Raw genomic sequence first — 144,179 nt, 5'->3', positions numbered from 1 at the left:
CTTTCTTTCCTTTTTGGGTTTCGCCTTTCTTTTCAGCACTTCTCTTTTTCTTTAGCTTAGCTCCAAATCTGAAAGCAAACAAAAGTACCAAAACGCGTAAAAAAGAATAAATAAAATAAAACCTAAAAACAAATCTTTAAACAAATCCGCGTCGGCGGCGCCAAATGATAATATTTTCAATTAAGTTATAGTAAGATGATTCTTTCACTCAGATTTGTTGAGAATTTGTTTTAAGAATTAATAAAGAAAATAAGGAAAAATATATATACAAAATTTGTCACAGGATGAAGAGAGACCGGGACTCGGGATTTCACTACTTTTCATATTGTTGTGGTTCAGTCATTACTTCTAGACAATATAGCTCAAACAAAAGAAGTAGTGACTCTAGTTATTTGCCAAAAATAGATTTCGTAAAATATTATTTGTAAGTTAAAAGCATGACGCATCAAAAGTATTTAGAACTAAGCATGCGGCATCTAACAAAATAACAAGTAATTAATAGAAATCATAAAGCAATTAAATCTATGCAAAAAGTCAATAAAAGAATTAATTCATTTACCACAATCATGAAAAGTTGCTTCCTCCGTTGTCCCGGTGGTGGGGTTTAGCTTCTCATGGTGAAAATACACTCAAAGGAATTTTTTATTGCTCAAAAAGGTGCTACAAGGATGAAAAGGGAGGAACAAAAATTAAAATCGGGTTTGTAACAATTATATTTGTTACAAACCAGAAAGACCCACAGTATGTGTCACTGATACTGTTGCTCTAAGACTGCTGTCGCTGTGTAGCAATAACTGTAACAAAATAAGACTGCTGCCGCTGTGTCGCAAAATTTGTAGCAAAATAAGACCGCTCAGTGTGGGTCTTATGTTCTTCGTGTTCTTGGTGCAGCAACAGCAATGGAGGTTTTTGAAACTCTGATTTTTCGTCTCTGTTGTGTTCTCTTTCTCCCCCCAACTCTCCATACCCCTTCTATGATAACTAAGACCCTTTTTATACACCTACAGCACAAGAAATCTCATCCATAACTCGAGATAATCCTCTCTTTACTCGGGTGATAAAAAATATTTTCGGGAAGATTTTCTTCCCTGTTTTATGATTTTCACGCGTTCTCAGCTGTGTTTCTTTCCTTTTATACCTTCTTCACGCTCCAGAATATTGATTAAGTCTTCCAATCACGAGCAGTACACGTTTAAACTCGTGTAAGTTTGTGTTTATCCTCCAACTCACTGTATGGATTAAACCAAGTTATCCAGCCAAATTTGATCAAAACAAATACCCATACCAGCTTTTCTATGACATATCACATCTACCCATGAAGTTTCAGCGATCGAATCGCACAAAAACTCCTCCAAAATCCGATCGAAAAATCTGCATGTGAAAAGAAATATTTTCCCGCCAAAATATTTTTTTTGAATTTGTGAAGAAGGTCATCCCTTATCCAGTTGTCTCCCCTTATTCGTTGCTGGAGTCCGAATAACACATGTCCTTTGGGGTGCCTTAAGTAATTTTTCTGGGGTGTTTCCAACATTTTTTCTAGGTTCCTCCGGCGCATTTCTGGGGTGTTTTTAGTCACTATCCAGGGGGTGTAAAACACCACTTTTCGAGCCAATTTCGCCGCAAGAGCTTATTTTTCCAAAAACATCTACAAAAACATAAAATAACACAATAAGTATTTAATCGAGTATAACAATACAGAACATTGAGAACAAAATAGACACATAAATGCGTCTATCAACCTGTCGCGCCCTCAAAGGAGGTCTCTATACTAAGTCGTCTTCCCAACAACGCAAACTTCCCAAAACGCGCCAACATGCCGCACGCGCATGCCAGACGTGCATGCCCGACACGCATGCCCGACGCGCATGCTACACGCGCAAGCCAGGCACGCACGCCAGACGCGCCACTTCCAATTAAAGATAGCCATGATCGACGACTACCTTTCCTCCTGAGATGCAATCTCAGCCATCCAAGTTCGCCACCAAACTAATATGGCTTGTGGCAACTTTTGAGCAAGCATGACGCCAAACCCTAAACTAGCACGTCGCTATTCTACGTCTACTGGCATGCCACCATGCCACAACTACTAGCACGTCGCTATGCCACGGCTACTGGCACGCCACCATGCCACAGCTACTACCACGTCGCTATGCCACGGCTACTGGCACGCCACCATGCCACAGCTACTACCACGTCGCTATGCCACGACTACTGGCATGCCACCATGCCATAACTATTAGCACTTCTCTATGCCACGGCTACTGGCATGCCACCATGCCACAGCTACTAGCACGTCGCTATGCCACGGCTATTGGCATGCTACCATGCCACAACTACTAGCACATCGCTATGCCATGGCCACTGGCATGCCACCATGCCACACATAGAAACCTGCTACACGTTTTCCACGAAAACACTCGAGACATCGAAACATGTCACAAACTGGGGGATACTCATCAGGGTATTGGTCTGGCGGTTTACAGCGTGCGGCGTGCAATGCGCCCGTTACAAGAAAGTGTCAGGAAGTAGGGCAATTAGTGGTGGTAAAAGTAACGGTGTAACCAATTCATTTCCTTCATCATGGAAGCATAATGACTGACGGTTACACGAATTCACTTCCCTCATCATGGAAGCATAACGCCTCACGGTTACACATTACTCTTTTCTTCCACCACTCAAACGTTTCCACTTCCTACGAGACCAGGGTACGCTTCGTTACGACTTGTATAAATTACTCTCACCTATTTCCACCAAACAACAAGTTTCGGTCAGGAGAACAATACCACATGAAGAAATCACCTGGTAGCTTTCCATTCAGCTCACCAGTTCAATTTTCTGATACAAGTCACCAAAAACGCCCACACTTCCAGAATCAACTATTCTGGTCTCAACACTTTCTTCGCTTCCCTCCCTAAGACCAACCCTTCTCCTTCACTTTGTGACCGAAGCAAGCCTGGAACGGCCATTTCTTGGTTTAGGCCAGGATTGTACAGATTGATCTCTCGAATCAAAAGTACTCCCGTGCAGTACATTGTTTTGGGTTTAGATTCATTTCTCACCCACACACCCGAAATTACTGAAATCAGCAGAAACGGTTTTCACCTACAAACAATTGACGACCACAGTGGGAGATTAATCTCTCAGTTGCAATATCACTTTTCAATTCCCAATTTCATTTTTCAACCCCGATCTCAAGATGGTAGATTTCAGGTCCGGATCAGAAACAAACCCTGAGAACACTGGCGCTGAAATTTTCTCGGTGTTAACGTTCCTTCCAGTGGTGTTAATACGCCACCTGTCAACATCAAAAACATGGATAATGTTCCTTCAGGCGTTACGCCTTCGATTACCACCAGATCCAGAGCCTCTGCCGTGGAAAATATTCATTCTGGTGTTACACCCCCACTCGCCAGAGCCAGAGCGCTGCCGCCACTCCCAATGTTTCATCAAGTATGACACCTCCAACCGTCACAAGAGCCGCAGCTACTCCACCGTCAGGGCGAGAAACTGGAGGATCCAGAGGAAGCCGATCATATATATTACTATTGTTGATTTGATGGAAAGGCAGGAGGTTCTCGCCAGAGCCCAAACGGACATGGCCTCAACTCAGAAGGAGGTACTTGTTTTTCTCAAGACACTAACAGAACGGCTACCACAAGAATCACGCCAGCCAGAGCCAATGAGGAATACATCCAATACCCCTGGCGCCAACGCTTCAACAACGCACACTTTTGTAGACGAAGAGACTCGCCCAGGAACTTCAGCAGAAAGAAATTAACCATCCAATTTTGTCACGCGAGAAGATTTGGAACGACTTCTCCGAAACCGAGACAAAAGCGACTCCATGGACATGCATCAGCATCAACCCCCGCATCCTCTTGAAGTACAAAGAAATTCCTCTTCCAAGGGGGTACTCTTCCCCTCAATTCTCTATGTACGACGGCACCGGAAATGCGCGTGAACATGTCTCTCGATTCTTGGAGTCCCTGGGGGAGCACGAATATAATCACATTCTCCGTTTGAGGGAATTTTCGAAATCACTTACTGGAAGAGCCTACACATGGTACAACATTATTACGCCAGGCAACATCTCCAACTGGTCTGACATGGTTGCAGCTTTCTACAAGAAATACTTCTTTGTGTCTGAGCAAATTACCTAGGAAGGATGTTTTAACGAAACAACGAACATCTGAATGATTTTGTCAAAAGATTCAGAATTCAAGCACTGGATTGTCATGACCCAAACGTGACCAAACAACAATTGGTGGATTCCTGCATCAATGGAATGATTCCCATCTACCGCGCCTTAATAGAGAATCTGCGATTCCAGACATTCTCTGAACTTCATGAAGCAGTGAAACGGTCGGCCACAACAGCCCCAGCGTTGTTGGAAAGAACCAGGCCAACCAGAAGCGAGGACACACGCGAAACTCGAGGAAATAGACGTCTCATCAACAAGCAATACAACACTAGTCCTTCCTATGTAAGCGTGGTATACAAAGGAGGAAAAAGGAGGGCTCCAACAGCAGAACAACCATCCAAGCGCGCAGCGCCAGCACGACAGGCAGCTCCCCCACGGAAGACCACCACTAAAGCTCCCATGCGACATCAAGAATCTGGAGAAAATGTCTTGGATTTCCCGTTCCCAATCGAGGAAGTGATTGAACTCTTGGAAGCGTGGATCCAAGAGGACGCCATCAGGATACGTCCTACCAGGAGCCCACCAACCGAAGCGGAAATGGCGAACCCCAAGTATTGCCGCTACCACAGATTTGTCCACCACCCGAAAAGTTACTGCAATAAGCTAAAGCATATCTTCAAAGAAAAGATATAAGCAGGGGAGCTTCGACTCGACAATGAAAGAGTTCACAGAGATCCACTTCCAGTCAGGAGTTGCATGGTCTCTGGGGACTCTGTACACGAAACTGTGCAATCCATGATGCAGCGTGTGTGAGAAATTATCTACCTCTCCAAGGCACAACGTCAAGATATATTCACAGCCCTTAATCATGTTGTATCGGGCAAGCGACTTTTTCCTACTGAAGAAACCACACCCGAACCCAAACTCTCCCGGGAAGCGGTGATGGAAGAACAACTGGGGACTGCTGACCATGGTTTACCTGAGGGACGCCGAGCTCGAAAACACATTAATCGACGCGACTTCTGAATTCAACATTGTTACCATCAAAACTCTGAGAGCTGGGGGAGTTTCGAAGCAGGAGGCTACCCGTTCCCCAACCGTAGTCAAAAACTTAGAAGGAGAGGCGATGGACACATATGGCTACATCAACCTCGAAATCAAGGTGGGAGACACCCTAACACATAGAAAATTCCACATTGTCAAAGAACTCTCGAATTATGACATGATTCTAGGGCGCACATGGGTACATGGAAACAAAGCAAAGCTAAGAGCATCCCCTCTGTCGATGTCAATACCCGAAAGAATTTCCAACAAGCCGTCCAACTTTGAAGATTACATGTTTCCGTATCAACAACTTACCGACGTAACTCAGTTTCCTGGAGAAAGCCCGTCGACATTTGTCCGCAGATTCCGAGCACAAGTAAGCCTGGTTAAACAACCCTTTCTACACCCAGTCATCTCACCTCTCGGCCAGTCACGGGGACTCGGTCCGATTATCAACCCGGGCGTCATTAGGAGATGTGAATGGGACGTTGGGCCTTTCAAATGCTTTGTCAAAAACTTGGAAGCCGTCGCAGCCAAAGATGACGAACTCAAAAATCAAGTGGTGGAGCAACGCCTAAACCCGTTTCAAATTGGAGATGTGAGTCAAGATGACCTCGTTTCAAGTTGGAGATATAACAGTGAAGATAGCCGCTCGACCCGGTCCACCTAAAGAAGACGAGCCATATCTGGTAGCAGATGTTATCTTGGGTGGTTACTGCAAATTCATCAATACCGACAAGTTGGGAGGTGTGACAATTCACTCGCGATGGCTCAAACCCTTCAATACCTAAAACGATGTACTACCTTCACCTCCAGCGTTATCTCTTAAGCATTTTTCCCTTTTCATGCAGTGTTTGTAGCTTCTCTAAAATGGTTGCACCACTTGCATTCATAAGTAGAGTTTTCAATTTCAGTTAAAAGAACATCTTTCCTTAAAAATTTTCCCAAACCATTTTAAAGAAAAAATACCGAGTAAACCCAAACTCTCACAGAGTCGTTACCCGGCGATTGAAAACCAGAGAAACCAAACCACCACAAAAAATATCTACTCAGAAATACTAACGAAAGGAATATGCAAGGAAGATGATCATCAGGCGGCAGAACAGATTTCTTCTTCAAAAAATATCCGGCTTCAAATCTCACCTAACGCTCCTCTGGTTTTCGGGATGTGTGACAACGAAGCAGGTCGGTCGAACCTTTAACCATTGTTGTTATTTCCCCTGCTTCGAATTACTATGGGTGATGTCGGCGTCCGGAGGCATTAACGGCGCAGCAGGCCGACTGATACCCTTGGCAAATTTCATCTACACTATTTGTGTACGACGTCTATCCATCTACTGGATGACTAGGAGGGGCGAGAAACTTATTTTTGCATAAAGGGTCTTTGGGTCTTTTCAATATAAAGGTTTTATTAATTCATTCAGATATGTGAAACCATAAATCCGAATAACGGAATGTTACTTGGCGAAGCCCTAACTCCGCCATGAAAAAAAGAAAGTGAAAGTAAACTTTTGGAATGTCAAAAGAAGCTACACGCAGGAAAAAAATAACAAAAGTGGAAAAAAATTGGTCGTTAATGGCGAACGCCTGGATCAATAGCGCCTTCATCAGATATTTTTCAAGCATCTTCCCCAGAACCCTCTCTGGAAGCAAACGTTCCATCCGGACGCCTCAGCAGCAGCAACTCCGGCCTTCCATCCAGAGGCCGCCTCAACAGAAACGACCGCAACATCCCATCCAGAGGCCGCCTTAGCAGCAGCTTCCACATCCTGTCTGACGTTTATTTCAACAAAAATCCCAGCGTATGTTTCCGTGGCTACTCCAATAGCTCCAACATATGTTGCCTCCGTCTCCTCGTTTGCCTCAACGGTCGCCTCAACTACCCTGACAACAGTTTCGGCGTCCACCCCAGAAGTTGCTTCAGTTTCGTAAACCGTGTCAACATCTTCCTCATGATATTTTCCAGCAGCTCCTTGAGGATGTCCCGGTTCGTTCACATCAAGGTCAAGGATTACAATACCATCGTGTACAGGGTAATTAAACTGACTCTTACCTAAAAGTTCTGTGGACTCCGCCCTCCGCCGTTTCAACCGAGAGGCCAATCGTTCAGCCCTAGCACTAGTTTGTAGAGAAGCTTCATTACTCTGAGATCTCCCGACACGCTGGGATGCATCACATTGTGTCCAATTTTCCTCTATATCCACTGAAGCCATGAGAGTCTGAACACACATTCGCAGAAGAAGACAAAATGAGAAAAGAAACACAAGATAGTATATGTGAAGAGGATGGACTTTACGATGGTCTATATGAACGGAGGGTTCGAGATCACCTCTTATATTCAGCGATTGATGAAGCCTGAGAAGGAAAACCCTTTTACCAGCCGTGAGTTAAGGATTTGAATGCGTGATACCAGCTGGATTAGATATTTTCTTATACGGGATAATTAGGGTTTGGCATCCAAGTCAGCAGCCGTCCCTACTGTTCTACGACTTAGACCGCGCCATCCTCCCATCCCAAGTGTGCATCCCTAACCAGCGCAATCATCTCTGCGGCCAAGCCAAACGGCTCCGCGTCCAAGTCGCGCCCAAGCTAAGCCAAACGGCTCCACGCCCAAGCCAATCCAAACGGCTCCGCTTCCAAGCCGCGCCCAAGCCAAGCCAATGGCTCCGCGCCAAGTAATCACCGCGTCCAAGCCGCGCCCAACCTTCCGCTCCCAAGGCAAGCCGATGGATCCATGCTCAAGCCCTCCGCGCCAAGTCTTCTCCGCGTCCAAGCCAAGCCAGCAGCTCCTCGGCCATTCCGCGTCCAAGCCAAGCTAACACTACGCCAACGCTCCACGGCCATTACAAGATAATCGCGCCATCTTCCATGCCAATCTAGCCGCGCCATCCGCTACTTCGGCTAGCCGCCCGTCCGCTACTTCAAGCTAGCAGGGCCATCCTGTTAGAGCATAGATCGGTCGACCTCGCATGCGTTGCTATCTCAAGAATGTTTGTCAATGTTAGTGATCAAAACTATGAGTCTTCATTTCTAGTTTACATAGATAAGTCTCGTACTAGGATAGAAAAGTTTAGTTGAGATCAAGGACTTCATTACGATTCATCATAGAACGACGAAGATCTACTCAAGGAACCGTGGAACTTCATCAACAAAAAGGTATGTGGAGACTTGAACTTATCTATCACTAAAAAGTCTATCTCTTCTATCTCCTACTTCTTATGAGACAAAAGGCGTATGCTATATAGACTGGATCATACACATTTGATATTTCGAGCCAAGTATATCTCGCCTATCTATATCTCGAAATCATGTGTTGGTAAAGCGTTTCGCTTTGATCGGGTTTATCTTCACCTAATGACGAAAGTCATATTTTTTCAATCACTTTAAAAATCGCTTTGACGAGAAATAGTATAACAACTATATAACGTCCTCTAAGAATGTTTCAATGGTTGGAATGAGAGTTTAGGTCAATATAACCAATGATGGATATAAGCATTGTGTGGTAACACATATGTGCATAAGTCTTATTCCTTAATCCGAAGTTTGCGAACTTTATTGATTGAGAGAAACCGGAGGAATTGGCTTTACCAAGTCCGCGAACTCAGTTTGCGAACTTAGTCCGTGAACCTAGTCCGCGAACTGGCGGAAGTCTCATTGCCGAGATTTTCTGCTGAGTTTGGAAAACTCTGCCGGTTTCCTTAAGTCGGCGAACTTGCTTGCGTACTTGAGTGGGTTATGATCTAAAGATGTGATCTGAACATGAAACTTAAATTACTAAGGAATGCAGTATGCAAACCGTGCCTATAAAGTTCATGAGCCGATTCAAATCGAATCGAATCATCTTTGTTTCAATTGTGTCTTGTGTAGTTATATAAGATCTCATAGCAATTGAACAACTCTCTAACTAGTTCATTTGAGTCAATTGAACTAGTTATGGTGAAAAAGAACAAGGTTAATATAAAAAAATCTCATATGGTTAACCTTTTGGGTTACTATGTTGAACCAACATACATGAACACGTTTGGGCACGGTTTTCATAAACCCAGTAAACATATAACTCCAGTCTGTGTGACAAGATAAGTTTTCGATCTAACGGTTGAGAAATATTAGCTTGAATCTAAATTAGGTTTTCATCTAACGGTGAATATTAATTGCTTTGTAACTAAGGAAAAACCATGATTTGAAGACTATATATAGGAGACATCTAGCATTGGGCAAAACTAATCCCCACACGTCTGTGTAATACTAGTACGCTCGCTAGAGTCGATTCTCCTCTAACCTTTGGTTTTCTTCTCTAAAACCAGGTTAACGACTTAAAGACTTCATTGGGATTGTGAAGCCAGACCGATACTACTTTTATCGTAGTTGTGTAATCTGATCTTGCATCTTCTATAGTACGAATACAATCTATTGATTGGCTTGAGATCGTGAGAGTTCTCCGATAGGCAAGATAAAGAAGTCACAAACATCTTCATCTCACTGTTTGTGATTCCTCGACATCCTCTTGTGTAGTCAAGAAAGATTGTTGAGAGGTGATTGATTAATCTAGGCTGTTCTTCGGGAATATAAGACCGGATTATCAATTGGTTCTTGTTCACCTTGATTTCATATCTTAAGACGGAACAAAAACCTAGGGTTTTTCCGTGGGAGACAGATTTATCCTTTGATAGACTTTTCTATGTGAAACAGATTTGTTTATTATCAAGTATGCAATTTTGGGTTGCAGCAACTCTTGGTTGTGGGTGAGATCAGCTAAGGGAATCAAGTGCGCAGTATCCTGCTGGAATCAGAGGCGTAGGAGTACAACTGTACCTTGGATCGGTGGGAGACTGATTGGGGTTCAACTAGTCCAGTCTGAAGTTAGCTTGGAGTAGGCTAGTGTCTGTAGTGGCTTAATACAGTGTGTATTTAATCTGGACTAGGTCCCGGGGTCTTTCTGCATTTGCGGTTTCCTCGTTAACAAAATTTCTGGTGTCTGTGTTATTTCATTTTCCGCATTATATTGTTTATCTTTATAATTGAAATAATACAGGTTGTGCGTTAAAGTTTAATCGATTAGAGATCTGACCTTGTGGTTGTTGATTTCATTGATTAACACTTGGACATTGGTCTTTGGTACCGTCCAAGTTATTCCTTGTATTTGATAAAGACTCGCTATTGTTTTAGCTTGAGTAAAAATCAAATCAAGAGAGAGATATTAACTCCTTGAGATACTATTATCTAGATTGAGTCTGACTGTCTAGTTGATTCTCTAGCAAAGTATTTCGGAGTTAGTCCATACAGATTGCTAAGCGAAATATTGGGTGATGTTGTTAGACCCCCGCCTTTTCACATCTGCAGCCCAAATCAACTCCAACCGTATCCTATCTGATGCCCTAGCCAGCAGCGCCACGATTCATTCCTTAACCAGTAGTCAAAGATGTCGCACTGGTGCCAACGACCCGTGGCCAAGATGAATCTATGCAAAATCCTCCAGCACAAAGATCACAGATTTCTCATGCCTTCTACTAAAGGTTAGTTGAATTTCCTTGGCGATCTCTTCACGTCTTACTCTCTCGATTTTATACTTGTTTGTCACTATCTCATGCTTACCCCACAACAATGCCACTGTTACGTGCTAAGCAGGGGACTTAATGTTGATGGTGGTTTTTAGCTTAGGGTTAAAATCATAAAACCTTGCATCTGATGTGATGTCACTCTGCAAGGAAGCGGTGCTGCAAGTACTAACCTCTCCACCGATATATTTATTGAGCCGCTCAATATACTTTTATCCATAACACTCTGTAAATTTCGGCACCTCGCCAATACAAGACCCACTGAGTACTTTCCTGTGCTATGTTCCCCAGCAGAACCCTTAAATCGGTATGGCATGACGGATTTATGTTCACTCGCAGCGGAGTAGCATGAACCTCCAAATACCAAAGTTAAGGCCATCGCACAAAATGCTCAGACGGAAAGCACACTGCATTTTGTAGATAAGGATTTTTTTGTGGCAGCATATAAAATCCAGCCAATTATTGTGTTAACTCACAAAGAACTCATAAACCCGACTAATTTGCAAAATTAGGGTTTCGCGCCCCACGCAGTATACTAGACCCCGTTGGTCTAAACTATGCTTATCCAAACTAGGCAACCAAATCCGCCACAACGCACTAAAAGTGTGGCCGCGCCCTAGCATGCCGACCCTCTTTCCATCGACCAATCAGGTCGCTTTAAACTCTCCACACGCACTAGAAGAGTGGCCGCGCCCTAGCTTGCCGACCCCCTACTTTCATTGACCAATTAGGTTGCTCCAAACCTGCCGCAGCCTCAAAAGAGGTCGCCATACTAAGTCGTCTTCCCAAAAGCGCCAACTTCCCAAAACGCGCCAACATGCCGCACGTGCATGCGGCACATGCCAGACGCGCATGTTGCACGCGCATGCCACACACGCATGCCAAATGCGCATGTTGCACATGCACACCAGACGTGCATGCCAAACGCGCCACTGTCAATTAAAGATAACCATGATCGAGGGCTACCTTTCCTCCTGAGATGCAATCTCAGCCATCCAAGTTCGCCACCAAACTAATATGGCTTGTGGCAACTTTTGAGCGACCATGACGCCAAACCCTAAACTAGCACGTCGATATGCCACGGCTACTGGCATGCCACCATGCCACAGCTACTTGCATGTCGATATGCCACGGCTACTGGCATGCCACAAATACTAGCACGCCGCTATCCCACGTCTACTGGCACGCCACCATGCCACAACTACTAGCACGTCTCTATGCCACGGCTACTGGCATGCCACCATGCCACAACTACTAGCACGTCGCTATGCCACGTCCACTGGCATGCCACCATGCCACACATAGCAACATGCTACACGTTTTCCACGAAAACACTCGAGACATCGAAATATGTCACAAACTGGGGGATACTCATCAGGGTATTGGTCTGGCGGTTTACAGCGTGCGGCGTGCAATGCGCCCGTTACAAGAAAGTGTCAGGAAGTAGGGCAATTAGTGGTGGTAAAAGTAACGGTGTAACCAATTCATTTCCTTCATCATGGAAGCATAATGACTGACGGTTACACGAATTCACTTCCCTCATCATGGAAGCATAACGCCTCACGGTTACACATTACTCTTTTCTTCCACCACTCAAACGTTTCCACTTCCTACGAGACCAGGGTACGCTTTGTTACGACTTGTATAAGTTACTCTCACCTATTTCCACCAAACAACAAGTTTCGGTCAGGAGAACAATACCACATCCAGAAATCACCTGGTAGCTTTCCATTCAGCTCACCAGTTCAATTTTCTGATACAAGTCACCAAAAACGCCCACACTTCCAGAATCAACTATTCTGGTCTCAACACTTTCTTCGCTTCCCTCCCTAAGACCAACCCTTCTCCTTCATTTTGTGACCGAAGCAAGCCTGGAACGGCCATTTCTTGGTTTAGGCCAGGATTGTACAGATTGATCTCTCGAATCAAAAGTACTCCCGTGCAGTACATTGTTTTGGGTTTAGATTCGTTTCTCACCCACACACCCAAAATTACTGAAATCAGCATAAACGGTTTACCCACAAACACTTTGGTAGAACTTTTGTACATTCTCTCAATCTAAGAAATTCTTCTCTTCTGATCAAGAGGAATCTATCAGCCACATCCTACTGTCTTGTAGCTACACTCAAAAGATTTGGAGTTATTTCTTCGATGCCATTGAGCAAGTCTTCTCACCTCCAACTTTTGTACTCTCTCTTATATCATCTTGGAAAGTAGATTGGAAAGTAAATCAATTGTCTGGTGCTGTAAAAAATCTATGGAATCGTATTTATGATGGTGTTATGTGGACGGTCTGGCTCGAGAGGAACGAAAGAGTTTTTAATAAAATAAAAAAGCCTCCGGAAGTGATTTTTCGTAGGCCAAAACTCTAAGTTTTTTCTCTAATATCATCCTAGATGATATTATTGTAAAGTAGAAATCGATTTTTTCGATCCAGTTTCGGGCGTTTTAGTTTGATTTGTTTAGCTTATTCCTTCTGGGCTCTACACTTTCTTGTAGAGTATTCCTTCTTGATTAATATTATCTTTATATCTTTGCCGATCAAAAAAAAAAAACAAAAACCTTTGGAACATGCAATAAGGTGTCGGTTATCAATGTGATACATCCTTGTTGATAAGGACTTGTTTAGGGGTGTACCAATTGGTGTGAACTGGTGGGCCCGGGAAAGCGTATAAAATTGAAGCGAAATGGAAACGGGCCTACAGTAATACCGCAAGTGCACGGTCGTCGGTTGTAGCTCGTGCAAGTACGGGTCGATCCACAGAGACTGGGGGTGTTTGGAGTTTCTAGCTATTTGGGCTCTAAATTGCTATTGGGCTTCTAATTGTGCTTTGGGCTTAGTGGGTTTTTGTAACAATGAAATGGTTTTGGGCTCAGTGGGCTTTTGGATTGACTGTGAACTTATGGGCTTTTGGTCTTTTGATGTGAACTGGGCTTGGTAACAGTGAACTGGGCCTTAGGCCTTAACCTGAACTGTGGCTGGGCCTTTAGATTAGATAGGCTTCTGAGCTATGAACTAGGATTTAGGCCTTAACCTGGACTTTGAACCTGGGCTTTTATTAAGTCCACAGTGGGCTTTTGTAATGAATCTGGGCTTCAGCAGTAGCAGGAGCAGTGCACAGCAGCAGCAGAAGCAGTGCACAGCAGCAGATGCTCAGCTGGGAAAGGGAGAGCAGCAGCAGTGCAAAGGGCAAGTGCACAGCAGCAACAACAGCAAGTAGTAGCAGCAGCAGTGCAAAGGGCAAGTGCTCAGCAGGGAAAGGGAGAGCAGCAGCAGTGCAAAGGGAAAGTGCACAGCAGCAGCATCAGCAACATCAAGTAGTAGCAGCAGCAGTGCAAAGGGCAAGTGCACAGCAGCAACAAGAACAGGAGAAACAAAAGAGAAGAAAGAGCAAATAGTGGCAGTGAAACTGTGATATTTACAAAGCAATGAAGATGGTAGTGAAATAATGAGACAATGGAAATGAAGCAAAGAGAAAGACCAAGGCAGTGAAGTAAATGTGACAGAACAATGAAACTACAAGCAGAGAACAATGGAACCAAGGCCTAAGCCAAGGGCAGGGGTGAGTTTGCAGCTGTGGCTAAGCTAAGGCTTAGAATCCACCTTGTGTCCTAGCTAAACAATGCAAAAACTTAAGCATCCAACTAGAATGGGAAGAAAATCAGCTTGCTCACTGATTTGCCCCCACAGGCATATCAGAGCACCAACTACTTCCCATTACTCAAGCAAAACAGGCCTTCCTAGCAATTCATCATTCATTAGTGCACTAAGGTTTCATCTGAGCCTCAGCTAGTGAGACTTAGCTCATGACTAACATGCTAACACTAACATACATCATACAAGATAATTGAAACATGAATTCAAAAATTTAACATAAACAGAACATGAACAGAAATTGAAGAACCCTAAATAATAAATTGAAAATTAAAACTAAAATTAACCAGTGATTAACCCAAATTTGGGGGTATCTCGGCTAACCAAGAACACCCTTTAACATCCTACATCACTTCCCTATTATAGCTTACAACAAAATACCTAATTTCACCAAAACCCTAAATTTGCAAACCCTAACTTTTGGGGGAAATCAAATTCGACATACCCATGTGTAAATTGGCTTCGACCCATGCTTCTTGATGTCCCTCTGATGCTCTTCTTGCTCCAATTGATGTACTGCAACCCTAGCTCGAGTTGTTTCATCAACTCCACACCTAGGTCAGAGAGATGTGGGTTTGAAAAAGCAACTAGGCTAGAGGGTTGGAGAAAGTGATGTTGTCGGGTGGTTGTGGTGGTGGTGTGGTTCGAGAAGAAGGTGTAGCTGGTGGACATGGAAGAGAGGCAGGAGCAGAGCTCGAATGCAACTGTCGGGGGAAGAAGAGAGTTTTTGGGGAAAAAGGATTTGGGGAAGAAGAACTTGTTTGGGTGAAGTCGATGGTTTTGGATGCTAGGGTGTGAAGCGGGGATAGCGCGGTTTGATGATCTGCGACAAGGAGCGATGGATGGGAAGATGGTAGGTGGATCCAACGGCGATACGGAGGTAAGCGTGGAGCGACCGTCGGATGAAGGGATGTAGCAAAACGGACGACCCAAGATGGAGATGGGCGTTGCGATGTAAAGCGGGGGCTTCGGAGTTTGATGTGCGATGATGGAGCGACCGTAGGATGCTGAAATGCTTCGATCTGACGGCTGAAATCCGAGACGGGCTTGGATAGTGGAAATGTGTTTGAGTAAGGGTTTTGGGCCTTGGGTATGCCAAGCCCATATCTTCTTTAAGGACAATTCTTCTTCTTCAAGCCCACTTCTAGCCTTTTGGTCTTGTGCACAACATTCTTCGCGGCTTCCTTGTGTAATTCCTCCCGGCTTTTTACTTTTCTGCTCTTTTCCGCTCTGCTATTCATCCAAACTTTATTTATTACCTAAAAATGCAAAATTAAGTAAGAAAAATATTTATTCTTGAAAACAATGAAAATACAGAATATGGGATAAAATGTAGAATTACTGCACAAAAGATGAGTTAAATGCCAACAAAAAGGGATAAATATATACAATATTTGGCACTCATCATGAACCAATTGGTGGACCTGCTTCTTCACCACATAATTGGGAAGAGATTTTAACTTGCTAATGAGATCCTAATATGTTAATCCTAGAGTGGAGAGTTAGCTTTTTCCTTGTTGATAGTCTAATTGAACAACGAGGACTCGACTTCAACAGTAATCTATTTGAACAACATTATATATATTTATTGGATAATAACATAATCTTTAAAAATACCACTATTAACCTGGACAAGGTTATTATGGATACTAGAAGGCGGATCAATACTTTTATTGCTCCTCCTTCTTTGAATACTTTGAGTAGAGTGAATACTACAACTCCACTGCAGGATGTTGACTTTGTTATTTTTGTTGATGGTTCTTATAAAGATCTTAATATGGGTATTGGAATTGTTCTTTGTGATAATGCAGGAAGAGTAATTCAGTCAAGAGCAGATTTTGGACTGATTACAGGTGTTGTAGGTGCTGAGGCAGCAGTCCTAATTTTGGCTATCTCTTGGGCAGAAGAGATGAATCTGTCTAAAGTTTTGTTTGTCAGCGACTGCCTTCAATTAGTGGATTTCGTCAAAGAAGGCAAGGGTGAAGTGGACTGGCGTTGTAGTGATCTTTTAGAAGAATGTTGGATTTCCCTCTCAAATCGTTTTACTTTTAATGTTGTGCATATTAAGAGACTCAAAAATAAGGTAGCAAACCGGCATGCACGTCGGGCTAGAAAGTTTCATTTGAAAACTTTATAGGTTTCTTTTCCTCCCTTTTTGAACTCTTTGTTGAGGAAAGAACCTTTAACTGATGTTTGTAATTTTCTTCTTAGTTAATGTTATGGTGTGTTTCTCACCAAAAAAAAAAAAATAATAATCTGGCATTTTTCTAGCACCAACTACCTTCACAATATGGAGACAGGGCTCCACATGCAGCTTTGGCTTTATGACCATGATCTTTCCAGCATCTCTCTTGGCAATCCTCTGCCATTATGCAGGGTGCACGCCATTTTTCGTGGCATTTGCGCCCTTCAACTTGGTTCATCGCTCCGCCAACTGCGTTATGTTAAAAAGAAATTAAGAAACAAATAATAACATTTGCGGAATTGAGCCTCCACTGAACAGATAATAATGTTCTTGGAACTATTAATTGCCAAAAAAAAAAGCACGGTGAATACCTATACCTGAACAGAAAACCAAAAAAACTAAAAAAAATAAGGGAGACGAGAGTGTTCATTTTAGCATCCATCTATTACATCCAAAAGAAAACTCCGCCTTGTGTTTTGGTAGTTCTTGTCCTTGATATTTATACATAAACGTAAGGAATTACCATAATTATAGACATTTAAGACAAGATCACGAAAAGAATCTCATGTACCTTATTTAAAAAACAAATTACTCCCTCTAGTCTTAAAATATAGGCAGGTTTCATTATTTGAGTATGTCAAAAAAATAGGTTTGTTTGCATATCTGGAAAATCAAATGTTCTGATTTTACTACTATATCTATAGAGGGACCACTTTTCTCTCTCCTTCTTCTCTCCTAATATAAAAATGGGACCGCTTCTCTCTTTTCTTTCTCTAATAACAAATGAATGGGGACCAAAGGATAATTCAGAAAAACATATAAAAAATCTATTTTTTAGAAACCGAAGGAGTAACATTTTTACACAGGCATACTCCTATTTAAGACAGAATCATTAAAGATTCAACAATTCTATATACACAGCAGCATGTTCCAGAAACTTGTATACTCCACTGACGTGACGGCAAGGTGTTAGTTAGTTAGAGAATACGAGTTTAACTTGTGTCATTTTCTGAGAAATCTCTTATCGATTTTTGACCGTCGGTATGTGGCAGCTTGCATTTCCTTTGCCTAACCCCAAATATGAAAAAACATCCGAACATCGTAAACTTAGAAATTTTAAAAACTAAAGTTTGGTCTTAGACATAAGCATATAAACTACAAATTCAACGTACAAACGACCAGACTTTGAATTTAATCAAACCGCACAAACAATGGACCCCATTTATGGTACCCCGATTACTTCTTTCGTGGCATGAGCTACATTCCAAATTGTACAAGTAAAACTAGGTGCCGTCTCATCGTATCTATGATCTGGTGCGCAGGTGCAATAAAATCTCGACCTTTTCTCGCTCACCCAAAAAAAAAAAAGAAAAGTTGTTTGTTTTTCCAGAGTTTAGATATATGAGCCCAGCCAAATATCACAAAATTAAAAAAATAAACACTATGACTTTTAATTTGGAGTTTTGTTAATAGGAGGGAAAAAATGGACTCGAGAAGGGAAACAATTCGGTCAAATTCTTACCAAGCTAAGGTCAAAGTCAAAATATGTAAAAACAAAATTATATTCTCTAAATACCAATCCTATCCTAAGCATACTCACTCGAATCACTTCCGGTAAGGTTAGACGAGGGTTACCAAACTCTCTTCAGATCCTTACTTTGGTTTTTGTTAAGTTAATCACACTGGTATGACCTTTCGGCTACCCATAACAAAAGACTACGGTGTTCTTGATTGACAGTCATTGAGTGATCATTAAACTTTAATTACTGTTGTCTTTAATTTTAATCTAGGCGTGTTATATGTCTACACGTGTAGGGCTATTATAGTTCAGGCTTTAGCCATTAGGGTTTTATTTCCGTATTTAAGACAAGTTGTACTGAGTTTTTGGGCTATTGAATGAAATAGAAAATCGAGGTCGCGCTCGTTGAGTGTAGAAGTGACTTTGCTATCTGTGTTCTTCTTGTTAGCATGTGTATTCATCAATGTCTTTGTCAAGATCAAGCACGTTCTTGACAATTGGTATCACCCAGTATATTCTTCATCATCCTTACAATGACTGGAGGTCCTACAATCAAAGATGTTGACCACACAACAAAAGAGTTATCCTCTATGATAAAACAGTTAACAAATCTGCAGATTAAAGAGAGTACAATCCGTGCTGAAGCAGAAAAAAAGCATCATGAATCCATGACCACGCTTATTGCTCTGGCACAAGAATCTAAAGCTCAGGTCAACACACTTATAGCTCACCTTATCAAATCTAATCTTGTTCAACCTGTTACACCTCAATCTGGTGAATCTTCTATCAACCCCACCTATCTTTGAATCCGGTAATCAAGATTTCACCAACAAAACCCCAAAAATCGATTTCACTAAGTTTCATGGTGATAATCCTCGCAGCTGGATCCGTAAGTGTGAACGTTTTTTCCATTTGAAGGGTGTGCAGCAACATCATAAAACTGAAATAACTTCTATTCATCTTGAAGGTAAAGTTGAATCTTGGTTTCAAGATTTTCAAACTGGTAAGCAAACTATCTATTGGTTTGATTTTTCTACTATTATTTGTGAACGATTTGAGGATTTTGCCAATGAGAACTTTGTGGGCTGTTTTAATAAACTTTCTCAAAGTAACTCCGTTGAAGAGTATTTTGAAAATTTTGAACCATTAAAAGCTCTTATGCTTCAGAACAACCCAACTTTTAATGAAGATTATTTTGTTATGAGCTTTCTAAGCTGCTTCAAAGAGGTGATTAAACATCCAGTATAAATGCACAAACCACTCTTTCTCAGGATTTCTATCTAGCACGCTTACAGGAGAGTGCTTTAGCAATTCAAAACCGACAACAACCAAAACCTCCAGCTTATAAACCACCCACCACTACCACTTATTTCAAAAAAAAATTCACCCACCCCACAGAAAACAAATACAGTTTCCCTCCTACCACCAACAAATAAATTTCCTCATTCTCCTTCTACACCCACCACTAACACAGCTAAATCCTTGTATGTTACACCACATATTCTTCGTTTATCTAGAGAACAGCAGGATAAGAGAAGAGCTCAGGGTCTCTGCTATAATTGTGATGACACTTATGTACCTGGTCATAGATGCAAGCGACAATAATTGTTCATGGTCATCACTGAAGAAGTTGAGGACTCTCCACAACAAGTAACAACTCAATACAATACTGATTACTTGCTTGAATCATACATGGAGATATCACTTCTGCTCTTATAGGAACAATGAGTGTTGGTACCATACGCATCCCAGGATTTATAAAGAAGCATGCTGTCACTATTTTGGTGGATACTGGAATCACACACAGCTTCATTGACTCAGCACTTGTGAGCCAATTAGCTTGTGAAGTCCAACCTATAGCTCACACGCTTGTGACAGTACGTACCCAATGGTGCCAAAACTACTAGCACTGGAGTCTGCCTTAACTTGCAGTGGAAAATACAAGGTAATGATTTTGTTGGTGACTTAAGACTACTTCCCCTAGGAGGACGTGATATAGTCTTAGGTGCAGATCGGCTCATCACTTTGGGTGATATAACATTTAATCTAGCCAAACTATCCATTTCATTTCTCCATCATGTCCAGATGATCACACTTCAAGGGGCTACATCAAAACCATCACTCATGATGATGAGTGGACTTGCTACGAGAAAGTTTCTCTAGAAAACACACATGTTCTAGTTGGCCAATTCTTTCACATCTCTTCTACACCCATGCAATTTTCAATATCCACTGAAATACAACATCTTCTTGAATATTTCAAAGATGTTTTCTCTGAACCAACAAATCTTCCACCACAAAGAAGTTTGGATCATAAAATTCAGCTTAAGCCCAATGCTCAACCAGTCTCCTTGAGGCCATACAAATTCCCTTATATTCATAAATCAGTGGTGGAATCATTAGTGAAAGAAATGCTCCGGGATGACATCATTCAAGAAATCCAAAGTCCCTTTGCTTCTCTTATACGTCTTGTCAAGAAGAAAGATAATACTTGGAGGTTCTGTGTGGACTACAGAAAACTCAATGACATTACTATCAAAGATAAGTTTCCTATTCTAATCATTGATGAGTTATTAGATGAATTACATGAAGTCATCATTTTTACTAAGCTAGATTTTAGGTCTAGTTACTATCAAATTAGAGTGCATATTCCTGACATTCATAAAACTGTATTTAGAACACATCATGGTCATTTTGAGTTTAAAGTCATGCCTTTTGGTTTAACTAATGCACCAGCCGCCTTTCCAGCATTAATGAATCCTGTTTTTGGTCCTTATCTCAGGAAATTTGTTCTTTTTTTTTTTTTGATGACATCTTAAACTATAGTGCTAATCTTAAGGACCATATTCAACACCTATCCATAGTTTTTGCACTCTGAAGAAAACACAAACTTTTTGCTAAATTTTCCAAATGCACTTTTGCTCAGCCATCATTGAGTACTTGGTCACATAATTACAACACAAGGGGTAGCAGCTGACCCTCAAAAAATTCAATGCATGCAGGAATGGCCAGTCCTACCAATCTGAAGCAGCTGAGGGGGTTTTTGGGCCTCAGTGGTTATTATAGGAAATTTGTGAAAGGCTATGGAACAATATGCAAGCCTCTCACTTACTTGTTAAAAAAGAATGTATTTCATTGGTTTCCCTTAGCACTTCAAGCTTTTAATACTCTCAAAGATACTATGTGCACTACTCCTATCTTGGAATTACCTGATTTCTCTAAACCATTTGTGGTGGAGTCTGATGCTTTTACGCATGGTGTTGGAGCTGTTCTAATGCAAGAAGGGAGGGCCATAACATTTTTTAGCAAGCCTCTTGGACCCCAAGAATTTGGGACTATCTACATATGAAAAAGAGTTGTGGTCATGGCAGTAACAAGATGGACACAATATCTCTTAGGTCATCATTTCTTCATCAACACTGATCAGCAAAGCATAAAGTACTTCATGGATCATAAAATCACCATTATTTTCCAGCAAAAATGGTTGATGGATTTATTAGGTTTTGACTACAGTAACTTAAGAAGGAAACTATTGGAATATGTTCATTCTTCTATAGTAGGTGGTCACTCAGGAGTGCAAGGCAGTTACCAGAGAGCTAAAAGCTACTTCTACTAGAAAGGATTAAAGAAGGATATTACTCTTTTTTCCAGCCATTGTGACACTTTCCAAAGAAATAAAGTAGATCATGCTCACCCAGCTGGCCTTCTCCAACCATTGTCCATTCCATCTCAAGACTGGAAACACATCTCTATGGATTTTATAGAGGGTTTACCTAGATCAAACAAGAAAGATGTGATCATGGTCATAGTTGATAGACTTACTAAATATGCCCATTTTATTGCTTTGACTCAACTCTACACTGCTCTCAATGTGGCTCAGGAATTCCTACACAATATTTTCAAGTTGCATGGCTTACCAGCTTCAATTGTCCCAGATAGGGACAAGGTCTTCACCAGTACCTTCTGGAAGGATCTTTTCAGATCATTGGATACCAGATTACACATGAGTACCTCCTACCATCCACAGACAGATGGCCGAACAGAAAGAGTCAATGCTTGTATCGAAGAGTACTTAAGATGCATCATTGGGCACAAACTAAATAATTGGAGCAGATGGTTATCTTTGGCTGAATGGTGGTATAATACCAACTACTACTCCAGCTTAAAAATGATCCATTTAAAACTGCATTATATGGGTATGTTTCACCCCACATAGCTTTACCTATAGAAGTAAAAACTTCAGTGGCTATGGTTGAAGACTATCTGAAACAAAGAAATGCTATGATCAGCATTCTCAAAGAATCTCTCACTAAGTCACATGAGAGGATGAAGGTTTTTGCTGATAAAAAGAGGACAGATAGATCCTTTACAGTTGGTGATCAAGTATTTCCTAAGATACAACCCTACAAGCAATCTTCATTGGCACTCAGTGCTCGATACTATGGCCCTTGTCAAGTTCTCCAAAGAATTGGCTAAGTGGCTTATAAATTGGACCTTCCGGCGGAGTCACGCATCCACCCTGTCTTCCACGTGTCCCAATTAAAAACAAGATCGTAGCTACTACAACCACCACGCCAACACTACCTTTAACAAATGAGGAAGGTGAGGTTGTGTTAATGCCTGTTGTTTCCTTAGCTTGTTGTCAGAATTTTCGTCACGGCCAGCCAGTCCCTCAAGTGTTAATTCAGTGGTCTCATACAACCCCAGCTGATGCAATTTGGGAAGACACAACGAACGTTGAGGCACACTTTCCTAAGTTCAATCTTTGAGGAGAAAGATTGTCTGAAGAGGAGGGTATTGTTATGACCTTCCGGCTGCCCATAACAAAAGATTGCAGTGCTCTTGATTGACAATCATTGAGTGACAGTTAAACTTTAATTACTGTTGTCTTTAATTTTAACCTAGGCGTATTAGATATCTACACGTGTAGGGCCATTATAGTTCTGACTTTAGCCATTATGTTTTATTTCCGTATTTAAGACAAGATGTACTGAGTTTTGGGGATATTGAATGAAACAGAAAATCGAGGTTGCGCTCGTTGGGTGTAGAAGTGACTTTGCTATATGTTCTTCCTATTAGCCTATGTATTCATCAGTGTCTTTTCAAGATCTAGCACGTTCTTGACACACACCGTAAGTAGGATCATATAGAATTGAACCATTCTAATTGATGTCCAATGCTATGGTGATACATATATTTCTACCTTTTTTCAGAGGCAATTTGAGACTTGAGAAATCACGGAAGAAAGATCATCATCCCTAGTCACTGATCGTCCAAGTAACACATGAGTACAGAACTTAATAACTGATATAGAAACTAATTGTGGACATATAAAAATTCTCAAGAGACGTTGATTTCGTGACTTGTCTAGTGGTTTTTTTCCCTTACAAGACTACAACAGGAGAAAGAACATGGCCATCTTGCGGTTTTGGGTTTTGAAATTATGTTTGACCACGAACTTAAAGTCGTTTGCGGCTTGGAAAAAGGTTTTACGTCAAGGATGGGGAAGAAGATTATTTACGGAAAAACCTAATTTCAAAGGATATGTTAGACATTTTAAGCGGATTTTTAAAATTCAATCCTTCCTCAATAATTTGGGATCCCTCCTCTTAATCTTTACCTCCTAAAATCCATTCATTCCCTCATATTAACAAGACTTTTAACTTGGGGTGAATTAATCAGGTCCAAACAGACAAGAAGTAATTTCTTTGATTTACATAGTCTGCTTTTTCCTTTTTTTGAAAAAGTTGTTGTCTTCGCCATTTTCTTCCTTGTGCGAGTGTTTGCTCCATTTGGTATATAAGTAATTAAATTTCAACAACTTCTCATTGAATTTGCGACTTCTTTTCCATCAAATTTCCTTATATTCCTCACACAGAGTATATAATAAGCGCTTACAACACTCTGAATTTCAATACCATTAATTACCGTGATATTAACCACACTTCCCTCCTGGGACAAACATAACCAATGCCCTATATAATATTGGACACAAACATGAACAATACCATTCCTCCACCACAAGCATGCTCAATGACGTTCCTGCAAATGCGAACATCACTAATGCCCCTCGGAAGCCAACTACTTTGGGACGAAATCAACCCTATGGTCACAACCAAAGGTTCTCTTCAAGTGTGTATTTATGATCGTTATTTACAAGATGAAAAGGGATAACATGCAGATATATATAGGTGAACAACCAATTTGCCTTTTTTTCTTCTATATCATGTAGTAAAAAGGTATCGACATTTATAATTCATGTGTCCTATGTGGAGATGGTATTGAAACACATGAACACATATTTTGGCATTGTAAAATAGCTCATACGGTCTAGTCTCCAGGGATTCCTACGAGCTTGTGGTCTTGGGTAGTACCAATGAGTTTAATGTAGAACTGATAGGAAAAAAGCAATACGGAGATTGTAGGTGATACGAAGAGACGAAAGAGTTACGAATAAGATGAAATCAAAAGATTAAGAATAAGAGAATTGAAAGAGTTAATAAAGATAATAATCTTGATTGATAATAATAAGATTGTATTTCTCTAAACAAGAAGGCTTAGCCTTTATATAGGTTCTACAAGAACCGACTAAAAGAAAGAAAGGGAAATTCTAAGTAAACTAGGAAAGTAAAGGACTTGCAAGGCAAGTAAACTAAGTAAAGTTGACGTAGTCGTTATAGGGAGCAACTTGGTAAAGTTGATGCCATTATTATGGGAGCAACTAGACAAAGTTGATACCGTCTTGAAATATTGGATGTCCTACATCAGTCCTCCCTTCTTGAACGAAACTCGTCCTCGAGTTAGCTAATAAAAAGAACTTCATTCTCTCCAAATATTGATCTAGGCCTCGAGTTGTCATCACAAAATATGAGTTATTTTTCTCCATGGAAGTTGTAGATTCCACGTTTAACGATTTACCACGATCAAACACAAAATTCATAACTTTAGAGATCATAAACCAAAACATCCAAAAAATGTGTCTCAAAGCATGATAAAAGTTGTGTTTAAATTTCCCACGGTCAAAGACAAAAATCAGGTTACCAGTGATGATAATGTAGACCATGCAAACAGCGACTACCGCGAGTGAAGTAAGTATATCTTTCAACCAACCAAGTTTTCTAACTTCGACATAACATCTAGCATCGATTGTGATATCTAGAAATGTCGCAGCAGTAAACGACGAAAAGAATGTGGTAATAGTGTAAACCACGTCCGTAGTGACTACTAACTTCCTTTCTTCTCTTTCCATTTGGTTGACCCAAAACATTTCTTTGTCTAAAAGACTATCCAGCTTATCATCAGTTTGTGTTGATTTGCCACGATCAAAAATCATAGTATGAACTTCCAGTAGTACTGTATAACCATGGTTTACTTGTGCAAATCCACTTGTAAAGTATCCACCAAAAAGAATTTTTGAATCTAACTCGTCAAAGCAATTGTTCCAAACTGACCTTAATGCATACATCATCATGTTTGCAATGACATCTTGTTTAATAAAAACTCATGCATCCAATATAGTTTACTTCTGCGTCCTTTGTTCCAAGAAATTTATATACTTGTCCATCATAAGAAAGGCCATTAAAGTAAGATACTCCATCAAACGGTACCGATCAGTTTTTCCAAACTCAGTAATATTACTAGGGAAACATGAAATATGCAATCCAAATTCTCTTCCGGACACCTCTTGTTCGTTCTGCAAATGTTGCTCGGCATAAACATATATAAATTCCAACTTATGCTTGTTGTAATACTGCACATTTAGAGCCTCTTTAGGAAATTTCTGCTGGAGAATACAGTTAGGAAAATTCATGTTACCGTCATTTATAGTATCACCAATTCCAGGTGGTGTATCTTCGTTGCTGTGAAAAAGTCCCAGAATGCTCCAAAACTCTTGGTACCATGAATATCCAAATAAAGTAACGGTGATGAGTGTCATGCTTGTAGTGTCTTTTATATGTCCATTCGCAATGAAAATTGAAACCATTGCAACAAGCGTAAGTGCTCCAGTAACTGCCCCACGAATATTTGCAGCTTTCCATCTTGGCACTTCAAATGCAAAGACTACATTGTCTCGGTAGCCAGAAGACGGACCCATATATCTTATTCTACCACCAACTGCGACCAACTTCTCTTGAATTGTGATCTTCTATAGTACGCCAGGCAACAAGAGAGAATCAATCATAACCAACCTAGCACTAAAATGTTTAGTCGGTGTTGTCTTTAAGGTCTTTTGATATATAACCGAACCTGGAGGATCGCAATATGCTCTTACAGCAGTTTCTCCATATAACATCACACTTTCTGTAACAGTTATCCGAATTCCACCAATTTGAATATCAAAGGTAACAATTCTATGTCCCATGCACTGAAACTCTTTAATTAAAGAATTTGTTTTAACATGAAGCACATCCATATGATCATCTTCATGTCCCGGATGTAGAAAATTATTGTTCCCCATCCACAGCGCATCATTCTGGTTTTCCACACAGGGCCAACTCAGGTTATCTTGAACTATAGTGGCTGCTGGTTTGTCAACAGTAATCATCACAACATCATAGCCACGTATAGAAGTAATCCAATGCGTGCATATGTGATTAACTTCTAAATCTTCTACCAACGATACTCTTTCGGCTTTTGAAAATATACGGCTGCGAATTCTTCCCGGCATGGTTCTTAGTAGTTATATCTTCTTGAAATTGACATACAAACTCATCGGTAGAAATAAAAAACAATGGTTTATAATTCATTGTACTGGCCCGATATACCACGAAAAGAGTCTCAGGATTAAACTCAACAAATTGAAACTTGTTAGGATTTACATAAGACACCGTACGTGCTTTCTCATGAATAAGAACTTGATTATTTTCAACCCTAGATAAAACAGGTATATCAACATCAGAAGCTATTAAACAAAGATCCGAAGACTTACCATTAAGTTCAGACAAATCATGTGATGCATCAAGGACCAAGCTGACTTGATTTTCTTCCTTATGAGCATGATCTACTTCGTCTGTTTGAGAAATAGTTTTTATCTCTTCCTCACCAATTGATGTCAGAGTTGAAGACGAATCCTCTTGGTCTTCTTCGCTATTTTCAGAAGTAACTTCTATAACAACTAGAACAAACGGAACTTCATGGACCAGATTTTCTTCTTCTGTAGGAACAACATTCTTTTCTTTACCAACAGATGTAGTCGAAACATCTCCAACACCCACAAATGATAATGAAACCTCTTGAGTGGAATACGAAACTTGTTTATCATTAAATTCATCTTTCTCAACATTCATCTCCTTTATGTTAATTGAGGTAGCCGAAACAACTACGGGATCATTAGAAGACGATGAATTCTTTTGTACTTCTTTACCTGAAAGTTTGGAAAACGTAAGTGGACAATCACGTTTAGTTCATCCAAAGCAATCTTAAGCTTTTCACATTTAGCTTCAGCAATCCTAAACTTTTCACGTTTGTTACGTTCAGCTTCAGCAAACAGAAATTCTTCAAGACTCTTCAAAACTTGTTGTTTTTCTTCCATGGCAAGACGAAGTTCTTTTTTTCTTATGCCATCTGTGTAGTACAGAACATCCCTATAACGAATCTCCGAATACTCCTTGGCATAGTCTCCCAGACTAATTATTAATTCTGATTGAAGCTGCAGACGATCGTCCATAGTTATTTTCTTCATGATCAAAAACGTAGAAGAACAAGAAAATAGGGTTTTTTTATATATAAGGAAGGTTTTGAATTTGCGGAAGCGGTTTAAGGATCTGTTTCTAGATAAGAATCTAAAAACTTTGTATCTGATACCAACTAATGTAGAATTGATAGGAAGAAAGCAAAACGGAGATTGCAGGTGATACGAAGAGACGAAAGAGATACGAATAAGATGAAATCAAAATATTAAGAATAAGAGAATTGAAAGAGTTGATAAAGATAATAATCTTGATTGATAATAATAATAAGATTGTATTTCTCTAAACAAGAAGGCTTAGCCTTTATATAGATTCTACAAGAACCGACTAAAAGAAAGAAAAGGAAATTCTAAATAAACTAGGAAAGTAAAGGACTTGCAAGGCAAGTAAACTAAGTAAAGTTGATGTAGTCGTTATGGGAGCAACTTGGTAAAGTTGATGTTGTTGTTATGGGAGCAACTGGACAAAGTTGATACCGTCTTGAAACATTGGATGTCCTACATAAGAATTTGAGAATGCTTGCTCACAGATGGCACCACACAAACTTCTCTAAGTCAGGAAACTATATTTGTAGTCTCATTCCTGCAGCAGTTCTGCATACACTTTGGAATGAAAGAGACAGCCGGATCTTTGCGCAGAATTATTAGATCAAAACTGACTTAGATCTTTGCAACGATGTGAAATGTTTAGTCATAGCTTGGGCTAATGAAGCTAGCAGAAGAGTGCACTTGAACTTTGCAAGTTCAGTGCTCAATAACTGGGAAGCTATTATTCAGTAATTTGTGTAATTTCTTCTTCTTTGTTTCTCTACCTTCGGTAGAACTTTTGTATATTGATCAATTTTTTTTTGCCTTTTTTTTGTGCATATATTTTGGATTACAGTACAGTGATAAAGTTTTTGGCTCATTAATGAATTTGGGACCATATTAATGTTAACTTTCAATATTCTGTCGAAAAAAATGTTAAATTTAAACTTCAGTGTTTTTTCCTAGTTTTTCCAAGTTCGGCCACTGATGCAAATAGCCCTTTCAAAATCCCTACAAGAAATGTTTTCAGAACCGGACCGGACCGGCCGGTTGAACCGGTGACCCAGTAAGAAAAAAGGTCTGAGTCAACACTGATCCATAAACATGCCTAAAAAACCAGTGATCAGGGTGAACCGGGAGGTTCAACCAGTAAACCATCTGACCCAGCTGGATTTTTAGCCGGTTCACCCGGTTGACTTTCCATAAATAAAAAGGAGAAAAAAAATCAAGACAGAAGAAAGAAAATCTTTTCTCACTGTATATAAATCAAATTCTACACGATTGATTTGTTATGATGTCTTTTTTTTTTCATATTTGATAGTAATCCTTTAATCGGATTCAATTATGCATCAGATCTACTTCTACTCAAGCACCAGATCTATTCATGCATCAATATGGGAATCAGAAAAAATTCTTTTCCTAATAGATGATAAAACAATGAAGCTCATCCTTTGCATACATGGACAGAGTTGAAGAAAAAAAAAAAAAAGAAGGTGGTCGGTTTCTTTGTTCACCTTTGCTGGTAGTTGGTACGTTTGATAGAGAGAAGAGGGGAGATAGGGGAGAGAGTCGATAAAAGAGATAAGAAGAGATAGTGAATGTGAAATAAGATTAATATTTATTTAAGGATCTTTACATTTTTTAAAATTAACTATCCACCCCTCTGTTTTGCAAAATGTAACGGATTTCTCCTTATCAAAGGTTAAGTATCAATATTAACGATTTCTAATTAGTGTTATTTCAGGATTAGGACGGATAATATGTTTGACCCAGTGACCTCTGGTTGAACCACTGGTTAACCCATTTGACCTTGACCCAATAATTTTATTGGGTTGATGTCTGGTCTGGGTTTCAAAACATTGCCACCAAGTGATCTCAAAAGACCGGGCTAACCGCAAGATCTATAGGCTTTCTCGTTTACCAAATGGATCGAGATCCGAGAGTAATTCCACTTGCTATAAAGAATCTTACATCTCCTGACTAAACCTTTCATTAATTAGACATCCATTTGGTGGTAGTCAGAAGGAATCTCCGTAGATTAGAATTAGATAGAGACACCATTAATGCTAGATATTTGACACTGTGGGGCCCACATTATACTCCTGCCTCAGCACCACCACCTGCTTTCATTCCTCAAATCCAGACTCACATTCCCCATCAGGATTTGATGCTTTTACTGCCCAATTGCAGAATCAATCCCACACACAGTTCATGTCAAACAGAGATCATACGGCCAGGATTAAACTACTGTATTATAATCATCAAAATGTCAAACCCCTGTGATTGAAAAACCACGTGTCCTACTGTCAGAAACGGAACAGCTAAACAACTGTGCTGACCAAAACAGCAAATTCTACAAATCAAAAAGAAGAAAAAAGAAACAAAAAAGAAATGAAGAGAATTCATGTCACTCCTGACTCAGAAATGGGAAGCGGGAGGAAGAAGAAGAAAAAAGGTGGGCCCCACATGGGTGTCCTATGTGGGACCCACACACTCAAAGGGCAGTAAGCAACTAGCAAAGAAAGACAAAGTCTGATGAAGATTTGAGGAGTGAGTTCTTATGGGCAGGGGCAGTGGGTGTGTTTTCCTCAGTGAGTGACTGTGTCTCTCTCTGTTTTCTCTATTCAAAAGGCACCAGATATAACAACCCATAGACTCACAAGTAGAAGAGTGAGACTCAAACTTCACAGGAAGAAGAAAGGGTCGCTCTTGATTCTTCTCTAATGGATTATTCACTTCCTTCCATTGAAATGGATGATGAGTTTGAAAAGCTTGTTCTTAGAATGAACCCTCCAAGGTTCTTCTTTCTTGTCCACTCTTTTCTGTTACTTGTTTTTGTGAATTCTTGTTTGGTTTTGGGTTTTCTTTGATAATTCTTTCTGGGTTTTTGAAAATGAATTGTGGGTTGTGTTCTGAATTCCTGGAATTTTTGTTGATTTTGGTGTTTGTTTTTTCTTGACAGGGTTACAATTGATAATACTTCAAGTAGGAAAGCTACTTTGATTAAGGTTTGTTAATTATGGAGAGAATTTATTGTTATCTACTGATTATTAAACTTATGGGTTTTTGAAGTAAAATTGAATGAATTGAGTGAAAATTGTGTAGGTGGATAGTGCTAATAAGTATGGAAGTTTATTAGAAGTGGTTCAAGTTTTGACTGATTTGAACCTTACTATCAGTAGAGCTTACATTTCTTCTGATGGTGAATGGTTCATGGATGGTAATTTACTTTCTAATCTCATCACTAATCTCTTAATTTCTTCATAATTTTCCTAATTTTTATCTTTTGGTTTCTAGTTTTTCATGTAATAGACCAACATGGCAATAAACTAGCCGACGGCGAAGTCATCGATCGTATTCAAAAGGTATATCTCCTGAACCACTCTCCAGTTTCATTTGGTCACAGAATTCTATAGATAGATTGGTGAATCTGGACTATAATTCTGGTAAATCATGTCTATTCAATATTGGATATTCTGGATTCTGGAATATGTATTGATTATGTTTTGTTTGGTTAATTGTGTCTGTTAAAGGCTGTTTCAGTTGCTAATAAATTTGACAAACTTGATGATGGCAGTCATTGGGACCACGAGCATGCAGTCTACGCTCCCTGCGAAGATCTGTAGGTGTCCAAGCTCAAGCTGCTGCTAAGCATACAACAATTGAATTAACCGGAAGAGACCGACCAGGGTTGCTTTCAGAGGTCTTTGCTGTTCTATCAGACCTTAAATGCAATGTGGTAGGTGCCGAAGTTTGGACCCACAATTCAAGAATGGCATCGGTTGTCTATATCACAGATGTCGAGAATGGTTTGCCAATTGATGATCCTAACCGGTTAAGTAAAATCAAGCAACTCCTCCGTTATGTTGTCAAAGGAGGTGTCGATAAACGGGGTGCAAACACAATGGTTACTGTCGGCGCGACTCATACAGAAAGGAGGCTTCATCAAATGATGTATGCCGACCGTGATTACGCCAAGGACGATATTGATGGTGGACCTATGACAGATCATAGAAAACCGTCTGTTACTGTTGAGAATTGTGCAGATAAGGGGTATACAGTTGTAAACTTAAGGTGCCAGGATAGACCAAAATTACTCTTTGATACTGTTTGCACATTAACTGATATGCAGTACGTCGTTTTCCATGCAACTGTCATTGTTGAAGGACCAGAAGCTTATCAGGTTTGCTTTTAATCCCATGTTGCTAAATTTGGATAACGTGTTGATATTCGATTAGGAATAAAATCACCAGCTTGAATATTAGCTTGCAAATGGGTCAGGATGTCACTTGTCTTTATATGCTTCTAGAGCAAGAGGAAATTCCTACCATTTGTGATGAAATTCCCTGAATTGGACTTGTGTGTAGAATCAAAACTAACTATTTACTGTTATTCAATTTTATTAAACAGGAATTTTATATCCGACATTTAGATGGGTGTCCTATTAGTTCCGAAGCAGAAAGAGAAAGAGTAGTTCATTGCATTGAGGCTGCTGTCCGGAGGCGAAGTTCAGAGGTATATTCTCATGATAAAAACTGTATTTTGTACCCACTTACTGTTTTCCATCGCAATCTAATGGAAGCTAATATGTTGACTTTTCATGAATGATGGTGCAGGGAATAAGACTCGAATTATGTAGTGATGACAAAGTTGGACTGCTATCTAACGTTACCCGCATATTTAGAGAAAACGGGCTCTCAGTGACTCAAGCTGAAGTAGCTACCAGGGGTGCTCAAGCAGTGAATGTGTTCTATGTGACAGATACATCAGGGAGTCAAGTTAAGAGTGAAACGATAGCGGCAGTGAGGGGCGAAATTGGGGAGACAGTACTACATGTGAAAGAAGATATCTACTCGAAATCTCCCCCACAAGATGAAGGTGGGAAGATATCTCTTGGTACGCTTTTTCGAACTAGATCCGAGAAATTCCTCTACAGCTTAGGTTTGATAAGATCATACTCCTAAGAGAAGAATCAGTACGAGAACAAGTCTAAGCGCAACAGCATTGTGAATTCAAGTGTGTCTGTTAATGTTTAAAGTAGGTTCCTTTTAGGCATATAATAGCTTGGTTTGAACACTAAATCCGATTCAACCTCTTGTTGATCTGTTTTTTAGGGCTAGGAAGGGGCTTGATTACTGTGGTTTATAATCTTGTAAACTCTACTTGTAAAAACACATTTCTTTGCTGCCTCTCTCTGATTTTCTGTAAATAATAACTATGCTGGTGACCTGTGTTTAAGATGCACAGAAATGGTCTTGGTCAAATTTGTGTGGTGGGTGTGGTGTCTACTTTGGCTAGTTGGCCGAAGGTTCGAGTCTTCGCCTCTCCTGCAGGTGTCATTGTAGTACCATGGTAAAGTCACTGGTTGATGATACCAGTGACCTGAGTTCAAAACTCGCCATAACCAAATTCTTTTAAGGCTGCCTCTGATTGATACATGGCACCTGAATAGAGAAATTCTATTAACTTTTGATTAAATGGAATCATGTCCTAATCAACAAAATTAACCTTTCTGCTCAAACTGTTTTAACAGTCAATGTCATAATCAAATCTGAGCTTTTTAAAACAATCAAAAATATGGTCCTCACAAGAAGAATCTGGCTAATCATTGTTGGTAATGGGTAATGAGTATGTGTAAACCAAAATTAAGGTTGAATATTCTGATGGCTCCACTCATTTCATTGATGCAAAAAATAAAAGTGTCTAGTTGACAAGTTGCTGTGTCATTTCAGAGTCATACAGCACTTTCCAGTGTTTATAAAGAAGAAAGGCATCCAATACTCCTAATCTTGTTGTGGTCCACATTCCACAGCACTCATGAACCCTAAAAGATAACACTATCAAAGAAACCAAATCACCCAAAGACTTTCAAATAAATGGCCAACTTGTCACGAGAATCGCAATTGCAATATCCCTATCAAAATGCAGAATGAGATAATATTCCAGCAAAAGAAAAGTAGTTACAAGAGTTTATGGTGTCTGTAGTAATGCATGCTCTCGTGAGCTTGACAAGATGGCGCAAAGACGAAGAGTCAGCCGAAGTAACCACTTAAAAATAGTAACGTAGTATTTGTCAGAGTCTGTCACAAGCTCACACAGCTCATATCTAATCGCATTGTCCCCAGAAACAAATAACAAGAGTACATGAGACTGAGTGGTGTTAGTAAATAGTTGATGATGATTTGAGGTTTACCAAATTATTACCACATTTGAAAGTTATAACTCGAAACCCTTGACTACTTCTGACATGAAAAAAAAAAAAAAAAACAGTACAATACCAGTAGTACCATGTCTCCTCGAAAAGTCTAAACATGTATATGCACAATCACAGAAAAGCACTAGAACAAATAGTGATGTGATAATCGATTAGAATGGAAGTAAAATTACACCTTTCTGACTTACGCAGTTTATCCCAATCTATCTACTCGTAAGGAATGAATTCACATCAACTAAAACATACATCAAACTACATTGTTAGCGAATGACCTTACAGAGGAACGATCTCTCCATCTTGGGATGCCTGCGCGGAAAACCCCTTGAAGAACATCGACCCAGTCCGTAATGATAGACTCTTTCTGTTCTTGAATGTAGGCATATTCCTTTTCCATTATTAGCTCCAAGTCTTCCAAATGCTTCACCTTTAAACTTGTCTTGCGCAACTATTAACACAAACAAAGTAAAAGCAAGTTAGTTTTTACTGAGTAGTCCCTTTGTTTGGTCACTCGTTCGTTCAAGGGGTAGAGACTTCAACTCCTGACCATAGGGTGATATCTTTGGATTATGAATCCACAAGAAAGAACCAAAAGAAGAAAATGACCTGTGTCTCAATAATCGTTGCAACTAATTGTTCAATTTCTCTGTCCTCCTGATCTGCCAACCTCTTAGAATGAGCAGCAGCTGTTCCAAGAGCAGTAGCCATTGCAGCTCTAATTCGCAGTTTTATAGGCACATGATCTGACGTGGCTTCCTGAGTTTCTGCAAGAACAGATTATAAGATGGCAAAGATCAGTTCAGGGACACCAAATTGGCGAGGAGTAGCCACAAGTATAGACAGGTGATGATATGAGAACAGAGAGACTATAGGAAGCCCAAGAATGCAGGCATATGCAAAATTAGATGAAGCACTAAAGGGGCAGGGGAAAACTCAGAGATAGAGCTGCCAACATTACAGTTCAGTGGTAAGAAAGGTTATTACCTAATTCACTGGGTTTTTCTCCTGTCTTCATATCTTCAACAATGGGTACCCTGAAATAGTGAAGTATCAATATCAGAATGCCAACATGTAAAACAATAAAGATTTTCAACTATGAGAACATTATGACAATAAAACTAACCCTTCTCCCGTCTTCAAATCTTCAACCATGGGTACCCTGAAACAGTGCAGTATCAATATCAGAATGCCAACATGCAAAACAATAAAGATTTTTAACTATGAGAACATTATGACGATAAAACTAACCCTTCTCCTGTCTTCAAATCTTCAACCATGGGTACCCTGAAACAGTGCAGTATCAATATCAGAATGCCAACATGCAAAACAATAAAGATTTTCAACTATGAGAACATCGTGATGATAAAACTAACCCTTCTCCTGTCTTTAAATCTTCAACCATGGGTACCCTGAAATAGTGCAGTATCAATATCAGAATGCCAACATGCAAAACAATAAAGATTTTCAACTATGAGAACATCATGATGATAAAACTAACCCTTCTCCTGTCTTCAAATCTTCAACAATGGATGCCCTGAAATAGCGCAGTATCAATATCAGAATGCCAACATGCAAAACAATAAAGATTTTCAACTATGAGAACATCATGATGATAAAACTAACCCTTCTCCTGTCTTCAAATCTTCAACAACGGGTGCCCTGAAACAGTGCAGTATCAGTATCAGAATGCCAACATGCAAAACAATAAAGATTTTCAACTGTCAGAACATCATGTTGATAAAACTAACCCTTCATCTTCATGTCTCAAGATAGGATACAAAGTATCAGCTTCGGCTTGACCCTCAAACATCACCCTTGCATATGGGTTTTCGTCGCATATCGCTGCAATAGCAGCCTCCGCTGCTGCCGCTCCAATACGAGTGCCCATTCCTGTGGATAACTTAGCAATCTAATGAAGAGAAGACACTGTTAATATTTAGTGTCCAGTTTCTGCCCAATCAGTGAAGGGGGGAAAGAAAAGAGCAATAGTTTATACTATTTACAAAGACTCGTCCACATAAAAATAATATCAAGAGTGACAGCATATTTTTACCTGTTTCATCAATGAACTGCCAGAATCTGCAAATGGAGCAATACATCTTCGCTTAGAAGGAGGTTCTTCAATCTCAACCTCAGCAGTCTGCACAGTCTCTTTTGTAGGTTCTTGATAGTGATTCTCTTTCTCTATAGTTTCTTTTGCAATCTCTTGAAGCCCAACTGAAGAAGGTTCATGCGATTTAACATTGTTTGCGTCAGTGGTGTTCTTTTCATCACCCTTTCCATTGGTCATACCCAACACGAGTTCACCAAAAGGCAGTTCTATTATCCTAGAGATACACTCAAGCTTATTCTTTGTTTGAACATCTTGTGCAACCAGATCCCAGTCATCTCCATGTTTCATAACAGATTCCAGCAGAAGAAGAGTCTCTGCTTCAGTCCATGCATCAGTTCCACTATTATTCACACTTTCTTTGCTATCATGAAAGTTGAAGTCCTCAACTGGCTTGCTTTCACAATAAACTTTGAAGCATTTTACACAGAGTACCTGCCCCTTTTGCTGAAAAGAACAAATATAAACTGTCAGGAATAACAGGTTGAGATAGTTCTTTTCTTCATGCCAATGTTATTTAATCTGGAGGTTTCTAGTCATTGATCTAAGTTAAGGACTCGATCAATCTGAGATTGCTATACTATTAAGTTTATTATAGAATATATGACTGCAAAACTTACACATTGGTCACCACAAATAACTTAGACAACATTTGCTATATAATGAACCCCAAAAGGAATTACAGAAAGGAAAAGAAGCGAAAATTCTAAGAAGGATAAGCTTCGTAATTACCCGCAGGTTTTATGAACTGCAAATTAGTTCCTCAAATATCCATAATAAAAGTTTCAATGAGAAAAACATTCCTGCCAATTGTTTTGTAGCATCTGACTACTGGCATGAAGTATATAATGTTACCAAGTCCTATAAACTATGTCGAATTCCATTTTCCATCAATAGACCTATTCAACTTCTTGTCAATTATCGTAGTAACACACGTGACAACATGATCAACGTACTCTCGAGTCGGTGTGTAACAACAATTTGATAAACTAAAGTGTCAAGGCAAAGACAAACTAAAATAAGGTTTTACAAAATATTGAACCCCAAATGCAAATACAAAAGTGAAAGAAGTAAGAACTCTCAGTAGGATCGGCTTCTTGATTACTAGCCAGTTTTTGCAGCTTTAGCACCTCGTTTAACTACTTCAATGTTAATTTAAAGTTCTTATAAATACCTACAACAAAGGTCTCGATAAAGTGATATATTCTTGCCATTACATTAACTTATCCTGGAGCTAACAAGCTTTACAAACTATGTCAATTTCGATTTTTGATCAATAAACTAATTAGACTTGTTGTTTGCTTTGTAGTGAGACACATGGTAGCCTAATCAATGTTTTTCGTGTCAATACTAACAGCTCATTCCATAACATAATGTAACAGTTTAGCACCACATTTAACTACTTCAAAGTTTATTTAATGTTCTTAAATACCTAAAATAAATGTCGATGTACTCCTGCCTTTGCATTAACCTGTCCTAGTGTTAACTGTTAACAAGCTTTACAAACTATGTCAATTCCAACTTTTAATGAATAAACTTATTAGACTTGTAGTTTACTATCGTAGTGACACACATGGTATAGCATAATCAGTGTATTTCCTGTCGATACTAACAGATCATTCCATAACTTACTGAAAAGGGAAGTAAAACAAACACCACATACCTTGTCAGAGACATAGTATCCTGAACCACAATCTTCGCCACAAGTCCCACAAACAACTTCTTTCCGCTCCAAATCACCAAACACATCATTATAAGAAGCTAAAGGAGGTACCGTAAACCCGTTTTCTCCCCCTTTCTCAACATCTTCATTCAAAGTCTTCGGCAACGCAACCGCCTTGACAGACCCTGGCTCCGCAACTACACGAACCCCATTGGGGGCTCCTTCTTCAAATTTAACCTTGATTTTTTCATCAACCCCATCCTTGACTATGGCCAAAGTGTTCTGACCACCATCAGGTGAAGATGAAGTAATAACACTAAAATTAATCAAACCCCATTTCTCCAAAAACAAAAAAACTTTATGTAACAAACTAACATCACCAATTAACGATTTCCTAATCTCTGTAAACGTAAGTCTTCTCGAGGGGTCTTCTCTGTATTTATTAATAATGAAATCTCTATAATCTTTATAGACCTTTGGGGTTCTCGAAATTGATGTCCCATTGAAGAATTCTTTGAGAAATGTTGTCTCAATTTCATGAATCTCATCCCATGAAAACCAACCTGAAAGAAAAAAGAGGGCAGACAAAAAAATTAGGTAGTTTTATGAAAGTTAGGGTTTTTATCAGAAAAAACGAGAAATTTGACGAAATTAGGGTTTTGTAAAGTTAGGGGTTCTGACTACTTACTCGAGTAAATGGGAATGGAGTAAAGCTCTTGCTGTTCTGGCTCGTTGGCGGGAAGAGGTTTCGAATTTTCTTCATCGTTGTTAATCTCCATCTGGTTTTTTGGGGAGGGATTTCTAAAGAGAGAAACGGTGTGGGGTGTCCGTATTTTGTTAAGCTGAGGGTTAAAATATTGTGACTTTGTTGACTAGGCGTCACGGCCAACCAACATACGGTACTTGCTGGCCGAGTAGCTCACGCAGGGGTACTTTGGCAACCGTGCTCGGGACCAAGCTACACACTTTAGCCAAGCACTATGGTGGTGGGCATCCTTCTGTCACATGTCCATTTAATCGCCTAAAATATTCATCGGACATGCCCGGCAATGATTGTGGTTCAGTGAATCAACTTCACCCACAATCACTCAGCCTTGCATACTCGCATCAAAGTATGCATCTGCCTTCACTCTAAAAGTTTTGCACAACGGAAGTCTTTTCTTCTTTCTCTCTAACTCTTCATGCCCCCATAAGCATAAGAGGTTTTGCCATGCATCAAACCAATTATCACACAAATCAGCAACACAATGAACACAAAGAGTACTGCAACAGACCCATTTTATTGCACTAAAGGAAGATTATAAAACTCGTCCATCACATGGACCAAAACATGTCATTCACCCTCTTGGTGAATGCCTAACTCTCTCTACAAAATCAGTGGTTCTTCTCCAATTGAACAACACCAACATTATTGATTCCTAAGCTATTTATACATGCTAGGATCAGGCCAAAACTCTGTGCAACCGCTTGCACATACATGGAACAACCATGTGTCCCATAAGTGGTTTCCGTAACCGCCAACTTTAACCGCCACCTTTTGTGTTGTCACGCCAACTGGTGCCACACCTGTTCTTGGTGGTTATGAACACTTACAAATGGTTATAAAGTCCTTTTATAACTGTTCTCCCTTGTCTCACACATTTGGCATGCTTGTAAAGCCAATAACCAACTCCTAACCGTCACTTGAGCTACATTGCACCACTGTTCTGCTTTACTGAATTCTGCCTCGCTCTAAAGCTCAGTCATCTTGGCCCTGCATTCTTATCACTCTAAGCTAATGCATGGACAATCCTTGTGCTTCAATCATCGAGGCCAACTCTTTAAGCTCATTCTGGTTGCTCATGCGCCAGATGCTTCACTTAGCCAATTTGCTTGACAATAGTAATGTCACTCTTGCGTTACTAGCTTGTTTGCATTGTTCAAGCTTTGGCCAGCCTTGAACTAATTCCATATACCAACTCTTGGTCTATTCTTCACTCTTGCATCATCCTTGATTTTGGTCCAACTCAATTCCACGGATGTGCATCAATGCCAACATCGCATGTTGCACTTATCAACTTTGGTCATGTCTTGCCAATCCCTCAATGAAGCCTCATTGTGTCGGCCAATAAGCTTCATTACTTAGACAAATGTCTTTACAGTGTAGCGCCACCTTTGCGCTTAACTGGCCCTGCGGGATTATGCCATTCTTATCACTTGACAGTCTATATAGTGTTGCGCCATTCTGGCTGCACACTGACTTGGCATGTAACTCTGTCACGCGCAATCATTATGTCACTTGCCTGACCTGTAACACCTTCCCTATCATGGTGCTGGGCATCCCTTCCCTATCCCTCGTATATAGGGAAGGGATATGGGTTACAAGGCAGCCTCATTATGGTGCGCTTTTATCCCTTCCCTATATGACACGGAAATTCAGTTTTCGTGTAAATAGTGCCAAACGAAAACTCAGTTTCTGTTTTTTTTTCCATTTTTTTTTTTGTTGGAATATATATTTTTAAGTAAAGAAAGATAATTTTGAGTAAAAAAATGAGATGTAATAGGTAAAAATTAGATATAATGGGTAAAAAATAGTGGAAAAGGAAAGTTTTAGGGTAAAACTAAAAAAACAAAAACGAATACTTAGTTTCCGTGTAAAATGTCATGGATACTGAGTATTCGTTTCAACTAAAAAACGGAAACTAAGTATCCGTAAAGCAAGATTTTACACAGGAACTGAGTTTTCGTGTCATTTCCCTTTCCTACTACCTGGATCGGATGTGATCCACTTTGAGTAGCAGAGAAGGGATACCCCTACACAAGTAGGGATATGAGAGACCATAGTAATTGGCAAATCATAGTTTTCCCTACATATGAGGGAGAGGTAAGGGAAAAGGGACACCATAGTGCTTGGCCTTAGTGGATTAATAATGTGTGCCCATCCCATTCAGTCTAGGATCCACTATTGAATAGTTGTAAGCAATACGATGCTTCTGATGTAAATATCGATGTATTAGGCATGGCACTACGGACCAAAAGGCCGATCTGTATTTGATGGCACAAGTGTATTTGTAGAACATGGTTGTTCAGGTAGAATCAACCATTTTTGAAAAGGATTCACCATTATTAAATCTAAGATTTATATATTGTTCGCTTAGAGGTCTGGGTTTGGTATTGTACCTTTTGGTCCATTTTTAGAATTGAATGACAACGCCTGCTGCAAAGAAAAACTCGTTAGATGGGTTTAATACTATAACCTTCACTTTCCTGTAAAGAATAATCAGAATATTTCTCACTTACTAGTTCAGTGGGAGCACCTCGTTTCTCAAGATTCTACATGGGAGGACAAGGATTTCATGGCAAGTTAATTTCCAAAGTTGATCCTTGAGGACAAGGTTTTAGAGGGGTAGTAGGTATTGTCAGGACCCTAGTCGTAGTACTTGAGTTAAGTGAGTGAATTGTAAGGGAAAACCCTATTATTATGGGCACCCGGTAGTTAATATTAATATCTGTAGGATTAGCCATTGCTAATCATTTTGTTAGTTGCGCGTGTATCATACGAACTAATCTTTCGAGTTAGCTTATATTCTATTTATGTTGAGAGTTTGTACACATAAATTACTAATTTAAATGTATTTTATCTTCTTATTCTTCTTCCTGTCTCAAACCCTAAACCAAGAATTTTTCATGTGTTGTTTGCAAGGTATATCCTTACATATTACCAGATAATTGATTCCAAGACAAGTCTAAAATGGTGACCTTCTCCAAGTTACTAACCTTGGAATATAAAGTTCCATTTAAGAGACTCCAAGATAAGTTCAGGGAAGTTGATAGTGAAGAAAGACCAAATAGTTGATATGGTATAGTACCAATAAGTCGATTTTGTGAAAGGTCAAGGTTTAGGAATTATATGCAGTTTTTAACTCAACGGAATGTGACCTTGTAATCTATTATCTATAAAATGGATTTGCTTTAAGAGAGTGTTATTACAAATGTTTGATGGAATTGTTCCAGAGAGTTCATTACTCGACATCGATATGACTATTAGATTTGGAAGCTTTCCTAGAGAAACATGTATGATCCCAGTTAGCAGGTTATTCTCCAGGGAGAATCCATTTAGGATGATAAGATTTTCTAATGTAAAATGATATGGAGATGAAGGAAGTACATAGACCGCAAATATGATAAGATAAACGAGTTGCGAAGAAGCGAACTGAGATGTGAACAGAAAGTTATATAATAAGAATAATAGTGTTATGTCTTTTAATTTTTCAAAGTAATGTAATTTGCTAAAAAAAACTCTGCATGTATATATAGGTTTACGATAACTGATTAAGAATTTTACTAAGAATAAAAAAAATACCCAAACTAATGATAGAACTAGAAAAAGAATAACGTAAAAAAAGGAAACAAAGAAAGAAAGGGCAGCTTCTGTTAGAGCACTGCTCGGTCGAACTCGCAAACATTGCTATCTCAAGCTTGTTTGTCAAGTTTAGTTGTCAAAATTATAAGTATTGATTTCTAGTCTACTAATAGCTATGTCTCGGATTAGGATAAAATGTGTAGCAGTTGAGATTTAGACTTCACGGCGGCGTTCATCGATTGAAGACGAAGAACTACTAAGGGGAGCTTGTGGAACTTCATCAACAAAAGGTATCTGGAGACTTGAACTCATCTATTACTCAGAAGCATATTTCTATCATATCTTCTATTGAGAAAAAAGTCGTATAGCTATATGGACTTTACATTATACGCATTTGATATTTCGAGATGAGTTTTAACTCGCTTATATCTTTCTCGAAATATGTGTTGGTAAGCTTTCGATTTAACCAATTTCATCTTTTATTCTTGACGAAAGTCAAAAGATGATATGTGAAAATCGTCTGGTAGCATCTTATATGATTTGTGTGAGACAGTCATTTGATGTAGACTCGGAAAGTTTCGTATTGATCATTGGATCACTTGAAAATTGATTTGAAGCTAATAGTTTGTGTGAGACATCTATTCTCGTCTTCCAAGAATATTTCAATGATTGAAATGGTAGTTTAGTACAATTAACCATTGATTGGATATAGCACAGTACTTGTATGCTAACTGTTGCAAGTGTATTCCAAGTCCGGGAAATTAGTATGCATACCCGTAATATGCGTAATGATTCAACAGTTGAAGTCCGGGAACTATAGTATGCATACCCTTATGCGTAGTAATTTCAACTGAGTTCAGTCATGAACGACAGTATGCGTACCCGTTTGTATATTGTCGAACAAGACCAATCCCGCGAACTATGTATGTGTACCCGTTTGCATACTTGAGTGGGTTAAGTTCTAAAATCAGTTAAGTATGTTTACATATTCATGAACAAATATAATTATATAATAAGGAATGCAATCTTTGAAAACCGTGGCTATAATGTTCATGAATTGATTCGAGTGAATCAACACTGATTTTGCTTCAATTGTGCCTTGTATACTTTTATGAGAATATAAACAATTGGACAACTCTATAACTAGTTTCGTTTGAGTCATTTGAACTAGTTGTGATTAAGATGAACAAGGTTGATATGAAAGTGCCCATATGGCTAACTTCGGTTAACTATTGTTGAGCTAACTAAGTGTACACGTTTAGGTACGGTTACCTATATCTAAATGACGGTACATTTCATTTGTGTGTAACAAGCTAAGACAATCTAACGGTTGAAAGATATTAGCTTGAATCTAATCAGGTTTTTATCTAACTATGAATATTGAATGCTTTGTTACCAAGGAAACATTGATTGCAAACCTTGATTTGAAGATTATATAAGGCAGAACTTTAGCAACTGGGAAACCTAATCCACACACCTCCTGTGTGGTACTAGTTGAGACTAGAGTCGATTCTCTTTTAACCTAGGTTATTTTTCCTAAAACCATTATAGGTTAACGACTTAAAAACTTCATTTGGATTGTGAAGCCAGACCCAACTATTTTCTCTGTAGTTGTGTGTTCATGTCTTACTTTGTTTTATCGTATTGAGTACTATCTTCTCTAATATTTGCTCGAGATTTAATCTCTGATAGGTAAGATAAAAAAGTAATCATAAAGCTCTTCGTCTCATTCTTTAAGATTCCAAAATATCTTGTTCCGCTACCATATGGTTAAGATTATTGTGAGGTAATTGATATTACTAAGTTGTTCTTAGGGAATATAAGTCTGGTGTATCAATTGGTTCTTGTTCACTTTGATTTACCAAAGACGGAACAAAAACTCGTAGGTATTTCTGTGGGATATATATTTATCTATTCAATAGACTTTTTTGTATGAGACAGGTTTGTTTATCAAGTCTTCGACTTTGGGTCGTATCAACTCTTAGTTGTGGGTGAGATCATCTAAGGGAATCAAGTGCATAGAGTCCTGCTGGGATTCAGAGACGTGAGGAACACGATTGTACCTTTATCAGTGTGAGATTGGTTAGGGCTCAACTACATTCTAGTCCGAAAATAACTTGTAGTAGGCTAGAGTCTGTAGAGGCTTAATACAGTGTGGTGTTCAAATCTGGACTAAGTCCCGGGTTTTTTCTGCCTTTGTGGTTTCCTCATTAACAAAATTTCTGGTGTTTGTGTTATTTCTTTTCCGCATTATATTTTTTATATAATTGAAATATCACAGGTTATGCGTAGTTCAATCAATTAGATAATCCAACCTTTGGTTGTTGGTATAAATTGATTGAGACTTGAATGTTGGACTTTGGCACCGTTCAAGTTGTTTCTTATAATAATCAGGCTCGCGGATTTCTATCCGTTTGATTTACTGATTACATTGAGAAACAGAGATATAACTCTTGGATATATTTTCCTTGATTGAGTCTGACTGTCTAGTTGATTCTCTTGGAATTATATTAGAGTTGGTCCATATAGATTGCCTAAACGAAATATTGGGTGTGGTTGTTATACCTCCGTTTTTTCAATTGGTATCAGAGCAGGCAAACACGTTTAAGACCTCATAAGTCTGTGTCTGTAGCAATCTGATTTCTGTGGATAGATTGTCTCATTCTTACGCACATAAAAAATGTCTTCCAAATTTTTTGATTACGCCGAATGTCTTGGGCTTACCTCAAAGGATAACTCCTTAGTTTATTTTTTTTGAATCCCGTGGTAGAAAATTTTTTCTATCAGATTCTGATAACAATCGCCCTGATGAGACAATTGACACTATGTCAGAAGCTGAAATGGAACTCACCAGAACATTAAAAAAATATGCTGAGATTATAGATTTTTAAGATTCTAAAATAAAGTCTCTTGAAGAAAAACATGCTCAGCTCATTGATGAACTCGAGAAGTCTCTTGGTCAAGAACGTGAACTCTATAATATTGTTGAGTCTTTCTCTAACAATATCGAAAACCTTGTTCAAGAAACTACCCTACAAAGTGAAAAAATTAGTGTTTTTGAAGATATTATTAAAGAAGACTCAATTAGAGAAAAATGTTTGACCGAGACTCATTCATCAGATCTGAACAACATTCGTGATGAAAAAGAGAAACTGGTTGAATCTCTTATCCTAGCCCAGGAAAAGTGCAATTCGTTGAAAAAGGAAAACTTTGTCTTAATGAGCAAATCTTCTTCTATGCCTTTCTATAATTCTCACAATGGATTATAGTACATGGAGAAAATTACTCCAAAGGAAGCATCTGCTAAGAAATGTTTACATAACTTGCAGTCTTCCAATAGGGCTATGAGTTTAGAACAGGTTCCTTCCGATGTCTCTCTTCCACGAACCTGTTCTTTCTGCGTGAAAATAGACCATTATGATTTAAATTGTTTTGCTAGAAAGAAACAGATTTATGATTTTCAAATTCTACTTCTTTTTGTTGTTGACAGGGTGAACTGATTGACGGCATCTACAATGGATTTCATTCCTGTAAAAAACCATAATTCTTGAGCACAAGGTTTCCAAAGTCACTCTTATAGAAATCTCTACAAGAATTGTGTCCCTCTTAATGGTGCTAATTCTTGCGCTACAAATGTACACATTCCCAGTGTTAATGAGAATAAGTCTGGTAGACCTAAGTCTAGGAAATGAATTTCTCTAAATCCTGACCCTCTGGAACCAATCTCTAGAGGTCCTAGATTTTGTCCTCAGAAAAATTCTTCTGATGGATACTCAAAAAGGTTCATGACTTATTCCTCTGGGATAAGAAATAACCGAAGGAAGGTAAGGAATACTAGTCTCAAATATTAAGATGGTATTTACAACTCATATCTCAATATTCATGGTGGGATTACATCTCATTTAGCTACCTCACTCAAGGTAATTTCATCCTTGTATCTAACTTGAGAGTTGCAAGGATGTCAATTGCGAGATGCTCAAGTCTAATGTAGGTTACCATATGTCTTGTGTTTGAATTAGATGTTTTCTCCTTTTGTGAATGTTGATTCATATCTTGACTCCTAGTAACTAGTGTATCTTTTTTCATATACTCTGATTAAATTTTTTAATTATTTAGCTATGAAGGTAAAACATATCTGAAAAAAAAGAGTATTTCCTTATTCTTAGATCTTTTCTGATCCATTAATATTGATTAAATTTCCTTATTCTGATTAAATTTACAACTCATCTCTCAATATTCATGGTGGGATTATATCTCACTTAGCTACCTCGCTCGAGGTAATTTCATCCTTGTATCTAACTTGAGAGTTGCAAGGATGAGAATTGCGAGATGCTCAAGACTAATGTAAGTTACCATATGTCTTGTGTTTGATTTAGTTGTTTTCTCCTTTTGTAAATGTTGATTCATATCTTAACTCCTAGTAACTAGTGTATCTTTTTTCATATGCTATGATTAAATTTTTTAATTATTGAGCTATGTAGGTAAAAAATATCTGAAAACAAAGAGTATTTCCTTATTCTTGGATATTTTCTGATCCATTAATCCTTCATAACAGGTCCACGAACGTCCTTGTCTTTATTGCGAGCTATAGGGTTTCCATAACAAGGATGTCCTTCTCTTATTCGTATATATATATATATATATATATATATATATATATATATATATATTATATTTTTTTCCTTCCCTATAATTTTTTTTTTTGGAAAACTCCTCAAGACCTCAAGAAGTGGTGAATCTTGGGATGGAAGAAGACACTAATGGATGCGATTCAGTTCAAGAACTTGTCTTGAAAAAGATGATTGCAAGGAAAGAGTACAACTCCTGGATTGGTGAATCTTTCAAGGATTTAATTCTTTATCAAAATGACTCCAAAGTCGAATTTGAAACTCTTCAACTACAAATAAATCAGCTCATTGATGGTCATACCAAAATCCTTGAAAATCAAAAGATCTTGATTCGGAATCAGAAGAAACTTATCGTGCATTGCGTCAAAGCTAGGAAGCTTTCCCGCATTGCTGATCGAAAGTTAACGTTCTAACCCATGAACATGGAGTCTCTACGGTCAAAAGAATTAAGGATATCAGTGATACCTTTTATGGTGGAGCTTTCCAAAGTATTAATCTTTATTGGTTTTATATATTGCAAATAATGTTACGGGATATGTGTGTTTACGACCGTGAAATATGATTGTCCCATATATGTCAAAAGTTAAGTCTATTATATCATTATGCGAATATTGATGGAAAATAGAATGAACTTTTGATGTCAAAGATTAAGTCTATGGTATCATTATGAAAATATTGATGAAAAATAAAATGAATCTTTGAATATTCCGCAGTATTGATCTTTCCCTGATCCACTTTTATGTGAAAGTACTGTACGGCTCCATAAGTTTTTTTATGTTGAGCATTTCCGATTAAATTAATCATTGAGATTCCTTTGTGGTTAATTTAATTGAGTTTTCTGGATACAAATTCATGTTTCATGTGATTTGTTAATTGAAAAAACGGGGGTCTAACAACCACACCCAAAATTTCGTTTAAGAAATCTGTATGGACTAACTCTAATATATTCCTAAGAGAATAAACTAGACAGACAGACTCAATGAAGGAAAATACATCCAAGAGGTATATCTCAATTTCTCAAATCAATCTACAAAGACCAATGTTCCTTGTAGAGAAATAACTTGAACGGTACCAAAGACCAATGTTCAAATGTCAATCAATTTATATCAACAACCAAAGGTTGGATTATCTAATTGATTGAACTACGCACAACCTATGATATTTCAATAATGCAGAAAAGAAATAACACAGACACCAGAAATTTTGTTCACGAGAAAACCGCAAATGCAGAAAAACCCCGGGACCTAGTCCAGATTTGAACATTATATTAAGCCGCTACATACTCTAGCCTACTACAAGTTAACTTCGGACTGTAATGTAGTTAAGCCCTAACCAATCTCACACTGATTAAGGTACAGTCGCGTTCCTTACGTCTCTGAATCCCAGCAGGACTCTACGCACTTGATTCTCTTAGCTTATCTCACCCACAACTAAGACTTGTTACGACCCAAAGTCGAATACTTGATAAAAAAAATTGTCTCACACGAAAAAGTCTATTGAATAGATAAATCTATCTCCCACATAAATACCTACGAGTTTTTATTCCGTCTTTTGATAAATCAAGGTCAACAGGAATGGACTAATAATCTGGTCTTATATTCCCGAAGAGCGGCCTAGAAATATTAGTCACCTCACAATAACCCAACTGATTAACAGGAAAAGTTATTGCGGAATCACAAAAGTCTGAGATGAAGAACTGTTGATTACTTTTTATCTTACCTATCGGAGATAAATCTCGAGTAAATCTTAGAGAAGATAAAACTTAATACGATAGAACAAGTAAGATCAGAATACGCAACTACAAAGAAAATAGTTGGATCTGGCTTCACGAATCCCAAATGAAGTCTTCAAGTCGTTAACCTATAATGGTTTTGGAAAAACCTAGGTTAAAGGAGAATCGTCTCTAGTTTGCAGCTAGGACACAGGAAAGTGTCGGGATTAGGTTTTCCAGTTACTAGAGTTCTCCCTTATATAGTCTTTCAAATCAGGGTTGATTTCAATCAAATCTAAGATAGCTTAGTAACAAAGCATTCAATATTCACCGTTAGATGAACTCCTGATTTAAGATTCAAGCTAAGTCTGCTTAGAAATAGAGCAATCAATCTCCACCTTTAGATGGTCTTAGATTGTTACACACAAATGAAATATATTTATATTTAGATATGGGTTACCATACCTAAACATGTATATTGAGTTGGCTTATAACAGTTAACTGAAATTAGCCATATGGACATTTTTTTCTTAGCTGTATTCATCTAACACTTCTAGATCAAATATGAAGATCAATCAATCATGCAAGATAATCAAATGAATCTAATTGTGTTTTAAATAGAGTTGTTCAATTGTTCACTATCTCATAGAAATATATATGAAAAAATTGAATTGAAATCGGTTTGATTCGTAATGGTACAAAGTACTTATACAAGAACCAATTCATGAACATTAAGCCACAGTTTGCAAAGATTGCATTCCTTAGATCATAAATGTTTTAGTTCATGAGTATGAGAACATAACTGATTCTAGAACTTCACCAATGTGATCGCAGACTGGGTACTCGAACAGCAGCTCCGGACCTTGGCCTTGTCAAGCCGTTTGCAAACCCGGTTCGCGAACAACCGTTCCGGACCCAACTCAGGTAAACCCGTTCGCATACTAGGTACGCAAACATGAGTTTCGGACCTTCTAAGGTAAATATGTTCTCATACTAGGTACATAAACAAGAGTTTCATACCTAAATCATCACAATACAGTTCGCATACTAGGTATGCATACCGTGTTGTATCCAGACATAGGTAATATTTCTAAACTCCCATTTCAATCATTAAAACATCCTTGGAAAACGACAATGGTTGTCTCACACACACCATTAGCTTCAAGTAATTTCAAGTGATCGAATGATCAATACGAAACTTCCCAAGCTAACATCAAATGACTTTCTCACAAAAATCATATAAGATGTTCAAGGTAATTTTCACATGATCATCTTTTGACTTAATATATAGTTTCCAACAAATAAATTGTTTCCAACTAAACTCGTCAAGAATATGATGAACTAAAGCAAAAAGCTTCCAACACTTATTTCGAGAAATAGATAAGCGAGATAAACTCAGCTCGAAATATCAAATGTGTATAATGTAAAAGTCTATATAGCTATATGACTTAGTCTCATTATAAGATAAAATAGAAAATACTTCTGAGTGATAGATAAGTTTTAGTCTCCACATACCTTTTGTTGATGAAGTTCCTCCAAGCTCCTCGGTAGATCTTCATCTTCAATTGGTGAACGCCGTGAAATCTAAAGCTCAAGTACACATTTTTTTTTCCTAATCTGAGACATAGCTATAAGTAGACTAGAAATCAAGTATATAGTTTTGATTAACTAAACTTGACAAACAACCTTGAGATAGCAACGCTTGTGAGTTCGACCGAGCAGTGCTCTAATGGCAATATCCTTGCACTTTGCATTAAGTTCTTCAAGTTTTGATTTCACTTTGTGATGAAGTTGAAAAAGCTTTTTCTATCAAAGTATCAGCTTTGACATTGAAATTATATAACTTAGGAAGTACTACCAAGTCTAGGACATGATTGGGTACCTTTGAATAAATAATCTCAAATGGGGTCTTACCAATAGATCGTTTACTGAAGTATTTAAAGCGAACTCCATATGGGGTAATAAAGTATCCCACAGTTTGTTGTTGTTAACGCATTTAGCTTTAATTAAATTACCCAAAGAAAGATTGACTACTTCAGTTTGTCCATCAGTTTGAGGATAAAAAGTAGTCTAAACTGCAATTTAGTTCCCAAGCACATCAAAAATGTCTTCCAGAAATAACTCAAATTTTTTGTATCTCTATAAGAAGTAATAGATTTTGGAATTCCATATTAACGAACCACCTCTTTGAAGAATGAAGGTGCAACATTAGAAGCATCTGTAGACTTTTTACAGGAAATAAAGTGAGCCATTTTTGAGTATCTATCAACCACCACCATCATAAAATCATTCCCTCTAGCTGTACGAGGTAATACTAATATAAAAATCCATACTAATATCAACCTAAGGAGCCTCTGAGACTGGTAAATGAGTATAAAGTATGGTATTCTGAACTGTACCCTTAGATTGTTGGTGAACCATGCATTTCATGATATACTTTTGGATATCACAATTCAGTAAAAAAGGCTAATAATATCTTTCTTCAATAAGGGCATTGGTTTATCTCGATCAAAATGACCACCAAGTCCACTTCCACGCAATTCACGTATTAAATGCAGACGTAAAGAACCATTAGGTATGTAAAGACGTTTACCTTTAAATAGAAAGCCATATTGCATGATAAAATCATCAACTCCATGAGCTAATGAAATGTATTTTTCCCAAGTGACTTGAAATCTAAATTATCAACATATATTTCTTTGATATAATCGAATAAGTATGCCATTGTTTGATATAATTATCTTTAATATATTTCTTCGATGACAAACTCACGATGCACCAAAAAAATATGCCACTGTTTAAGTGCTTGCACTAGAGCAAGCAATTGTAATTCATACGTTGACCATTTCCTTTGTGTATCAGAATTTTTTCGTTGTGGTAAGCAACTGGATGTTCTTCTTGAGATAAAACTGCTCCAAGTATATGAGTTGAACATAACTTTTCCTTAAGATTACTAAAACTCTTATCAGTTTCTTCTGTCTAGAAAAATTCCTCCTCCTTCTTCAAACAATCTATAAGAGGTACAACAATAGTGCTGAATTTGTTACAAAACGTCTATAGAAAGAAGCTAAACCATTAAAACTTCTCAACTCTTTAATGGAAGTAGGAATAGGCCAATCCATAATAGCCTTTATTTTAGAATGATCCACGTGAATACCTTTAGATGATCACGTAACCTAAGAAAGTGACTTCAGCTGACATGAAAGTGCATTTTTCATATTCACAAATAATGAGTTATCATGCAACACCTTGAATACCTTAGAGAAATGAGTCAGATGATCTTTTGTACTGCGACTAAAGATCAAAATATAATCAAAATATACTATTACAAACTGACTAAGGAAGGGGTGTAAAACCTGATTCATGAGTCTCATAAAAGGTGTTGGGAGCATTAGATAATCCAAAAGCCATAACAAGCCATTCATACAATCATTCTCTTGTTTTGGAAGATGTTTTCCATCCATCTCCTTCTCTAATTATGATTTGATGATATCCACTACGAATATCAAGTTTAGTGAAAATAGTCAACCCAGCTAATAAATCTACCATATCATCAATACGAGGAATAGGAAATCTATCATGAATGGTAATACGATTCAAAGCTCTGCAATATATGCATATTTTCCATCCATTATATTTCTTGGGTACCAAAAGTAAAAGACAAACACAAGAACTGTAGCTAGGCCTAATCAATCTTTTAGCCAATAAATAACTGACTTCTTCTTGTAAAATTTCATGTTCTGAAGGACTTAACCTATAATGAGCTTGATTAAGAAGAGAAGCTCCAGGCATGAGATCAATATTATGCTGAATATCTCTTAAAGGAGGTAAAGTTACCAGTAATTCTTCAGGAAATAAATCATTATACTAAGATAACAGAGGTTGTACCTGTGGAGAGACTATAACCATTGGTTTGTTGTCTTCATGGGAACTCAATGTATGAGTTTGATTCAAATAATGAGAGATCGTAGCAACTAAAGCACTAGTATTATGATCATCGTGTTCTTTTAAATATGAAGAAGATTTAGAAGGATGCAAAATTTTCTTTTGACCATTTTTGTAAAAAGTATAAGTGTTCTCAAAATGTGAATTGCACGGATGTCATACTGCCAAGGTATGCCTAAAAGAAGATGCATAACATTCATATTAATCACATTACATAAAACAGAGCCTTCAAACCCCATAAAAGAGAAGTTCACTACACATTTATTTGTGATACGTGATGAGGTTTTGAAAGAAACCTACAAACTGACCTGCAAGTGCACAGGGTCAGTTGTAGTTAGTGATGGGAAGAAAGGGTTTGTCCACAGGGACTTGGAGGGAGCTATGGTTGTTTTCTAAGTAAAATCTACCTAAACAGGGAATTTGGGAAAACTAGGATATTGAATCCACCTAAATCCTCAGCTATATCATGTTCAGTGCAAGTCTTGCTCTTGGCCTTAGTAAACAAGGTGAAAGTTCAGGCCTGCCTTGTGTTCTGGGCTTTCATCTAGGATAAGCTATTCACTTAGTTCACTAATGCACCCCTAGCATTGATGGTCTTCTTACAGCACCATCAATCACAGATGGACTTGGTCACTAATTGACTAACTATCCTATATCTAAAGAAAATTGCTCACCTAGTTAATCCTGTTCACCCCTAGCATTGGTGGTCTTCTTACAGCACCACCAATCACAGGTTACTATCATCACTGAGTAATCAATCCTCCATGGTTCTAATTCAAGCTCATCAAGAACAAAACTAATCATTTACTTTACTGTGGCATAGAGGCTTCATCTACTTCCTAGTGATGAACTAAAACATGGTAAACAGAAAGAGAAATTTGAAATTGAAATAGAAATTGAAACTGAAATTAAAATTAAAATTAAACCTACTCAGACCCAAATTGGGGGTTAACTTGGCTAACCCAAGAACACCCTTCTCTCTACACATCAATTGCCTTTTATAGTTTTACAAAATATCCCCAAATTTCGAAACCCTAACTTGCAAACCCTAATTTTTTGAATTGAAAATTTCACTCACCTAATCCCTGAATTGATGTCGACCCATGCCTATTCTCTCTTCTCTGCTTCTTCTGCTCCCTATTCTGCTCCATTTGACGCCCTAAATCGAAGTGTTGTATCAAACCCACACCTAGGTCAGTGAGATGAGTGTGGGTTAGGTATAACAGCTAGATTTAGGGAGATGGGATGTTGGGGGAAGTGTGGAGGTGATGTTTAGGATGGTAGGGTGATGATGGTGTTCGTTGTGGTGATTGAGGCAGTGGAGTTGGCGGAGTTGGTGGTGAAGGTGATGGTGGTTCTCTGTGACGGGGTGGAGGAGAAGATGGGTTCGATGGAGAAAGGGGAAGGGTGCGTTTGGTTTGATGGGATATAGGGTTAGGTGTTATAGTGTGTGTCGGGATCAGCAAGGTTTGATGTATCGCAAAGCAAAACCGTGGGATGATAACTTCTGAAGCGGATCTAGCGGAGAAATTGAGACAGATCATGAGCGACCGTTGGATGCAAATATACAACGAAACTGACGGCTCAAGATGGAGTTGGGTGCTGTAGTGTAAGGCGGAGATATCAAACTTCGATGCACAGCAAGGGAGCGACCGTTGGATGCATCTGTGGATTGATCTGACGGCTGAAGACGCAAGCGGGTATGGATTTGGGTTTTAGGCTTTTGGGTATATAAGATGGGTTTGGGAAAGGGTTTTGGGCCTTGGGTATGCCAAGCCCATATCTTCTTTAAGAACAATTCTTCCTTCTTGAGCCCATTCCTAGCTTTTTGGTCTTGTGCGCACCATTCTTTGCGGCTTCCTTGCGTAATTTCTTCCGGCTTTTCACTACTCTTCAGCTCTTTTCCGCTCCGCAAGTCATCCAGACTTTATTTATTACCTAAAAATGCAAAATTAAGTAAGAAAAATATTTATTCTTGAAAACAAAGAAAATACAGAATATGGGATAAAATGTAGAATTAATGCACAAAAGATGAGTTAAATGCCAACAAAAAGATATAGAAATATGTACTTTTTAGGACTCATCAAATACCCCCAAACCTGAATTTTACTTGTCCTCAAGTAAAACAAAACTAAGGAAATCCTAACTATACCACTGTCGCTGGTCTCTCGAATGCATTTAGCGTATGCACTAAGCCTTTTAAACCACTAAGTGTCCCTAGTGGACGAGTTGAAGTCTCGTGAAGGTTTACCAGAGGTGTGCCTACAAAACCTAAGGACAAAATATAAGCTCAGATTCCATCAAACGTGACATGTGCAAAACAGTTTAAGCTCACAGCAAAATGGAGATGTCAATCTAGCTATCGAAGGCACAATCCTAGCACTGATAACAAAAAAAGACATGTGATAAGAGTGTAAAGTGTATCTACACATGTGTAAAGAAAGATCTGAAGTCATGACTACTAATCACCAAGAGATAGTTTCTCAGGCTAAGAACTGAGGTCGAAATCTAGCTAGCTGTCCGGACTTTACGAGAATTGTGAATGAGTTGGAGGTATTTCACAATTTCTCGCGTTGTACATCAATGGCATACACCCTCCTTGCTTACAACACAAAAACACAAAAGATGACTATTTACATGACTCTTATTTACATTGACTATTCTCTTTTATTTTTGGAACAAGAGAGAATGGAATTGATAAATATCTGATTTTTTTTTTTTTTTTTTTTTTTTCTGATATAATTTTTTCTCTTTTTTTTTTTTTTTTCTGAATATATACATCGATTTTTTTTTTTTTTTTTTTTTTTTTTTTTTCAAAGAAGGAAACACTTTTGATACATAACAAAAAGAAACAAAAGATTACATGACACTTTGCAAGAGGTAGCCCTTTTTGATGCACCCAGTTAAATTCGATGGTTGTTTTTCTTAATGTAACCTCCACCTTCTATCCCAACCAACCAAAGAACAAGCTAGTCAAGTTTCGTTCAGTATTCTAAAGTGATTGGCAATCGTAACTTCCTATCAAACACCTTGAAGATCGAGGCCATACATGTATTGGTAGATCGTGCGCGTGCAAATTTCTTATCACTATGTGAATTGTGCTAGAATCAGGGTGCCTAAATATCTAGACTAAGACTCCTAAAAAAAAATACATATTTGCACAAGAGTCAACATTTCAAGGTAAATGAGCTCCATTTTTATGTTTTTTTTTTCAATTTTTTATTTTTTATTATTTAAAACAATGAATTTTTTCGATTTTTTCAAAAGAAGAAGGAGTTCGTTTTCAATTATAGCATATTATCATGGTATCCATTCCATACCCCCAAACCTAAACTAAACATTGTCCTCAATGTTTCAAAAGATAACAAAATTATAATGCAACATATGAAGAGGAACATGCTAAGTAGAGTAAAAGGAGAGAGAATACCCGATTCGTCGAAAACACGAACCGAACTCCATTATTCACCGGCTAGAATCCAACATTTTCAACTTAGCTTATATTGGATTAGCAAAATATATACAAAAGAAACCAAAAATTTTTAAAATTTATCTACTGGATTATATACAAAAAATTCACCATACACCAAAAGTCTAAAGAGTTGAGGATCAACCCAAAAGACAAAGTGTAGCGGTTTCAACAACTTCACACATGAAAGAAAAGCACGTGAAGCTGTGAAACAAAATGAGCTACCCCCAAACCTGGATTTTTCAACGGATAAAATTTTGGAAACAAAATCTCGCAGTTTTGGGGGTTCATCATGTACAAGGTCTAGCTCAAAGTGAACTGTGCTAGGGACGGGCAAACATGCTAATTCCAACTGTGGTTCCTCAAATGTATTATACTTAGAAGCAAAATAGTCCAAGAGGACTTGGGAAGCACACAGTTCCAAACCTAGATTAGGGACTCTCAGAAAAGTCGGTTTGACAATATGGGTACAAACCAAATCTAGGTTGGGTGGAAGGCCATCAGATTGTGACTTATGTAGGACGATAGGCACATCATTATTAATCAAATCAAAATCTCCTAAATCATCTACACATGTCACATCATGCTCACAATCATCAATCAAATTAGCAAGTTCACACTCAGAATCATCAACATCATCAACAAATTTATTCTTATGCATTGGCAAATCAGGAGAAATATCACAATGTGACCTAGGTAGAGAATCAGACACATCAAATATATTTTCATGCATATTAGTGTCTACAGAAGATTCAACTATTCCTATGTCATGCTCATCTTCACAGAATAATTGTACGAATCCCATGTCAATATCAAAATCATATGAATTACAATGAGTATCAGAAAAAAAACATTCATGAAGGTCGAGGGCGAGAAGCCATATGTTTTTGAACCAACAGGTTCCACAATATTTTCATGTTCTTCTAACATATCATCATAATCATCATAATCATCATCATGGTAGCATGCATATTGGTCCTCATTAACAGTGGTGGTGTCGTTAGTCAATTCATGTTCCTCTAAATTAGGTTCATATTCAACATCATTTACATGAATGGGACTAGACACTTCATTAGGGACAACATACATTTCCTCATGAATTTCCTCCTTTTGTAGGTGAAGCAAAATCTGATCTAAATATGCCTGAATTCGTGATGTAGATCTATCGAAGTTTTGCTCACTAAGTCTTAAAGCTTCTGTGGTGGAGTCTAAATTCATGGGAGTACAAAATTCTTCATGTTCAAATTGTGGTGAATGGTACATGTATGCATGGTCATTAGGGTCTACAAAATATTGATCGCAACCCTCAAAGGATTGATTATGGTCCCAATGACTACCATTCTCACAATTCATGGGCATTTCATACATTGGATTTTCTCTTGATGGCCTAAAATTATGCAAAATATGACAATGCTCAACAGGGTGGTCTAAACTACCACATGCGGGACATGCATAGATTTCAGGTTGCCTAAGAAAATTAGATGTGACAGATTCCTCATGTGATTGCATTTCTAAAGCTGCGATTCGAGCTTCTAATTGATCCACAAGAGATGATTGTGTGAGTGAGGCACTAGCAAAATGTTCATTTTCACGTTGTGGCAAACGATGCATGTGCGAATAGTCAGTAGGGTTCATGTATTGAAGCTCGGGACTTTGAAAATGTCCATAATAATTCCTATGACTATTGACATCATGGTCTATGGGAGGTTCATAACGTGAAGTTTGTCCATACGCAAGTTCTCTAAGGGATTCGTTGTATTCCCCAACTGTAGAAAAAGATCTATACATGATTGGGCTCAAAGCTCAAAATTTGGTTTTTAAGGGATTGGACTTTTTGGGAAGAATTTGGTTTTTATGGGTAACATTTGGTTTTGTCGGGTTTGAAAAGAAATTTGGTTTTTAATGTTGGGAGCAAGCCCACATTGGTGGGAGAAATTGTGTTGCCAAGGGAAGGTGAACTAAGCCCACAATGTGTATGCAAACTGAAGCCCAATGTAGCTTTTGAAATAGCCTAACTGTTGCTTGTTTGGTCGGAGGCCCAGTTGGGCTTTCAAAAGTTCAGTTTTTCTAATTTAAAACTACAGGCCCAAATCAGTCTAACATCACAAGCCCACAAGCAATTAAACAAACAAGCCCACAAGTAATTAAGATTACAAGCCCAACAGAAAAATGGAAAAAATTATTACAAGCCCACAAATTAAAAATGGAAGCCCACAGGTTGGGTTCTCTTAATGGGTTTAGGCTTACTTGCTTAAGCACAGCCCAGCTGCTCAGTTTGGTTGCAAAAGCCCAGTTGGGCTTTGGATCATCCTAAGCTTTGGCTTTTCTGAGGCCCAGTTGGGCTTGGCTCAACTTGTTAAGCTTGGCAGCAACTTCAGCAGGCCCAGTTGGGCTTGTGATTTGCTACTGATTGGCTTGTGATTTTTTTTTTTTTCTCAGCAGCACAGTCCTGTTGGGCTTGGTCTTCAGCAGGCTCACCAGCTCAGGGCCTTGCAGCAGGAGCAGATCAACAGCAACAGGTGCAGAAGCTCACAGGATTCTTGGCCTGGCACCAGCAGGAGCACCACAGCAGCACAAGAGCACCAGCAGCAGCAGGTGGAGCAGCTCAGCAGCAATAGCAGCACCACAAAAAAACAGCAGCAGCACCAGAGGCTGGCTGTAACAGCATCTGTTGGCTCAAAAGAGAAGATCAGTCTCTTTGAAGCGAAGCATAGCACATCAAGATGGATATACTAACAAAGAGAAGGTGCAGCTGACTACAGGGAGACAACTACAGCTAACATAGACTCAATGGTAGTTGCAATGATAAGACTCAATGCTTAAGTACAGGTGATGTTGCTAAGATGCACACCAATGCTTCAGATGTAGTGATGCACACCAATGCTAAGATGCACATTAGTAGTTTGCAGATACAGGGCTAAGCAAAACTACAAATGCAGTGACCAAATATGCAGACAATGAGCAAAGCCAATGTCAAAATGAGAAAATCACAGACAATGAGCAAAGCAACAGGGCAATGCTACAGATGCAGTGATGATTTGCAGGTATGCAGTGATATGCAAACTAAGATGCAAACTAATATGCAATATGCAAGATGCTAATGCAAGTTACACTAAGTTACACTATCAATGATGCAGTGAGATAAAACAATGATGCAGCTAAAACCACAACTAACAGTACAGCTAACACATATATACAAGTAGTATGCAAATGATGCAGAACTACACAGTTGCAGTAGCAATGACTGAAAAAAAAAAAAAAAAAACTAAACAAAATATGTACAGGGTAAAGTAAAGAAAAAGAAAACAACAATGGCACCGCTACCGAGTCCCCGGCAGCGGCGCCAAAAACTTGATGAGGTTTTGAAAGAAACCTACAAACTGACCTGCAAGTGCACAGGGTCAGTTGTAGTTAGTGATGGGAAGAAAGGGTTTGTCCACAGGGACTTGGAGGGAGCTATGGTTGTTTTCTAAGTAAAATCTACCTAAACAGGGAATTTGGGAAAACTAGGATATTGAATCCACCTAAATCCTCAGCTATATCATGTTCAGTGCAAGTCTTGCTCTTGGCCTTAGTAAACAAGGTGAAAGTTCAGGCCTGCCTTGTGTTCTGGGCTTTCATCTAGGATAAGCTATTCACTTAGTTCACTAATGCACCCCTAGCATTGATGGTCTTCTTACAGCACCATCAATCACAGATGGACTTGGTCACTAATTGACTAACTATCCTATATCTAAAGAAAATTGCTCACCTAGTTAATCCTGTTCACCCCTAGCATTGGTGGTCTTCTTACAGCACCACCAATCACAGGTTACTATCATCACTGAGTAATCAATCCTCCATGGTTCTAATTCAAGCTCATCAAGAACAAAACTAATCATTTACTTTACTGTGGCATAGAGGCTTCATCTACTTCCTAGTGATGAACTAAAACATGGTAAACAGAAAGAGAAATTTGAAATTGAAATAGAAATTGAAACTGAAATTAAAATTAAAATTAAACCTACTCAGACCCAAATTGGGGGTTAACTTGGCTAACCCAAGAACACCCTTCTCTCTACACATCAATTGCCTTTTATAGTTTTACAAAATATCCCCAAATTTCGAAACCCTAACTTGCAAACCCTAATTTTTTGAATTGAAAATTTCACTCACCTAATCCCTGAATTGATGTCGACCCATGCCTATTCTCTCTTCTCTGCTTCTTCTGCTCCCTATTCTGCTCCATTTGACGCCCTAAATCGAAGTGTTGTATCAAACCCACACCTAGGTCAGTGAGATGAGTGTGGGTTAGGTATAACAGCTAGGGAGATGGGATGTTGGGGGAAGTGTGGAGGTGATGTTTAGGATGGTAGGGTGATGATGGTGTTCGTTGTGGTGATTGAGGCAGTGGAGTTGGCGGAGTTGGTGGTGAAGGTGATGGTGGTTCTCTGTGACGGGGTGGAGGAGAAGATGGGTTCGATGGAGAAAGGGGAAGGGTGCGTTTGGTTTGATGGGATATAGGGTTAGGTGTTATAGTGTGTGTCGGGATCAGCAAGGTTTGATGTATCGCAAAGCAAAACCGTGGGATGATAACTTCTGAAGCGGATCTAGCGGAGAAATTGAGACAGATCATGAGCGACCGTTGGATGCAAAAATACAACGAAACTGACGGCTCAAGATGGAGTTGGGTGCTGTAGTGTAAGGCGGAGATATCAAACTTCGATGCACAGCAAGGGAGCGACCGTTGGATGCATCTGTGGATTGATCTGACGGCTGAAGACGCAAGCGGGTATGGATTTGGGTTTTAGGCTTTTGGGTATATAAGATGGGTTTGGGAAAGGGTTTTGGGCCTTGGGTATGCCAAGCCCATATCTTCTTTAAGAACAATTCTTCCTTCTTGAGCCCATTCCTAGCTTTTTGGTCTTGTGCGCACCATTCTTTGCGGCTTCCTTGCGTAATTTCTTCCGGCTTTTCACTACTCTTCAGCTCTTTTCCGCTCCGCAAGTCATCCAGACTTTATTTATTACCTAAAAATGCAAAATTAAGTAAGAAAAATATTTATTCTTGAAAACAAAGAAAATACAGAATATGGGATAAAATGTAGAATTAATGCACAAAAGATGAGTTAAATGCCAACAAAAAGATATAGAAATATGTACTTTTTAGGACTCATCAATACGCTATGTAGAAAAACTATTAACCCATCCTACATAATAAGGATTAGGATTACAGTAATTAGTAAACCTAATTTCTCAACTACCATAAATGTTATATAATTATCTACACTACCACTGTCAATAATCATATCCCAAACTTTTCCTCCAATAAAACACTTTGTTTTAAAAAATACTATGCATTTGAGAAAAACAAGGTTGAGTAAGCATGAGAGGACGAATCATACCAACAAGATGGTCACCATAAACTTCATATAAATCAAGATATTCAACTTCAATTCCTCATCATCCAATGGTTCAGTATCTTGTGGTTCATATTGAACTTGATTTTCTCCAATAAAACCATTAAACTTGAAACTGTTTGCCAAAGAATGACCAGCTTTATGAAACTTATTTCACTTATCTCCACGAAGTTTAGAATACATATTTGCTGGCTTAGAAGGCGGTAGAAACTGTTGCTGATTTTTATTTTTATTAGAAGACAAATACTTGCTGTTTTAGGTTGTAATTGGTGAACTAACGGATTATCAACAAGAGATGGAAGAATATGTGAAGTATCGTTGGGTAAAGGTTTCTGAGAATAAGTAAAATTGATTGGTGGTTGTTGTGGACATGAAGGTTGATCTAAACTCTCATCTTGATAACTATAATTAGGACTATAAGAAGAATGGTCTTGATAGTTACCAAAATAAGAATGGAATGATTTTTAGTTGCTTTGATAACGAGTTTGACGAGTTTTAGGAAGCCTCGAAGAACGAATAAGACATCTTTCAATTTTAATAGCTTGTTGAATAGCCTCCACCATGGTAAAAACAGATTGTCTCATACCATGTTGAATCAAACGGTTTAAACCTTTAATAAAACGTGCCACTAATTGTTATTCAAATTCATATAAATGATAAAGCAATCAATATATTAAATTCAGACACATACTCCTCTATAGATCTAGCTCCTTGACGACAATTTTGTAACTTAAAGAAAAGTTGTTGTTTGTAGTCTTGAAGCAAAAACTTATATCTAATCAATTTGCGCATACATTCACATATACGCACTGGAGGTCTAGACTACTTGATTATATACTCACATAGCTTCTCCCACCACGCATCATCTCCCACATTAGGTTTATAAGCTACAAGCTTTATTTTAGAATCATTAGGAACTTCCATAAATTGGAAAACGACCTCGACTTCATCAAACCAATCCACTAGCTCTTCAATTCTGAAACTCCCATTGAAATTGGGAATATCATCCTTCAATTTGTATTCTGGTAAAGAGCTATAAGGGGTTTGTCCGTTTTTAAGACGTTTGTCTTTTATCCATATTTTGTCTTGTGGATCTTCAAGGTGATCATCATCGTCATTTCCTAGTTGAAAAACAGAAGTTTTCTTTCTTAGATTGTTAAGACAAGCTTCATATTGTTTCTTCTTCTTCTTTATATTTCTAAGATTTTCTATGGAATATCATCAGTGTAACAAAACCATGTTTCTTAGGAGAAATGATTCCTTTGTTTTTAGAAGATGAATCTAGCGTGTGTGTTTTTTTGGTGAAACAGGAGGAGACTCTTCTGTTTGGATGTTGAGAAATTCCATGATTTTCGCAAAAGTTGAATTTATCTGATCTAGTTGAATTAATTTACCGTTGATGTTGTTATTATGACCACCCTTCATGGTGATTACTTCAGAAGTTAACTTGGTAACCCCAAGGAATCGACCATTGAAAATTTTATTGAAAAGTAGTGTTTTCGAAAGCGATACAAAATATCGGATTTAGCTAAGAAACTAAAAAAAGTCTTTGAATGCCAACTAACATAGAATGATATGAAGATGAAGGCAATATAGAGATTTCATCTTACTATACTAAAGAAAAGACCCCTTTTTGGTGAAGCCTTATTTTTAGTGTCAAACTAATATTACTAATATGACCTTAAATATCAACTACTACTATGTATATGTATTCAAGGGTGAAAATGTATATTGAATCAATGTTTGTATATTCACAGGAATGCCATTGTTTTAAAAATAGGTTAAAAAATTTAAAATTTAAATATCTTCGAAAATAGGGATTTTTACAAAATTAGTATATTTGGAAAGCTCTTTGAATTATCTACGTAAAAAGTACAAACAAGAATATTAAATTTTTATTTTAAGAATTTTTTCTTAATCCTCATCGAATTTGGTGTTGTTTAAAGAATCAAATTCAAGCATGCACACGTGGTCTTACTAGTAGATGAGAAAAGGAACAAGTTGCAAAGAAAAAAATTGAGATGTGAACAAAAAGTTATAGAGTAAGAATAATAATGCTATAAAAAACTGAGATGTGAACAAAAAGTTATAGAGTAAGAATAATAATGCTATATATTTTAATCTTTCAAAGTAATGTAATCTTTTAAACAAAATTTGTCGCCTTAGGATAACTAAACTAATAATAGAACTAGGAAAAGAATAACGTAAAAGAAAGGAAACAAAAAAAGAAAGGGTAGCTTCTATGCTATGTGTTCAAGCCGTGTAGGATGTACTGCATCGTTTTCTCTTGCTGTTGGGGTCGTACCAAATATGCGGTTTGACCCCATGTATGAATGCACAAGCTCCATCGATAGATTTCCTATGGAACGCATTTCCAGTAAAATTGTTATGGGCTTTATTATAAAGTATCCATACTTTTCACATTACATTAAAAAAGTGTTCCTATTTTTTAGAAATTTGTTAAAGTATCCCGTTTTATTCAAAAGGTATATTCCATCCAGTTAAATGCTAGATGTCAGTTATCTTTCCAATTTAAATTCCTATTTACCCCTGAACTACATCTCCTTGATGGGGAGGCTAAATGACTCGACGATCCTGAAAATGGTGTAACGATCCTGAACTGGGATTGAAGAACCTGAAAGCGTTATCACGATCCTGAACCGGGCTCGACGAACCTAAAAAAATGTTGTAGAAGATCGATTTTCTTCCAACCAAAAACCCCAAAACACTTGAAATGATGAACCTTTTTTGAAAAATGTTGTAACGAACCTGAAAGTGGTGTAACGATCCTGGACCGAACTCGACGAACCTGAAAAACGATGTATAAAATCAATGTGGCAATAAGTAAAGGGCAAATATGTAAAAAGAAAATTGGTCTTAACTAACACTAGATGAAAAAACTAACGTGAGGGTACTTTAACAAATTTTAAAAAAACGGGGATATTTTTTCAGTGGACATCCAAAAAAACGGGTACTTTATCAAAATTCCCAATTGTCATTGTCTATAACAAGTACTCCTGAACGGCTACAGCTTGATAACAAATTAATAAACCTTAAAACATTGACTTTACTAGCCCCAAGCTGATTGAGGCCAAAATTTAGCACACGGCTGAAATACTAGAACAAAATATTTGGAGAAGTATAACGAAATTCTCATATACTTTTGATTGATAAAAGATTGCCTTAAACAGGCTTTACACAAAAGTGAAACTCTAAACCACTACTGACTCACATTAATTCCCTAATATTTAGCCATTATTTCACTAACTATCATACTAATACTAGCATTACCCCACGTTTTTTATGGACTAAATCTAATTACGTAGACCAAAATATTACACATTATTTTATCTCGGCTGTCTCGGCCGAGATCTCGGCGAAATACCGGGTACCGCTCTTGGGGCGAGACGAATATCAAATATTGCCGAGACGATATTTCACCGGTTATCTCGGCCGGATTCAATATAACTCGGTTAAAACCGGTTTTCTCGGCCGGAATTGTTGTTTTCTTATTTAACTAAAATAAAAAAAGGTTCCGAATTTCTGAACCAACGCAACATAAAAATGGCAACTGTATGATCCACCTCGTTGAAAATATTAAGGATTATTAAGCTAATGAATCAATGATAGATCATATATAACCATAATTCAATCAAATACGCATCCTTAATCCATGTAACACAAAAAAACAAAATTAGAGCGAACTACAGAAATCAGTTTGATCAGTTAATGAACTACACAAATAAAATAAACAACGATGGATTGGTGGTGGGCTTCGTGGCGGTGGAGGGAGGAAGCAGAGGGGACGGTTGTGTGTGTCTAGGGTGGAAAGGAGAAACACAGATCAGAGAATGGGGAGAAAAAGGCGAAGATATGAAATGTGGGAAATTCCGGCCTTCAAGGTCAAAGGCGGAGTAAGCTAGGGCCAATACAGATGGGTGGAATTAAAACTTTAAATCCAACGTCTAATATTAGTAGACACATTAGGTATAAATTTGAGGCCGAGATGGCACCGAGATTTGGAATCGAAATCTCCCCGATATAAAGTTGTACCAGTGTATCGGTCCCCCACCGAGACAAACCGATATCCGATATTAACTACATTGTTCCAAACATCAAATCTTACAATATCAAATAATAAATATCTAAAACTTACATATTCCAAAAATTCTAGTTTACCTAATTAAATGAATTTGGGATATTAACTCCAACACATTTTTTTAATTCAAACACGTTTAGTTTATTATTGTCTTCGTCCTTGCATCATCCATCATCATCATCATCATTCATTTTAGCTACATTTGGGTTGTTTTCACCATCACAGTCATCATCAAGATTTTCATCACGGTCATCATCATCGTCATTATTGGAGGACCGAAGGGACTCCTTCTATGTGTTTACCCATATAGAGCCAAAATATAGTCCGTTTGTAACGCTGTTTTTTGATTTTACATCGCAAAAATTGAACGTCAATAGGACTTTTTTCACGAAATTGGATCGACAATTGGATAGTCATCAACCACGAATATGGTTGGGCGCAATCAAAACGATCGGAAGTCTAACCGTTTGACGGTGGTTACGGCGTAAAAATGGCCAAAAAACGGTCACTTATACTTTTAATTTTAATCTTGACCGTTGATTACCAACAAAATTCGGTCACAGGATCTAAGGTTGTTGTTGTTATTACAAAAATGTTACAAAATTGTTAGAAAATAAGACAAAAATATGGCACTTATAAGTGTTATTAATTAGATGTTATAAATATTGTTACAAAAACGATTACAAAACTTTCGCAAAGAATTTTGATCCAATCTTCGGTCGACACCCACCGTGTGCGTTAATCATTAGCTGATTAACGTGAAACAATGCATCATTTCAAGTAACTAACATATTATGCAAATTAAATATTTGCATTTTCATATATTTTTTTCTTTCAAACAGAGTATCAAACACGGCAAGATAAAACAAAGACGGACCCATTTTTTTAACAAAATTCTAATTCTAGAATCCCTCTAGATATTTTGCACAAATCTTAATCAACTTTCTTCGTAACAATTTTCCATATCAAAATCATTTTTTTTCTTCATTATAATAATTTTCCTTCTCAAATTTTTTTTCTTCACTCGTACAAAAATCAAACATCAAATAATTTTTCTTTTAAACTTGTTTTTCTCATCTTCTTTTTTGGAAACTCAAACGATTTTTTTTTCAAACATCATTTTTGTTTCACCAAATAAATCATTTTTTTTCTTCCAAAAACTAATTTTTCTTAACTCACAAAAAACAAACAACTTTTTTTTCTTATTCAAACTTGCTTGAGGATCACTTGGCTCTTGATGCCAAATATTGGTTTGAAAAAGATATGGAAATAAAGATATAAATAAGATATTGGAAGATCTTTACTAACTAGGTTTCTAAAGAATATAATAATCAAGGTAATAAAGGAATATTTCCAAACCAAAATATGCTTCTTAGATTTTTCATTCACTGATAATAAAATAGCCTTAAATAGGCGTGACAACTTGCAAATCCTAAAACAATAAACCCACTAAATATAAAACTTCTACTTTCTGGGAATTACTTCCACATAATTATTCACGTAGTCAAAATACGTTTTATTTCCTAGATACTAGGATTCAAATAACAACTACACGTACCAAACACTAAATCAACTAACAAAAAACTAAACGTGGTTTGACACATTCAAATCCAACAATTGGGTGGTACATATCCACTAAAATGATTATTGTAGACATCTAGCACATACAATCCAGAAGCATTAGATATCGAAATGGCAGTGAGCCAGAAAATCAATTTATTCCTAAGACAATGTCTGGAGATTAGGTAGAATACGTATTTCCTATATAAGGTAGAATTATGCCATGAAACTGGTTGCTGGATACAACAAGATAAGAGATAGTCGAGATGTTAAAGCGTTGGTGTGAAATAATACCAGATACTTTATTTATTGAGATTGCAAAGAATTTCAATCAGGATAACATGTCAATCTCTGATGGAATGTTGTCGTTAAAGAAAGTACGACAAGAGTCGAAATATTCGACAGTTTAACTGGGATGGTTTCTTCCAGATATATAGTTATGTGAGATTTTTAACACAACAAGCTTATATAAGGAACCAAGATGAGTAGGAATTTTCCCTACTAACTCATTTCCGGTTAAATATAAATATCTAAGTTTTGTACCATAGGTTAGATTGTTTGGAATTATTCCATGTAGCGAGTTATTTACCAATCTAAGTTCTTGGAGCTGGAACAAATGACCAACTTGTTATGGAGTTTCACCAATGAAGTCATTTTTATCCAGGTTGAAAATTTTAAAAAATGTAAGATTGCCAATATATAAAGATATTGAACCTACCGAACTTTGAGAAGATAGTTCCAAGCCGGTGACTCTGACTGCATGCGATGGACTATATGTAACTCATGTCCAACTGCAACGATTTAAAGAATTATTCCATGATCTTAGTACTCCGACCGGATCGCTTGTTATTTTACCTTTGAATGCTAGCAGCGTGACTTTATCCGTTTGACTGACCGAAATATAGGTAACAAAATTACAAATGATAAAACAAAGGTAAAACAATTGAGAAATAAGGACCTCTTTATCTTATAAACTTCCGTACTGTTGCTTATAACAAAGTCTGATGGTTACCTCTTTGTTTGTATTTTGTAAGAATCTCGTATTTTAGTATATCTAGTGCTATGCCTTACCCATGGCATTACATATTATTACTCATTCTGCAATTTCCAACCAAAAACCAAAAATAAGTTTAAGTAAACAAAATATCTGACTTTAAGAATAATCAACATTAATATGACATGTGTTTAAGATATTATTTTGTATTAATATGCAAAAGATATTATTACCATATTAGTATTAATTGGTTTAAATGATCATTTATTAATTCTTAGTTAGTTTCCTTTCCTAGTTATTTTCTCTTTAATATATTAACTACTACTTGCATAAATATGATTTTTGTCTAATGGACCGACATACCGATTAAGAGAAATAGTCCTTCCGAGACCAGTTTTATCACGGTATCATAGCCGGGTTAGATTCAATCAGTTTCGTTGTATTTCATTGTCAAGGTTTTTATTTCTCATGTCTTTTCTTTGTCTTTTTATTTAAATCAGAGTTTTTCTTCAATATAAGTGTTTTTGCTTGGATTAGTTGGTTACTAGTGATTCATGTATTAAGTTTCCAAAGCTTATTCAAAGTACGTAACAAGAGTAGTAACATTTGTTTTCTTATTAATCATGTCGCTAGTGTTAAGTTTGATGGAAATATGTTTCGTCGTTGGTCATTTCTTATGCAAAGTTTTCTTAAACAAAGGTGTTTGTGTAGAAATATATTGCCAATGATGTAAAAAAAAATGCTCCGACATCAAAGATGGAAACTTTTATTGTATTGATTTCGGTTTTGGGTGTTCGTTTTGTTTCCAGTATTTAGAAATCATTTCTAAGACTCCAGTTAGAGATCAGTGGTTCAAAGTTTCAGTGTTTAAAGATCAGTGACTCAAATTTTTTAGTGTTCAGAGATCTGTGTTTGGAGTTCAGTTCAATTCAATGCGTATAGGACGCGGTGCATAGGACACAACCCAGAGATCAGAGTTTCCGTGTTCAGGGATTTCATATGCAAACTCAAGCCATCTAGAGTTTTAAGAGGGGTTTTAAAGATATTATTTCGAACTAATAAGCAAAAGATATTATTAACATATTGGTATTAATTGGTTTCAAGGATTATAATCCTCATTTATTAGTTTTTAGTTAGTTTCCTTTTCCAAGTTAAACTTCTCTTATTTTCTCTTTAGTATATTTACTACTACTTGTATAAATATGGCTTTGCCTGATGGAATGACACTATTTTTATCAACATGTATCTCAATGATTTGTTAACTATTTTTATAATAAAAGATATTCTTAGTCAGTAATTTGGAAGATTTGAAAACAATTCCTAAAAATTTCTTGAGAAATTTCAATGATTTCCATCAATATTTCTAAAAAAAGAATGAAAAGTTCAATGAAGACCAAGACCAGAGATGTAAGGTACTATTTGCAGAACTAAAAATAAAAATCATTTCGAAAATGTACATTATATAACCGCTACCGTTCACCCAGCAAATAAAAGAAAAAAATGTTAAGAATTATTTCCATGACATGATTTAAGACGGTCAAATTGTCATGGCTAGTGGTCAAGGCTTGACTTCTAAGTAAATATCCCCCTTACTCTTGATGAATTTTGTGGCATCCTTTCTAAATACTTTTGAACTAGAAATCTTCCAGAGGTTGGGAATTATTTAACCGATAAATACCAAAAACACAGAGGAACATGAGAGAGTTTCTTAGGAAAACTAGAGATTTTTTTACTTGGAGATGATGATGATCCTTTATGGTTTTGTTGGAAATTGGGAACTTTAATAAGTTCATTTTGGTAACTATTGTAATTGGTAGTACTTGACTACTTGGACATAATCTTCTGTTGGAAAATGGGTTATAACATAGGATGAAATACACAAAAAAGAATGGTACCCCTCTGGCTTGAGGGATCTTTCGATTATTGAAAATGCCTTGTTTTGGCGCTTCACCTGCTAACTCGTTGGAGGAAAAATTCTGGTAATCTGGGGAAACAAAAACCAACTGGGATTAGCCCAGTTGGATAGGGGTTGAACTCCCAAGTGACAGGTTAGGGGTTCAATTCCCGCTGCTGTCTGATTAAAAAAAAATGGGGAAACAAAGGATTCAAGATATTCCGGGATTGGACTAGACAACCGATTGTGTGGTACGTCTAAGGCTTGAATTCCATTTGAACTTACTTTAAGAAGTCCAAGTGACCATGAAGAAAAACCACCGAGGTATCCGTGCAGTATATGTGCATAAAAGATATTAAAAATCGCAAGATAACAACATTCATGTAATCTCTGTAGTTTCCTGAATATCTACCTGATCATAGATATTTACATTTGGTATTATCTTCTTAATTAGGTTTAGAATATCCGCTACTCTACAAATAAAGTGTAAATGTCATTGTAAGATCATCCCATAACAATCACATTGGAGATAAATAATATTTCCCCATTAGGGGTTTTGTCCGTGGACGTAGGCATCAGCGTCGAACCACATTAAGATCTTGTGTTCTTAATTTGTATTTGATTTCGTTTCTCTAATTAATGAGCCCTCGATGCCCATAATTTGTTAGAACTTCTTAAGGATGGAGGAATGATGCCTTCAACTAAGTTACCTTGTAAACTAAGGATTTCTAAACCAGCATATTTCTCTAGAGAGTCTGGACAAATTACCTAATGACCCCAAGAAAAGTATAACATGGTGACTTTCTCCAAGTTACTAACCCTGGAAGTTCAAGTACCAATTGATAAGATTTCAAAATAAGTTCAGGGATCTTGATAGTAAAAAGATCAAACTTGAGTTGGCATATAGTATGACAAAAAATACAATATGTTCAAGTACCAATATGTTCAAGTACCAATACAATATATTCAACTACAATGAGTTAGTTAAAAAGACTTATGCTTCCTGCAGAGCAGCCTGGATTATTATTCACCTCGCAAGTGTTAAACTTGTGGATCACAAAGTCTAAGACAAATAACTTTGTGATTTATATCTATCTTGTTTGAGTGGGCATCTCAACAATCAAATAAGATAAGGATACATGAACTATGAAGATAAAATATAGTTGGACCTAGCTTCATGAATCCCTAGGTGAAGTCTTTTTAGTCTTTCAACCCTAGAAAGGTTCTATGGAGAGGACGACTCTAGTTTACAACTAGGACACACAAATAATAGTGTCATGGATTCAAAAATCCAAGTTGCTTGAGGTTCTCCCTTATCCACCGTTAGATGAATCTTTGAAATTAGATTAACATACCAAGATATACACTCTGGCTAGAATGAACCGTAATCGAACCGTGTATAAAGACATTTTTCATGGACGGTTAGCCAAGACTAGCCGATTGAACCATAAGCTTGATGATTTTCATATAACACTTGAGACTTTAAGTTTGAGTCACAACCATATGTTATAATGTGATTAATCATTCAATATAATGTTTTTAGATATTTATTCAAATGCCAATTATCTCACAGATATAGTTTGTGTGCATTTGAAAATGTTCGACAACGCAAGTACGTGTACCAGGTACGCATACTTTACCTTGTTCGTGACTGTTTTTGTCGGTATGTGTACCCCTACGAAAAAAACGAGTTCAAAAACTTACATAAATTTTCCGATTTGCGTACCGGGTATGGATAACACACTGGTTTCAAAACCAATAGTTCTTTTACGGTATATGCATACTTAGTATGCGTACCATTCTTGGTTCACGAACAACAAACTTTTTATGGTATGGATACCGGGTATGTGTGCCAAAAAGTTGTTGTCGACATATAGCTATGACAGTACGTGTACTGGGTACATGTGCTACCGCTTCGGACCTATAACATTTTTCCCAGTATGTGAAATGGTATGCATATTGTCTTGTATCCAGATTTCAGTAGTTCTATATTTCTCCCTAAATCAATTTGAAACATTCCCAAATAACATCAATGACACATATCACTGTTCCAGACCATTTTCGAATGATAATCTTGAATCACGATTTATATTATGAACAATAAATTGTTCTTGAAATCACAAAGACCATCAACCTCCTATATGCACATTTGGGATTTTCCTAGGAAAAAATTCTGGAAGGTCCGTAATCCCATGCCAAAAATTTACTCCGGACTGCGAATCTGTGCAGTATGGGGATTGAGACTCCGGAACATCTTTTCCTGCAGTGTTCCATTGCCAAAGCTGCGTTCTTTGGATCCATACTTGGCTGCAGGTTTGAACAGCATACCATTTTGCTCCAAACTATCTCCAGATGGCTCCAGGAAGGAGGTGACTTCACTGTTTTCAGAAGGGGTAGCTGGTACACTGTAGGCCATATGAACTGCTAGAATCCACAAAGTGTTTCAGGAAAAGATCCCTAGTGTGGAGCATATCATCAGAGTTGCGAACTACTACTACTAGTTTGATTACTCTCTTCGTCCAGTTGACCTTACTGATGCCGAAACTGTTTGAGTGATTCAAAGCAGTCATGCTGAGCCATGGAAGCCTCCTCAAACTGGTCACGTCAAGTTGAATGTTGATGCAGCTTTCTCAAGAAATATGGAAGCCTGCACAGTCATTGCCAGAAGGCTTTTCAAGGTTGCGGAACCTGTGAACACAACCTCTCCTCCCCTGCAGAAGCTGAGACTAGAGCGGTTCTTCTCGCAATTGAAATGGCTGAGTTGTTTGAGATGACGGATATAATCATTGAGAATGATGCTCGAAGGTTATCAGAATTCTCAACAGAGAAACTGACAGAGCAACCATCTGTGAGATTAGAAGCAAAGCAGCTCGTCTCCATTCTGTGTGGTTCACTTTCACAAGGAAATAAGCTAGCTCTGTAGCAGCGTTTGCCTTCAAAAACCACAGTTTTAACTGGTGGTTTCCCCCCTCTCCTCTTTGTATTGCTCCTCTTTGCCTAGAAGAGAGCAGTTCTACCAGTACCTAGTGTACTAGCCTTAGTTTCTTGTTTTACAGGATACAAACGAAAAGGCCGAGGCCAGGTTAAGACTTGGAGGTACACAGATAAAGCTAGACATGTACAGAGGTAGATACAAAGAAGCAATTGGTGAGAAAACTATTATGCATGAGAAATTTGAGGAGGCATCCAAAAACCTTAAAAGAGCAGTTGCATTTACAGCTCAACTGAGTGTGTACACGTCCATAACTATAAATTTTTAATTAAAAGTATATAGAATAGAATTTCTAAAGAAAGCCTGTGATTACAAGTCTGTTGTAGTTTCTATATTATTACTTTTGTGCATTAGTGCGTAGCTGTTGTTAATATAAAGGAAAGAGGTATTTTCACCAGTTTACAGTTAAATGACCAAGGTACCCTTCCGTGTTTTTTTTCATCACTTCGCAAATATTTACAAACCCAAGGGTATTTGGCTACTTGCTGTTTCCTTACCCGAAAACCCATCGACGGAAACAAGAAGAACTCAAACCCCAAATTTGTTTTCTAAAATTCTTTCTTAACTGATCATATCGAACCATAGGTGAAATTAATCACCCGAAATTACTCAATTTCCATATCTTTTCATCCCACGAAAAAAAACACTATGATTCTGAAGCTGATCCGAGCTTGGACAACAATTACTCAATTTCATTAGCAGTGGACTGTGATTCTGAAGCTGATTTATTGGCAGTCTAGCTGAAATTAATCACCTGAAATTTGGATTTCATCATTACTTGCAACGTTTTTCATCTTCGTAGAACAGGTTTGAACAAATTGACCTTGCTTTGTTGTTTCATTGATTTTGCATCTCTATACCTTTCAGCCGTTTGACAAAATTCCTAGGAATTTCATTTTGAGTTCTCGACCTGATAAAACCCACAAATGATGAGCGGGGGTTTAGTATTGAACAAGATGACGTTTGAGGTTTTTCCGGATATATCTGCTTTATTCTGGAAAAAATTTGTATAGCAAAAGTTGACAACAAATGCTGAACTCTCCAGAATTGGAGTATAGTTTCAAGCTACACATTAAAGATTCGGTTTCAGTTGATGTTGAATTAACAATGTCAAATTGGGGTTTTCATTCTCTTTTTTAGGTTAGTTTTAAACTAATTGAGCTGGTAATTTCTGTTATATATTGGGCATAACATGTTTCATTGGTTGGAGTTTGTTAGGATAGAAGTGAATTTTGCAGAGCAAGTGAAATATGCTGACCTTTTGTGTGATCATTTACTTTGAAAACACTAAAGAATGTCCGACGATTCGAGTGTCAATTTTGCACATTAAGTAAAAATAGCTGTAACTGTTTGTGGTAATATTGAACGGATTAGTACTTTTTTCACTAGGTTTACATGATTTTGAGTGTCGCGCTAGACCTTTATCCCCGATGAAAGATGAAAATTCTTTGTTGTGGCGTCCAAGTATTTGGGAACTAATGTTTTCGATTTCTAGATGCTCACAAGTCACACTGTCACAGCCTTTACAAAATCTTAAGTTGATTAAGAGCTGAACCAAACGCTCATCACAATTATACATGTGATTCAAAATGCTGATTCACGTTGATCACCAATTTCGTTTGTACGGTTATATACATGTCTTGAAATTGGCTTATTAATTAGTTTATCGATTATTTTGTTTATGGTTCTGAACACTACTCACTGCATATTATAATTTTAGCCATTTTCAACTGTCTCCTCTTTCAAGTCATGGGGTTTATAGTGGTAATATTGTTATGGAGCTCGATTCTATACCGGGATTTAGTTACTACTTCGGTATTTAGCAGTGCCTCTCATTTTTGCATTCAATACAGAAATGGTGCATGCTTTGTGTTTAATGAAAATTTTGGTGAAAATGGAAAGGCATTTTGTTGTAAATCGATCACATGGTTGCATTCATTTCCGTCTCTGCGATGGTTAATACTTTTAGTGACAATTCGAAATTTTGCTGACTGACATTGATGCATACCTCCTTTCGGTACACCAAAATATATGTAACGTCGACATATTGGCATTTATATTCTTTTCTTTCACTGTTATCATTTGTATTTCGTCTTTGTTTTCTCTTTCTGGACTTTTTATGAAATTCCTTTCAATATCCTCAAAGATTATCCACATCATTTTAATGTGTCAGACATCAATCTCTCTGGTGTGGGGATTTTCAGGAGAATTGTTTGTGTGCTGCGACAAAATTAAGGATAGAGATCAGTGAATTAGCTAAGAGATTTGCCTTAAGGTTTTGGTTTAGTTCACTGATCTTAGATTTGAAAATGAAAGCGAATAAAATACTATTGTATAAGAACAGTTTCAGGTGGTCAATTTAAGAGTTTTGTTGTTGATAAAATTTTGTTACCTATAAAATCAGAGCATGTCGGAGATTTGCTGCGTACATGAGCTATTATAAGGGCATGGGGTATTCGTTATTCCATGAATTGAACTGGAGACCTCAAATGCCCTGTGGTTTCTAATGTGGCGAAAAGGTGTTCCAACAAGTACTGTTATACAAAGAATTATTTTTTGGCAGGTAAGCTTTAACAATTACCACATACTCACAATCTTCTTAATTAGTTGGTATTTAGATGTATGGTTATTTATGTGGATTTTGCAGCATAAAACAATTCAAATGATGTATGAGATTATTTACAAAGCTTTGGAGGATGTTGATCCTGATGGTGTTCGGCATCCGACAAACAGGCAAAGAGAAGTTTAATGACTGAAATTTAAAGCGAACGAGTCCTTGAAAGAGATTTTATCATTTATCATATTGTTTCAGAACGGAATGGCAAGCACATCGCACGTAGCAGCCGTGACAGGAGGTGGAGACGAAAAGTGAGTATCATTAGATTTGCATGCACATGAGTTTGGTGTTTATAACAATGGTTTGTCAGAAAAGCTGCAAATATGACAAGATTCTGCCCCAACCAATAATTCAATTTTGAGTCAGAATTTTGGAAAGATTTGGGGGGACTTCAACTTCACTCTGCTGAGTAGAAATAAAAGAAGTAGCAGCCATGACAACGAGATGAAACCACCACCAGTAGTAAGTAAGAAATATGCGATTAGATTCCTTCGTTGAAGCAAATGCAGTAGCCATGAATAAGGAATTGAGGATGATGAGTGATGAATCACAGAAATTTATTTATCTTTTTCTATTTTTCCCCTCTTTTCTCTTTGCCAGACTTTTTTCTTATTTTTACGAATACACATTCTTGCGGTAAAAGGATATTTATGATAGAAAAATTATTAAATGGGTCTTTTTAGGAAAGAGATTCGTTACCAAGTCTTATTAGTGGTGTTCTTTCTTTTGTTGGAGCATCTCCAAGAGAAGGGGGAGAAAATCCTATGTGGATTTTTTATTTAGTCCTTTTATTTATGTGGTCTACACATAGAGTAAATATAAGACCTCATATTTAAAAAACCATCTCTAACAGTGAGGGTTCCGACTCTTAGTATTACAAGAAAATTAGTTAAAAACATAATATGGATATGCGACCCGAGGTGTGGATAACACTTTCTTGAACACCTTCATATTTAGTAGTTGGTCCCTCCTAATTTGTAGGACCCTACTATTGGAGATGGATTTATGTCAAATGGGGGTCTAACATCCTACGTGACACTAAAAATAAATAAATCCACCCTCTGGTAGAGATGCTCTTAGTTGGTTTGAACTTTGAGTTCACCATTTGGCGTAATTATTTTTTGCAGATTATTATGAAATGAGTTTTCACCATTTGGCGTTGATCGTTGATTTTAACCATTGACCGAGTGTTGATTTTGATCGGTGATTACACCATGAAAACAACAAAATTACGAAATGAACGCAACGGCAGGCGCATCGCGCATGCGTGTTATACTAGGTTAATATAAAGTATACACACTCATGGAGATCGGCTATAAAAAGTACTAACTCAAAAGACGGTAGAAACTAAAAACTTAAATTACAACGCAGTAGATTTTCATTTTCAAATGTAATATACAATTTAACCACCAACATGGTCCCAAGACCTTGTCACTAATGGCTCTGTGTAGCCCCTGTTCCATCAAAAGAAAAGAAAAAAAAAAGGTAGAAACACCACAGGGAGAGGCTCTATCGAAAGCCCTGCACATATTAAACCCAAGAGGATACCTAGTTATTTTAATTTAATGAAAGGAAAGATCATCGTGCGATAACATCGTAGTTGCTGAGGATGGTGATGAACAATCGGCCATGATTTTGCAATAGGGATCTGTTGTTTAGGGTTAGGGTTTTTTCCTTGCTCTACACATAGGAAGAACTGAAATAAAGAGGCAAAGAAAACTACTTCTTATAAAGGTCAGACCTGCCCGATTTGTTTTTTTTCCGGTCTAATTAGGATCGTTGATGTATTTGATCTAACGGGTGATAAGTATCTTTTGACTGACCGTGTTTTTTTGACCGTCGTGTCTTTTTGAATCGTGCTACATTCACTCGTGCCCTGGGTCAGTTGACTGTTGACCTACAGAGAACGAAGCAAAAGACACCACCATATCAGACCAAAAACTCTGACAGGGCTAAGAATTTGAACAGGTGTCCCAGTCTTTCGTCCCAGAAAGTGCTGTGCCATCCATAATTTTTGTTCGGTCATGAATCATACCCATAATAATTGTTCCAGCTTTTTTCACCGCGAAGGCGTTTTCAATGACCCCTAAGATGGTGCCATTTTTTCACGGTGAATGGCATTCAGTTTAACTCATGGCTCCTCTTGCCAATTGAAATTTGCTCAAAAGTTTATGAAGCTGATTAGAACCCACGTTTAGTTTTCTTGGTTTGATTTGGAATTTATCAATTAATTCATGAAATTGTTGTTGTTTTGAGTAAATTTCTGTATAGATGGAACTGCACATAAATTGTTCGATGAAATGTTTGTGAGTGATTTTGCTTTTAGTACTGTTGGATTATATACTCATAAGATCGTAATGGGGTCGTCATATTGAGAAGGAAAGTAACAGCATTTATGCATAAGCAAGAGCTTCGAACCGATTTCATATATAATTAGAAAAAAGAGAAAGAGCAAAAACAAAGCAATCTTGCACACACTATTGGCGACCATTAGCTACAAGGCAGAGAGGAATCTTCTTATGTGGTGTGAGTCCGTAGGCTTCTTGCATATCAATTTCCTCACCTTTCATCCCCGGAGGCATTTTCCAATCAAAGCAATGAAGTAAGTTCGCAAGGACCAGCTCAACAAGCACTATCGAAAAGTTCATACCAGGACAACCTCTCCGTCCACCTCCAAATGGTATGAACTCGAAGTTTTGTCCTCGAGCATCTACATTATAATCTAAGAATCTTTCAGGCCGGAATTTTTCTGGGTCTTCCCAATATTTTGAATCCTTGGAAATCGCTGCTGCATTGATGATGACCCTTGTTTTCTTAGGGATGTTGTATCCTTTGATTGTGCAGTCTTCTCTGGTTTCCCTTGGAAGTAGTAATGGCAATGGAGGATGAAGTCTCAGTGCTTCTTTTATCACTAGTGTCACGTAACCCAGTTTATGAAGATCGCTTTCCTCTACATAATCTTTAGTTCCGACTTTCGTTCGGACATCTTCTTGTGCTCGCTTCATGGCTGTTGGGTTCCTCATCAGTTCTGTCATGGTCCAGACTAGTGTTACAGCTGAAGTATCAGTTCCCGCAACAAATATATCCTGGAAAATCCAGTGGAAAAACTATGTTATAATAACAAAGAAATGGAAAGTCGAAATGAATAACTGAAACGAAACGACCATCGAACCATTAGAATTCCCTTAATTTGATCTCTGACGAGGGTGGCACTCTGGATGTCATCTTTATGAGATCGGAACAGAAGTGCATCCACAAGATCCTCTACGTCCGGTTTCGATGATTTATCTGCATTGATATGTTCGTCGATTACTTTATTAAAGAACGCATCCAATTTCCTGTAACTTTTTTTTATTCTTGCGTCCAAGCCGTTAAACTTGTGGATCCAACCCATCAACGGGAAGAAATCTGCAATACTGAATCCGGCAAACAAGTTCTGCAACTCCCGCAGCATTACGTAAAACTTAGTCTTGCCAGCATCACCACTTTCTCCGAGATAGTACTTTACCCCGCCGAAAGCAACTTGGCATACCACGTTATTCATAAAGCAAACAAAAGTCTCACTTAGATTAACAGGAACAGAAGAAGATGAAGATTTACGTATGGAATCGATCAGCAACGCAACCTCGTCTTTCCTCACAGCTCGATACGATAGAATCCTCTTGGCACTTAATAGTTCCAAGATTGCTGTCTTTCTGATTTCTCTCCAGTACACACCGTAAGGAGCAAAAGCAATATCAGAACAGCCATATGTGAGTTTCTTTGGAGCGTACAACACCGGTCTACTCGAAAACACAACGTCGTGTACTTTGAATATCTCTTTCGCTACATCGGCTGAAGAGACCACCAGAGTTGGAACTGAGCCGAGTTTAAGAAACATTATAGATCCATATTTATCTGAAAGCTTCTTGAACGATATGTGTGGCAAGTCATTACCAAGCTGGTGCAAGTTTCCAAGAAAAGGAACCGTTCTTGGCCCTGGTGGTAATCTCCATTTCCCTTTAGTTTCTCCGTTCTTGATGATCACAAAGAGTATCAGTAATAACAAAGTGGTAGTAAACACGAGTAGAAGAATCATTCTTGTAGTTTTGATGAGTGTGTGTAAATCCTTAAAGTCTTTGATGCCCTTTTATACCCAGAGCTTAACTTCATCAGGTAGTTTTGACGTGAATTTTCACTTGTTGGCACTACGGTGCCGCCTACTTTAGACAGCAGATCATAGCTAGCTACACAAAAAGACAGAAAAGCTCAAAGCATGTACCGATCAAAGGGGAAATGGAAACCGACTCTCAAGTCTCAAGAGTTTCTGGTGGAGGTCAGAGTGATTCTACTTGCGTATGCCTACGCGATTTTAGTACACACTTTCGGAGCGCGAGATTGTCCATCCCATAAATGTTGATTTTAGACCCCGAAAAAAGGGAGTTTTTTTTTTTTTTTTGAAGTCTCACACAAATGTATATTTTTTTATTATAGCTATTTATATATTTTATTTTTTCAGGGATATAATCTGCGAGCAAACTAGAATATAATATATTTAAAAATCCGTGTTTTAGAATTTTACAAATTTTATCTCGTTGGAAAGCTTTTAAAGAAATCTACAGAATGAGTACAAACTACAATATCAAATTTAGTGTTTTTGCGAAAAAAATTGGAGGTGTTTTTCTTTTTAAGCGCAATTTTTGAAAATTGAATACATAGTCATTATGAAACCACCACAAAGGATGCATAACATATTATGCAGCCATATTTTGGTTTACGCATCAACTAATTTTTCGCTGCAACTAATAAAACGATATACTCCGTCCGTTTCATGAAAAGTGATACTTCCACCTTTTCAATTTGGCGTAATTGTCTTCTTTTCGATCATGCCTCTCCACCGTGACAGCGGTGTTATTGTATTGTATTGCATTCATCCTGTAGATTTTTATTTTTATTTTTTTTTTGAAGCCTATTCATTTGGATGATACAAATGTATTTGGATAATTACAAGATGAGAAAGAATAAATTATCCAAAAATTAGATATTCAAGAAAATTTAGGCTTAGGCGTGAGGGGGTATAGTTTTCATTCCTAGTTTGTATTTGACTTTTTATTTAAAAGAATAAGAATTGTTTGTATTTTTTGAAATGAAAATAATATCAACTAATAAAAATAAATCAAGATAAATACAGTTGAAATGATTTTTAATATTAAAGTTTGAAAGAAGAAAAGAGAAGAAAAGGAAATGTTGATAACAATTTTGTAAGTATAAACGGGTTAGTTACTTATTCGGATAAATAATTCTAAGTGTAAATGGATACCTGAATTATTTATTCGGATAATATCTTCTTAAGATATCGTGTTAATTACTTATTCGGATAAAAAAATCTAGATATATTTTCTTCGGATAATATCAGATGTAATTTTGGACGGATTACAAAGGATGGAATCGATGTGGCAGGCTGACATATGCGTTTTCCGCCATATACTGCTGAAGGTGCCATTGGTATATCACGTTTTACCTGAACATATAAGCCAGCATTGGGAAGTCAAGTGCCCAATCAAGAAGAAACGGTGACTGCAATCAACGCTTATCAGGCCATGAGCTGCCAAAGATCTGATCATCATGCATCTTCAGAAACGAAATTTATGTCCGTATATAAGAAGTTGCTCACGACATTCCAAGAATGCAAACAAATCATTTACTTACATACAAACAATTGAAGTATCCTTAATAGATGCGTTGTAAACTTTAAAAAGTCGACTCGACAATTACTGGACTCACTGAGCAATTACTTCAAATTACTTGTTCCTAAATCTTACGAAACAAATACTCTAAAACTGTTTGTTTATTAAAAAAAAATGATTTTATTAACAATGGCTTTTAACAGTATACAGTAGTCTGAAAGAATCCTACAGAATGGGGTTGATCTATCAACACCCCCTTTTTTTTTCTATAAGTGGTATACAACAACACACCATACAACATGAAATCACCAACAGTTACAGATAAGTGAAAGTTAATATCAACCCTCAGATGAATCAACTTGGCTCCAAAGGGTTTCGGCGTAAGCCTTTTCTTCGTCCTTCTCTTCGGGAACATAATTAGCCATCTCAACAACTTCCTCCTCTTCTGGTACCTCGTCTTCCATCAATGTCATAGTCTCTTCCACTTCTTCCCCTGCTTGGTTTTCAATATTTTTCTTCTCCAGCTCACCAAGTTCTGCCAAGGCCTCCCTCATAGCCTTTGCAGTTGCTGGTCTGTCACAATGCCGATATTTTGGAGCAGGCACAACAAATGGCAAAACAATGTCGTCCAAGTCGGTAGACTTGGAGTTCTTATCACAAGGGGGGACAACAAATATAATTCCAAGCTCGTAATTACAGATGTGTAGTCTTGAACTCTGACAAGAGGTGGTTCCGGCAGATTTATCTGTTCTCTCTGCAGATGGCGCAGCTACTGGACGTCCCCAAGCTGCTGGGCTGAAGTTATGCGAACCACAATACACCCAACCAAATGAGGATTTACATGACTTAGATCTGAAGCGTCTTCTGGCCACCTGCTTATCAAACAAATATATGTCACCCCTTAATACTAAAAACATAAAACATATGTACTGAGTTAGACCTCCAACATGCAAATTAACAGATGATAGCAACCAAAGAAACCAGTCCATCTATCCATGTCATCACCTCATTAACTATACATATACAAATGATAGTAATCAATTACTACCTTCACATGCATGGGATAGCCTACTCTGCACTTCGGATGAGGAATGGAATCACGCAACATATCTACAGTTCTCAGCCTTTGCCATGTTTTCTGTTGATATAAAGATAATTAACTTTCTATTTCTTAAGAGGATGACAAACATAACTAGATATATACTGCAGTAGTCAACAACAAAGAGGTCATCCATTTCATACCTCTGAGAAGCAAAGAAGCCGTCTAGAGGGCCAAATCCCACAAGGTGCATCCTTAACTCGTTGAATAGTAGGGAAAAGGATTCTCATGGATGGATTTCGTGCCTCTTGATTCGCATTCCAGACCCCCCACTGCAAAGAGAATTTAATGAGCAATACTGGATAGACAAGTAAAAGTCGGAAACTTCGACCTCATGGATGAATGCACTAGATTGTAATTACTGCACAAAGCATGCTACCTCTGGATCAGATTCTTCTGAATCAGCATACTGGGATGATCTCTTTCCAGCTGCTCCCGCAAAAGCAGCTAGGAATTTCGGGTCAATTGATGTCCCAATGGAGGATGAACCTTTTTTATACAACCAAACCAAAATGCGAGTGAGAATAATCAAAGAAATGCTGGAATTCTTCATGTACGTAAATTGTTAAAAAGCTCACCGTATATAAAATCAGTTTCAAGTAGCTCAGGCCATTTGTATTGATCTAAAACCTGACAGAAGCAGAGCAGCCACGAAGGAAAAATTAGAGGATATCAAAGGCTCAAAGCTACAGAATTATATTCAAGGATGTGTGTGTACCATAAAGAATGATTAAGAAAAATATCAATAAATAAAACAGTAACGATTTAGGTAACTCCGTTGCAATACCTCCCTTAAGCGCCAAATACCCGAGCACCTCTGCACAGATGCGAGAAGAGAGCATATGGCAGCAACATGCACTGGTTTTATCAAAGTTGATATTTCATGAAATTTAGGCCCCTACATTTCATCAAGACATAAGTTACTCACAAAGCACTCGTTGCACCAGAATAAATAGAAGAGAAGGAATGGAACATAGAAAACTAGCTCTTATTGACCATGTAAACGAGGCTAGTTTTTCTTCAACGAACACATGTACTGGAAGAAAGACATGCCTGTGCCACGTAAAGTATCAACTGCACTTTGCTGTTGCTTCCTTCTAAAGCAGCTGCAAGTGCTTCCTTTGGATAGATGCACGCAGTACAACTAAAAAGACCAGAATCACACAGCGGAGCAACCCAATTTGCTATATTTCTCGGCAAAAAGCCTAGTTGAACGCAATCTGTTCCATATGAATATTACACTAGAATTACCAGCAGAAAAATCTCAAATGAACTTGATATGCAAGAATGAGGTGTTTCTTTCACTGCCTGAAAAATAGTTCAATATATAAATAGTGTTCTACAGGAAGACATAGGTAAGTTTGGGAAAATATACCTCCCTCGGACGCTTCATCAAGGTCGCAGATGAGAACACTAACGGCATTTGAGTCGGCAGGTATATTAGTGTTTCGTCTTAAGAGAACTTCTGACATCCCAAATGCATTTTCCTGGCACCTTCTAAGAAAAGCAGCCAATGTTTTAAGCTGTGCACCATTTGAATCAGCACTGGTACGAAAACGGTACTTTAGACCAACTACAGAAGCTTCGACAGAACCAAGGAATTCCGTGCCAAATGACCGTGATGAACAATGTTTGGCCTGATTCAGGATTTGACAACATAAGCAAGCAATATCATTTTCTGCTTATGATACAGTCACAAGCATATTCAAGAGAAGGGAAATGATGATGAAGCAGTGTTTTCAAACATAGCATTGACCTAACATTATGCTGGAAAATCAACTTACAGACAGAAAGTTCATAGGCTCCAACGGATACAGATTCTTGTGTTTATGCATTCCTGGAACTGAAGCAACCAGATGACCAACGGCCTCAGAAAAGTCATATTTAGTCAACTCTGCAATCCACTGTGCCTGGCTAGGTACATCACTGAGAAGTGATGCTACAAACCCAGCTAGCTGAGCAGCAAAGTCAGATTTGAAGCATTTGTCCCCATCAGTAAAATGTGTAAAGAGAGATGAGTAATCAGCCTCGCTTCTACGAGGAAAGTCTTGCCACCAAACAGTATTTGTCACATCATTCCACTGCCAAACCAGCAACGCCCAGGAGCATGCAGTTTAACGAAATAGTTAGCACTCAAAACCATGAGAATTTAATAACAATAATACAGGAAGGTGAAAAAGCTCCACAAGCATGTTTCTCTTTATAGAGATTAACAAGAAACAAACACAAACAGACAAAAATAAAATAATTACCTGCTTTGAGACTAAATTTGCCGAAGTAACAACAATGCGTATGCTATCTTCCCTTTGCAAGACCAGCAATTTTGGATGATGGCATGCAATACCTTGTTTTGTGCGGTCTTTTCCAAAAGCTATAACTTCAGGAAACTGAGGATAACTATCAACGTAAACGATATATGTTAGTTAGTAGCGGCAACTTTCAGTAACAAAATTTATGCAATTTGCTTTCAAGATAAACAAGCAATCACCACTTACACTAGTACTAAGTTAGGATATTCCGGGTAGGGTGCTGAGGTTCTTTTGTCTAGGTCCGAACTCCAGCACCTCTCTGTGTTATGACATGCAATAGTTATTGGTAGATGAGTGGGAACTTCACAACATGACAAAAACCTGCCACAATATCGTCACTCTTCAGATATGAAACATACAAAAAAAAAATGTCAACTAATATCTATTTACTTTAGCAGGAAGGAGTGAAGAATTTTGCTTACCATAAAACATCATTCGTAAATGTCGCAATAAATACACGCAAAAGGCTTGCAACAGGATGAAGAAGCTCTGGTAGAGACACTACTTCGTGCTGATTGGATACAGCATCATGATCCACAAACTTAACACGGTTTAGATAAAACTTCTTCCCAGATGATGAACCTAATACCTTCAGATCATTCTTCAAATTCAAATCACTACAATTATCTCGACAAACAGCTCTAACAGAATCACATCTTAAATCACCCCCAACTATATCCGTATCCGGAACGCCACAAACAGCTGCAGAGTAATGTGGATGTCCATTTTCAATCCTTGCCATTTCTCTCTCCTTATTCAAAACCATACAACATCGCCGCAAGTGCGCCACTGGGTCAACACTATGCAATGTCTCTCTACATTGATTCAAAAGAAAAACTGCCCGGTCAATCAAGTCTTCATTTCTTCGCCTCCTTACAAACCCAAAACCTCCAACAATGGTTTTCCGACACTCCTCCAGTAACCACTTACTACTACTACTACAACCACCATACCTAATCTGATTACAACCCAAAACATCCTCTTTGCAAACAATCTTTTCCACTAAAATACAGAAACTCGGTTTGGATATTGACCCAGTTTTTACAAATGAAACACTATCACCAACAAAAATCTCAAAGACACCACCTTTCTTAACCCTAATACCATTAACAAAGACCCCATTTGTAGAAGCCCTAGTAAAACCCTCTTTATTATTACATTTCCGAACCCGGAAAAAATTCCCACTTTCACTCGAAAAATAACAGTTGTTAACGAATCCGTCTATGATAAAAAGCTTATTTTGATTACTATCAAAGAGAATTTGACAGTGACGATTGCTAATTCTAGAATCTTTATATACAAAATCACAGTAACGATTACAACGACCAATTGTGTAAAGTGAATCAGATTTCAAATGAATAATGGAATCACAGGCGGTGGTGGCTAAACTCAGAGGAGAAGGAGGGTTTTGAATTCTCAGGATTACGAATCCTGAAGAATCTAACTCGATTCTCCTCCGTTTCTTACTCAAATTTCTTAATTCCATTAACTAATAGATAAATAAATAAATCAATCCAAAAAAATTGAAAAAAATAAAAATTAAATAAAATCAAATATGGGGTTTTAGAGGATTTGAGAGAAGATGGGAATCCATTAAAGAAACTCTTTATCTTCTTTTATTCTGACCTGTTAATAAGAATTTGAAATTCTTCGAGTTTCTGATGAAACTGTTCCCGCGTTTACTTCATTTTCCCTCCAAACTGAGCTTCTGCTCGGTTTTTATTTGAGTGCCGGAGAAGTGTGTTAGAGAAGAATTGATGAAGGCACACTCACTCAAGGGGAAGCCCCGAGAAGTGTGTTAGAGAAGGTTTGATGAAGGCAGACTCACTTTAGAGGAAAGCGCCACATATTACCTCCAGTTATCTTTTGTTTTTTTTTGATAAGCAAAAGTTTTCATTCATATCTGTCTGGTCTTTCCCATCCATTGTCTTTTTCTATTTATTTTTCTTTTAATAGGAAAGATCAGACAGACCGAATTTTCTTTTTGGGACATACTAAGTTTTTTAAAAGTTATATTTTGTCCATGATTTCCATTTTTTATTTTATTGATTTTTTCTTTCTAGATACAATTTCGGGTAAAAAAAATAGTAACCTGTTATAGGGAGTGAAAAAATCATTAGAGGGATAATATAATAGGACAAAAAATTGAGATGGGTGAATCTTTATATGACTAGGTATACCTTTAATTCAGCTCCAATTAGCTTTTCGTTTCTCAAAATTATCTAAAATACGTAAAAAGATCAAAACTTTTACATTTTCAGAGGTACTTACGATTGGAATTGTTTACGTAACAAGCCATAAGTGGGAGTGGCAGTTCCTAACTGATGAACTACCAAGCATAACTGGTTAAATTTGAGGAAACCCCAATCGTAAAACCAGTTACGACTGGTAGAAAAAATTTGAGATGAACCGTAACTAATTACGATTTGTAAGCTGAGGATCGAGACCAACCGTAAATAAACTACGGTTGGTATATCAACTAAATATTTGAACCGTAAACATATATTTGAGCCTCATGAACATTTACGGTTGATAATGGTTGATACAAATACAAACCGTAACTATATTACGGTTGATAAGTTATAAGCCGCAGGTTATTTGGAGACATGCAAGAAGATTTATGGTTCGTAATGGTGGTGTCGACACCGATCGTAAGTGAAGTTACGGTTAGAGAAAAAAAGCGTAAGTGAACTAAATTCTCAGATTTACTAATCTACGGTTTGTAAATTGACTCTTACAAACAGTAACAACAACAAAATCTTCCATTACGGTTCGTAATTGAATTAAAATCAATCGTAACTCACATGAACCCAAAATTTAGAATTTCAATTTTTATCTAAAACCCTAGTTTTCGATAAAAATTTAACCTAAAACGAACAAAATTAAGTAAACCCCTAACTGGGTTTTTCAAAATAAACCTCATATAAGTCATTCTCGTTAGTTTTTCCGGTTGGAGGTCGACTATGGAGGCGAAGAGAAGATGAAGAAGAAGACAGTTTGTTTCTTCTCATCTTCCATTTAGGTTTAAATACTGTAGAGGATAATTCCGTCTTTTAAAGTTAAAAGGATAATCTAGGCAATTTACATTACCATTAGGACACCCCCTAACCAACTAGAGAGACATTATTATCATGGTGGTTTGATACAATTTCGGGTAACAAAAAATAGTAACCTGTTATAGAGGCTGAAGAAATCATTAGAGGGACGATATAATAGGACAAAAATTTGAGATGGGTGAATCTTTATATGACTAGGTATACCTCTAATTTAGCTCCAATTATCTTTTCGTTGCTCAAAATTATCTAAAGTACGTTAAAAGATCAAAATTTTTACATTTTCAGAGATACTTACGGTTGGAATTGTTTACGTAACCAACCGTAAGTGGGAGTTACGGTTCGTAACTGACGAACTACCAACCATAACTGGTTAAATTTAGGGAAAATCCGATCGTAAAACCAGTTACGGTTGGTAGAAAAAACTTGAGATGAACCGTAAGTAATTACGGTTTGTAAGTTGAGGATCGAGACCAACCATGAATAAACTATGGTTGGTATATCAACTAAATATTTGAACCGTAAACATACATTTGAGCCTCAAGAACATTTACGGTTGATAATGGTTTATACAAATACAAATCGTAATTATATTACGGTTGATAAGTTATAAGCCATAGAAAATTTTGGGGACATGCAGGAAGATTTACGGTTCGTAATGATGGTGTGGACACCAATCATAAGTGATGTTACGGTTAGAGAAAAAAAGAGTAACTTCACTAAGTTCTCATATTTACTAATCTACGGTTGGTAAATTGACTTTACAAACCATAACAACATCAAAATCTTCCATTACGGTTCGTAATTAAATTAAAATCAAACGTAACTCACATAAACCCAATATTTAGAATTTCAATTCTCATCTAAGATCCTATTTTTCGATAAAAATTTAACCTAAATCGAACAAAATTAAGTAAACCCTAACTGGGTTTTTCAAAATAAATCTCATATAAGTCATTCTCGTTGATTTTTCTGGTTGGAGGTCGGCTATATAGGCGAAGAGAAGATGAAAAAGAAGACGGTTTGTTTCTTCTCATCTTCCATTTAGGTTTAAAAACTGTATAGGACAATTCCGTCTTTTAAAGTTAAAAGGGTAATATAGACAATTTATACTACCATTAGGACACCCCCTAACCAAGTAAAGAGACATTATTATCCTGGTGGTTTGATACAATTTCGGGTAACAAAAATAGTAACATGTTATAAGGGCTGAAGAAATCATTAGAGGGATAATATAATAGGATAAAAATTTAAGATGGCTGAATCTTTATATGACTAGGTATACCTCTAATTCAGCTTCAATAAGCTTTTCGTTGCTCAAAATTATCTAAAGTACGTAAAAATATCAAAACTTTTACATTTTCAGAGATACTTGTGGTTGGAATTTTTTACGTAACGAACCGTAAGTGGGAGTTACGATTCGTAACTGATGAACTACCAACCATAACTGTTTAAATTTGGGGAAAACCCATTCGTAAAACTAGTTACGGTTGGTAGAAAAAATATGAGATGAACCGTAACTAATTACGGTTTATAAGCTGAGGATCGAGACCAACCGTAAATAAACTACGGTTGGTATATCAACTAAATATTTGAACCGTAAACATATATTTGAGCCTCAGTAACATTTACGGTTGATAATGGTTGATACAAATACAAACTGTAACTATATTACGGTTGATAAATTATAAGTCGTAGAAAATTTTGGAGACATGCAGGAAGATTTATGGTTCGTAATGATGTTACAGTTAGAGAAAAAAAGCGTAACTGCATTAAATTCTCAGTTTACTAATCTACGGTTGGTAAATTGACTCTCACAAACCATAACAACATCAAAATCTTCCATTACGGTTCGTAATTGAATTAAAATCAACCGTAACTCACATGAACCTAATATTTAGAATTTCAATTCTCATCTAAGACCCTAGTTTTCAATAAAAATTTAACCTAAATCGAACAAAATTAATCAAATCCTAATTGGGTTTTTCAAAACAAACCTCATATAAGTCATTCCCGTTGATTTTTCCGGTTGGAGGTCGGCTATGGAGGCGAATAGAAGATGAAGAAGACAGTTTGTTTCTTCTCATCTTCCATTTAGGTTTAAAAACTGTAGAAGAAAATTCTGTCTTTTAAAGTTAAAAAGGTAATATAGACAATTTACACTATCATTAGGACACCCCCTAACCAACTAGAGAGACATTATTATCATGGTGGTTTGATACAATTTCGGGTAACAAAAATAGTAACCTGTTATAGGGGCTGAAGAAATCATTAGAGGGATAATATAATAGGATAAAAATTTGAGATGGGTGAATCTTTATATGACTAGGTATACCTCTAATTTAACTCCAATAAGCTTTTCGTTGCTCAAAATTATCTAAAGTACGTAAAAAGATCAAAACTCTTACATTTTCAGAGATACTTACGGTTGGAATTATTTACATAACTAACCGTAAGTGGGAGTTACGGTTCGTAACTGATGAACTACCAACCATAACTGGTTAAATTTGGGGAAAACCCAATCGTAAAACCAGTTACGATTGGTAGAAAAAACTTGAGATGAACCGTAACTAATTACGGTTTATAAGTTGAGGATTGAGAACAACCATAAATAAACTACGGTTGGTATATCAGCTAAATATTTGAACCGTAAACATACATTTGAGCCTCAAGAATATTTACGGTTGATAATGGTTGATACAAATACAAACCGTAACTATATTACGATTGATAAGTTATAAGCCGTTGAAAATTTTGGAGACATGCAGGAAGACTTACGGTTCGTAATGATGGTGACGAAACCAATCGTAAGTGAAGTTATGGTTAGAGAGAAAAAGCGTAACTGCACTAAATTCTCATATTTACTAATCTAGGGTTGGTAAATTGAATCTTACAAACAATAACAACATCAAAATCTTCTATTATTGTTCTTAATTGAATTAAAATCAACCGTAACTCACATGAACCCAAAATTTAGAATTTCAATTTTTATCTAAAACCCTATTTTTCGATAAAAATTTAACCTAAATCGAACAAAATTAAGTAAACCCTAACTGGATTTTTCAAAATAAACCTCATATAAGTCATTCCCTTTGATTTTTCCTGTTGGAGGTCGGCTATGGAGGCGAAGAGAATATGAAGAAGAAGACGGTTCGTTTCTTCTCATCTTCCATTTAGGTTTAAAAACTGTGGAGGACAATTCCGTCTTTTAAAGTTAAAAGGGTAATCTAGGCAATTTACACTACCATTAGGACACACGCTAACCAACTAGAGAGACATTATTATTATGGATCAGCACCTCTAATGATTTCTTCAGCCCCTATAAAGGTTACCAAAAATAGCATTTGAGCTCATTTAAACGTATACATGAATATTTGTAATATCATGTATTTTATTTGCCTCATAAAATATTTTATTTTTGATTCGGGACAAAAAAAAAACAACAAAAGATCATCATCTAAAAATATATCAATTATGCATTGCATAAAGTATAATTTACTTTTTTTCCTTTTTGAGAATAAGGATTGCATTAAAGAAACACACTAAAAACACACAGAAGGAAAAATGTTATCAAGTTATCAGTACATGACATTTCCTTTTCTGAGATTGAGACAACACTCTATTAGTAGAACTTGTAACTTGATTACTTATTTTATTTACATTTATAAACCTATTTAGAAAGGCCGGTAAATCTTCTGTCCAGCTATTGAAAATTGAAGATTTCCTCGCCTCCGCAGCTAGCTTGTCTGCCACAAAGTTGCCAGACCTGTGAACAAACTTGAACCCCAAAAATTTGTTGCATTCAGCTAAACTTGCATTGATTCCTTAACTATAACCTGGTTCCTCCAATCCATCATTGTTGTCTTGCCTTTGATAAACTCCACAATTCTTTCACAGTCACCACCTTCCATCCAAAAGTGTTCTAAATCAGCATCTTTGGCCACTTAGCTCCTTGCAGGAGAGCTACAGCTTCCGTTTTTTCTGCACTTGAAGCAAGGGATACTCCATACTTAGTTGATCTTCCATTACCTGGATCCCTTTCAATTTTTTCCTAGCATCTCCATCTTTATCAGCAGTCACCATCTTATTGATCTGATTCATCCCATTCCCTAATTCTTCAATTTCCTCATGGTTGACGTTTGATTCCAATTTATCTGCAATATCATACCCCAGGAATGTTCCAAACTGATCTAATGAAATCTCAGATTGAACTTCATCGGTTACATCTACTGAATTTTAGTCTAGAGGAGCTATTCAATTCTACTGGATCTGGAGAGTTTAAAGGCATCTTGACTACTCTCAACTTCCAATTCTCTATAAGGAGTGTAATATTCATCCTCTTCCTCAGACAGATCCTTTGAGAATGAATAGTGAGCATCAGAAGTTTCAAAGTTGAAATCCGACATCGGTTCATATGAAGATAATATCTGAGTTACCACAACTTGCAGGAGACCCGATTCTGGTGGAACATCATTCAGATCTGGTGAAATTTCAGAGAACAACCTCTTCCTATTTTCTATGTTTTCATCTGAGTCTAGTACTATTTCCTCACCACCATCTCCTTCTAAGCCAACAGTTCTACTGTTACCTGATGAAATATCATCGACCGAAATATCCTCCCTATTTAGGACAGAAACATGCGATATATTTACAGGTGATTCCATTCTAGCATCAGAACCAACTGGTTATCAATTTGGTTCCCAAAAATAACTTTAAACTCAGGTTCCCAGCACAAGATTCAACACTACAGGAAAAATATACATCTACAACTGGAAAAGTACAACCTTTTATTAAAGGTCGTAGTACATCCCATGTTTTACAACCTTTTTCAAAGGAAGTGTTGTAGAATGACATCACTACCCTTCCCTAGAACCAAAGGGTTGCGACAAGAAAACGAACGACAACTCTTTAAGAAAAAGAGTTGGCATCAACCATCTTACACTTCACAAGTTTGGATTTTTTTGTTATTTTTGTATGAAATTGTACAACAACCCTTATAAGAGTTGTTGAAGACAACCAAAATATGAAAATAAAAAATATGGGATGAGGTGATTCGAAAATGAACATATTACGCGTTAGTCTAACCTATCAACCATGCTTAAACTTCCCAAGTTTGGGTTTTTTGTGCCTTTTTTTTCTAATGAAATTGTATAACGACCCTTATAAGATTTGTTGGCGTAAAAATATAGGATGTTGGAAAATGAGGTTGTGGGGATTTGATCCTGAGCCTCAGGCGTGCAAGTGCACACCAACAACCAAGCTTACACTATCACAATTCCGACAGGTTTGTGGTTCTTTTTTATACTAACTTCATAACAACCTTTGACAACCTTTATAAGAGTTGTGAAAATAAAATTAGATGTTCAAATATTAGGCTCAAATGAATGAGCCGTAAACAGCACGAAGCCTTCTCTGCAAACAATCACATACATTCTACAATGACAATGCATCTCATTTCATATTTAGTAGTTGAAGAAAGCATGTCCCTGGCATTTCGTTTCACATTTCACAGTTCAAGTTCCGTCCAGTTTAAGTACCCAAATATTGTTTTGGAACTTCAAGTTATGTAAGTACCCAAATATTGTTTTGGAACTTCAAGTTATGTTTCTTGAATTTTCCCGCATTCAAAGCACTCTAAACTTATAAGATGAGTTGCATCAATTTAATAGTTTAGATATAAAATGGTAACTAAACACAAAATGGAAATCAGACAAGATTTAGACTCAAGCTTATACAAAAATATTGTGTCGATTTAGATTTAGACCCAAGGTTATGCAAAGAAATTAGTTTGAGTATACAAGAAGACTGCTACATGGATATCTATTCAAAGAAATTTCCCTTACTCTCTCCTCCTTTTTCCGGGCTTGAGACCGACAACGAGATGATAAATTATTTTCACTGGTGGAGTTAAAAAAGGGTGTTCACTCTGAACTAAGATCAAACATCAAAATCACAATCACAGTAATAAGATCAAACATCACAATCTAAATTCACACTGTCTCAGATTGCAACTGCAACATCAACATATAATGAACATATGCCTGCAATTCAGCTTCCCACACTCAGCTCATGCAACTGCGGCTCAACCTACTCAAACACTGCCAATTTCTTTCTGCAGTCTTATAGACTTAGCACTTCCAACCCATGAACATCATCACAACTCCACCTGTAAACCATCTGCATCTTCAACTCAAAACCACCAGTAATAGTATCAACGGCTCCAGATTCTCCAGCTTCTCTTTCTCCATTTTCTGAAGCATCACAACATAATCACATTAGTACAAGCGAGATAAAACAGGAAATGAGTAAGCACAAATCGCAGCATAGAGTCATAGACTAGTATGTAGTTGAACCAATAGTCAAAATTGTGTATCCTATTATTGCATGTATTACTTATTAAGCATACATTCTATCCATAAGAAACCCCCACATTCAATGTCTCGAATTTTCTGAAGTTGCATCACCAACATTACCAAATTAGCATACTTTTACACTTAAGTTTCAGTATCTAGATATAAAATGATCATACAAACAAATGAAATAACAATGATTAAGATAAAACAAGACTTGACAAAGACTAGACTGAACGAACTTGATCTATCAAATCATTTGAGATACAATACTATAGTTACAGAACATCTCAATAGCAAACCATCACAATCTAAAAGGTAGCAGTATGATGCACAAAGCTAGAAAACAAAGAACCATGAGAAAAATCTTGATAAATCTACTAACAACATATCTTACAAAAATTTCAAACATTACTCATCAAAATTGAACAAAATTTCACCAAAAATCAAACTATTATGAAGAAATTTATACCTTACTGTAGATATTTTCAGCTACTCTTTCCTCCTCGCCTAAACCACCAGTAACAGTATCAATACCTCCAGTCTCAGCAACATCATACCAGCATTCATCCATGTAGTTTCCATGACACAACCATTAGGTTCATCTTTGTCTTCTATCCATTTCATCTGCACAACAGGTCCATCTTCTCTGTAGTCTTAACAACACTTCATAACCTGCAGCTCCACCATTTGCTTCGCTATTGCTTATCATCAGATGGCAGTAACACAATATCAACTTCACCATTACCTGCAGCTGTTCAGTCACCAACACTAAGCTGTAGCTGCAAAACCGATTGTGCCAATTACATCAGAGATTCGTACCATTCAACATCACAACCTGCAACTGCAATCTCAGTCCTAACATACATCTAACTCCCCCATGAAATCACAATTGCTACAGAACTAATTCATTCCATACTGCAATCGAACTTTGAGGCACCAATTCAGGCATAATAACACCCTGGCAAGATAAATTTTCACAATCAACAAAAAATTTACCGAGCCACACCAAAAACCATGATACAACGTTCTTCCACATGAACCTGAGATCAATGATAAGAATTTCAGATCGGAATAAAATTCAGAATTCGTAAATGAGACACCAATTTGAATTCCACAAAACATTAATTGTTAAAGAAAATTTAAACTAATTGAACCAAATTCAAATTATTATCTAGATTATTAGTTATCCTTGATTTTCAAAATTCCCCAAAAAATTTCACAATGAAAAACCTAATTTTTGATGGATTAAGAACTATAAAGAGAAAATGATGTCACAGACCTTTGCAATGAACCTTTGATGGATTAAGAAGTTGAGATGGTGGTGGTGGTGGTGGTGGTGGTTTGAAATCACATCTCAAATCAGTGTTGGTGGTAGTAAGTATTCAGCTCGATCTGTTGGTGTAATAAGTTGGTGAAGAAATATTCAGCTAGCTCGTTATTACGTTGATAGTGGTTTCAGTGATGGTGAGCTGTGTGTTTTCAGTGATGAAGGAATAAGAAGAAGATGAACGAGTTGTGGTGGTGGTGGTGTCTACAGACACAGTGATGAAGGTGCTACGGGAGATGAAGGAGGAGGAAAAGAGAAGATAAGAAGAAAAAAAATAGTGGAGGAGAAGAGTTTGGGAAATGGATAAATAAAAGGTAAGGAGAAAAAAAATAATTAAATGGACGATTAGAGATTAAAATGCGGTTAAAGATTAAGATTTTCCACGTTCCTTTCGCAACCTTTAATAATGGTCGTCGTAGGGGTACAACAATTCATTTGTCGTTCTGCTAAATTTTATGCACTTCTGCTATATTTTTTTTCAGTTCTGCTAAATTTTATTCATTTCTACTAAATTTTATTCATCTCTGCAAATTTTTTCTCTATTCTGTTAAAAAATATTTTAGTATGCATTTCTGCTAAATTTTTCTCTCTTCTGCTAAAAACAATTTTGGACAAAAACATTAAATTCTAGTAACTTAGGCTTTTTGTGATTTGGTAGAAATATCCGTCATGATAAAACTATTTTGGGCATAAAACTACTTCAGTAGAAATATCCGTCCCGATAAAACTATTTTGAGCATAAACCTTCTAGTTTGTATGTCGTTATACCAGATGGAATCTTACCTGTCAAAAGGTTAATTCATCGTTCTTACGAAGTTTCAGACTTATAATAGTCCGCTTGCAGCCAGGTTTCGAACTCGGAGCCAGGTCCAGTATTGAAGTTGCCGAAACGGGGTGTGTTTAACGTTTCAGGATATATATTCTTATGGAATATTCCTATGGTATCGACATTGAGCTTCATATTTATCGATATCGATGATGTATCATGCTAAGTTTGAAGTTTGAACTCTCCAAGAGATTCGTGGTTCATAGTTTGTTTGTCGTCACACCACATTTGAAGTTCGAATCGACACCGAGCTTCATTTTTATCGATTTCGATGATGTATCATGTGAAGTTTGAAGTCATAACCATCCAAGAGATTTTTGGTTCATAGTTTGTATGTCGTTATATCGAATTTGAAGTTCTAATTGACATTGAGCTTCTTATTTATCGATTTAGAAGATTTATCATTCTAAGTTTGAAGTCAGAACCCTCCCGGAGCTTCTTGGTTCATAGTTTGTGTGTCGTTATACCGAATTTGAAGTTAGAATCGATATTGAGCTTCATATGTATTGATTTCGATGATGTATCATGCCAAGTTTGAAGTCAGAACCCTCCCGGAGCTTCTTGGTTCATAGTTTGTATGTCGTTATACCATATATGAAGTTCGAATCTACATTGAGCTTCATATTTATTGATTTCGATGATGTATCATGCTAAGTTTGAAGTCAGAACCCTCCTAGAGCTTCTTGGTTCATAGTTTGTATGACGGTATACCATATTTGAAGTTCGAATCGACACTGAGCTTCATATTTATCGATTTCGATGATGTATCATGTTAAATTTGAAGTCAGAACCCTCCCGGAGCTTCTTGGTTCATAGTTTGTATGTCTTTATACCATATTTGGAGTTCAAATCGACACTGAGCTTCATATTTACCTATTTCGATAATGTATCATGCCAAGTTTGAAGTCAGAACCCTTCCGGAGCTTTTTGGTTCATAGTTTGTGTGTCGTTATACCATATATGAAGTTCGAATCTACAATGAGCTTCATATTTATTGATTTCGATGATTATTCATGCTAAGTTTGAAGTTAGAACCCTCCTAGAGCTTCTTGGTTCATAGTTTGTATGCCGGTATACCATATTTAAAGTTCGAATCGACACTGAGCTTCATATTTATCAATTTCGATGATGTATCATGTTAAGTTTGAAGTCGGAACCCTCCCGAAGCTTCTTGGTTCATAGTTTGTATGTCGTTATACCATATTTGAAGTTCAAATCGACACTGAGCTTCATATTTACCGATTTTGATTATGTATCATGTTAAGTTTGAAGTCAGAACCCTCCTGGAGCTTCTTGGTTCATAGTTTGTGTGTCGTTATACCGAATTTGAAGTTCGAATCGACACTGAGCTTCATATTTATTGATTTAGATGATGTATCATGCTAAGTTTGAAGTCAGAACCCTCCCAGAGCTTCTTGGTTCATAGTTTGTATGCCGATATACCATATTTGAAGTTTGAATCGACAATGAGATTCATTTTGTCAATTTCGATGATATATCATGTTAAGTTTGAAGTCAAAACCCTCCCGGAGCTTTTTGGTTCATAGTTTATATTCCGTTATACCATATTTGAAGTTCAAATCGACACTGAGCTTCATATATATCGATTTGGATGATGTATCCTTCTAAGTTTGAAATCAGAACCCACCCGAAGCTTCTTGGTTTATATTTTATACGTCTTTATACCACATTTGAAGTTCATGACCTGTATGACTAGTGAAAATTTCCTCAAGACCTATGTGACTAGTCGAAAATTCAAACCGGAATCATAAAGAGAAAGCGCAAAAGCACAAAGAGAAAGCACAAAATAACACACTTTCTTATTTTTTCTGCTTCATTCCCATATATGTTTGGATTTTTTTTTTATAATTGAAGGTCGATAATAATATCTTAAATTTAATGATATATTTTTTATATTTTTTCATACGGAAAGTTGATAATAAAATCGAATACATGAATTTGAACTAGCACAAAGAGAAACACACAAGCTTCTGAATCCGCATGAGCATCCTAAAGCGAATCTACACCGTCCCTTAATTTATGCAATCCGTACGAGCATCCTAAACAGAATCTACACCGTACAAATTCTTTCACATATTTTTTTTTTCCTTTCTCATTTCCCTTCACTCATTTTCCATCTCTTATCTTCCTCTCTAACACAGAAAACCCTAACTCTCAAAAGACGAGAGGAGATGCAACAATCCATCTCTAATCTTCCCCGAAGACTGTCAATTTCTTGGTTCCATGAAACCCTAATTCACTGGTTTCCCAAATCCCTGATTCTCTTTTCGATTTTGATTTCTCTAATTTACTTCATCTTGAGATCATCCTCAAAATCCTAACTCCTATCATCATATTTACCTTTTCTTTTGGTTCAATTTGTGATGGGTTCTGTTGATTTATTTAAGATGAACTCGAGAATGGATTTGTGATGGGAAATAGGAATTAGGGTTCTAAACTGAGTTGATGTTGGAGCTGGTGGAGAAGGAAATAGGTATTTTCAGTTCAAGAGAAGAAATTAAGAAGAAACTGGTGCTTCTGTTGAATTGAAATGGTGGATTATCTACTTGTTTAACGACACACAACCATCAGTACCATGGGAACAAAAATAAAACCTTAATTTCTCTTCCTCTGCCTGTAGATGGAATCTCTAGCAGTCTCATCGTCTTTGTCTCCGTCAAATCTCAGTTTATCCTCCTCATCATTTCCTATCAAGACCAGAAATTCAAGCTCTCATTGTTTCTTTACCACTTCACCCCAAAATTTCTGATGTTCTATTTGTGTAGTGAACGATAAAGAAAGAGTGAAATTCGAAGGAATATGGGTTTATTGTTTTGGATAGTTTACAGAGATCTATCTTTATTTGCAACTTGTAACTGATTTTTACTCTAATGATGATCTTAGGAGTTTAGAATTTTGAAGATTGTTTTGGTTTTTGATTAAATTCAAATTAGGTTGAAATTGGGGATTTCTTGTATCTGATTTGGTTTGAATTACGTTGAAATCTTTGGGGGATTTTTGGTTTTTGATTGAGTTGGAAATATATTGAATTTTCTTGTTTCTGATCTAACATGCTTAGAAGAATGTTTAGGATTTGAATTGAAGCTGCAGCTAACGAGTGAAATAGAATGCAGGGTATGATATGAACTAATTTTGCTGGTTCTGAGTGATTGCTGAAGCTACAGTTGGAAGTGGAAGTGGATTGACCTGAGGATGAGCTAGTATTGCAGGTGGTGGTGACTCTGTAGTGGTTTAGATGAGGAAATCAAGAAGACGATGTTGTGTGTGTTGATGCTTCTGATAAAGTTTTGGCATTACAGAGATGGAGCAGTGGTAAGGAAGAGGCTAGGCAGAGGTGGAACTTGTGTAGGAGAACGAGATTGATTGTGTAGGAAGTGTTAGATGTATGCCCAGGATGTACAGAGACCAAAATGGGTAAGTGTTTCTCTTTGTGCTTTTCTTGTTCTGGTTGGTGTTGTAGGTTGTACTGAACCTTTTGATGTTTTCTTCTCAGATCACAATTGAAGGTTGTATTCTTGATGATACCATTGATCCGGAGTACTTAGCTCTTATAATTGGAGATGTTTGTGTGAGAAAGGTTAAGGAGCATGAGTTTCGTGCTCATGCAGTTTCACCATTATGTAAGATCTTTTTTCTTGTACATTGGGTAAGTATCCTTGGATCATATTCTTGTAGGATTATGAATTTAATTATTAAATCTTCAACATATAATAGTCAATCTTTGATGCTGTGGACTGGTGGTTCTTCTCCATGGCTTAAATGAACACAGGTAAGCGAAGATAATTCAATGTTTCTGTTGATTCAAGATCTCTGAATACATGAATAGTTGTTGATGGAATATGATATTTGTGAAATAGCGGGAGATACAACGATTATGTGAAGCAACTAAATCCTAATGGATTTGAAATGTTTGGGATGAATTGGATTAGTAGGTTCTATTTCAGTGAAGTTTATTATTTTCCTACGGCTATAATTGACGTTATGTGCATGTTCTAATCATGGAAAGGTTATGGGTACTTTTGAATAATATAAGATAGATTTACATTATTTTCAAATGGCAGAGATCTGGTGTACAATCTCCTGTGCGTTCAAGAGATGCATCTCCAATATAGACACTGCCTGTCGTTGCGCCTTGGTGCTGAGATATTCTCAGTTTGGCTACGGAATATCATGTGATACTTCATGGAGACTTGATGAAGTTACGGCATCAGCACCAGGAAACTTAAGGTGAGACTTATAACTAGATATGATATGTGTTGGCAATTCTTGTTATTTATTGTACTTTCCTTGTAACAACCATGATAACTATTTGCTAAGATATGTGTTGGTCAACGGAAAACTTAAGATCATTACCTAACTATAACATGTTAACTATTTTCTATAATGGTATGTATTTCCTTGTTAAAGTTTGGAATTTGGTTTGCATTTGTAGGGTGAAGGTTTAGGATCTTTGCCGGACTGATGACCTTGCAAGTACTTTTTTGAACTGATGAGCCTACAATGTGTGTGTGATTACTCATGTGGATGATTCTCATGTCTACAGGCCGACTCCAGAGTTCAAGTATGTTAGTGATGCTGTCGAATAACATTCTCATAGACATTTTAATCTTCATAATCTTTTTGGAGTTGTTCAGGAAATTTTAACTTTTTGTAACAAACATCTGTCACTGCCAGTTTTTGAATGTGTGTTTAACACTAACTTGAATGAATGTAAATGTGTTACGCTGGCAGGTTAATGTGAATGTGAATTACTTTCGATAATTCGGTTTCGGCTCTATTTTTTTTCAAAATAGTTTTATGCACACAACCTCCAACAAAGGTTGTAGTTCCACATTCATCTACTGAAAACCTTTGTTGTGTTAGAGATTATGACTACACTAGACACATGTTGTAAAACAAATTATAACAATATAAATAGGAGTTGTGCAAATTTTTTCAACAACCCGAATAAGAGTAGTGACAGTACTATTCACAATCATAGTAAGAGTTGTGAAAGAAACTTTAGAAAATTATGGTACAGTTTGACAACCCAAGAAGGGGGTTGTGATACAGTTTTCTACTATACATGAAGTTTGTTGTTGAAGGATGTCCTACAACTCCTATAGGTGTAGTGAAAGGAGGATTTACAACCCTTGTAGAGGGTTGTGTTAGGCTTTCAAAAGAAAACCAAAAGACAATCACAACTGAAGCAAGGGGTAGTCCAAACTTGAACCACAACTACGGTTACGACTCTCAGCTGATAGTTGTAGAAAGTCATGGACCTTCTACAATCCCCGTCCCGCAACCTACAGAAAAGTGTCGTCGTTGTTCTACGACAACCCTTCTGGGGGGTTGTCAATGTATCTTTTTCTTGTAGTGCAACCAGATGACCTAACCTGAAACAGTTATTGCAAACTCTATGTGGAATGTTGAGATAGTACAAGTAAATCATGGATTCAGGATTTGAACCCACTTTGACTCTTAATGCAAATTTTAGAGGTCTCTCAATGTTTAAATGAATTTCAGCCAACATCTGCTCATTCCCAACTGGATTTGCGTTGTTAGGCCTTAGTGCTAAGACCCTTCCTAGATGATATGCTATTTAACCCATGACAGTTTCATTGAGATGAAAGTTTTGAAGGTTTAAAAACTGTACCCGGACCTTTATGTATTTTAAAGCGTCTCATTCTATTTTCATGCCTGGATAACATTCAGCTAATGGAAAGGCATTCCCGAAAATATGCCATACCAGTAGATCAGTCATTATCTCATGGTCACTAAGCTCGTCGTCCGCTCAATCAACTCGGAAAGAATAAAAGTTATATGGGAGAATAATAGTATTACTAGAGATATTAAAACTCTACTTTCTTGTTCCAGTTTTGTTAAGATTACTCATTAAAAGAGGTGGTAACCATATTGTTGATGTTATTTCTAAGAAAGTTAGAAGAGACACTAATTCTTGATGAGATAAATGATTATTCTCTTTCGGTAAATACATTCTTATGCGGACATTTTGAGCTTTCCTGATAAATCCATAAATTTTTGTTTAGAAAAAAGATGAGTCCAAATTTTGGCACATTTCTAAAACTGGGGTGCACGTTCCGATCTCTCATATTGGAGGATATTCCCATGACAAAACTAGTTTCACTTTCCAAGATGATCCATCTTTCTTATTTATTCATGCATCGTCATCTATCTTTCTTTCCCCATTTTTCTTAAACATCAACCTTCATCATCAGCTTTTACCATCAGCAAGATGATCTAGCATCTTTTTTTTTCATCCATCTAATCCATATTTAAAGAGATAATGCCGCAGTTATCATTGATCAGGAAGGAAATCCTAAAGGAACTCGAATTTTTATTGCGATCGCTCGGGAACATAGACAATTCCATGATTAATGGAGCCACAAATTGAATGCATAGATTTTAATCACCTTTCATGAGTGTCTTTGATATCAGGAATGAATGTTGAATATGTTATCTTCCATTTTTAAATAATAAAAAATAGTAAAGAAAAGAAAAAGGTGGTCTTGAACCGTTCCACTAACCAATAATCACAGCCGGAATGTGCACCTAGTTTTAGAGGGGTACACAGATTTGGTCTCAAAAAGGATTTTAGTTTTTTTATTTTTCTTCAAACTTTTTCTTCTTATTTTTATTTTTTCATTCTTCTCCTTCTAACCAGTTTTCTCCATTCTATAACCCTAACCCACTAACATGAACTATAATTTTTAGCTTTGGGAAAGAATCCATTGACATTTCGACCATTTTTTTTTGTAAAACTCAAACGCCAATAAGCATAAAGATGATTTTTTTAATGGCATACTCCTCTTATAAAAAAATAAAAAATAATTCCTCTTATAAAGATCCATCTTCCTAAAAAATGAGCGTATTCGGAGATACTAAACCTCATAATTTATTAATTTTAATTTCAACTATTAATTTTCGACGACCGAAATTAAAAATGGTATACGGTGGCCTTATACGTCTCGGAAAACACTAAAATTTGGTAGGAACATAGATCTTTATGAGGCGAAAATGTCATAAAAAGAATTAGCTTCAAATTATTTGTTATTTGAGTGTTACAAAAAAAAAATGCCGAAATATCAGACATATCGCTCTAACCATGCGCTTAGAACCTCCTTATAACTTTAACCTCGTTAGCATGATCTAACTTTATCACGCACAGCCACAGTGTGATTTTGAACAACACTCTTGTCTCTTACAGGTTGAAAAGGTGGGTGTATAACAACCTCACCCAATAATTAGCTTAGCAATCTGTATGGACTAACTCCAATATACTTTTCAAGAGAATCAACTAGACACTCAGACTCAATCTTAAGAAAAGTATATCAAAGAGTTATATCTCAATTTCTCGATTCAATACTTACTCAAACAAATAGAAATCTGCGAGTCTAATTGAATACAAGAGAAATTAACTTGAACGGTACCAAAGACCAATGTTCAAGGATCGATCAATTTCGATCAACAACCAAAGGTTGAATTTCCCAATTCATTCATTCAATGTGCAACCTATGATATTTCAATTATATAACAAAATATAATGCGGAAAAGAAATAACATAGACACCAGAAGTTTTGTTAACGAGGAAACCGCAAATGCAGAAAAACCTAGGGACCTAGTCCAGATTGAACACACATTTTATTAAGCCGCTACATACACTAGCCAACTACAAACTAACTTCGGTATGGACTGTAGTTGACCCAAATCAATCTCACACTGATCCAAGGTACAGTTGCGCTCCTTACGTCTCTAATCCCAGCAGAATACTACGCACTTGATTCCCTTAGTTGATCTCACCCACAACTAAGAGTTGCTACGACCCAAAGTCGAAGACTTTAATAAACAAATCTACATCACACCGAAAAGTCTACAGGAATAGATAAATCTGTCTCCCACAGAATACCTACGAGTTTTGTTCCGTCTTTTAATAAATCAAGATGAACATGAATCATTTGACAACCCGGACTTATATTCCCGAAGAACAACCTAGAATTATTAATTACCTCACAATAATGTTAATCGACTAGTGAAACAAGATATTGTGGAATCACAAACGATGAGACTAAGATGTTTGTGACTATTTTTATATCTCTCATATCAAAGAAATTAATCTCAAGACAATCTTACGATTGCACTCAACCACGATATAAACAACGAGATCAGATCACGCGACTACAGAGAAAATAGTTGGGTCTGGCTTCACGATCCCAATGAAGTCTTCAAATCGTTAACCTACAGGGTTTCGAGAAGACACCTAAGGTTAAAGAAGAATCGACTCTATCTTATATAACTAGTATCACACAAGAGGTGTGGGGATTAACTTTCCTAGTTGCTAGAGTTCTCCTTTATATAGTCTTCAAATCAGGGTTTGCAATCTAAGTTACCTTGGTAACAAAGCATTCAATTTTACAGTTAGCTGAAAACTTGATTATATTCAAGCTAATATTTTTCAACTGTTAGATCGAACTTAGATTGTTGTGTAACCGTACCTAAACGTGTACACCTAGCTGGTTCAACAGTATTTAACCAATGGTTCTCCATATGAGCACTTCCATATCAACCCTATTCATCTTCACCATAACTAGTTCACATGACTCAAAAGAACTAGTTAGAGAGTTATTCAATTGCTTTGATCTCATAGAAGTATACAAGACAAAGTCGAAGCAAAAACGATTTTGACTCACTGGAATCAATTCATGAACTTTATAGCCACGGTTTGCAAATTATGCATTCCTTAGTTTATATAAGTTTAAGTTCACGAATAAACTGTTTTTAGAAAATATCCCACTCAAGTATGCATATCTACACGTATACTTAAGTACCCAGATAAAGTTTGTTTTCAGTTCACAAACTCCAGCAGAAAATCACGGGACCGTGAACCTCGGGCAGTACGCATACATGTACGCGGACTTTAGTTCTGGTTATCCTGAGCAGCAAAGTACGCATACTTTGGTTCAAGGATTATGGACTAACACAAGTATGACTTCACATACAATGTTTATATCTATTCAAGGTTATATATTCTAAACTCTCATTTCAATCATTAAAACATTCTTAGAGGACGTTAAATAGAGGTTACTCATACACTACTCTTCATCAAAGCGATTTTCAAGATATTGAAATAATCAACATGACTATCGTCACTTGTAAAGATGAACTTGGCCAAAACGAAAGCTTACCAACATATATTTCGAGAAATAGATAAGCGAGATAAACTCGACTCAAAATAGCAAATGTGTATAATCGAAGTTTATATAGCAATATGACTTTTGTCTCAAGATGGGAGATAGAGTAGATAGACTTTTAAGTGATAGATGAGTTCAAGTCTCCACATACCTTTTAGCCGATGAAGTTCCACCAGTTCCTTGAGTAGTTCTTCGTCTTTGTATGATGAACACCGTGGATTCTAGAGCTCAACTACACTTTCTATCCTAGTCCGATACTTAGTTATAAGTACGCTAGAAATCAAGATTTATAGTTTTGATCACTAACAATGACAAACATGCTTGATATAAAAACGCATTCGAGTTCGACCGAGCAGTGCTCTAACACAGGTGGCCTGCTGGTTTTGGTGAGGCGGATTCCGCCCCATCTGTGTGGGACTGTGGGACCATTTTGATGTTTTCTACTCACATTTTTAAGGAACGAGTGACTGAGTCGTTCAAATCTTTTCTTTTTTCAGCCGATAAGAGTTTCGATACAATTTTTGGAGAAAGATAACCCTACCTAGATTTCTCTGTTTCGTTTTCCTGTATATGCAATGCTTTGTTTATATAGATATATCGCGCACAAAGGAAAGATAAGAACATATATACGAATGGAAAATCAAAGAAGAAGAACACAAGTATTTCATGATAATATTTTTAATTATAACGCTACTGCTCATGCTATTTTAGATGAAGATATGGTATCGTCATGGTGAAAGTATGAATACCATGTCGATTTGGTCCCTTCCGGCATGGTATTCATACTTTTACGATGCGGGCACTGAGTTTTTCATGTGTAACAACGACGAATTCAATGAAAAAACCACTAAATATTAGTACCTATATATGAGTAATTGGAGTGCTTGTATGTTCAACTTGTTTAGTTTCTTGGGTTGGTCTTTTACCTAAACCTTCATGATCATAAATATCTTGATTTAATGTTGTTGCATCAACAAATTCGATAATAATGATAATACTAATCATTATCAAACTAATCTATTAACTAAGCTAATTATAAACCACTAAATATGATTAGTGATAGTGGATTAGAAATTATATAAATTATCCGGATAGGGGGTGACCTTGTTTTACTATTTAAATTTCGTTTTTGTCTTTTTCATATATCCCCCAATTGTGCATTCTTTAAAACTAGGGTGCACATTGCGGTCGATATTCTGATGACAAAACCAGTTTTACTTTCTAATAAAAACTATTTCTCTCTTTTAGTTATTCATGAATGGCCATCTATCTTTTTTTATTTTTATTCTTTTTTTCATTATTCTCCTTCTACCGGGTTTCTCCATATTCTATAACTTTAACCCACTAACATGGGCATAAAAAAAAAACCACTAACATGAACTATAATTTTTTAACTTTGGGAAAGAACCCATTGACAGATTTGATTGACATTTCAGCACCATTTTTCTTGTAACACTCAAACTCCAATGAATTTGAAGCTAATTATTTAATAAAATATTTCTCTTATAGAGATCTATCTTCCTACCAAAAATGAGCGCATTCTGAGGTACGAAACTTCATAATATATTAATTTTAATTTCAGCAGTTAATTTTCGACAGACGAAGTTAAAAATGGTAGATGGTGGCCTTATATGTCTTGGAAAACACTAAATTTTGGTGGAAACATAAATCTTTATGAGGCGAAAATGTCATAAAAAGAATTAGCTTCAAATTCATTGTTATTTGAGTTTCACAAAAAATTTTTTTAAAAAAATAGCGCCAAAATATCAGCCACGTCATTCTAACCATGCGGTTGGATCCTCATTATTATAACTTTAATCTCGTTAACATGATATAACTTTACTTATCACGTACCGGGCCGCAGTATGATTTTGGACAATACTAAACCCAGTTATATTGTCTCTCACATGTGGCCCTGCTGGCTTTGGTGAGGCAGATCCCACCCATCTGAGTGGGACTGTTTTAGTGTTGTCTACTCAAATTTTTAAGGAACGAGTGACTGAGACTTCGTTAAAATATTTTTCTTTTTCATCCGATAAGAGTTTTGATATCTATATAAACCCTAGCTTTGGTTATATAGATATATATCACACAAAAAGGAAAGATAAGAACGTATAGACGCATGGAAAACCAAAGAAGAAGAAAACAAGTATTGATGATAATATTTGTAATCCTAACGCGGTTGCTCATGCTATTTTTGATGATGAAGATATGGTATGTGATATACTGAGCAGTATTTTTGATGATGAGGATATGGTATGTGATATACTGAGCAGACTCCCTGCAAAATATGTTTTGCAGGTCAAGTGTGTGTTTAAACATTAGCATTCCTTAATTCGAGACTATCATTTCATTTATTTACACTTTCGACGATCTAAAATACGTCCACGACTGTTTTTTGCCAACCCATTACGGAGGTGTGGTTCAACAACGTTCGGCATCACATACTAGGGATTCAGATGACGTCAAGTGTATTTTTTGACAGTTGACTTATTGTTCGCACGAGCACATACTGGAGAAGCAAGTAGTAATAAGAGTTCTGCTATTCACACCATAACAAATCAATCTCAATTTTCTTACAGTGAATTACTTGATGTGAATGGTTTGATCTACTTTGTTCATAAGTTTAATCGTGAAGATTGCATATATAATATCAGCACAAGAGAAGCAACGCCAGGAATTCACTCTGTGTTAGTTTGGGGAAAAACAGTCTTGGGACCATGATGTTGATCTTGATAATAGTTTTCGATTAGGATTCGATCCTGCCACTAAGGATTATAAAGTGATATATGTGTTGAGGTTCTCAAAATAGGTAGAGGATGGCAGGTTCAAATATCATGAAGCTTGGGAGGTGTTGAAATTAAGTGACAATGCATGGAGAAGGATTGAAGAGGATCCACCTTTACGTTTAGGACCATGTCCACTTTCTATTCATGTTAATGGTACTATCTACTGGTTTCCTGATATTGACTCTGGTAACTTTGGTCTATACCTATTGGGATTTGATGTTGGAACTGATAATTTCAGATCCATCCAAATTCCCAAGTACATCCATGATCATATTTTGAATCCGCGTAATGATTTCCGTTATTTTATATATCTATTACAAGTAGATGGATGTGTAGCTATATTACGTCACCCGAGTAAATTTCAAGCTATTTCTATTTAATGACAATTTTAGGGAGACTAGTGAAGTTGTAGATCTAAACACGGGTAACAAGAATTGGAATGAGGACACTATCACACTACCTTTGAGTTGGAATGTAAGTCAAACTGCCTCATTTTGATGCTTCGTGTTAGGATAGAAGATTTGGACCGGCACCAAGTTGTGCTTTGCGAATCAGCGACTAACTCAATCTTTTTTTTGTTCATTTTCGATTTTGATTTCAGCGTTCTTCGTCATTAATTCAGGTAATCAACTTCAATGATTGCTGTTAGAAATTGCTTCAGGTGTTAGTTATTAATTTTTAATTAAGGTAGTTTTCATCAAATTTATGGAAAATAATCCAAACACAGACTAGTACAAACCTTCACATAGGCCACGTTTTTTAGTGTACAGTCCAGCCACGTTTCAGGTTATTTGTGTGGCTATTGGTCATCAGTATAACTATAGCCACATTTTGTTTTACCATGTAGCCATAGTGCACCATTTAGTCATGGGTTTATTCCTAAACCCATCAACTGTATCCATAGGGTATCGTTTGGTCATGGTTTTCAGTTAATCCAATCACATGTAGCCATAGATGCGTATATGGCCACATTAAATAATTTTGTATGTGTCAAAAGTGTCGGATGACAATAGACACACCTTTTAGACTGTGACGGAAAGAGGATTTATGTAGCCACATTGGTTTGTTTATGTGTCCATAATATCTGGTTTATTAGACATGCATATACTAAGGAATTGACACATTATATCAAACATGACAAAAGATTGACATATGGTTACTCCATATTTTTTTTTGGGAGGATTATGATATGGCTACACGAAAAACAAATTGTGAACATAGCGTCGGATCCATTAGACACATGAGATTGAATTTTAACTTTTAAAGTACTAGCCATGGTTGTTACCGAGTCTTTTCTAGGCCAAATGCTCCTAGTATGCTTAATTTTCAAGCAACATATGCTAGGGTAATGTTTATGCATGTTCACTGCAATAAAGAAACCTCAAGCTCTGGTGTATAGAAGGATACATTACAAGTGATTGTGGCTTCCAAGGTAATTGCAATACAGCGGGTGCAGCCGGGTGTTTTGTGAAAATAAAACATGTATAGTGGAGTTCTGTTGTGTTACTTTCTCCCAAAATTCCCGATATATAACCATGCCAAAATCCAAAATAGGAAACCATATCTTAAACTTTTCATACAAATCTAGAAGGGACTGCAAACGACAGGAGCCATCTGTGAGACCAACCAAACCTGTTTAACTTATCAATTCACAAAAGCTTTATATTTTTAGCCAATATATTTAATGAAAAAATTTAGATCTACAACCAATATTTTTATTTACCTCTTTCCAAAAGAAAAAAAACAAAAATATTACATCAAATTGATTTTGGAGCCAGCCACTCCAAAACTACGATTGCAGTAGGAATGCATTTCTTTTGCTCTTTATATAACAAGACAAAACAATCCCATAATCAAATTCTTGATGTTTTAGATGCAGAGTTCGTGTCCTACAATTCGAGTGTCAAACTTATAGAGGCATCTGATGGCATAAAAATGACTTCGTCAAAGCTCAGGGACAATGTAGAGTGTTGAATAGCCACAACGAACCTGCAACAGGAAAATAGGGTTCTGAGTTCAAAAAAAACAAGGAAGAAAGAACGAGGGCACAACAATTAATACAAGGTGTCAGCCCAACTCAACATAAATTGTGGTCAAGACTTCTTACAAAGAGGACTTTCACAAGATATGGGAAAAACCCTGTCAAGTATGGTATTCAAAACGGTTGAGGGTTAAATTGGAACAAGGAAAATGAGATTAAAATTCACTATTCTTCACAGGCTACACAATACAAACTCCTCACACAAGCAAGTGAACCGCTCCATGCAATTCACTTAGGAAAAAGCATCAGTCCGCCCCCAAATGCTTTCACCATAAAATTGAGAACCATAAGACCTTTAGCACCATCATTTTAAATGTTTTTTTTTGTGGTTAATGAACTGGAGTTTCCATCATATATATACAGGGTTACGAATCTAATTTGGGTACTTGGAATTCAATTTCACCATATGCTTTGAGTAATGTTATGAAGTGTATAAAAGATTTCTGAAATACAAGTACAACATGTAGTTATAGTGCATGTGCCCATAAATATATTCAAGCAATAGGACAAAAACATACCAACTCTCATTCTCTTGGATATCTATTTAAAAGTGACCAGAGTAGCAAGTTGTAAAGTACAGTAGTAGAAATTTCAATTGAAGTTCCATATGAGACACGGATAAAATGATGTTATTCATTTTACAAAGAATAAAGCACGCAAACATACAGAAAGCATGCTAAGGAACAGGATTAAACATAAGTTCCATCTTTATCGTTCTTTCAATATCATGTCACTAACCGAATAACCACAGATTAAAGGAAATAAAGCGATGTACCTGCGGGAGTGTGTCATTTTGGCTTGCGTATAAGTAAACCTCGGCAGTCAGTTCGGAAGTAATCATTTCGGGATTCTTTACCCAAGTCTTGTGGATCTACAGACGGCAAGATATTATCATTCGCAGAAAAGATTACTGTACTGAATTCCTCATCGTTGCCATCGTCATCTCTATAATTTTTGGGAGGTGTCACAAAAACAATAGACTTTTTCTTATCTAACTGGTCTTTGACATAAAATACCTGCTTAGCTTGTGAGGCTAAAATAAAAGGATCATTTTTGTATCCCAACATAGTAAGGTCAACAATCTTGTAGCCAAGAGCATCTCTTTTGACCCCACGTTTATTATCAACCCAATTGCACTTGAACAGATGAACTTTTCTTTCACAGTAATCTAACTCCCATATCTCTTGCAAGACACCATAATAAGAGGCTTTACCATATGTAACATCATCATCTCTAGATATGTGCATGTCATTTGCTGCAACGCTAACCCCACTATTCTGGTGAATTCTACCATCACGGGATCTTGTGCGGAATAGATATCCATTGATGCGATATACAGTGTATTTCGTTACCTCGTAGTGGGGTTAGCGTTGCAGCAAATGACATGCACATATCTAGAGATGATGATGTTACATATGGTAAAAAAATTTAGATCTACAACCAATATTTTTTATTTACCTCTTTCCAAAAGAAAAAAACAAAAATATTACATCAAATTGATTTTGGAGCCAGCCACTCCAAAACTACGATTGCAGTAGGAATGCATTTCTTTTGCTCTTTATATAACAAGACAAAACAATCCCATAATCAAATTCTTGATGTTTTAGATGCAGAGTTCGTGTCCTACAATTCGAGTGTCAAACTTATAGAGGCATCTGATGGCATAAAAATGACTTCGTCAAAGCTCAGGAACAATGTAGAGTGTTGAATAGCCACAACGAACCTGCAACAGGAAAATAGGGTTCTGAGTTCAAAAAAACAAGGAAGAAAGAACGAGGGCACAACAATTAATACAAGGTGTCAGCCCAACTCAACATAAATTGTGGTCAAGACTTCTTACAAAGAGGACTTTCACAAGATATGGAAAAACCCTGTCAAGTATGGTATTCAAAACGGTTGAGGGTTAAATTGGAACAAGGAAAATGAGATTAAAATTCACTATTCTTCACAGGCTACACAATACAAACTCCTCACACAAGCAAGTGAACCGCTCCATGCAATTCACTTAGGAAAAAGCATCAGTCCGCCCCCAAATGCTTTCACCATAAAATTGAGAACCATAAGACCTTTAGCACCATCATTTTAAATGTTTTTTTTTGTGGTTAATGAACTGGAGTTTCCATCATATATCTACAGGGTTACGAATCTAATTTGGGTACTTGGAATTCAATTTCACCATATGCTTTGAGTAATGTTATGAAGTGTATAAAAGATTTCTGAAATACAAGTACAACATGTAGTTATAGTGCATGTGCCCATAAATATATTCAAGCAATAGGACAAAAACATACCAACTCTCATTCTCTTGGATATCTATTTAAAAGTGACCAGAGTAGCAAGTTGTAAAGTACAGTAATAGAAATTTCAATTGAAGTTCCATATGAGACACGGATAAAATGATGTTATTCATTTTACAAAGAATAAAGCACGCAAACATACAGAAAGCATGCTAAGGAACAGGATTAAACATAAGTTCCATCTTTATCGTTCTTTCAATATCATGTCACTAACCGAATAACCACAGATTAAAGGAAATAAAGCGATGTACCTGCGGGAGTGTGTCATTTTGGCTTGCGTATAAGTAAACCTCGGCAGTCAGTTCGGAAGTAATCATTTCGGGATTCTTTACCCAAGTCTTGTGGATCTACAGACGGCAAGATATTATCATTCGCAGAAAAGATTACTGTACTGAATTCCTCATCGTTGCCATCGTCATCTCTATAATTTTTGGGAGGTGTCACAAAAACAATAGACTTTTTCTTATCTAACTGGTCTTTGACATAAAATACCTGCTTAGCTTGTGAGGCTAAAATAAAAGGATCATTTTTGTATCCCAACATAGTAAGGTCAACAATCTTGTAGCCAAGAGCATCTCTTTTGACCCCACGTTTATTATCAACCCAATTGCACTTGAACAGATGAACTTTTCTTTCACAGTAATCTAACTCCCATATCTCTTGCAAGACACCATAATAAGAGGCTTTACCATATGTAACATCATCATCTCTAGATATGTGCATGTCATTTGCTGCAACGCTAACCCCACTATTCTGGTGAATTCTACCATCACGGGATCTTGTGCGGAATAGATATCCATTGATGCGATATACAGTGTATTTCGTTACCTCGTAGTGCGGGCCGTGTGATATCCATCTTAAGTTCTCTGAGATACTTTCTCTTCGTCTGCCAACTCTTTTTCAACCTGAAATTCATTATTAGGATGAACCTTGAGTTTAAAGGAATATAACACATCAAACAAGACACTTTTTCTATGACCTATTACCTCATTTTTTAACCAAGCGCCAAAAGTGTTAGAGTGCTCTTTCTCTAGCCATGCTCGCTTTTTAGTAGAATAGTTAGTTTCCAAATATAGCTTGTGTCGGCTGGTATGTACAATAACCAATGTTATTATACTTTGTACAAAAAAAAAAGGAAAAAAAACAGGAAAAAAAAACAAATTAATACTTACTCTATGTAAGGCTCAATTTCAGGCGTGTTCTGCATTACATAGAAATGTGCTTGTCTCAACTGTTCAGGGGTAACTATACACGGCTCTTCAGCTGATAACGGTTCTCCCTCCTGAGATGTATTATGCCTATCTAGTGGAATACCAATTGTCCTGATGCTTTTATGGTACTCACAATATATCTCAATCGTCTCTTCTGCAACATTCTCTTCGGCAATGCATCCACAAGGTTGATTCTTGTTTCGCACATGCCCCTTTATAACCTTCATACACCTTTCGAAAGGATACATCCATCGAAAGCAAACCGGACCGCATAACTTCACTTCCCTGGTAAGATGTACAGTTAAATGAATCATGATGTCAAAGAAGGATGGAAGAAAATACTTCTCTAGTAAGCATAACGTCACACAGAGATCCTCTTGCAATTTATCTAGCTCTTCCACCATGATTTCTTTGGCAGATATTGATCTGAAAAAGAAACAAAACCTGATAATAGCATATCTCACAGGTGTAGGCATAATTGATCGAATAGCGACGGGCAAAAATTGTTGCATAAGCATATGGTAATCATGTGATTTGAGTCCGATCAGCTTACGCTCTTTTAGGTTCACAAGGGTGGAAAAATCCGAACAATACCCTTCTGGAACTCTTAACTCGGATAGTGTCTCCAAGAATATGTCTTTTTCTTCCGTAGTTAATGTATAACATGCTGCGGGAAGTATCGTTCCTTTGTCATCTGTCTTAGGGTGTAACTCCGATTTTAACCCCAAACGCACCAAATCCTTTCTGGCGTTTAATCCATCTTTTGTATTCCCGTTGTGCAGCAACGTTCCAACAAGACTTTGTCCCACATTCTTTTCGACATGCATGAAATCAATACAATGTTGGACATCATTATAGCGCCAATATCTAAGTAGTCGCTGCCATATGTTGTACTTGCTCCAGTAAGTGGTTTCCCTGCCTTCCTCTTCCTCACCTGACCTATCGACTTCTTTTGATATTTTTCTGATGCGCTCAATTTTCGTTTTTCCGATGCGCTTCATCTTTCCACCTTTTCCAGGTGTAGCCTGCACGTCTTCCCCTTGAGTATTCGTCCCCTTCTTTCCCCATGAATTCTTTATACATTTTACCTCCTCATATATTTCTTCCCCGGTCATTGGTTCTGGAGCAGTCTCCCACTCTTGTTTTCCGCCAAATGCCCCCTTCTGCCTTCTGAACGGATGCTCATAGGGTAAAAATCTTCTATAACCAACATAAACATTCTTGTTTGAGTCATGAAGCCTAATACTGTGCGTTTTTTTACGACACACCACACAACCATGATATCCAGCGTAGCGACAACCACATAGTGTACCAAGAGCAGGATAATCGTTTATCGTCCACAAAACAACTGCACGTAGAGTAAACATTTCTTGGGCATATGCATCCCATGTTCTCTTTCCCTTCTCAAATAAGAATTGAAAATCTTTAACAAGAGGTTCTAAAAAGACATCGATGTTGTTTCCTGGCGCACCATCTATAAGTAACGACAACATGATGAACTTTCTCTTCATACACAGCCCCGGTGGAAGGTTGTAAATCACAACCAAAACTGGCCATACACTGTGATGTTTGGTGCCTGTGTTTACATCAACTCCATCAGCCGAAACAGCTAACCGCAGATTTCTTGGATCACCTTTAATTTCTGGGAAATTGTTATCTATCTCTCTCCAAGCATGTGAGTCTGCCGGATGACGTAAAACACCGTCTTTGTTTCTAGTGGTATCGTGCCATATCAAATCTTTTGCTGTGTGCTTCGATTGAAACAGCCGCTGAAATCTTGGGATGATGTCGAAGTACCACAATACCTTTGCTGGAACATTCTCGTAAACTTTACCATCCCTGTCAACTTTCCATCTGGGTCTTTACAGTAGGACACACTTTTTCATCCTTGTACTCATTCCAATAAAGAATGCAGTTGTTGATACATGCATGTATCTTTGTGTACCCTGAACCCATTGATTTCAATATTTTTTTTGCCTGATATGTACTCCTCGCCATTAAATTACCTTCTTTGGGAAGCATGTCCTTTAACAAGGGTAACAATTCATTAAAAAACATGTCTGATGCACCGTGCTTACTCTTCAACTTAAACAACTGCACAATTGCAGACAACTTTGTGAAGTTGGGACATCCTTCGTATAAGGGCTTTTCAGCATTTTCAAGTAACTTTTTAAACTTTATAGGGTCATCTGCGAACTCTTCTGCAGCCTGCATCATATCTATAGTGTCTGGAGCATCAGTGGGAGTTCCCATTCCAAAATCTTCGTCTGGAGCATCAGTGGGAGTTCCCATTTCAAATTCAGCGTGCATACCATTGTTGACGTTAACTGGCTTACTACTAGTTATTGCCTCATCCTTTTCCCCATGCTTATTCCAAATAGTATACGTTTGATCGATTCCATTTACGAATAAATGATCTTCTACGTCGCCAACGGAGCATGCACAGAGATTTAAACAATTTGTACACGGACACAACATAAGAAATTCATCATATGTCTCACCCTCCTCCTTGAGATGGTTGACAGCATACCGCAGAAACGCCGCAACTCCTTCTCTATAACGTTTCTTCGTTCTATCAGTACTCATCCAGGATTTATCCATTCTGAAACGCAAAGAGACCAGTAGATCCATCAGTTGCACTCCAATGAAAGCAAAAACTGATAAATCAATTCAGAAATACAAGCTTAGCATTAACTAATATATATGTTTCATTTCAAAATAATAGTTATCCCCTAACTTGACAATTTAGACATACAAGTCTTGAAATTACCAATAAATTCAGCACCATTTGAAACATAAAAAATTTATATGGACAAACATGGTAATAACAGATGAAACAGGCAATATGCAATTTCCCTCATACAAACCGATAATCATGCCACACAAACCCATAATTAGACATCCAGTATTAACTCAGGAAAATTGGTCTAGTACTTTCAGTAAATGGAGTCATTTCAAGTTTTGGAATAACACATACTGAAGGGTCTGTATGTCAGCCGCAGTTGGGAGATTTCGCGAGAATGAATTGCAGCAGCTCTAGGGTCAGTGTGTTTGTTAAATTAGAGTAAACACTGATCTGTGCTCTAATTGATTAACTTAGAAATCAAAATGTCATTTCAAATAAGTACTCTAATTGATTAACTTAGAAATATCAGATCATAAGTAGTATGTCCCTAGTTCTATAATTGACATAGTTGGCAACTTTTATATCTCTGGGAGCTCAAATCTTCTTCTTTAGACAGATGTGAAGTCACATCTGTCGAGAAAGAGCTCTAATGTTCATGAAGAATGATTGCACAATGACAATGAGAAAAAAAATACGAAGTACTTAACACTGGTGCATAGTACATCAAGGCTTGAAAAACATACCTATAAGTAACTTTGAGTCAGTTTTAGTGATTCAGTTTCTGTCTCTCATGGAACTGGAAACTCAATGCTTTCACTGAAGAATAATGACACCCCTGAAACAGATTGAAAACAAATACATGTACCTACAATACATCACCCATTTAGCTACAGATTCAAAAACAAATAGGATAACATCAACCATTTAGTTTATGAAACATCACCAGATTGAATGAAACATCACCCATTCAGCTACAATACATCACCCATTTATCTGCCCATTTTACTAGTCCCTCTAATAGGATAACATCACCAGATAAGTTCTATGAAACATGCTCACAGATTCAACATGATGTACTGAACAACAAAGCAATAGTGAGCAGATTCTATATGTTGCAGCAAAAAGAGTGTGCGAAAAAAAAAAGTGCAGCGAAAAAGAATTTTAGTGCACAAACTTCAGACACAAATTTTACTCAACAGATTCTATATGTTGCAGGAGTTAACAACATTTCAGGCAAACATGGGGTATATCATTCAAGACAGAGCATGAAAAGTTCAGAGGTTTAACTAAATTACAATGAGGTTACAGTTCAACAAGCTATCATGATAATTATCAGAGATAATAACTTTAAGGTTTTAGAATGATACCTCCAGTATAAACTGGGTTTAGGCACTACCACATATTGTGATGCTCCTTCTTACCCCCTCCTTGGTTTGTATTTCAGCCTCACAAGTACCTGGTTGCTCAAAAGAGATTGTCAGGACTAACAAATTCAGAGAGCATCAATGTTGACTAACATCAAGGGAACCAGATGAAGCTAACACAGAGTGCAATGGGTTACAACAAAATTCAAAAAGCTAACATAGTAACACTTATTACTACGCAAAAATCATCTAGTATAATGAGAATTTCAGCAATCTAAGAATGAATGCTACAACATACCTAAGATGGGAGTAAATCAGACTGATTTTAGGGTTGAATCTACAGATATTCTAAAACATCAAGGGGCAATAATCCCGCCCAAAAGTTATTTCTTTTGATTTCAACCCCAAAATAAAAAGGTTAGGGTTCAAATAAAAAAAAAATTGACTGGGATTATTACCGCTAGATGTTCTCAATATTCTTGATTTCATCAGATTTTCATCCTATGGAGGTGCAGAAATATTTCCAAAATTGAAGACTAAATCTTCCCTAAAAATCCCCTTATTTTCTGCCAGAATATCAGTTGGAGAATTTTTTTCCTTAAGATAGAGAGATATGGATGAATGAATTAAGGATTTTAGGGATGAACTGATAGGCGTACATGCCTGTTTGAGAAGATACCCATTTTACATTGTTAACATCAAAACCGAGCATGTGTTTGTCTTTTTTTTTTTAAAGTTAAATTATTTCCCCACACAAATTTAATTAAAATTAAATTATAGAAATAAATTATTCAATTAAAATTAAAATTAAATTATAAATTATTCGATTAAAATTAAATTAGTACTCGAACTCGTTCCGAATCAATCAATATTTCAGGTGAAGTGTCGAGTCTTGATTATGTAACTAAATTTTGATCATGTATAACCTAAATTTTGATTATGTAATAACTAAATTATGATTATGTAATAACTAAATTTTTCCGTGTCTCGATTCCAAAGGACGAAGTTCCGTTTTCATCAGTTTTACTCGAACTCGTTCCGAATCGATCAATATTTCAGGTGAAGTGTCGAGTCTTGATTATGTAACTAAATTTTGATCATGTTATAACCAAATTTTGATTATGTAATAACTAAATTATGATTATGTAATAACTAAATTTTTCCGTGTCTCGATTCCAAAGGACGAAGTTCCGTTTTCATCAGTTTTACTCGAACTCGTTCCGAATCGATCAATATTTCAGGTGAAGTGTCGAGTCTTGATTATGTAACTAAATTTTGATCATGTATAACTAAATTTTGATTATGTAATAACTAAATTATGATTATGTAATAACTAAATTTTTTCCGTGTCTCGATTCCAAAGGACGAAGTTCCGTTTTCATCAGTTTTACTCGAACTCGTTCCGAATCGATCATATTTCAGGTGAAGTGTCGAGTCTTGATTATGTAACTAAATTTTGATCATGTAATAACTAAATTTTGATTATGTAATAACTAAATTATGATTATGTAATAACTAAATTTTTCCGTGTCTCGATTCCAAAGGACGAAGTTCCGTTTTCATCAGTTTTACTCGAACTCGTTCCGAATCGATCAATATTTCAGGTGAAGTGTCGAGTCTTGATTATGTAACTAAATTTTGATCATGTTATAACCAAATTTTGATTATGTAATAACTAAATTATGATTATGTAATAACTAAATTTTTCCGTGTCTCGATTCCAAAGGACGAAGTTCCGTTTTCATCAGTTTTACTCGAACTCGTTCCGAATCGATCAATATTTCAGGTGAAGTGTCGAGTCTTGATTATGTAACTAAATTTTGATCATGTAATAACTAAATTTTGATTATGTAATAACTAAATTATGATTATGTAATAACTAAATTTTTCCGTGTCTCGATTCCAAAGGACGAAGTTCCGTTTTCATCAGTTTTACTCGAACTCGTTCCGAATCGATCAATATTTCAGGTGAAGTGTCGAGTCTTGATTATGTAACTAAATTTTGATCATGTAATAACTAAATTTTGATTATGTAATAACTAAATTATGTATGTAATAACTAAATTTTTCCGTGTCTCGATTCCAAAGGACGAAGTTCCGTTTTCATCAGTTTTACTCGAACTCGTTCCGAATCGATCAATATTTCAGGTGAAGTGTCGAGTCTTGATTATGTAACTAAATTTTGATCATGTAATAACTAAATTTGATTATGTAATAACTAAATTATGATTATGTAATAACTAAATTTTTCCGTGTCTCGATTCCAAAGGACGAAGTTCCGTTTTCATCAGTTTTACTCGAACTCGTTCCGAATCGATCAATATTTCAGGTGAAGTGTCGAGTCTTGATTATGTAACTAAATTTTGATCATGTAATAACTAAATTTTGATTATGTAATAACTAAATTATGATTATGTAATAACTAAATTTTTCCGTGTCTCGATTCCAAAGGACGAAGTTCCGTTTTCATCAGTTTTACTCGAACTCGTTCCGAATCGATCAATATTTCAGGTGAAGTGTCGAGTCTTGATTATGTAACTAAATTTTGATCATGTAATAACTAAATTTTGATTATGTAATAACTAAATTATGATTATGTAATAACTAAATTTTTCCGTGTCTCGATTCCAAAGGACGAAGTTCCGTTTTCATCAGTTTTACTCGAACTCGTTCCGAATCGATCAATATTTCAGGTGAAGTGTCGAGTCTTGATTATGTAACTAAATTTTGATCATGTATAACTAAATTTTGATTATGTAATAACTAAATTATGATTATGTAATAACTAAATTTTTCCGTGTCTCGATTCCAAAGGACGAAGTTCCGTTTTCATCAGTTTTACTCGAACTCGTTCCGAATCGATCAATATTTCAGGTGAAGTGTCGAGTCTTGATTATGTAACTAAATTTTGATCATGTAATAACTAAATTTTGATTATGTAATAACTAAATTATGATTATGTAATAACTAAATTTTTCCGTGTCTCGATTCCAAAGGACGAAGTTCCGTTTTCATCAGTTTTACTCGAACTCGTTCCGAATCGATCAATATTTCAGGTGAAGTGTCGAGTCTTGATTATGTAACTAAATTTTGATCATGTAATAACTAAATTTTGATTATGTAATAACTAAATTATGATTATGTAATAACTAAATTTTTCGTGTCTCGATTCCAAAGGACGAAGTTCCGTTTTCATCAGTTTTACTCGAACTCGTTCCGAATCGATCAATATTTCAGGTGAAGTGTCGAGTCTTGATTATGTAACTAAATTTTGATCATGTAATAACTAAATTTTGATTATGTAATAACTAAATTTGATTATGTAATAACTAAATTTTTCCGTGTCTCGATTCCAAAGGACGAAGTTCCGTTTTCATCAGTTTTACTCGAACTCGTTCCGAATCGATCAATATTTCAGGTGAAGTGTCGAGTCTTGATTATGTAACTAAATTTTGATATGTAATAAAAAAAAAAGTAAAAAGAAAAAAAAGGAAAAAAATGAAAAAAATTTAAGTAAAAAATGAAAAATAATGAAAAAATTTATGCCACATTTATGTCCAGCCCAGTCAATTACATGGTTTAAGCTAACACTCCAGCCCAGTCCATTACATGGTTTAAGCTAACACTCCAGCCCAGTCCATTACGATTTTACTTATGTTATTTCAAAATGCATCGAATAGGATGTCCATAGTAAATCTAACGGTGAATATATTTATCACAAGCCCAACCAATAGTTAGATTAATAGGGAAGAACCTCTTATCTTACGCTATGTAACACCTCAAAATTCTGTTCGTTTTATCTTTCCTCCTAAACCAGAGTTACAGAGCGGAGAGAACTAGAGAAACCTAAGCAGAGTAAAAAGGGGATAAAGTTCTAGGCTTAAAATCAGGGAAACATTGAGATTTGTTAGAGTAAAAAGGGAAATCGGATTTCTAAAGTTTGGAAATATTTTTAGGTCTACCGTAGGATCAAAATCAAATGGTATTTTCTTAGGAGATTTTTCCGAAAAAAGGAAATCGTAGACCAAACTCAATCGATTTTTCAGTTCACCCTAAATAATTTTGAGCGGGATGAAAATGAAACGCAAAATATTTTCGGCGGGATTATTCAATCTGTGCGACTTTATAAAGGGCCGTATGGTGTTGAGGAATTGCATGGCTAAATCTTATAAAGGTATATCCTGTTCTCAATCTTTCTTTCGTCTAAAAAGCTTAGTTATTCAAACCCTAATTGATTCAAACCTTAATTTTTGAATCAGACCCAATTGATTCAAAGGTTAAGTTTTGACTCAAACCCTAATTCTTAATTTTTGATTCATTGAAAGCAGGGTTTATGCACCTGTTTATTTCTTATTAAGAAGAACAATGGTGTGCATGCATGTTTAAGCTTTTCCTATGTTATGCTTAGGATCTTTATGCAGATTGTATTCTAAGTTGCATAGTGGCTGGATAACAACTCAGTCTTCTATGGTTATGGAAATGCTATTCTTTTATGTTTTTTTCTTTCTTTTCCGATGAATCTGATTAATGTTTTTCACACTGCAAACAATAGTTTAAGCTTCTGTGGTTCTCCCTGAAACCACTCGACATCACATTCTTATCTCATTTAGCTGGCCACATTCTCTGTCGTGTATACTCCCGTGTCATTGACGTTTTGTATAATGGGATTATAATTATGTCAGAGCTAGGTCAATTGAATGTTATTCCTTGGTTTTTTTATCTGTCTATTCTGATGAATGTTTTTCACATTGCAAACCAATAGTTTAAACTTCTGTGGTTCTCCCTGAAACCACTAGAAATCACATTTTTATCTCATTTTCATCAACTTTAGCTGGTCAGTAAGCTTCCATCTGTCGTGTATACTCCCGAGTCATTGACATTTTGTATAATGGGATTATAATTATGTCGGAGATCGGCATCCGTCGTTTGTTTTTAGGGAACTTGGTAGGTTTACATAATTGTGTATGTTTGAACTGGAGTCTTGCTTGAGTTCTTTCAATGCTCTAGTAAAAACCTCAGCGATTAATAATTTTTTAATTGTTATATCTTTTAACAATTCTGAGACGGCATCCTGCTCTTGCATCTAATCATACTAATCAAGACCATGTTAGTACTGACATAATCAAGACCATGTTAATTGACTGTTATTTAATTTTGCTTGTGTCTAGCTTAATAACTTTTGACTTTTGATTGAAAAGAATTCAGACCTTATTTGATTGAATCATATACATGTATATGCAGTTTCCTATATGACTACACAAGAGAATTCGAGTTGGGAGCCAGAGTATGATGATGATGAGTATGCTGAAAATGAGACTGCAGCCCTGGAGGCTCAAGCCTTGCAGAATTTAGGAGAGTCAGAGGATGAAGACGAAGATTCCGATGGTAGTCGCACCGGTTCCGATGGTGATAGCTCCAGTTCTGATGATGAATCGACTGAAAGTCCTGAACAGCCTGGTAATGCTATACTAGCTTGTCTGTTTTTGTTTGCTTTGGACTTAAAAAATATGAGTACACTCTTACACCATGTTTACTCTTATTTTGGGTTTTTGAACTATAAAAAGACACAGGAGCTCCAAACAATACAGTAGAGTCTAAGGAGAATAATGTTCGAGGTTTAACAAGATTGAAGAAGCTAAAGAAAAATTTTGACGGCGAGAAGCATGTGATAGAATTTGATAATTTTGGTCGATTTAAGGGGAAATATAAAGCTGAAATTGCTAGTTACATGGGTGTATTGGTACGTCGAGACGTTGGTCTAAGGCACTTGAAGTGGAAGGAAGTGAATTCAGTGATGAGGGATAAGTTATGGCACGAACTATTGGTATGTATATGCTGATCTATATTGATTTTTAATACTATATTTGTTATTAATTTGTTACCTGCCGTTAACATCTCCATATTTTGGCAGCGGTTTTATGAAATTGAGGAGACTATGAGAAGACAAATTATGAAATATTTTGGGGAACATTTGCGCAACTTCAGAAGAAAGTTGTATGTAAAGTTCATAGTGCCCAATTTGGGTAAACCTGCTAAACTAAATATTGTTCCTAAACAATATCGTGTCATTGTGAACCAAGAACAATGGGACAAGTTCGTAAAGTGGAGGTTGTCTGATAAATGCAAGGTTGTATATTGCACGTTTTAGTTTGAAATATTGATATTAATTTCATTAATTAGTCTAACTTTTTTATGAATGAAATTCTTTAAATCTGTATGCTCAGGAGTTGTCCATTAGGGGAGCTAAGGCGCGTAAGAACCACAAATATAACCACAGGACGGGAAGAGCAGGGTATGCAGGGCTGTTGGAAAAATTAGTAAGTCCAGTTTGTTATACAAAATTATTATTATTTCCAGTTTAAATTATAGTATTATCTATCTAATTTTTCTTCTTGTGTATTTTATAATTACTAGATTAATGAGAAAGAGATCCTTGAAGATGAAAATCCTTCACGGTCTTTACTATGGAGGAAGGCACATCAAAACAAAAATGGAGAATACGATGACGATGATGTTAGGGAAAAAGCAGCTCAGCTTGTAAGACGACTGAAACTATCTAGCTATTTGTTTTGTGCTTGAGTAAATGTGAAAATAATTTTGATTTAATTGATTATCACTTCTAATCCCTTAATTCTTTTTTTGTGCAGGAGGATTTTGATAAGCAGCTGGAAGATGGAACTTTGAGAAAACAACCAGGCAATGATTCTATCACCCTTGTGTTTGGGGAAGAACATGCTGGGCGTGTAAGATGTATAGGCAAGGGAGTGACTCCAACAACGTACTGGCACCTGCCACGGAAAGGAGCATCCAAGGAGCACATTGAACTGAAGAAACAACTGGAAGATGAAAGACGCGAACCAAATGGAGAGAGATAGGAAGGATGCAGAAATGAATGAAATGAAGGCAGCAATGAAGGCACAAGAAGAAATGATGAGCAGCTTAATGTCTCAGCTAAAATCTCAAGGCATATTGAAAAAGAAAATCAAAAGCAAAAAGGCACGGGTATGTTTAACATCATCCAAGTAATTTTGATTAAGTATGTATTTCCTAATAATTCTGCAGTATCTAATATGTCAACTGCACTATATAGAAATCTCCTATTAGAGAGAAGTCTCTTATGCTTGAATTCCCTGTTACAAGCATTTCTCCGACTGAAAGGAATGAATCTAATACAAATAGAAATGACCCTGAATCTGAAAATGTATCTCAGTCTACGGGATCGAAAGATAGTTCTGAACTCCAAATGGTATGTTTCTTTTGCAGGTATTTAAATATATAGTGCTTTGAGAGTTCCATTTTTTGTTGATGTTAATATAGCGTATATTTTTGTAGTCTGGAAAATACAAACAAAAGTCTCCTGCATCTGAGCATCTACCCCTTAGTTCACCAGACAATTCTCAATCGAAAGACAAAACTGAACTTTCAACGGTATGTCCTTTTCACAGGCATTTAAGCATTTTGAGATTTGAATCTGTTGATGTCAATATAACATTTCTGTTTTGCAGATTGGTAAATGCAAACTGGCTCATGCTTCACTGAGAAATATCATTGCATGGGGTTCGGTTCTTCCATCAGTGCCAGGTCAGAAGGTTCATGGAGATCCACTCCGGGATGATTGTGTCAGAGTGACGGTTGAAAAGTCGATATTAAAGAATCATTGTTTGCCAGTCCCATCTACTCATCTCAAAACAGTAGAGGATGCTGAAAAATCTATAGTAGCTTGGCCTAAAGAGTTTGTGATCTCTTGCTCTAGTGTAAGTTGCTTTATTATACATGTTTATTACCTTCTGCATCCTGACCATATAACTGTTAACATGGTTTTTTCCCTTAATTATACATCCACTGGCTTGCTGCAGGGCCATCCACTTTCAGACCCCGGTGAACATGATTCTGACCCAAACGATGAATATGATTCTGACCCAAACACTAGAAGACAAAGAAGAAGAAACCTTCATATATGAAGAGCGGGGAACTAAAGTCTCGGAGATCCAGCAAGAGACTCAAGACTGCAGCCTAATTATTAATAGAAATAGTCGTGGACTATAGGATTTGGATGTTTAAACTTTTAAGTCTCTCTTTGAAAGTTTGTTTTCTCAAGGTTACTGCACAATTATCAGATTGAGATGTTTATTATATTGTGAAATGAAATTATTTTGGTACAATTCTAATTGTAGTCTTCATTAATTTTTTATGGATGGTTATTTAGGTGATTTTTGAATAGCTACATTGAAAACACTTGATGTGTCCAAAAGGTGAACAATAGCTACATTCAAAACACTTGATGTGTCCAAAAGGTGAACAAAAGCTACATTCAAAAAACTTGATGTGTCCAAAAGGTGAACAATAGCTACATTGAAAACACTTGATGTGTCTAAAAGTTGAACAATAGCTACATTCAAAAAACTTGATGTGTCCAAAAGGTGAACAATAGCTACATTGAAAACACTTGATGTATCCAAAAGGTGAACAATAGCTACATTCAACACACTTGATGTGTCTTTCGAAAAAATTTAGCCACGGTGCTACAAATTTTTAGTAGCCATAACTTAATTGGCCATGTAAAATGTTTATCATGTGTCCAAAAATATGGATGGCCATGGTACCATAGATTAAACGTGACTACAAATCATGTATTAGCCATGTTAAATTATTTTCCGTGTGTCCAAATGATAGAGATGGCCATGGTTGAGAAAAATTAGTGTGACCGCAACTCATGAATTGGCCATGATAAAATGAATTTTGCGTGTCCAATTGATGACAAAGGCCACGACTATAATAAAATTTACGTGACTTTAAGGTAAACTTTAGCCACATATAATTAAATTGTGTGTCTATAAGGATCCTATGGCCACGGTGATAGTGAAAATGCTTAACTACCAAAAAAATATTGAGTACCATATAGACACGGTTTTAGAGTTATGGCCATGGTTAATCATATTTTATAGCCACTCAAAGTTTATGCAGCCATAGGGATACCTTTTTGTCTCGGCACCTGATGCCACATTTTTGGAGTGAAAAAAATCCATGACCAAAAGCCTATGGACACGGTGATTAAGTGTGGCCAATGTAAAGATTTGTACTAGTCGAAATGGGTTCCTCTATTGTTGATCTTAATAATTCTGTTGAGGGAAGTCCATCAATAGATCTTGTAAATGGTACTGATAATAGATGTGCTGCTTGGAGATTTTATCTAATTGGTCGTCTTGATCTACTTCATTTACAATTTTCTAAGGCTGGTTTGGATCTAAAAATCAGTGGAAATTAGTTGGTCAATGTAAAATGATTCCATTAGGAAAAGAATTCTTCACGTTTAAGATGGATAATGAGCGTGATCAAAGTTGTGTCAAGGCTGGTAAATGGGAAGTCCTTCATCAGAGTTTATGGATTCGAAATTGGATACCTAAATCTTCGCCTAGAAAATCATCGTACATTATCTGCAATGATTTGGGTTCATTTCCCTGGACTGAGCTTGGAGTATTGGGATGAAAAAACACTTTTCACCATCAGCAGTGCTTTTGGTGAACCTGTTAAAGTGGATGAAGCTATCTTAAACTTCTAGAGTGGTTTTTATGCAAGATTTTTAGTCAACATTGATTTAGCAAAGAAGGTACCACACAAACTCTGGATCAAAACAAATTTTGGAGGTGTTATGCAGGATGTGTTACTTACTAAGCTACCTAAATTCTTCCATAACTTCAAAATTGTTGGCCACCTACAATTTGAATGCAGAGTTAAGAAAGTATCACAAGAAATAAGCAATCAACAAAACAACGGTAATTCTCCATTGTTTGGCTCCACATCAATGCATATTCAAGATAAGTTTGATACTGGTAAAGCACATGAAGAAGACAAGAGCAATAACTCTAGAAGACCTGTATCACCTCCAAGAAATAGAGAGAAGTTTGATATATGTTTTACCCCTGTTACAAAAATTAGCCAACAAAATGATACACCTTAATATTTTATTAATACAGTAAAAATTACTTCAGGAAGATTTGGTTCACTAAATATTGTGGTTGAAGAAGAAATTGTTATAAATATGACTGAAGATAGAAGTACTCTTGATCCAACAAGAATATCACAAATAGTTGAAGAAAATGTTGGGAGAAGAGTGTTATCAAATACATTAATGGGAATGATGGTTCAATATCAGTGGAAAGAATTCCTACTACTTTTTGGTAGGAAAGAATTCCTACTAAAATTCAAAAACCAACTTCATCTAATGTAACATCCAATTCTAAAGAACAAAAACAGGAAGCAGAACCAAAGGTAAGAATTCTCCAAGCTACCAATAAATATAATTTTATGAACAATCAAGGAAAGGGAGGCACTAAAGGCCTCCATCAACAACTATGAAAATACTTTTTTGGAACATAAGGGGCCTTAGAAGAACTAGGGCTCAAGATAATTTGTGGTCTTTAGTAAATCAATTTAATCCATTTTTAGTTTTTATAGTTGAACCTAAAATTTTTTGTAGTGCAAGTTTTTGTAATAAATTGAATCTTCCTGGTATGAAAAATATGGTTATCCATAACTCAATGACTAATAAGAAGGGCAATATCTGGTTATTTCGGAATAAAAATTTACCTACTCCTTCTGTAGTATTAATGCCAAGTGAAATGATAACAGTAAATATAGGGGGTGCTCTTTGTTAGAGCACTGCTCGGTCGAACTCGCATGCGTTGCTATCTCAAGCATGTTTTTCAACGTTAATAATCAAAACTATAAGTCTTGATTTCTATCCTATTTATAGATGTCTCAGACTAGGACATAGTTTGTGTAGTTGAGCTTAGACTTCACGACGTTTATCACTTGAAGACGAAGAACTACTAAGGAGAGATTATGGAACTTCATCGATAAAAGGTATGTGGAGACTTAACTCATCTATCACTTGGAAAGTCTATTTCTACTTTATCTCCTATATTGAGACATAAGTCGTACAACGATATAGTTGTTTATATACACATTTGAGATTTGGATCTGACTATATCTCGCTTACATATTTCTAGAAATATGTGTTGGTAAGCTTTCGCTTCGACCAAATTCATTTTATATCATGATAAAATTTCCGAGTAACATCTTACATGGTTTGTGTGATACAATCATTTGGTTTAAGACTTGGAATGTTTCGATAATGTTTATTTCAATATCTTGAAAAAAAATTTGATGCTAATAGTGTGTGAAAACGGATATTGTCATTATAGAAGAATGTTTCAATGATTGAAATAAAGAGTTTAGAATTCTTCCATAAGTCCAAAACAGGGAACCTAAATTATGCATACTTGTGTGTATACAAAATGGTTGAAGGAGACTGGATAAGTATGTGTACCCGTACGCATACTGGTGGAAGTTCACGTCCTTGAATTTCTGCTGATGTTGGATTTCAAAAACTAACCCATTCAGTCACTTATCGGAAAGTTCATGTCCGTGAATTTCTGCTGAGTTTTGAAAAACCAAACTCAAAAAAACGGTTACTTTCTCAAATCGGTAGTGTACATGAACTCAAACACTTATGAATAAGGAATGCAATCTTTGCAAACCGTAGCTATAATGTTCATGTATTTATTCGAGTGAATCAAACCGATTTTGCTTCAATTGTGTTCTTGTATAATTCATTAGAATATAGCAATTAAACAACTCTTTAACTAGTTTCATTTGAGTCATTTGAACTAGTTATGGTTGAGATGAATAAGTTTGATATGAGAATAATCATATGGCTAACCTCGATTAATATTTTATAACCAACATGGTGTACACATTTAGGTATGGTTACATAAACCTAAATGAGGGTACATTTAATTTGTGTGTAACAAGCTAAGTTCGATCTAACGGTTGAAAGATATTAGCTTGGGAGAGTCGGGTTTTTCATCTAACGTTGAATATTGAATGCTTTGTTACCAAGGTAACTTGGATTGCAGACCCTGATTTTAAAACTATATAAAGGAGAACTCTAGCAACTGGGAAACCTAATCCCCACACCTCATGTGTGTTACTAGTTGCATAACTAGAGTCGATTCTCCTTTAACCTTAGGTTTCTTCTCGAGACCCTTTAGTTTAGCGACTTGAAGACTTCATTGGGATTGTGAAGAAAAACCTAACTATTATCTTGTAGTTCCGTGATCTTATCTTGTTGTTTCTATCATGTTGAGTACAATCGAAATAATTGACTCGAGATTTTATATCTCCGATAGGAAAGATAGAAAAGTAATCACAAACACCTTCGTCTCATATTTTGTGATTCCACAATATCTTTTTTCGCTAGTCGATTAAGATTATTGTGACGTGATTGATAATTCTAGGTTGTTCTTCGGGAATATAAGTCCGGGTTATCAATTGGTTCCTGTTCACCTTGATTTATCAAAAGACGGAACAAAAACTCTTGGGTATTTCTGTGGGAGATAGATTTATTCAATCCTAGAGATTTTTCTGTGTGAGACAGATTTGTCTATCAAGTCTTCGACTTTGGGTCGTAACAACTCTTGGTTGTGGGTGAGATCAACTAAGGGAATCAAGTGCGTAATATCCTACTTGGATCAGAGACGTAAGGAGCACAACTGTACCTTGAATCAGTGTGAGATTGATTAGGGTTCAACTACAGTCCAGTCCGAATTTAACTGGTAGTAGGATAGAGTTTGTAGCGGCTTAATACATTGTGGTGTTTAATATGGACTCGGTACCGGTGTTTCTCTGCATTTTCGGTTTCCTCATTAACAAAATTATAGTGTTTGTATTATTTCTTTTCCGCATTATATTTTGTTATATAATTGAAATATCACAGGTTGTGCGTTAAGATCAATCAATCAGAATACCCAACCTTTGGTTGTTGATTTACATTTATTGACACTTGAACATTGGTCTTTGGTACTGTTCAAGTTTTTTCTCATAATAATCAGGCTCGAGGATTTCTATCCGTTTGATTTGCTGATTACATTGTGAAATAGAGATATTAAACTCTTTGATATATTTTACTCTAAATTGAGTCTGACTGTCTAGTTGATTCTCTAGAAAGCGTATTGGAGTGAGTCCTCTCAGATTCCCAAAATAATTGTTTGGTGTGGTTGTTAGACCCCCGCATTTTCAATTGGTATCACAGGAAGCAAAAACATTAAAGACCTTATAAGTTTGTGTTTGTATCAATCTGACTATATGGACGAGTATATCTCTGATAATGTACTAGATCAGAAATTACCAGATGTTTTACAAATTTTGGATTCTCTTGAGAGAACTATCACATCTAAGTTAATATCTAAACATGTGGAAATTGTTGATAACTGGGAAACACTCCTAGAAGAACAGTTGGATGAACTTTGTGATGAAAGTGACTCAAATATTGATAGAGATGTTAATGAGGAAGTCTCGGAGTATGTTAAGCCTTTGAATTCGTTGGAAAAGAAGAAAATGACAACTTATCATGTCACGCCTTTTTTGACTAATCTCTGTCGTACAAATAAGAAATTCAGAAGATGTTACACAGGTGTTTTTGTTTTGAATCGTTCAAACAAATCTATCCTCAAGTATTCTGAGGAAAATCTACGTATGAAGTCACTTGAATGTGATAATATTTTTCAAAAGTATTTTTTTTGGAAGGGAAACTTGCAGAATCTGAAGCAAGCATTAACTCTCAACAAATAAGTTTTGATAATAGAGAAAGCGCTTATCTCGCTCGAGAAAAAATGCCTTGAGGCTGATTTAGAAACTGTTGTTGATAAAATCAAGATGTTGGAAGATGACTTGAAAAAGTTCAATACTAGTTCAAGCAAATTAATCACTATGCTAGGAGCAAGTAAAAATCATCGTGGTACACGAGGATTTGTCTATAAGGGAATAAATGCTCCAAGTACTAGAAAAGAGGTGAAATTCGTCAATGCTAGTGATTTTTCTCAACATAAGGTTCCCACTGATGGCAAAAGTGAAATACCTTCATCGGAAGTTAAGGTTCAAAATAGCAAAGTATATAAAACTCCAAAGTCAACACACATGGATCGAGGTAACAACATTCCTTATGTTTCCCACTATTGCGGAAATAAAGGTCACCTGGAAAAGACATGTCGTTTCCGTATAAAGAATGAGAAACTTCATGATGTTCTTGTTTGGGCATCACAAGAAGTTGTGACACCAAGATCATATGTTAAGACTAATCCCCTTAATGTTACAGGTTGTAACTGTCCAACCTTTAGGAAAAGGAATCAGTGATGTGATAAAACTAGATTTTTCTATAAACATCATACGAATCCTTTTCACAATCGTAATGGTTATCAAAAGGATAAATTCGTAAAGACGAAGACAAGATCCAATGTTCCAAGTTGAAGAAAGATTAACTTGTAAAAGAATAGTCAATCTGATTCTCTTCCGAAAATTCTAAAAGAGAGTAATGGGAAGAAGGTTTTGATTGTTCCTAAACGCACTCAGAAGTGGATACCAAAGAAATCCAATGATTTTTTGAGTGTGAAAAGGAATGATCTCCCAGAAAATTCCATGACTATGGGGAAGGCAGTATCCATGATGTTGGAACTTAAAAAGTTCTTTGGAAAAATGGATTTGGATATGAAAGGTTCTAAAAGCAATCTCTTTCATGATAATCCAAAAGTCACTTATGGTGAGAAAGACATTTCTCACCTTAACACAACTTGAGTGTGTCGTTAGTGCATCCTCACCAAGGAATGCACTGCTATGTATACGGTGAGGGAAATACGAGAATTGGGGTGCACAAATTATGTTTGATAAGGCTATAAGAATTCAATTGGATTATTATAAAAAGGGGTTTAAGTACGCATACCCGTTTGCATACTGCTTCAGGTCACGAAAATTGTTTGCAAACCCGCATGCATACTGGCCTTTACACGACGATATTCGGTAAATTTGTTTTGGCCGCAACTTCTTCGTACGAACTCGGAATGACCTCATTCTTTTTGAATTATCTTCCTTTTTGAATTATCTTCTAACTGGAGATGAGAATTTCTGAATTTGGATGAGTTAAGATTGGTATTTGTCCTGTCTCTTGTTTCTGAGTGTTTTGCTCCCATTTGTCGCACTTGTTCCATTTCTCTTGGACTTGGGAACTTGGATTCATGGAGTAATTCTCTTATAAGCTCATTTTTATCTTTTAAAAGAATGTTGTTCGTGAATCACAAAGAAGGAAGTTCAAGCATGGGCAGTAGTACGCATTACTATGGGATTTTTGAATGTTCACAATCATTTTATGTGAACTATGGTGCATGGACGTTAATGACTTTGTATGTTCTTATTTGTTAATAAATATTTTTACACTCCTTTGGTAGCTATTCTTGGTACAAATCCTGGCGAAAAAGATTGATTCTACCCTATAAGGACAAATCATCTTATATGTGCATTATGAGTTTGTCTTGATGCCTAGGAAACTTCTCATGAGAATTTTTTCTTGTTTTTAGAAGAATAAATAGGGTTTGGAATATCCATTATTGTGAATACACATATCTATGTCCAACAATTTTCATCTTCAATGTTTTTAGATTTATATATTTAAATTCTAAGTTATTTGGAAGATGATTTTTGCAATTTTGATCTTTATGATTTTATATATTGCAAATTGTTATGAGATATGTTGTTTACGTCCGACTATCCCATACTTTCTCAAAACTTATCTCTATTATGTTGGTATGAATGTATTAATAGAAGATAGAATGAACTTTTGACATTACAAAAGTTAAAGCCTTTTATGACATTATTTGATGGAAGAAAAGATAAAACTTTTGTTTACAAGGATTAAGTATATTATATGTCATTGTGCAAATAGTGATGGAAAATATAATGAATCCTTGTTTATTCCGCAGTATTGGTCGATCTCCTATCCACATTTTTGTGCACTCCGTAAGGTTCCTTATGTTTGAGCATGACCAACTAAATTGATCATTCTCTTTTGGTTATTTTAGTTGTTGCTCCGTAAGTTCTCTTATGTCGATCATGACCAATTAAATTGATCACGTTGTGTTTAATTTGGTTGTGTATTCCAATTAAATTAATCGTGGGTTTTCTTCTGATTTATTTGGTTGTATTTTTCGATTATCACGGGTTCTCTTGTGGTTAATTCAATTGAATATTTTGGATACAAACTCATGTTTTCAAGTGATTTGATATTATTCAAAAGAAATCCTTCTTTTCTTGTAAAAGCAAGGTCGCCTTTGTTGTTCTTTCGGGAATGATATTTTATGGGGGAGAGTTCGTTTTTGAACTTGTGCTTAATTGCCAAATCTTTGTGGGGAGTGCGGCTGTGGAATATTAGGGGTTATCTTGTATGTTTATAAAATCCTTGATGAATGCATTTAGCTTCGGCTTTATGATGGAATCTTAATAAGTTGATATGGTATTCTCTTTTGGTCATGAAGTATCTCTGTGAAAATTTTATGAGGATTCCACTAGTTTTCGTACCTTTGCCAATTTAGATTGATAAAAAGGGAGAGAATTAATGTGTAGTGTGATACTAAAAATACATATGGTTTACAGATCATTATGTAAAGTGGAGTGGTTTTCCTGTTGAGATGAAGTATTGACTAAGGGGGAGTGATACATATCACCATAGTATTGTTGTCCAAGTTGTGATACAATTGAACTTTGATTTGTGTAGTAATATATTGACACTGTATAACAATGATTAAGAGTATTTTGTTTTCTCATTATTATCTCTACGGATCTTCAACAATTATGATGCTGAACTTACAACTTTTAGGATCATGTTGTACTTGGAAGTTACGAATATTTTGAGTCATGTTGAAGATGCCAAGGAGATCAAGCATTTGGATGAGACGCTATAATTTTTATCAATGTTGTAATCCATATGTATTAATAGTTTTGTCACTAAAATTGACAAAGGGGGAGATTGTTAGAGCACTGCTCAGTCGATCTCGCATGCGTTGCTATCTCAAGTATGTTTGTCAATGTTAGTGATCAAATCTATAAGTCTTGATTTCAAGACTATTTATAGATGTCTCGGACTAGGACATAGATAGTGTAGTTGAGCTAATATTTCACAGTGTTCATTATTTGAAGACGAAGAACTACTAAGGGGAGCTTGTGCAACTTCTTAGACCAAAGGTATATGGAGACTTGAACTCATCTATCACTTGGAAAGTATATTTTTACTATCTCCTATATTTATACATAAGTCGTGTTACGATATAGTTTTCCCTATACACATTTGAGATTTCGAGTTGAGTATATCTCACTTACATATTTCTCAAAATATATGTTGGTAATCATTCGATTCGACCAAGTTCATCTTATATCATGAGAAAATTTCCGAGTAACATATTACATGGTTTGTGTGATACAATCATTTGATGTAGGCTTGGAATGTTTCGATAATGATTATTTCAATATCTTGAAAATTGCTTTGATGCTAATAGTGTTTGAAAACGTCAATTGTCATTATAGAAGAATGTTTCAATGATTGAAATAAACAGTTTAGAATCTTGTAATCATTTCTGGATATAAGCATAGTGTATTCGCACATTAGTGTATAAGTCCAAAACCGGGAACCTAAAGTTATAGGAGACTGGGTAAGAATGCGTACCCGTACGTATACTGGCGGAAGTTCACGTCCGTGAATTTCTGCTGAGTTTGAAAACCGAAACCAAACTCATCTGATTACCTAAAGTACGCGTACCCGTACGCATACTGGCGGAAAGTTCACGTCTGTGAATTTCTGCTGAGTTTGAAAACTAAAACAAACTCAAATATGGTTACTTAAGTACGCATACTTAAGTGTGTTACTTTTCTAAAATCGTTTATACGTGAACCTAAATATTTATCAATAAGGAATGCAATCTTTACAAACCGTGGCTATAATGTTCATGTACTGATTCGAGTGAATCAAATCGATTTTTCTTCAATTGTGATCTTGTATAATTCATGAGAATATAGCAATTGAACAACTCTTTAACTAGTTTCATTTGAGTCATTTGAACTAGTTATGGTTGAGATGAATAAGGCTTATATGAGAGTAATCATATAGCTAACCTCGGTTAACTATTTATGAACCAACATGGTGTACACGTTTAGGTACGGTTACATAAACCTAAATGAGGGTACATTTAATTTGTGTGTAACAATTTAAGTTCTATCTAACGGTTGAAAGATATTATCTTGGGAGAATCGGGTTTTTCATCTGAAGGTGAATATTGAATGCTTTGTTACCAAGGTAACTTGGATTGCAAACCCTGATTTGAAAACTATATAAAGGAGAACTCTAGTAACTGAGAAACCTAATCCCCACACCTCATGTGTGTTACTAGTTGCATAACTAGAGTCGATTCTCCTTTAACCTTAGGTTTTTTCTCGAAACCCTGTAGGTTAACGACTTGAAGACTTCAATGGGATTGTGAAGCCAGACCCAACTATTATCTTGTAGTTGCGTGATCTGATCTTGCTGTTTCTATCATGTTGAGTACAATTGGAATAATTGACTCGAAATGTTATATCTCTGATAGGAAAGATAGAAAAGTAATCACAATCACCTTCGTCTCATCGTTTGTGATTCCACAATATCTTCTTTCGCTAGTCGATTAAGATTATTGTGAGGTGATTGATAATTATAGGATGTTCTTCGGGAATATAAGTCTGGGTTATCAATTGGTTCTTGTTCACCTTGATATACTTTTATGTGTGAGACAGATTTGTCTATCAAGTCCTCGATTTTGGGTCGTAGCGACTCTTTGTTGTGGGTGAGATCAATTAAGGGAATCAAGTGCATAGTATCCTGCTGGGATCAGAGACGTAAGGAGCGAAACTGCACCTTGAATCAGTGTGAGATTGATTAGGTTTCAACTACAGTCCAGTCCGAAGTTAACTGGTAGTAGGCTAGAGTCTGTAGTGGCTTGATACAGTGTGGTGTTCAATCTGGACTAGGTCCCAGGGTTTTTATGCATTTGCGGTTTCCTCGTTAACAAAATTCTGGTGTCGGTGTTATTTTTTTCGCATTATATTTTTTTATATAATTGAAATATCATAGGTTGTACGTTAAGATCAATTAATTAGAATATCCAACCTTTGGTGGTTGATTTACATTAATTCACAGTTGAACATTGGTCTTTGGTACCGTTCAAGTTGTTTCACATGATAATCAGGTTCGCGGATATCTATCTGTTTGATTTGCTTATTACATTGTGAAACAGAGATATTAAACTCTTTGATATACTTTCTTCTAAATTGAGTCTGACTGTCTAGTTGATTCTCTAGAAAGTGTATTGGAGTAAGTCCTCTCAAATTGCCAAACAAATTGTTGGGTGTGGTTGTTAGACCCCCGCATTTTCATTGTTGTACTGTTTCCCCGCGATGAGTGACTATGTAACCCCACAGATCCTCACTAAGCTTAATAGACGTGAGGCCGTTGCTTAATTATCCCGATAGCACGGGAGGCCGTGACAATACTATTACTTTTTATTTTATATATTAAATTATGTCAAGACTCAGGTGTGAGGTCGTTGATTATTTCCTTAATAGCACGGGAGGCCATGACAATATTATTTTATATGTTCTGGGAAAATTGGTTGTACGCATGTCATACTTGGTTGATTTTACAATGATTGTGTTATGGAATGTTAACTTCTTATTTCTTTCTGGAATGTTGTATTTCGATAGTACGTATAATATAATTAAGAATTTGTGTTATGGAATGTCCTATTTCTTTCTTGAATGTGTTTTTTTTTTGAAAGAAAAACAAATTTCATTAATTTTTTCCGCTAGTTTTACATAAAACTTGAGTACATCGATAAAGAAATTACAATAAAAATACAAATAATGATAAAATCTCCTAAAACAGGAGAAATAATAAAATACATTCAAGGTACCCAATACATATATTTCCACGAGGATATCAATGTTTTCCTAATGGTTACTAACTTCATGTTGAACCATTTTTATTTTTAAATCTTTAATTTAGATTCTTTGATCTTCAAATCTTGAATCTCCATTGAAAATGAGTAATATGCATTGAACATCTTAATCAACATCATCACAGGTAGCCATGGATTCTGGACATAAATATTTGGATCTGCGTTACGCCGAAATAAAGCATCCTTGATGATATACCCGTGTATATCTCTGCAAGTGAAAAAATCGCCGAAAAGGCTAATGAAATCTGCTAAGATAACATATAATAAGAGATCGTAATGACAATAACAATTAGACTATCATAATAAAAGAAATAAAAAAGAAAAGGGAATTAAACCCTAAAGTGTTGTTTATCTGTACGTCATCAATTAAGTTTTATTTAGATAATATATCCCAATATTACTGTTGTCAAATGTGTTATGAATCATAAGAATCAAAATAGATTTGACAACACAAGATTTAGATAAAGAGAATTTAGTTTTCTGTAAACATTAGGGAAGGAGAATAAACGGTTGATTGAGAGTTTTTAGGAAAACACGGTTAAGGAACAGAGGGTTTCTTTTCCAGAAGATTCTTTTCTTGAATGTATTATGGAACGTTAAGTTCCTAATCTAATTAAGAATTTGTGTCAGACCAAAACTGTCACACTTGAGAGATAACGATTTTAGTGTTGTTCAAAATCACGGTTTTTTTGAAAAACTTTATAAAAAGTTAAAGTTACCGTGTAATTTTCCCTTTCTGATGAGAATAAACGTCTGAGACTTTTCTGGAGAAAGAAAACCATAGGTCTCAGTTCCGTTTTCCTAGTCCTCATCTACGATTGATCATAGAGGAAAAATAAGTTCGACGTAGAGATGAAGGGAAAAAGTAAACTAACAAGTAGTGCTCATGCTATTTTTGATGATGAAGAGATGGGATGTGATATACTGAGCAAACTCTCTGCAAAATCAGTTTTGCAGGTCAAGTGCATGTGTAAACATTGGCGTTCCTTAACTAGAGACCCTCACTTCACTGATTTGCACTTTCGACGATCTAAAACACGTCCACGACTGTTTTTTGCCAACCCATTACTAAGTTAAGAATCAACAGATATCTATATCACATACCAGGCATGGGAAAAACATAAAGTGTATTTTTTTACAACCGACTTACCAACTGGAGATGCAAGAAGATTTCAGGCCAGAAGAAAGGAGAATCATTTTGCTGTCATTCACACTATAACGAAACAAACTCAATTTTGTTACACCGAAATATGCGGAGCTGTGAATGGTTTGATCTGCTTCGTTCACCATTCTAACTGTGTTGCTTGTATATATAATATCATCATAAGAGAAGTAACGCCATGGGTTCAATCTACGTTATTTGATGACATAGCAAGTGAAGAGAATTGGGAGCGCCACCAGGTTGCTGATCATCATACTAGTTTTGAATTTGGATTTGATCCTGCCACTAAGGACGATAAGGTGATATGTGTTTCGAGATTTATAATCTCACCAGAGGCACAAGAGGATGTTGGACCGTACAAATCTTATGAAGCTTGGGAGGTGTTAGAATTAGGAGATAATGCATGGAGAAGCATTGAAGAGGAGTCACCTTTACGTTTAGGATCACATCCACTTTCTATTTATGTTAATGGTACTATCTATCGATTTCCTGGTCTTAATATTGATAATAAATTTGGTCAATACCTATTGGCATTTGATGTTGGAACTGATAATTTCAGGATGATACAAATACCTAAGTTTAGGGTCGTCTCATAATTTCTGGAGGCTCTAGGCGTTCCTCAAAATTTGGGCCTTTTGCATACCGACAGTACATTATATATTTTTCTTAAAAGAAATTTAGTAATCATATCTATATGAGACTCGCAATTAATGTTGCACGCACAATCTTTGAAGTAGGCTTAACCATATTATTACATATTATTGTAATACGTATCACTAAATGATTTTCCACCAACCAACATTCTACTTTTACACCCTTATGAATATTTCTCTATATATAATATAAAAAGAAAATGATATTTGTTTCTTCGTATTTAGAGAAAACAATCCGCATTTCAAATTGATATTTATTTCTTATATAGATTATTTTAAATTACAGAAAATTCTTTTTTTTTAAATATTTACCAAAAAATTCATAAAAATATTGTATAAAAAAAGAATCATATTGTACTTAAAAAATCATACGTAATAAAATATTATGACGAATTTAATTTTTAACACATGGGAGATATTTTCGGCAATTAAATTAATAGGAGTGCTCACAATAAATACATTAACGAAGATAATTGCATGCATTATCGAGTTTTGTCTTCTTCTTTTTTTAAACTATTTTTGTAATTAATTTTTTATCTAATAATTAATATTATGCGTTAGCTACTTCTTTATATTATCGCCTATGGAATTTATTTAGTTAAGTTTTTTTATTGTTGATGATTGCCATACTTACTCTTTATGAATATATCTTTTGTGCATTGTTTTCCATGAGATTTTTATATCCAACCATTTTTTCGTTATGAGCGATCTCATGATAATCTTCAAAAGTTATGCTGATAACTCTAATGTTCTTCCTTGAACAAATTAGGATGAATGTTGTTGACGATTGATCTTTGGTTTACATCTTCTTGTGAGATTTTTTGAATTCCGAGAAGATCATTTTTCTAGTAAAAAGGATCGCATTTGTTGTTCTATTTTGAGAATGACATTTAGTGGGGGAGTGTTTTTAATTGAATTTGCGCTTAGTTGACATCTTGGACGGAGTATGGTTGTGTACTTTAAGAGAGTAAGTACTATTAAAATTTCTACCGTGAAAGAAACTAAGTTGTGAAAACTTAGTGGAATCATCATTCCCGATATGATTGAATTCTTAGTCTGAGTTGTTCTCCTAATGGCTTAATTCATGAGGAACCCAATTCTCATCACCTTTTTCAACTTTGTGAAAAAAGGGGTGAGAAAAAACAATAGTCTACTATAGTAATGACATATGGATTTTTGTGGCATTATCTTAAGGGAGAGTTATTTAATATGTATATGTGGTCGTCGTCTTATCTAACAAAAATATACATGTAAAGAATAAGGGGTGAACATATCAAAACAAGAAGTAATACACTAATGTTTGAAAATGTATATTGTGCTTAAATGTGACAAACGATACTACTCATTGGATAATGTTAAAGTTGTTATATATTATTGTTGGATCATCTATTATAGGTACTCAAAGAATACATGAAGAACCGTATAAGATGAAATATTGAAAAGCGGGACATTGTTAGTGTGAATGCTTGGTTGAACCTCCAGATATTGATACGACAAGTATGTTATCAAATTTGTATGCCAAAATTATTTCTCAATCTATAGCATCCTAAAGATAACTTTTGTTTAGATTAAGTTAGGTAATAAAGTCATAGGTTCATCCAAGTTACTACTGGAGATTACACGAAGAAATCATTTGAAGAACTTCATCAAATATTAGTAAAAACGATTGATTTTTTATTTCATTTGCTTTTCCCTTATATCTATCTATCTATCTAAGAAAAATCAAAGGCTTTGGTAAATAATCAAATCACAAAGATTTTTTTGTCATATATCAGCTCTTCGGCTAAAGTTTAGTGAAGTTTGATGTCAAGCTCATATTTATCGCTTTTTTGAAACTAAAATCAAGTAAATATTCTCTCATGATTTTTGAAATTATAGGTTCGCAAACATATTTAAAAAATTAGTTTGAAATTTCAATTTCATACATATTGGGCCGTGAACCTATGTTTTAAGTTCGTAGACCTAGAAAAGACTGAAAGTTTCATGAACTTGGATTTGGTTTGAATTCGCGAACCTAATGGAGGGAGAAATATTCATGAACCTAAATTTGTTGATGTTCGCGAACCTAAATTTTGATTTTGCGAATCTTACTTAGAAAAATTTCCCCTGACACTTTTTCTAATTCAGCTAGTGAATATAAAATCTTAGGTTCGTGAACCTGAAGGTACAAAACGTACAAAAACTCTTTTTTGATAATTGTTTTACTTTCTTTATTTGTTTTAAGGAAATTTTTTTTTCTCATTCTTAGGAATTGTAATTTTTAGCCAATTATTTTAGGAGAAAAGTTATATTATTTTGTCCAAAAATTGATCAAACTTGAAATACAAGTTTGAGTCTCAATTCAGGTAATTGCAACTTCGAACGCGCACACCTAACTTTAGCAGTTCGAAGTTATCTTCGGAAATATTATACCTATGGAAATTTCTCCATGCTTAATTATTTTAACACTCCAAACTACGGGGGAAAAAGACAATACAAGTAATGTTCTATCTAAATAAACAAACTTAAATTTAGCGACATTGAGAATTTTTGGGGTGTGGGAAAATCATTGGTTACATTTAAAACAACCTAGCTTTGATATCAACTACTATATACTGGAGACATCAACACAAAATCTTAATCCCTTATACATTGTGGATTTGGTTGTAAAGTTTGTCTACCAACACTAAAGGTTCTTTGAGAACTAAGGTGAGACTTTGAAAAACTTCAGTTGGAGATTCGTGAAGCACAAATAGAACTATGTTTGTTTGGTAGATACGGAACAAGTATATATAGGTTCTTCTCTTCTGCTAAAAGGTCACTCCCACCTCAAGAATTATTGATTAAAATAAAATATTGACAAAACTTCAATTCAATTCAATTCAACTGCGTATAACGTTTATCTATCAAAGATCAAATTTAAAGATACCACAAAATTCATTTAGGTTTGTTCTAAGATTGATATGCTTATGAGACATGTTGACTATGATTCTCTGCACGATTATAGAAGTAGACCTACTGTTTTGATTTAAATCCGTCTAAATCTAATGAAAGGTTTTTGGCACTTTGATTTATCATCTAATATTAAAGTAATTTCCATCATGTTTGAGGTAGGGTAATGTTAGACCTCACGAATACGATTATGGAGCAATTCCTATGCCTACAAAGAACATCACCAAGAGAAACAAATGTGTAGGTTCTTGTATTAATCATGAGGCTTATGGGAACAACTTCAATATAGTATCCGGGTTCATTATATCTCAAATATATTCCATACCGAAGTCATTATAATAGGATATATAGTGTTTGTAGCGGCTTAATGCAATGTTTGTTTAAACTGTCAATGTCCAGGGTTTATTTTTCCATTGCAGTTTTCCTCGTTCACGAAAATTTTAGTGTTTTGCCTTTATTTATTTGTATGCATTATATCGATTTATTCTTTATATTTTAAGTACAAGCAATATGTAGGTTAATCATCCTTGTGATTTAGGAATCTCAATTAGATATTATCTAATGATATTGGTTGTCTGTTTTTAAATTAATTAAAGTTCATGCAAGGAATTATATTTTAGGTTTTGAAATGAAAAATTTGTAGGTATACTTGGTGTTCTCCCCTTTTCAATTTTTCATTGCTCGTTAAATATTTCCTCAAAGTTCGGGTGACGATGAAAAACGTGTTAGTAGTAAGTTAACATTCTTGTTGTTTATATATTTATATTTTATTTTTTGAAAATTCAATTAGTCAATGTACGTTTCAGGCACCAAACTCATATATGGAACAATATGGGTACCAAACTTAAGGTCTTGAAAAAAAATCTAGGCACCAAACTATAAAAAAAAAAGACAATTTTCATTTAAAATTTCAATTTTGGATTCGAAAATGAGAATAAACGGTATCGATACTCATATTTGTTCGTGCAAAAAAAATGAGAAATAAAAGCCCATAAAAGAAAGCTGAAATTTAAACCAAGACTGAATTTAGTTTTTAGTCATACAAGTTATGATATGAAAAGTGTCCCATATCTAAAAATATAAACATCAGTACATATAGAGATGTAACAACATGTTTTCTCCCTACATAGTAGATATTCAGTATCTACCACTATGTAGTCCTGGTATCCACAATATAAGATGTTTATGTTAAGCGCTTACTCTATTTAACAGAGGGTTAAATCACTATCCCGGTACTGAAAACCAATTAACACTTCCTTCCCTTGATACTACTAATATCTCGTATAAAAAGTCTTTTTAAATCTTTGACAGATCCACAGTTTATATTATTTTTTACAAATGCACAGTTTCTGTGTTTCTTGTCCTTTACGAATATCCGCGAGTTCTCCATATGGTTATCTTCCTCATCAAAAACAAGCCCTAAATATCAATTAAAATAATTGATTCATTCACATATCGATGAATTGATCTCTTATTTACTAGAAACTCTGTAATAGCACTAGTTTATCTCTAACCATGAAAATCGAGTCAATATACAGAAAAATACATTTTCCTATTTCCTCTCGATTGCTTCTCGTTAATATCCATTATGAAGTACTTTTGATCTAAACGAGTCTTTGTTCAGTTATCGCCATGATCATAGGAATGACACAACTTTTCGAAATAACCACGACTTTAGTGATGAGACATGGGTCATTCTTAGTCCGGTTCCTATAGGTGTGGCATTTGCTTGTTTTGCACCTAATACGGAGCTGGCAAACAAGCAAACTGGCATGGCTAAGTGGCAAATTTTCCACTTAACTAGGTCAGGTCAAGTTTCTACCGTGCAGTCGAGTCTCAACCGCTCGGTCAAGACTACACCGAGCGGTCTAGTTTAGATCGCTAGCGGTGTAATGTCGATCGCTTATTAGTAGTTTAGGTTTTAGTTTTTTCTTCTCTCCTACTTTTTGGTTAT

The 144,179-nt window shown here is 36.4% G+C and overlaps 6 protein-coding genes and 3 long non-coding RNA genes across 12 annotated transcripts; 4 read left to right on the top strand and 5 right to left on the bottom strand.

Moving 5' to 3' along the window:
* The first annotated feature begins 30,380 nt into the window (after window positions 1-30,380).
* On the top strand, window positions 30,381-33,060 carry LOC113280996 (ACT domain-containing protein ACR4-like). Its single transcript, XM_026529626.1, has 7 exons — window positions 30,381-30,611; window positions 30,777-30,822; window positions 30,920-31,034; window positions 31,112-31,179; window positions 31,392-31,997; window positions 32,225-32,329; window positions 32,431-33,060. Exons 1-7 carry the CDS (start codon window positions 30,538-30,540, stop codon window positions 32,776-32,778), a joined length of 1,362 nt encoding a protein of 453 aa, XP_026385411.1. The 5' UTR covers window positions 30,381-30,537; the 3' UTR covers window positions 32,779-33,060.
* A 1,047-nt stretch (window positions 33,061-34,107) lies between these two features.
* Window positions 34,108-38,615, bottom strand: LOC113280995 (SWI/SNF complex subunit SWI3A-like). 3 transcript variants are annotated; one of them, XM_026529624.1, is made up of 9 exons: window positions 38,487-38,615; window positions 37,799-38,361; window positions 36,079-36,582; window positions 35,774-35,934; window positions 35,649-35,684; window positions 35,524-35,559; window positions 35,010-35,059; window positions 34,632-34,789; window positions 34,108-34,473 (listed from the first exon to the last, which is right to left on the bottom strand). In XM_026529624.1, the coding sequence occupies exons 1-9, from the start codon at window positions 38,575-38,577 to the stop codon at window positions 34,276-34,278; spliced, it is 1,797 nt and encodes a 598-aa protein (XP_026385409.1). In that variant the 5' UTR covers window positions 38,578-38,615; the 3' UTR covers window positions 34,108-34,275. The 3 variants fall into 3 exon arrangements, with proteins under 3 accessions (XP_026385409.1, XP_026385407.1, XP_026385410.1); XM_026529622.1 differs by lacking the exon at window positions 35,524-35,559 and adding an exon at window positions 35,149-35,184; XM_026529625.1 differs by lacking the exon at window positions 35,524-35,559.
* Window positions 38,616-73,329: 34,714 nt separating this feature from the next.
* LOC113280994 lies at window positions 73,330-76,146 on the top strand. The gene is made up of 3 exons (XR_003325873.1): window positions 73,330-73,634; window positions 75,232-75,390; window positions 75,475-76,146. It is a non-coding gene; the product is annotated as an uncharacterized LOC113280994 (long non-coding RNA).
* Window positions 76,147-77,361: 1,215 nt separating this feature from the next.
* Window positions 77,362-79,791, bottom strand: LOC113277274 (cytochrome P450 71A9-like). Its single transcript, XM_026526410.1, has 2 exons — window positions 78,617-79,791; window positions 77,362-78,530 (listed from the first exon to the last, which is right to left on the bottom strand). Exons 1-2 carry the CDS (start codon window positions 79,520-79,522, stop codon window positions 77,922-77,924), a joined length of 1,515 nt encoding a protein of 504 aa, XP_026382195.1. The 5' UTR covers window positions 79,523-79,791; the 3' UTR covers window positions 77,362-77,921.
* Window positions 79,792-81,307: 1,516 nt separating this feature from the next.
* LOC113277273 lies at window positions 81,308-86,219 on the bottom strand. The gene is made up of 12 exons (XM_026526409.1): window positions 84,941-86,219; window positions 84,705-84,839; window positions 84,462-84,606; window positions 83,994-84,290; window positions 83,585-83,846; window positions 83,263-83,429; window positions 82,997-83,107; window positions 82,788-82,839; window positions 82,589-82,698; window positions 82,353-82,481; window positions 82,159-82,248; window positions 81,308-81,982 (listed from the first exon to the last, which is right to left on the bottom strand). Exons 1-12 carry the CDS (start codon window positions 86,002-86,004, stop codon window positions 81,449-81,451), a joined length of 3,096 nt encoding a protein of 1,031 aa, XP_026382194.1. The 5' UTR covers window positions 86,005-86,219; the 3' UTR covers window positions 81,308-81,448.
* A 7,081-nt stretch (window positions 86,220-93,300) lies between these two features.
* Window positions 93,301-95,555, bottom strand: LOC113280993. The gene is made up of 3 exons (XR_003325872.1): window positions 95,204-95,555; window positions 94,394-94,964; window positions 93,301-93,822 (listed from the first exon to the last, which is right to left on the bottom strand). It is a non-coding gene; the product is annotated as an uncharacterized LOC113280993 (long non-coding RNA).
* A 2,645-nt stretch (window positions 95,556-98,200) lies between these two features.
* LOC113280992 lies at window positions 98,201-100,859 on the top strand. Of its 2 annotated transcripts, XR_003325871.1 has the most exons (4): window positions 98,201-99,512; window positions 99,592-100,026; window positions 100,160-100,325; window positions 100,531-100,859. It is a non-coding gene; the product is annotated as an uncharacterized LOC113280992 (long non-coding RNA). The 2 variants fall into 2 exon arrangements; XR_003325870.1 differs by having other exon boundaries at window positions 99,592-100,325.
* Window positions 100,860-112,677: 11,818 nt separating this feature from the next.
* Window positions 112,678-116,255, bottom strand: LOC113278774. The gene is made up of 7 exons (XM_026527523.1): window positions 115,570-116,255; window positions 115,184-115,463; window positions 114,713-115,024; window positions 114,219-114,436; window positions 113,967-114,050; window positions 113,586-113,909; window positions 112,678-113,191 (listed from the first exon to the last, which is right to left on the bottom strand). Exons 1-7 carry the CDS (start codon window positions 116,253-116,255, stop codon window positions 112,678-112,680), a joined length of 2,418 nt encoding a protein of 805 aa, XP_026383308.1.
* Window positions 116,256-138,331: 22,076 nt separating this feature from the next.
* LOC113278772 lies at window positions 138,332-139,237 on the top strand. Its single transcript, XM_026527522.1, has 2 exons — window positions 138,332-138,436; window positions 138,587-139,237. The coding sequence occupies exons 1-2, from the start codon at window positions 138,332-138,334 to the stop codon at window positions 139,235-139,237; spliced, it is 756 nt and encodes a 251-aa protein (XP_026383307.1).
* The last annotated feature ends 4,942 nt before the right edge of the window (window positions 139,238-144,179 follow it).

The sequence above is a fragment of the Papaver somniferum genome, chromosome 5 (genome assembly GCF_003573695.1).
Source record: "Papaver somniferum cultivar HN1 chromosome 5, ASM357369v1, whole genome shotgun sequence".
In the NCBI taxonomy this organism is placed as follows: Eukaryota; Viridiplantae; Streptophyta; class Magnoliopsida; order Ranunculales; family Papaveraceae; genus Papaver; species Papaver somniferum.
Note: the sequence above shows the minus strand (reverse complement) of the source record. Positions and strands in the feature narration are given on the sequence as shown.

What these genes read in the sequence shown, in the direction of transcription:
- LOC113280995 (XM_026529624.1), bottom strand. Translation starts at nt 38,577, where the DNA reads ATGGAGATTAACAACGATGAAGAAAATTCGAAACCTCTTCCCGCCAAC. An exon ending in TTGAGACATGAAGATGAAGG is followed by an intron (nt 35,685 to 35,773) that starts GTTAGTTTTATC and finishes GCACTGTTTCAG; the next exon opens with GGCACCCGTTGTTGAAGATT. An exon ending in GATTTGAAGACAGGAGAAGG is followed by an intron (nt 35,560 to 35,648) that starts GTTAGTTTTATC and finishes GCGCTATTTCAG; the next exon opens with GGCATCCATTGTTGAAGATT.
- LOC113278772 (XM_026527522.1), top strand. Translation starts at nt 138,332, where the DNA reads ATGAAGGGAAAAAGTAAACTAACAAGTAGTGCTCATGCTATTTTTGAT. An exon ending in CTGCAAAATCAGTTTTGCAG is followed by an intron (nt 138,437 to 138,586) that starts GTCAAGTGCATG and finishes ATCACATACCAG; the next exon opens with GCATGGGAAAAACATAAAGT.
- LOC113278774 (XM_026527523.1), bottom strand. Translation starts at nt 116,255, where the DNA reads ATGGATCTACTGGTCTCTTTGCGTTTCAGAATGGATAAATCCTGGATG. An exon ending in ACGTTATGCTTACTAGAGAA is followed by an intron (nt 113,910 to 113,966) that starts GTATTTTCTTCC and finishes ACATCTTACCAG; the next exon opens with GGAAGTGAAGTTATGCGGTC. An exon ending in GAAATTGAGCCTTACATAGA is followed by an intron (nt 113,192 to 113,585) that starts GTAAGTATTAAT and finishes ATTCCGCACAAG; the next exon opens with ATCCCGTGATGGTAGAATTC.
- LOC113280996 (XM_026529626.1), top strand. Translation starts at nt 30,538, where the DNA reads ATGGATTATTCACTTCCTTCCATTGAAATGGATGATGAGTTTGAAAAG. An exon ending in TGGTGAATGGTTCATGGATG is followed by an intron (nt 31,035 to 31,111) that starts GTAATTTACTTT and finishes TTTGGTTTCTAG; the next exon opens with TTTTTCATGTAATAGACCAA. An exon ending in AAGGACCAGAAGCTTATCAG is followed by an intron (nt 31,998 to 32,224) that starts GTTTGCTTTTAA and finishes TTTATTAAACAG; the next exon opens with GAATTTTATATCCGACATTT.
- LOC113277274 (XM_026526410.1), bottom strand. Translation starts at nt 79,522, where the DNA reads ATGATTCTTCTACTCGTGTTTACTACCACTTTGTTATTACTGATACTC. An exon ending in AAATTAAGGGAATTCTAATG is followed by an intron (nt 78,531 to 78,616) that starts GTTCGATGGTCG and finishes TGGATTTTCCAG; the next exon opens with GATATATTTGTTGCGGGAAC.
- LOC113277273 (XM_026526409.1), bottom strand. Translation starts at nt 86,004, where the DNA reads ATGGAATTAAGAAATTTGAGTAAGAAACGGAGGAGAATCGAGTTAGAT. An exon ending in CAGAAGAATCTGATCCAGAG is followed by an intron (nt 82,482 to 82,588) that starts GTAGCATGCTTT and finishes TTCTCTTTGCAG; the next exon opens with TGGGGGGTCTGGAATGCGAA. An exon ending in GCTATCCCATGCATGTGAAG is followed by an intron (nt 81,983 to 82,158) that starts GTAGTAATTGAT and finishes TTTGATAAGCAG; the next exon opens with GTGGCCAGAAGACGCTTCAG.